Source organism: Anabrus simplex, chromosome X, assembly GCF_040414725.1.
Source record: "Anabrus simplex isolate iqAnaSimp1 chromosome X, ASM4041472v1, whole genome shotgun sequence".
Taxonomy (NCBI): Eukaryota; Metazoa; Arthropoda; class Insecta; order Orthoptera; family Tettigoniidae; genus Anabrus; species Anabrus simplex.
In genome coordinates, this window is record NC_090279.1 from 6,015,057 (window position 1) to 6,159,235 (window position 144,179).

The window sequence follows — 144,179 nt, forward strand, 5'->3', positions numbered from 1 at the left end:
GATTCTAATATAATTGCTGTTAACTGTTAAGATTTCATATATTTTACGTTTCTATATCTTAAGCCAAGTTCAAATGTGGGATGTTATTTTCTGTATGTGTATTATCTTCTCAAATAGTAACATGCTAAGATTTATTATTATTCATTTTATATTGGTTTTACGTACGAACTCTCATTTAACCAACATGTGCTCTGGGTGCGGTAAAGTGCTGCCATCTGCAATGTCGCTGTAAACGCAATTCCCGCGGCACAGAGGAGGCAGTATGTAGAGATTGAGACGGCGGTGGGTTAAACAACATTCATATATCAAGTTTTTTGTGTTATCCTTTATATGTCGGCCCGGTCCAGTTTGTGTATGTAGAAAAGGCGCCGAGAACGGCCACTCTGGTGTGAAGATTAGTACCAACGAGCTAGAATAACATAGAGGGGCTGTATACCTGACATCAGTGCTCCCTGCTTGAAACAAGTTGATAAGGGGCAGCCATGTTAACGGTTGTCAAAACAAAGCGAATTGGCGCGAGAGCATATGTTGAGGTGACAGGGAGATCGTGCATGCCAATTTAATTCCCTAAGTTTTAAGAAGTGAAAGGATAGATTCTCGCTTTCAAGAATGCCAGCCGTAAGCTCAGCGTATGGTTGTACTAATCGGAGTATTAAAACCAAGGATATATCCTACTTTAAATAAGTATTACTGCATTATAGCCGAGATTCCTTTTTGTAATTTCTGTTTGTAATTAAATCCATTTTATTGTTTACTTAGCGAACGTACGGATAGCCACGGTAATTATTTGTCGAATTTTGTTTCAGATTTCGTTTGAAGAACAAGGAATTAACTGAACAATGCGCTGTGAGGGCGAAAAGAGGTAAATGGTATCCCACTCAATTCAGTACATTTCTGTACATTTCCTGCCCTATATAATTTTCATTCACATTTACAAATAAAGGAAATGGAACACCCACCACCAAGAAAACGTAACCACAAAAAATAACTTATTTCGTTCAAACGTACACCAAGTATGATAAATACAGCATTTTACTGCTATTTTTGAAATGTATACAGCCTTTATTGTAGATGTCTGTTGCCTTGGTTTTTAAAACTACGCCACACTTCATAATGGACAACTTTCAAGCTAGTATGATATGGTAATGGGAAGAAACATGATATCCCCCTATATTATAATCAATAATTACACTAAACGATTATTGTGGTAAAGTATTCATGGGCCGCCTCTGTGGTGCACTGGTTAGCGTGAGCAGCTGCCACCGTTGGAAGCCCGGGTTCGATTCCCAGCTCCGCCACGAAATTTGAAAAGGGGCACGAGGGCTGTAACGGGATTCTATCAGCCTGGGGAGGTCAACTGAGTAGAAGTGGGTTCGACTCCCACCTCAGCCTTCCTCGAAGTGATTTTCCGTGGTTTCCCACTTCTCCTCCAGGCAAATGCCGGGACGGTACCTAACTTAAGGCCACGGCCGCTTCCTTCGCCCCCCCCACAAGGCCCCTGTTCAGCATAGCAGGTGCAGCCCTCCCTCAAAGTTGTATCCCCCGACCCAATGTCTCACGCTCCAGAACACTGTCCTTGAGGTGGTAGAGGTGGGATCCGTCGCTGAGTCCGTGGGAGAAACCAACCCGGGAGGGTAAACAGATTAAGAAAGGAACACAGTACTCATGAGGATGCAATAATTTTAAAAATATTAACAGAATGAGGTTGTAACCTATTATAGGTCCCTATGATTTTAAGGTTTCCTGTCATAAATATTTATGCCCATCGTTTTTATTCTAATTTACGCTTAACCACAACAGCCAAGCAGGGTAACGCTCTTGTTCCGATTTCGAGGCCTATTCGTATGTCAGTGTGCGATGATTTCGAACTACCCTACAATCAACTGATCGTGATGTTGGCCTCGTGCCGCAATATGATGAAGTGGCGGTATTCGCTTTCATGCTTCAAGCTTTTGGCAACGGACTTTAATTCTCCCCCAGCGATTCTAAAATGCGCATTTTCTACACTTTTCGTCATTTAATGGCCATGCCCCCTTGCTTGTGTGACAACAGGAAACATGGCGGACGTTCGTTCTATTAGGTTCACCCAGGCAGCGCTTCCGCCTCTCTATGTTATTCTAGCTCGTTGATTAGTACCCTGTGTCCTTGTATAATTTGTGTAACCCCCTTTAATTTTGTAGGTATACCAGCAATTCCAACCCTAATTGTAATGGTACAACCACAAATATGGTTTACCCTTCGAGTATGTTTTAGTATATACCCTGGATATTAATATTTTCTATCCTAATAATCTAGTCTCGTAGTTTGATCAGCAAAACAGCAAGTTTTACATTTCTATAAGACGGTTATACCGATGTCTGGGACATTTTGCTGCTGTAATCTGTGCATATAAATTGAGGAAGCAGCAGAAGAGGAGGTAGTGTTCGTGCTACCAGTATTAGTGATCTCATTGTGTGATACTACTCCCCTACTGATTAGCTATTTCGTGAGTCATAATAGAGCACATCGCGCAGTGTATACAGTTAATTAAGCTAACTTAATGGGCAAAAAAGCCCATACATCTTCATCAACAAGTAAATATGAAGTTTTGTTTCGAAGTGGCTAGTATGATATGTATGGAGCGTATTAGCCAATTCTACAGCTTATTCCGTTAAGTGAGTTACGGATTTTCTTCATTGAGGAATTGTGATTTCTATCATTTTACACTGTGTCCACAACCTCTGACATATTGACGCTAATGTTCAATTTCAATAATTTACTTTTGCTAAATGTATAGATCTCAATTGAGAATATTAGAAGGTAATACTTATCTTTCTCAGTTTCAGATTTGTACATATTTTTAATATTTAATGTTATTAATTTTCTTAAAATTTATTTTCAATTAAGCATTAAAAATGAATACGCATATAACTAGATTGCTTTTCAGAAAACGCCCAGCATTTGCGTTGCAAGTTCCGGCAAGTTTTGTGTAGTAGCAATATGTCGTACGGTACCGTATATCAAAATTTAGTGGAATGAGGATTTCTTACTGAAGAGCTACGGTAGTTTCAGAAAGATATCGCAACATATAGTGTGTAATTTTAATTATTGTTTTTCTGTGTTATTTACCTCTGTGTGCAATTTTATAGTGACGCTGTGAATTATGAGTTGTTCTTTACACAGTAGGCTGCGACATATGGTAGTAGGTTCGAAATCTTGAGAGGTTTCTATTAAGGATATCTGTATCTTGTGATTATCAGTGTTGTTATGGAGATTCTTTTGTATCACTTCATTACCCCATGGCAGCTATATCCGGTATTTATTCGTGATGATTTAGATAACAGTATGTAGGCTGCCCCTCTGATTTACTGGTGTGGAAAAGATCTTTGGGCGCGAGTGACGGTGAGTTTACACGGGGTCGAATCCTAGGATAGGCAGCCCTGAAAAGCGTTTCCATGGTTTCCCCATTTTATCATTAATTATACTTAATTATTGCCGCAGCATATCTAATATTGTCCCTTTCCCTTGGAGTTGTTAGTGCAACATTAAACTGCTGGCAGAAATGGAAGAACAATCTTCAGGAATGAATTCTGGCTGTGGAAACTGTAGAAGGTAGTTACTTGAAAGTGAAACCAATAATATATTAATAGAATAACCTGTGATGGCCAGAACATGTAAACACGGCACACTTCAGTATTGACCCCTACATTGAAATAAACAAAATACAATTGAGCATATTTTCCTGAAGAGATATGTGTATACATAGAAATCTGTTCCCTGGCAATGTGTAAGAATCGACTCAATTAGCCACAGGAACGAAGCTTGTAGAGGTGTGACAAACGGTTATTTTTGTGTAACTGCTACATCTGTCACTGCTACAATAAAGTAATTGTGAAAAGTATCAGTGAAAAATAACGTCCACCGTTACTCACCTTTTACCGGTCACACATTGGTGTTCTGTGCGGTCACAGCCTAGTCACGGCTTCAAGCTTGTCCCCGTTTAACGTCCAACGTTACTCACCTTTTACTGGTCACAGCCTGGTCACGGCTTCAAGCTTGTCCCCTTACAGCTGTGTTGCAAATTGCCATTCATTCACTCACACATGCGCGCACGCATCACTACACACACTGTTGAACAGCAAAACACGCATTCCAATTTGCTATAAAGTTATCAAGAGGCAGACAGGAGATGAAATGAGAAGACAACATAGCATCTTTTTCTGAAATCTAGAGGAGTGCGTTTGAAAATGCCCCAGTTAAGGATGGAAGACAAGAAAACATGATGATCTGTCTGCCAAACCTTGCACAAACCGGTACAAGAGGATCGTTTAAGTAAAATGAAGAACCGATAATGTGTTATTTTGTTATAATGGATTGTGTGAAATGAATTAATAAAAACTTAAGTGGGTAAAGAGACGTTATCACGTTCGTTTCATTCATGACAATCTGAAATGTTTATTGTACTTGTTATGAATATTCAAACAATTGTGCTCATTGTGTTCCACAGTGTAAGGGGACAACGCGCCCGCCTGTCACCTGGCGGTCCCGGGCTCGATTCCCGGCGGGGTCAGGTTTATTCAATTATAATGATGTCAAAGTGAAATAGTATTACAAAATGCATTTTATCTACGTTCATTCTATAATATCAGTTCAGTATGGAAAGTTAGCATAATAATTTATTTATGGTACAAGAAAAATTATACGGGTGAAACTTATAATATTATAATGTAGGTAGCCTTGCACGAACAGCTGAATGTGTGATAACAGTTTACACTTTAGTTACCACTACCAGATGACAGCAGGAACTTTAAAGCAATCTCCTACGAAACCGCTCTCACTTGGAAGACATGCGTACTATCTGAAGGTCACATTCTGTGTCTGTAAGCTGCTACTAGTGACTGGTCCCCACTTCCCAGTTACTGTTTTCACTAGTATGTTTTTCTGTTGTCGTTACTCGATAACCTGTTATTTCTCGTCCTCGTTACATTTGTAACAGTGACAGACATGTAACTGGGACAAAGTAACTGCTACGTTATTTTTCAGCCATCTCTAGAAGCTTGTATTACCTGTAGGGGAAATTGTAGTATTCCTTGTTAGTGCAGTATGTTTACATTTACAGTAAAATATCACAGGGCCCGATGACTTTCGATGTTATGCCCCTTAAAAAACAAGCATCATCATCATCATCATCATCAAAATATCACAAAGTTACTAATGAACACTGCTATTGGGTGAAATGATTTCTCTGAGGCACTACTTGCGGTATTCAACCTAGACAAGTTTCATGCCACCTGGGGAACAATGAAAACTGCTAAACATTTAAACCAATTGTTTGACACGGAACTCCCTACAAGGGGCGCTCCGATAAACACCACTCGGTTGTGTCATTAGACATTTCATGCACAGAAAAATAAAGAAAGGACACTTAAAGTAAAAGTTGGTGGTATTGTTCAATGAAAAGTGCTGATAGCTGTATTGTGTAAATTTTTGTCTTCATTTCAACAGAATTTTCTTTGTTTTCCATTTCCAGTCTTCTGGGTTGAAAAGTGAATCAAGAACCTCCTTACTTTTCCCTTTCTCCACCAGTCCCTTCCTTCCTCGAATATTTTTTCTACTTTTACTCCACTCTTCTCTGTACTCTCCTCACCGTATCCATTCAGCCCATTCTGGGCATTCCCCAATGTCTTTCTCCTATGACTTTCTCTATAAATACTTACTTCAAATCAAATCAAAATATCTTTATTTGCAAATGAGGTGTCTACTGCGGTGGCAAATGGTACACTAAAATTGTCAAGCACTAAATTTTAAATTAACAGGAGAAGATGAATATTTTCCTAGAATACAATATTATACAATTTATGGTAACAATTTTCTCTATTAAACACACAGTTCATCCTTAATAAATTTATTTTGTTTACAAAATTCTACTGTACTTACAAACAAAGTCAACTCATGTACAGTATGTGGAATTACTTCAAATGATACTATACAACTTGTATAAGATTAAAATTTACATTGCATTTATTTACTTATTTGTTTTTTTACCTATTTTGGAACCTTTGTAGCATTACGACCTGCTGCGTCTTAACCAGAGCCCCTTTTGCAACCACTTTTCAGTGTTCCTGAAGGGTCTTCACGGCTACCGTAGCGGCCCCAGGGCCCTTGAAGTCCCCACTGTACTTCACCCCTACAGGCAATTCGCTACTTCAGCTGTCCAAACTCCACAGACCCGGGGGTGGAATTAATATATTCACACACATTTTTTATTTAAAATAACCTGCACTGGTCAAATGCCCTCTAACATTTCATTTATTTTCTCTGTTGCTGTTTATTCTCTTCTTGAATATCTGTACAGATTTTGGAAAAGGATCAAACACTACCCCTGGTACACTGTTCCACTCCTTCACGCCCTTCCCATTGAATGAAAATTTACCCCAATTGCTTCTGCTAAAATTCCTTCTAATTTTATACTTGTGGTCAGTTCTGCCATTATAATTATTTTCCAACCAATGCCTCTCACAGGTTTCTCCCCATGCTTCTTCTCTTGTACGGGCTCTATATAATTCTCTAAGTCTAGTTTTCTCCCTTCTCTTACTTAATGTTTTCCTCCCAAGTTCCTGTAACATTTCTGATACACCACTTTTTCTCCTGAAATCCCCTGTTACAAGTCTTGCTGCTTTCCTCTGCACACTATCTATTTCTTTAATTAGGTATTCTTGGTGAGGATCCCAAACACTGTTTGCATATTCCAATAATGGACAAACCATACTTATATGACTTTTTCCTTGTAATTCTTTTTTGCATCTTTTAAGTAGCCTCATTATGACATGTAGCAATCTGTATGCTTTCCGAACAATGTCACCAACATGACCCTTCCAGTGCAAATTACTTTCAAATCTCACACCTAAGTATTTGCACTTGCCATCTTTTGGGATAACTACCTCATCCAAAGGATATTCAAATTCAGTTTTAACGCTCATGTTTGTAAATGTTGTAACAGTTGATTTGCCTCCATTAACCTTCATATTATTTTCTTCAATGCTTTGTTGGATACCCTCAAGGTCCGTTTGTCTTTCTGGATAATCCTCAATGTTATTTATTTCCCTATAATCAATTATGTCATCTGCATACAATCTTATTTTTGATGTTATGTTATTCCCTAAATCATTTGCGTATATTAAGAAAAGTAACAGACTGATTATACTACCCTGTGCAATTCCCTTCCAAACTTTCCCTTTCTGTGATATATTATTTCCTACTTTGACTTTCTGAACCCTTGAATTTAGAAATGTTTTTTCCAATGTATAACCCTTACATCCAATCCTATTCCCTCCAATTCCTTTAATAATATTCCATGTTCCACTCTATCAAAGGCTTTGGAAAGATCTATGCCTATGCAATGTAACTGGCCTCCTGAATCCAACTGATCTGACATGTCATGCTAAAATCCCACCAGTTGTGCCTTACAAGAAAATTTCTTTCTAAATCTGTGCTGGCTCCTCATGAACCAATTTTTATCATCATATATCCCTCTGATGTACTTTGCTATTAAACTCTCCAGTATTTTACAAACTATACTGGTCAGGCAGATTGGTCTGTAGTTCTCTGGTTTCCTTTTATCACCCTTTGCTTTATAAATTGGTATTATTATAGATTCCTTGCATACGTTTGGTATTACACTATTATTTATAACATAGTCAACGAGAAATTTTAAATAAGGCACTATGTACCACCCCATTGTCTTTAATACCTCCCCAGTAATTTGTTCAGTTCCTGCTGCTTTTCCTTGCTGAAGCAGTTGGATTTCTCTGAAAATATCTTCATTTGTGAATGAGAAGCTTCTTGTTTACCTATGTGTGTCGCCCTCTCTATCTTCTGTTACAGTTTCCAAGTCCTGACAAACTTCTATTGAATCTCTGAATTACTTTGGAACTCCCTCTTCTTCCATTCTCATCATGTGTCCATACCATTTCAGTTTACTGGTCTCTGTCTTGCCTTTCAGCTCAGGGAATCCCATTCTCTTCCTAATTTCTATGTTTCTGACTTTATCCCTTCATGCCCTCCCTATTATTTCACTGAGAAATTTCATCTTGGCCTCTTGCATTCTGCTTTCATCATGTTCTGTTGTTATCCATGTTCCTGATGCATATGTCAAAATTGGGGTGTAATACATTGGGTGCAAAATTTTCTTGCATTCCTTTGGGATGACCCAGCTACAGACTATACATCTCACACATTGATAAAACTCATTGTCTTCTTCAATACTCTTTCCTATTTCTTAATTTATTTTCCCATCTTCTGCAATTATTCACCATGAGTATTTGAAGCTTTTGGTCTTCCATTTACTCTTCAATATGTTCACTTCCTTCTCCTTTACCACTCGTCACCACTACTCTCGTACACTTTTCCATACTTATTTTCATTTTTATGTTCCTCTATCTCCTGATTCCATACAGTATCTTGTTCCTGTGCTTTCATTTCATCATCTCCACATATTATTGTGTCATCTGCGAGGAGTGACGCCTTTGCCTCCTTTTTTCCCATTTTGTGTTGAATACTTTTGTGGATTTTCCATGATTGTAATGAAGATTGGAGGGGATGAAACACATCCTTTTTGAAGTCCTGTTTCTACATTGAACCAGTTTGTTTGTCCTATCAGAGTATTCATACTACTTACTCACTTTTCGTTCATGGGTTTTATAACTGGTTCTGGTCCTCTCCCTGCCTTCTTTTTTACCAATGCATCTGAGAGCACTTGCCTTGGTACACTGACATATGCCTCCTCAATATCGATAAATATCATCACTGAAACCTACCTAAATTCCCATCTCTTCTCCATCACATTTTTTAGGTTCAACAGATTGAAAAATTTAAAAATTATGTTTACACAGAGTAAGGAGTACAACTCCATATGAAAGTGAAATATAGTTAATAACTTGGGCCAAGAAAGAAAAGAGTTAAAGCCTTTGAAAGGCCATGTTATCAGAGGTTATTGAAGATCATATTGATAGAACATGTCTCAAATACAGAGATAGTGTATCAGCTTATTGAGAGGAGAATGGTTTGAGAGAATTTGATCCTGGGAAGGAAAATTTCCGATAGAACAAACCTCAATAACTGTGAACACGTTCAGTTAGTTTTGAAGCTGATTGCAAAGGATATAAATTGGTAGGAAGATTCCAAGGTATGGGCCCGGGTGATCAGAGTGATATGCAAACAGAATAGTGACTGAATTTTCAAGAAGTTTTGTGCATTTTGATCACAAGCGATTTGCGTTGAATTTTTAACAAGAAAGGTCATCTTGTTGTGGTTTCAGTTCCATATAAAACTGTATGTTATATAGCTATTAATGCGATATGTGTCATGTAATACTAAGGGTTCCTTGGCTTTAATCTTCATATCGACAGATATGTTAACGTATATTCCTATGGAAGTGATCATTGTTTCAGAAGTCATGTAAAACTGGAGGTCCTTAGCTTTGACCAAAGTATCAGTCATAGAAAACCTTGAGGTCCTATAGGTATGATCACAATATCAACAATCATGTAAAATTTCAAGTTTTTCAGTGTGATCATAATATTCACGGTCATATAAAATTACAAGCTTGTTGCTTAGTCTGTTGACAAACCACATAAGTAGCAATGACAGCAATAAGGTAATATATTTTTCTGGCTTATGTTTCAGTGTAAAGTTCATTGGAAGTAATCAACAATCCCAGTACCTTATGACTACTTCAGTTGTAGTGCAAAATGGACCTTGAAGTAAAGATCAAAGAGGAACCAGCCTGGCTTGAAGGAACAACAACTGCATCACCTGTAAGCTCATTCTAGATAACTTTATAGAGGTCAGAAATTAACCCTTAATAGCTGAATAAGTTTGGCAGTGGAATAAATTCCTGTGTGCTTCCACCATTTGCTGCATGAGCATCTATGCGTGATATGACTCTGTTTTGTTTCTTTGTCTGGGAATACACCACAAAGCTTTACACAAAGCTGCCAATATTTAGGAACTTACGGTTGGCATTGGATTAGTCTGCACTTTTTACTGTCAGTGTCAAAATTACTTTGGTTTAAGGGTTGCACCTCTTCTGTTCTTCCCCCCTGATTATAATAGAGAAAGGTTGGCCCATTGTGTTTTTTAACTAATATCTTCCAACATTACTGTACCACCATTAGCACCACATGTTAAAAATAATTACTCCTATCGTAATTAATGTAGAAGAAGTCAAATCACAAATATTTCGTTAGTGTTTTTGAGACTGGATACACCAGTCTGCTACATAAACTGCCAACACAGGTGTGATTATTCTGGGTTAACCTCGCATCCTCAATGTGCTGGAATATATGTGTGTTAAGGAAAGAGCAGATTTGCCTATGGCATACGAGGGATAAAATAGCTCAAAATCTGAATGCATGTTCTTTCAAAATAAGTATTTTGCTCAGACGTTGAACTCATTTAGAAGACAAAATAGTGATTAGCTTATTTTATTCCTAATTAACCCCTCAGCGCCGACATCTATATGTGGTATAGACCCTCTTTTCTTCCGTAGCCGCCGACCTCTATACGTGGTATAGACCCATACATGGTTTCACATTTAAGGCTATAGCGCGAAGAGTTTTGGAGTTATTGATATGCACCTTGTTTTGTTTCCAAGAAGACATTTTCGGGTTTCTCAGCATTGTACATAAGAATTGAAAAATCGTTATAATGTAGTTGTTTTTGCAAGGATAATTATTTGTCAAATAAGTCTGAGCACTAATCTCTTGCTTTTTTAAAAGTCTGTTTGTTTCATTCTTTCCCACATAATAAAATAAAGAAAAGATGATCTGAGAAGTTTGTCTTTTCGTGTGATGTTCTTTGCTCTATTTGTACATTGGGAGTGCGGTTTATTTATTATATTTGTCTTTATTTCACAGCTTGTAATATTTTTGTAACTCTCCACGAGCGCTCCGTGTAGGCATCAGTTAGTGCTGCTTTCTGTCATACGATACGAGAACCAGTTGTTCATGGTATATATCTCGTTTGAAAGACGTTGTCTCGACCTTTTATCTGAAATATGTATCGAGTTGGTTTGTTTCGTCATAAATGTTATTCCCCTCATTCAGTTTCGTCCTGCTGCTTTCGGCCTCGCTGCAGCTTCGTCAGTCCGTGTGACGCGCTGCGCTCAGCCGTGGTTTGACTGACAGTAACGTGCTTGAAATATTGTATAATTCAGATGAAAGTTTAGTCGGAAGTAGTAGTGACAGTATAAGCAGCAGTGATAATGAAATAGATGATGTAGCAGTGGTAAAATATGAGAGTGACGATGAGGAGGAAACAGTACTTGGAAATTTCGTGTAAGAGACTATAGATAATTCATTATACAGGTCAAAGAGAAGTTTTCAACGGTGAATTCTGATTGCTAAATTCTCTAATAATACTCACACAGGTCACAGAGACAAATATTGAGCAATTACCTTATCGGCTTCAGCTGGTGAAAGGTTTGTTTACAAAATACGCTCGCTCGGGAGGGGAACGTAATATTTAAGGCCTGTGCGCATCAGATAATACAGTTCCAAGGTTGCAGGAAAGACATTTTATCAGGAAAATAGCACCCAAGAGTTGGAAATCCAAACCTCAGAGACATTGTATCCTGTGTTCAAAACACAGCGAAAAGAAGACGTCAGTGTGACTTGAGTCCCTGTCTCAAAGAGTGCTTCGAACTCTATCACACAAAACTAAATTACTAAGGAAATGTGAAACAATTATGTAATTATCTGCATATACATAGTTCTGTCATAAGGAATTCCAAATTTCGTGAAAATCAGGCTACTCTTATACTTGTAGTAACGCTTTAAGTGAATCGATGTATTTCAGTCGCGCGTTGTTGAAATCTCATCCGGCCGCGGGGTAGGAAGCTATTTAAATGGCTGCGACACTGAGGGGTTAAATGCAGGTCAGATTCTATGTTATATACAGTACCTTATCTAAGGGGTGTAGAATGCATGATTTCTGAGAAAAATGTGCTTAATATGCCCCTTTATAGTGGGCTCTGACACTTTAAGGACTCGTGCCACATTAAACAAAAAAATTTATTTCCTCTTTTTCATTACTTCCCTCTCCTTTTTGTGTATCCATTCCATCCATTCCATAGTTCCAGCTACTGTTCTCTTCTATATTGAATGGGTTAAGTCAGTATATTCTAGAACTTGATACTTAAATCCACTTTTATTAGTAAGTTAACTTATATTAGAACATAAGCTTTTGATCACAGTCCCTCCTCCCATTTAGTGCCGAAAAGGTTTTATGAATCCAAGTGAGAAATTTAAATATTTTGTAGTAGATCATAAAAGTTCTTCTGAAACAGTAGATGCTCACACCAACACTGCTCACCCTCCAGTGACAGTGTCCTCATCCCCACATACCTTCACAGAGCACTACATTACATGCTTGTAGTAGTGAAATATTTCATTTCTAGTTGCTTTGACTTCAGGCTTTGTCACATCTTTTGCTGGTATAAGGCTGTGATAAGCCTGCTTCTTTCATATTTTTTTATTTTCTTTTACAATTGGAAGCATTGAAATATGCTGTTTGAAACAGAAGTGTCTTAGTGCTTTATGTAGTGCCTGTGATCTCGGCAAAACCAGAGTAGAGAATGTGATTCCATTATTTCAAGTTATTTTAATCTGTCTGTAAAGAAACTCTATGCTGAGAACAAAAAATTATTTAGAAGAGTTGTAACATTTTTAATTTGTTCAAACAACTTTTAATATTTGATATGATTGTACATATGAAAACAGTCATACAATTTTGTGTTTATGGCTATAGCTGCTTCCTTCCAAATTCTGTGTGAGATGGCCTCAATTCCATCCGTGGTAGTATATCTTCTGATATGGCTAGAAAATGTTTCGTATTTTATATTTCGTTCTCAGTCTCATCCTTTCCCTGACATAAGGAGTGAGCAATAATTGTAACACAATTCTCAGTACATCCTTTGGTACCGAGCTCGATAGCCTGCAGTCGCTTAAGTGCGGCCAGTATCCAGTATGGAATAATATCAATAAGTTAATTTATTGAATTTACCACCTAATCAATACAAAATGTCATACTTTAGTTGGTTTACTTTGGCATATTAACTAAAATGGTACAAGTTTCGCCTTGGAATTGAGGCATCATCAGCCATTATCTTAACTTTAAAATAGAAACAGGCATCTGATTTATATATACATGAAATAAAATTAAAAAACCTTGGAGAGACTAAAATTACAATTAACATATAGTAAAAGAATTAAAGTTAAGTTTGTTATAAAGATATTACAATGAGTCAGTAATAATTACAATTAGTGAAAGTAATGGTGATATGACATTAGAAGGTTTCTATTATAATTAAAAAGAAAGAAGAAAGCAACAGTCTGTCATAAACGAGTGATAGGATTGCTAAAAATTATGTTGGCCGACCAGCGGTTACAACGAAAATGACAAATATGGTCGTATTTAATAAAAATGTAGCATAAGATAATAGTGAAATATGGTCATGTGACCGTCAAAACTTGTTGACTAGAGATAAATCGAAAGTCAATGGCATATGGTGATATGGTTCAGTTTAATAAAAATATGAAGTTGAATAACAAAGTTTAATTAGGGCCTTTATGGACCATCTCAATTTGTTGCAAATACTGCAATGTTCTTAAGAATGTGTGGATGATTGACATTTGAGTCGAAACAGAAGTGTTACAGTTGAATCTGTAAAAGGAAACAAAAAACTTGGTGTTAATTGAGTGAAAAATCGTAATTGAATGTTAAAGTGAAGATTGTGTACACTTACCATTAGACTAAGAGAGGGTAGTTTGTTACGTTATTACGTTATTAACTGAACATTATTGTCGACTGTCTGCTTCTTACTGCGAGTGTTGTAACAGTATGTTTGAGTTGGAGGTGGAACTGTTTGCGAAGGTGTGACTATGGGCTTGTTTGTAGTACTTGGAGAGGAGTTGCTATTGGCGGAAGAGAGAGGGGGAAGTGTGCTGCTGCGCGTGTTGTAACAGTGAGATGCCGTTGGAGGGAGCGAAAATACAGTGGGTGTGGCTAAGGGTCTATTGGTTGCATTTGAATTAGAGGTAATGGCGGTGAGGGGAAGGGGGGGATTGTGTTAGTTGTAGAGGAGGTAGGGTGGGCTTATTGATTTGAGGTTGAAAACTTTTAGGAATATATTGGTGAGGGGAATTGAATCTTGTAATAGACATAAAGTCTGTTCGTACAAGGGGCTTTTTTTTTATCAATGATATCGTTTAAGTTCTTATCTTTGTTGAAATGTTGGTCTAGGAAAATGAATAAATTTTCATACTCAGTCATAAGTTTACTTTTGTTGACTCTTTTAAGGATATGAAGGTCTTGTTCTATAGTGGTAAATTTGTGTCCTGTGTCCCTCATGTGGTTGGCCACTGCTGAAAATTTGTTATGTCTTTGTGCATTATAATGTTTGTCGTATCTAGTGGAGAAGCTGCGGCCAGTTTGGCCAACAGAGGAAAAATTACATGTGGAGCATTTTAGTCTCTATATTCCTGATCCAGAGTAACTATTGTCTGTGATGTTAATAGAGTTATGATTAAAGAATAGATTACAATTAGTGTTTTTTGTTGTATGGGCTATTTTTACATCGTGCTTCATTAGTGAATTGGATATCGGATAAATACCATAGTTATTGAATGTGAATTTAGCGTATTTTGGTTTAACGGGTTTCAATGGGGTTAAATTTGTAGCTAATTTTAATTTGGTTTTATTGATTATTTTATCAATTATATCTGTATGAAATCCGTTGAATTTAGCTATTCCTTTAATGAATTGTGATTCTTTCTTTAAATTAGTGGGGGACATAGGGATTTTTAATGCCCTATATATTAGACTGTGATAAGTGGCTTTTTTAGGTGAGTTGGGATGTAAAGAATCATTTTTTATGGTTGTTGGAGAAAAGGTGGGTTTTCTGTATATTTGGAAGTCGAACTTGTTTGATAATCGTGTGATTTTGATGTATAAGAAATTTAAAGAGCTATTGATTTCATCTTCTTTAGTGAACTTAATGTTATTGTCCAAATTGTTGAGGAAGGATAATATGTTGTCACTGTTATTGATTTGTTTATCTATGATTGCTATGGTATCATCGACATAACGATGCCCAAGACAGAGTCCGTTGATGTTATTGATAATCTTGCTGTGTTCGAGGTTATCCAAGTATATATCAGCTAATGTTCCAGATAACGGGTCTCCCATCGCCAAACCTTCTTGTTTGTAAATTTTCTTATTGAAGGTGAAGTAATTATTGTTTAGAACGAAACTAAGTAATTTTAACCACTCATCAATTTCGATTTTACTCAATTTGCTATGTTTCAATAAATTGTTCCTTATGATATTAATAGTATTATTGATAGGGTTATTTGTATACATGTTGGTGATATCGAAAGAGCATAAAACGTGGTTTTGTTGTAGATTGAATTTATTTAGGGAATTGCAAAGTTCGATTGAGTTTTTTATGAGTTTTGGAGTTGTTGAATTTGAAATGTTTTTTCAGAAATTTGTGTAGGAATTGAGAAGTTTTATAGGTAGGACTATTCATACTATTAATTATAGGTTGAATGGGGACTTCCTTTTTATGAATTTTGGGTAATGATCTTACTGTAGGTAACTTTGGGTTCATTATGGTTAATTTCTGATAATCTTGATCCTTTAAGATAAAAGTAGAATTTTTGAGAAGGTTCTTTAAGTCGCGTTGTATTTTGTTTGTTGGATCTTTATTAATTATAGTATAGGTTCTGTCTGATAGAAAGGTTTCTGTTTTATCTATGTAATCTTCTTTATTCATTATTACTATGGTGTTGCCTTTATCTGCTTTGGTTATTACTACATTACTATTATGGATTTTAGATTTCAGATTTAGGATTTGTTTTGAGATGTTGTAGTTGTTGTTAGATGTTATCTCATTAAACGATGTTGGGAGTCTCTTTTATACTTCATAACGTACGTCATTTTGCTTCTCAATCGGAATTTGTTTATCAATATTAGTTTCGGTTTCAGCGATGGTAGTAATTATGTCGTCTGCTTTTTTGTGATTAGGCAAATTATATTTAATACCCTTATCCAATAGATTCATCTCTTGTTTGGAGAAGGCAGTATTAGAAAGATTGACAGTAGTGGAAATGTTAGTCAAATGGGAAGGGGGCACTTTGTTAGTTGTGTTGTGGTCGGAGGTTTTGCGTTTGTTTTCTTATAAACAAGATAATTTATGGTTTAGGGTTTTCTGTTTCCTGTCTAATATGTAAGATAGTTTAAGGTCAGTGTGCCTTAAAAATGAATTCCATTCAAGTGGAGATAGTTTTTGAGAGATGGTCAAATGTGTCTTATATAATTGTAAATTCAATAGAGATTTCTTCCTGTATAAAAGCTTGATTTCATTTTTTAACCATATGCTGTTTACTTTCTTTTGAGTGACATTAGATTTTGAATGGGGATGACCTTTTCGTTGCAAAGATTTGAGAAACTTAGGAACCAACTCTAATTTCAAGCAATCTTTAAGAAACTTGATATCCATAGAAATCTTGCCTATTTTAATTCTTAGGTTCAAATACTTATTAGGTTTTATCATTGCCTGGTTGGCATTAATATTACATGTGATAAATATCATTCTTGATCTGTATTGATGATACTTGAATGGAATAATATCAATAAGTTAATTTATTGATTTTACCACCTAATCAATACAAAGTGTCATACTTTAGTTGGTTTACTTTGGCATATTAACTAAAATGGTACATGTTTCGCCTTGAATTCAGGCATCATCAGCCTTTATCTTAACTTTAAAATAGAAACAGGCATCTGATTTATATATACATGAAATGAAATCAAAAAACCTTGGAGAGACTAAAATTACAATTAACATATAGTAAAAGAATTAAAGTTAAGTTTGTTATAAAGATATTACAATGAGTCAGTAATAATTACATTTGGTGAAAGTAATGGTGATATGACATTAGAAGGTTTCTATTATAATTAAAAAGAAAGAAGAAAGCAACAGTCTGTCATAAACGAGTGATAGGATTGCTAAAAATTATGTTGGCCGACCAGCGGTTACAACGAAAATGACAAAGATGGTCGTATTTAATAAAAATGTAGCATAAGATAATAGTGAAATATGGTCATGTGACCATCAATACTTGTTGACTAGAGATCATCAATACAGATCAAGAATTATATTTATCACATGTAAGCAGTATCCAGTAATCGGGAGATAGTGGGTTCGAGTCCCCCTGTCAACAGCCCTGAAGATGGTTTTCCGTGGTTTCCCATTTTCACACCAGGCAAATGCTGGGGCTGTACCTTAAATAAGGCCACAGCCACTTCCTTCCCATTCCTATACCTTTCCTATCCCATCGTCGCCATAAGACCTATCTGTGTCGGTGCGATGTAAAACAAATAGCAAGAAAAACATTCTTTGGTTATATTATAACAATCCTCTGCTGGTAGAAATCTTCCTTAAACATTAGTGAAATTCTGAAAGTAACTATAATACTGGAAATTAATTAATTAACATGCACATTTGTTGGTGACTATATCTGTAGATGTGTGCTATGAGCATACCTAATATATCTTATTTTCCACAGGAAAATATTGAACATGTATCAGAAGTGATAGCTCTGAAGGAAGAAATTAAATCAGAGTTAACAGAGCCAGAGTCAATGCAGGAAAACTCTCTTGAGGTAATGTACATAACTTGATAAGCTATTGTCAGGTAATGGAAATGGTTAGAAAATGGCTCAACAGATATCAGTGTTTGATCCTTCATTTCAGTACACATGAATGATAGTCCTACAGAAAATATACTTTTTTATGAGATTGACTGACTGTTTACTTAGCTATTTTCACTTTTCCTTCAAGTTGTTCCACAATCTTGCATTGTGAATTGTGCAGCAGTTAGGATTATTCCAAAGACCTCTACTCTATATCATTTGGGAGCTGGTATCAATCCTACTAATACTTTTGAATTTGTAAATAGTTTTGAACACAAAGTAATTATAAGGTACATTGTTTTCTTACTGTTACAGGATATTTTACTAGTTGCTTCCAAATGAAACACCTTTTTCATCTTATTCCTTATATTAGTTATTGATTTCTGGATAATACGGTAATTTGTTGATACAAGTTGCAGGTGATATCCTTGTTTACTCTGAGTGTTCGCTTATATACTACACACATTTTAGCCATCTTTTGGCAAGTGAAAAATATTCTTATTCTTCCTAATGTGGTCTGTGGTGATATTTGCCCATTGTGACTGATAATATTAATTAACCCATATCTGCCCAAATTATTTTTTTGTGGAATATTGTGATGTATTTCATAAATATAGTTGTTTGTAACCTAAGCGAAAGGGTTATGATGATTTTTGGTTTCATTACCATATTTTTGCAGAGATTTGCTGTGTTGACATATGTCGACAGTGAGCATGGACAGGTAGGATAAAGGACATGCTCAATAAAGGAACATTTCTTCGCATTTTAAGTTCATGTAAATGTAATAATTAATCACTTAGTAAATATTAGTCACATAAGTATTGAATAAGCACAAAATATTACAAAATATATGTTTCAAAACATAAATGAGGAACAGTTTTGTCTCAATATAGAATGCACACTGTTTCAAAATGAAAGGACAATATTTGTGTGTTTGTAGTACTTGTTATACACTTAATACCAAATTTTGAGCAAGTATGATCACTCTGAAAATAGCAAAAGAGGAAAACTATGAGCAGTACTTTAAAACAGTTAAATTTGTGTTCTGAGGTTACACTCTGCTTTTCATCATCCAGTCTGGTTTAGTGTGAGTGAAATGCCTCGAAACAAAGGACGTGGCAGCCAATATTACATTTTTTGCACTGTTTCCTGGCAGTTTTACCACATTGAGCACACCGCACTTGATTCTCTCTTGTTTCATGTTAGTGGGATACAGCATCGAAACGCACTTCTGGCAACACGCATGAAGATACTTTCGTACTCGGTCTTTCTGCATTAGAGCGCGTAGCGGCACAAGATCGGATATATGCCGTAACAATGTACCGTGTGAAGGCGAGAAGGTCTAAATTTTCCTGTTTGCAATTTGGGGTCAAATGGTAAAGTTGCCATGCATTGTTCGTGCAGACGTTCAGAAGGAACGCAATTAGAGGCCAGTACCATTTCTTGTTTTTGATGCTGATGCGGTAACAGGATATATTTTGATCCAAACGATCGATTCCCTCTATGTGCATATTATACAAAATTATACATGCTAGATGAATTACTGTTATGTATTTCTTTTCAGCATTGCCATTGTACCATTTTCACTTATTTTTGTGCACACTAGTTCAGCACAAGCCCGGAGTTGATTACCAGAGAGTCTGCACATGACTCATCATCATCCCTATCTCCGTCACTATCTAAAGCATTTTGGGGTGGTTCTATGTTTGTATTAGCATCTAGGATGTCTTGTGAATCCTCCAGGATGCTTACGATCTGCTTGATGGTCAATCTGAGAAGGATAAATGAAAATTCTATATCAGTACTGAGGCAGTCCCATTCGTGCCCGCTGTTGACATATGTCGACGTGGAACTTTTGTGCTCTGCTAGACAAAAGCAACTACATATCAGCCATGAATGAATTCAAAATCTGTTAAAGGCATGTTCATTATTACGTTTAACACAACAGTCCGATCTTATTTTCAACTGTAACAATATTATAAGAAAATATTTCTCACCGTGACAGAAGCTTCATCCCCTTGTGTGTATATGATATTTTTTACGCAGCCACGCGATAAGGGACGAAACCAAGTGTTTCTTGTTTTCGTGCAGTGCAGTAAGTATCAAACAATGAACGGTAAATAATGCACCTCAAAAATATTCTTCCGGTTTACCGATATAAGTTCAACAGTATTCAGATATTAACGTCGGCAAATGTCGACAGTGGGCACATATGGGTTAAACATGCAATGGAATAAATAAGCCATTCAGGAGTTATCTTGCCTTTCCGTTTCATACTTCATAAGGGATAATGTTTGTGATAGGCCTTGTAAGTTCACCGTTACTCACCTGAAAATTCGTTGCGTGAATGAATTAGTCATTACCACTGTCATTGTCCACTTCATAGCTTGAGTATCATCTTCTTTCAGTATGACTATGTTGCTATGGGGTCTTTCATTGCCCGTTTATTGAGATACTCATTTCACCATCTCTTCCAGGAGTTCTTGGTTATCTGCTGAAAATATAGCCATGTGGGCAAGGTTGTGATGAGAGGGGAGGTATAATCATGATCGAGGAGTTTTGTAATTGGCTCTCCTATAAGGAAATGGGATGTAGTTAGGTAAGAAGTGTCAAAACAATCATCATTTAGCTTTGGTGAAATAATGTATATGTCGTAAGAACGGTCCAGTCTTTGTTGGTGAAGCGATAAGAATCCATCACTCATCTGAGGTGTTATAACAGACTCTTGACAGCTGCTTCCCAGATTCAACCAAGGTGTGTTTTTGCACAAGGGATGAAATGCCATGTCAGTCCCATGCCTGCAGTTGTGTGCAAAGTTGATTTTCTGTGGGTTGTTTTGCAGGAAGGCCTTAATTTCTGTACCTGATCCGAAGAAGTTTGTGCCTTAATTGCTGTAAATGTTGAGGGTTTGACCTCTATGATACCTAAGTTGATAAAGTGCAGAGAGAAAATTTGTCGTGGTGAGATCAGGTATCATTTCTATATAGACAGCCTTGGTAGCTAGGCAGTCTGGTCTTGTTCGATTTCACATGATTTTTTATTAGAATTTGGCTAGCAGTTTTAAGGAATGGATAATTGTGGGTTACAGGCAACATAGGTGTATTTCGCATTAATTGTTCAGAGGTGTCTGCATTCAACTTAGAACACTTGAGATGTGTATGAGTGTGGCTTCTATCGGTCCCCCTTGCTGATGAGATCCTAATCTTGTCTCTCAGAGAGTTGAGTGTCAGGATGAAGTGGACGAAGGTGTTCCGCCATCATAATTATATTTGTGACATGAAACAGTATTTCTGATGTTTCCACTCCATTAGTGTTGGAGTATTGTACAGTCTTCCGTTAACAAGAAGATGGCCTTCTTGATCTATGATTGGATGTATAGTCTTTATATGAGTTAATAGTTTCCTACACAACATTAATCTAACATTTGTATACAGGGTTCAACTCCAATACGAACAGTGGACTCTATTTCACTCTGTGGGTTGTTTACGACAATTCTAGATAATTATATGTTACAATTCTCATGACTGGTCCGTATTGAAATGTACATTAATTCAACAATGTACCAAAAGTTTATTGAAATCCACATATTGAATACACATTGGGTTCTTAAAATTAAGATTTATATCTCGTAATACTAATTTAAGGGGACATGTTTCGCCTATTGCGTGGGCATCATCAGCCGTGATCTCATGCCTGAGGGGTAAAAATCAGGATCCTGATTACTCTGGTCAACTTGTTACGTAGAGGAATGTATGTTATAAAAATGAGGAAACTCTGTAAATTCACAAACGACAATTTACACAATTAAGACACGTCTAAAAAATATTTGGTGAGAGGATGTGAGTATGTGTTATAAGGGTGGTCCATTCATTGTTGGGGAAGCGATAAGATTATTTCACTCTTCTGAGGTGATATATCAGAATCTTGACAGCTGCTTTCCAGATTCCACCAAAGTGTGGTGCTGCAGGAGGGATGAAATGTCATGTGAGTCCCATGACTGCAGTTGTGTGAAGAGTTGGTTTTCTGAGGGTTGTTTTGCAGAAAGGCCTTGATTTCTTTAGCCCTCTCGCAGGAGAAGAATGATAATAAGAAAGTATCATGGGTTAAATAATAGAAGGGACAACAACTCTAGCAGAAGATTTAGGGGTGGGTTAAAAAAGAAGAAGACCTTTGGAAAACAAAAAGGGACCGCAATAGGAGGGGTCAGAAACTGAAGTATTCGACTGAATGCAGAAATCATCCTGAAGTTGATGAGTTTGGAAAGAATGAAAAGATAATGGGAAATCAATTAAAGTACAAATTAAATTATCCAATGAGGCTGAATTAGAGGTGGTAAACGACTGGAAAACGGTGGGAGGAAGAGAAGCATCAGATGAAGAGATATATAAACGAGATAGAACATCCGCAACGCAATTATGGGTACTAGAAATGAATTTGGCGGAAAATTTAAACCGAGAAAGACGGAGCAACCAGCGGCCAGTTTTGCCAATCTTAGGAGCATTAGAAGGAAGCCAGGAGAGGGCTTGGTTATCGGTTTTAACAATAAATTTTTTGTGATCGAGGTACTCAGAAAAATGTTCAAGGGTGGTCACTAAGGCTAGGGCTTCTTGTTCATAGATGGAATAATTACGTTCATTGGGAGAAAGCAGTTTACTAGAATAAGCAATAGGCAAAGGGGTACCCTCAACAACTGGATTAAGAACTCCAGAAATAGCATAATCAGAGGCGTCAGTGTGTATATCGAAGGGTAAAGAAAAATCAGAGAACTGCAGAATGGGGGCATTGATAAGAAGAGTCTTAAGAGTAGAGAAAGCATACTGTTGAGTAGGGGTCCAAACAAATTTAACATTTTTATGCTTGAGATATTGCAATGGTTCAGCAATATGAGATAAATTTGGAATAAAGCAGTTATAAAAAGAAACCATTCTAAGAAAGGTATGCAGTTGTTTAATATTTTTGGTGGGGGAGAGTTGCATAATAGCGGCAATATGATCAGGATTAACAGAAAAACCTTGGGAAGAAATGATATGGCCAAAGAATTTAACAGAAGTTTGAGCATGAGAATGTTTGGAAGGGCTGGTAGTAAGACCTGCCGTACGAAGACGAGAAAGTACTTCGGTAAGTTGAATAATATGGGAGTCAGAATCAGGAGAAAAAGTCAATAAATCATCTACGTATGGAGTTTGGTAAATTGATAGAGACCATTAGGCATGATGAACTAGCAGAATCTAAGGGAATTTGGTGAAAAGCGGAATTACAGTCAAATATGGAAAAATATTTAGCATTAGTAAAAAAAATTATTGCGTTTTTCAGCTTGGGAAGAGGATGAGCATCATATTTAATTTTGCTATTGAGATGACGATAGTCTATGACAAAATGCATGGAATGATCAGGCTTATTGACAAGAAAGGCAGGTGAAGCATAATTCGATGTTGAAGGGATAATTAAACCATCAGCAAACATCTGAGATATGTGCTGCTCTTGAAGTTGCATACGAGGTGGTCTAAGATGATAAGGTGGAGATCTGACGGGAGAAACATCGAAGAGATCAGTACAAGCTTCATAATTGCGGACAGTACCAGTATCAATGTCAGAAAATTGGTTGAATAGCAAGCTTAAAACTTCCTGCTGAGACTCAGTAACATAAACATGTGAGTTAGAAAGATGTAATAAATTGGGGTAAACAGAAGGGTTAATCAAAGGAATGCTAGTCACAGAATCAAAACAAAAAGAAATAGAAGAGGTTTGAGTGTGGAGAATTAAGCCGTTATGTGAGAAAAAATCATATCCGAGTATCAGGGGTATAGGAAGATCTTGAGCGACGTAGAAGGGAAAAGACCATGAAAATTTAGAAATCTTTACAGTAAGAGTAAGTTGACGAAGAATATTTAAAGGGTGATGTGACACTGAAGAACACAGTAAGTCCGAAAAACGTAATTGAAAGTGTGGATGTAATTGAAGTAATTGCTGAAAGAAAGTGGGACTGAGAAGTGAAATAGAAGCTCCGGAGTCCAATAAGGCATGGGAGTGAATATTGTATAATACAGTAAGAATATAAGCAGATCAAGCCTGACACGTTGGTAAGAAAAACAGAGAGACGGATGGCAGATTTTGCCCCACAGACCGAATGCTGTCTACATATGGCGGGAGAAAGAGTTTATCGGTCATAATTGTAAAAGCAATAGCTGACGGATACTCTATTGAAGACTTTCATGCCCATCTTTTCCCTAAATTTATTCCAGGTAGAGCAATGTCATCCTTAATACAGAAGTACTACTTCTGAGTACAGAGGTTGGACGGGAATTTGGCCGATTTTATTCAGGATATAAAATTTTATACGCGGGTATTCGCTCTCCATTTTCCCGAAGATGAAATTGTGCAAACCATTGTCGAATAAATGTCACCAGCTTATATTTCGTACTTGTGTTTTGCTTCTCGACGTCAAACCTTCTCCGAATGGCATTGTCAGCCGAGGGAGTGAGGTATGCTGACACCTTACGAGTAGGCAGGGAGCCCCCTCCGTCATTCAACAGTTCTCGGCCACCCCCTTTTCGAACCTTTCCCACACGCAAGTATTATGCGTGCAGATTGACTGAACACCTCAGGAATAAGTGTCCCTTGCTAGAATCTAGTGGAACTAGGAAACAAGCAGGTCCGTCCCAAGGTTGTTTTAAGTGCAGGTCGTTTTCCCATCGAGCAAAAAAATTGCACTTCACTTAACAGCACAACTTCCTCTTCTTCTTCTGGTGCTGCCTCCAATAACTCAGGCGATAGGAAGCGACTAGGGTCGTCGGCTGAGTCACAAGGTTCATCTTCTCCAGGCTAAGCGCCCGTTAAATCAGGCAACGAATCCTTCAAGGAAGAAACCCCTTCTAATTTATCATTTGAAGGCCCTAGAGAATGCCTTACAATTGCTTTTGAGACCCCAGGGTACGTGCCATTTCTGAAAATTGAGGTAAATAACGAACCTGTCAGTGTACTATTACATTTCTGATGAGTGGTACTCTAAATTGGCAGCCTTTTTTAAATTTCCAGACTATTGTTTGTCTTCTATTATATGCGTTTCGGCAAATTCTTCACCATTAGAAATTTTAGATTTTATTTTTAATAAAGTTCCTGTCTCAAAATTGACATGGAAAATTATGTTGTTGGGGGCTAAACAGTTGTCTTGCCCTGTAATATTGGGTGCCGATTTCATGTCTCATTCTGGACATTTGCTCGACCTTCAGAGCAAGTCGTGCACATTCATATTTGATAGTAACGTTAATATCCCCCTTTTGAAATCTAATCCTTTGTCATTTTCATCTATTTCGCCTAGCCAGAGTGAGATGTCGTTAGATCTTAGGCATCTACCTGAGGTCCAGGCTGAAACTATTTGAACATTGGGTCAGACCTTTCCTGATGTATTTCCAGAAACCCTTGGTGTTACTGACCTGATCGAGTATAAGATTGAGGTAACGGATTCCATTCCTGAAAGGTTTCCTCCATATAGGCCATCTTCCGCATAAAATGAAGGCTCTTAACTCTTTATTTTTAAACAGAACACATACAGAAAGATGTAATCTTTTTGTATTGCTAAATAAACTGAAACTTTATCTTTTTAAAGTTAATGACATTCAACACCATTGCACCATTTTAAACTCAACTTTGGCAAACTAGCAATGACATTTGACCTTGAAACGCACATTACTCTGATACATTCGAAACATGGAACTAGGCACGTTGCTGGCTGTCCTGAGCAAGTCTTACAAAAAATGTTGTCTGTTTTCTCTTGCAGGGTCCCTTTCTTTTCTTTGAACATTTAGCTGGTAATTTGGAGCAAACAACACACTTAGGTTTTTGACTCTTGTCCTGCTGCTCCTCAAGGAAGTTCCCATCCATCAGGCGCGCTTGAGGTATGTAATCAGAAGGTCTTCCTCGTTTCGCCGCCGGACTGCGCTGATACTCTCGTAGAAGTCCCATTATGACAGAATTTCTGAAGTCAGGAGCACTCTTTTTGGAAGCTTATTGTACAATATTCTTCCATTTTTAATGCAGTTTCAATGAGAAAATACCACAAGACCTGATACCACTTGAGTTTCTTGTGTACAAATGCATAGTTAGTTTTCAGTTAATCAGTTTTTATCAACTCCGTTCATTTCATGGTTGTAATTTACAACTAACTTGAGTTTTTCAACAGTCACATGGCCACTTTCACCTTTTTTGACATCTTCTGAATCTTCACGATCTCAGATGTGAACGGTCGATAACATGTTTACCCGGCCAGTACCTTGCCACGCGCATGCTAGCATTTCTTTGGATGGAATATGCCAGAGTTTAGGTTTTTGCCCTTTCGTCATTTTCAGGATTTTCATCTCTTTAGCTAGTCCTTTGCGGTTACATCTCACTGTCCTGGAGGCACCTATGTTCTTCTCAGAAAGCTGGGTGAAAAGAGCTGGGCTTGATAAATAATTGTCCGCATTCACAATTCTGCCAGTATTCTCAAAACCCTCTCTCAGGCTTTTTACCACTTTCTCTCCCAAAGTTTCCCCGGAAACTGACTCATCGCTGTCCTCTCTTACCTAAGTCTGAAACTTGCAAATGTAACCACTTTTACTGTCGCATAGTGACCACTATTTTACACCCCATTTTGTCGATGGCTATGAAGAAAAGTGTTGCTTACACCACAGCCTTCCCGTAAACTTCAGCATACTGTAGACTCATCAACTGATACGCATTTTTCAGGTGTAGCATGCTCTAGGTACGTATTTTCTACAATAGGTATGACAGGTCTTACTTTGAATAATGGACCATAACCTGGCGACCCCTTAGCAATGTGGTTTTCATTGTTATTGATATGTATTGTACCGGAAATGCAGCTACGTGAAAGCAAGTTCGAAGAATGAGAGTTAAACTTCACGCGAGGGAAAGGGTAGGCAATCCGGCTGATCTCGCTGACGTAGACGTGGCCGCCTCGGGCTGACCTCACGCTGCAAGGCATGATGTTCTGACCCATCTGTAAAGTCTATTTGGAGTTACTGTAGGATACAATTATTTTTGCACTGCCAACGTTAAGGCCATAATAACAGATGCAAACTAGCAGGTTCTTGAGCAAATCTACCATGTACTTTAGGAGTTACAGGGGTGGATAATATCCACGTTTCGAGATACTTTGTCGGCTCCAGGTATAAAAGCATGGCGATCTAGGCTACTGGATCAATAATACTCCACCGTCTCTGCGATACGGGAGATAGGTGGAGCCCTGCAAGTGCGGCAAACCGAATCTATGTCCAGTCGGGACTCTGCATCTCTGGTGCTCGGTTCCAGTGGAAGCGGAACATACTGTAGTATTTTTATTCAAGTGCCATATTAGGACTCATGTTTTCTATACTAACAGTAGCTTTCTAAAGGAACATAGAATTTGTCTCGTGAGTGATGTAATTTTTCCAAGTGTCATGTTTGAACTTGTGTTTCGTAACAAATTGTGGGAACTTAGAATATTTCTGAGTGCCACATTTAAACTGGTGTTTTCGTAACAAACTGTGGGAACCTAGAATATTAATGCCATATTTGAACTTCTGTTTTCTTCTCGTGAAGTTCCGAGGGAACATAGAATTTTTTTGGTGCCACATTTAAACTTATAATTTCTACTTAGTAATAATTATCCATGGACAGTGTTAAACACTCTTCAAGTGCAGGTAAACTTTTATAATGATTTAAAGACAGTGCTGAACAGTCTTCAAGTGCATGTAAATTTAATAATTAATTACAGACAGTATAGAACATTCTCCGAGAGGCATTAAATTTAATTTATACATATATGTCCTGAACTTTCACGAACTGTAAATATTACGTTCAACATTGTGTTCCAATCATAAAATTGACAAAGGCAGTCAATTAGGAACAGTAATGATAAAAGTTAGTGAACTAATAGACTATTATTCAGACTGTCGTGCCATTATCAGCGGACTTACATCGCGAATTTGACATTGTAAATTTGTACATAGTTTTCCCAAGTGTCAATTTGTCTGGCATGCAACATGTGATCAGTTACTCAGTTTAATTGTTTTCTATTCAAGTATTAACTTCATGAATCTTTGTGATTCAGCGAGGTGTTTTAGTCATAGATTCAAGTGTCATTTTCATTAACATTTGACGTATCCACATGCAGTGAATTAATGCAGTATTCAAAGGTCAATGTTAATTTATTTGATTGTGCTACAAGTGAGTTGAATGCCATACAGGGGACTTGTGTGCTTGGCACGACTGACCTCTCAGTATTGCCGTGTGAGATCGGACCCTGCAACTTGAGCACTTAGAAATTCGAGAACTTCCAGATATTCCAGAAATTCGAGATATTCAAGACCGTCGAGAACTTCGCATCAAGGATGGGCGTGGTCCCCGTCCAGACCGTGCCTAGTAACCATCCCGAAGTCTGGAGATTCCCGCCTGCAACAACGCATCAACTCAGCTTGTGTAAAAGGTGATATGAATTTGTTTGCAATGAACAATAAAACCATATTTTCAAAAGAATATAAATTCAATGAACTAATATCCTTCTCTGTTCCAAGTTTAGTGCTTACGTACCACCACCTTAGAAACATTCCATGCTCTTCAAGCTAGCCAGACAGACTTTTTTCCTGCTACAGTATGGAGCTTCGAAGAAGGCAGTACTTGTCTCGCGACATCACTTGGCGTAGCAGTAAGCCAATATTGTTCGGAAAAGTAAGTCTGTTAATTTTTTTTTTTGCTAGTTGCTTTACGTCGCACCGACACAGATAGGTCTTATGGCGACAATGGGACAGGGAAGAGCTAGGAGTGGGAGGGAAGCGGCTGTGGCCTTAATTAAGGTACAGCCCCGGCATTTACCTGGTGTGAAAATGGGAAACCACGGAAAACCATCTTCAGGGCTGCCGACAGTGGGGTTTGAACCTACTATCTCCTGAATACTGGATACCGGCCACACTTAAGCGACTGCAGCTATCGAGCTCGGTAAGTAAGTCTGTAATGTTGATTTATGTTACAATACTATCCCAATATCAATAGCCACCATTGCCTGATTACCTTCTGTTGTGCATTCAGTCCATCGATTATACCTTGAATGTGGATGAAAATCATTTTTTAATCTAAACACTGCTCAGCATATCTATTTGTTTCCATTACTGTATGCTCAAACACTGAGCGCATCATAAATTGAAGTAATGCCTTGTATGGGTCATCAAATTAGAAACCATGCTTTTCACTGTTATATCAAAATTAGCCCCGTCACATAATTTCATTTTTGTCATTCTTATTTCATCACTGATATCCCGCCAGACCGATACAACTTGAAGATCTTCCTCGTTGGCACTTTCTTCCAAACAGTCACTATGCGCATCATCACCTGTTCCATTGTCCAAATTTACTGAACAGTCTGAATCAGAATCTGCCACTAAAAGATTGAAGATTTCTTCACTGTTGTTCCGCGCCCTCATAGCTGCTGAGTGAAGCCTGCTATCAGCCAGACAGCTGACAGGAATGTTGTCGGACAGGCTGGTGAAAAATAAATAAACATATGTCCAGTATTAGCAGCAATGTTTGTATTATTAAATGTGCCTTTTTTAAAGAAGCACACTGAACTATAGCAGGAAATTACCAAGTTGACAAAAGTCTATTACAGCAGCGAAAGTGTTTAATGTTAAAGGATGGTATTATTCGACTTTCAGAGTCAGCGTATTCATCACCTATTTTTCTTGTACCGAAACTCCAAGGTGGTTTCAGGCTTGTCATCGATTACAGAACTTTAAACTGTAAGGTTGTATTATAATCAGTGCCCCTTCCTGACTTTCATTCTTGTTTTTAATGATTTCGTAAGGCTAAGTTCTTTTCCATATTGGATCTTAACCAAGCATATAATCAGATTCCGATGGCAGAAAAATCCAAACATTTGACAGCTTTCACCACTGATTGGAAATTGTATGAATACAACCGTTTGCCTTTTGGGCTCCCTATGGGCGCGGCTGTCCTTACTAGACTGCTGGATAGGGTCTTCTCCGACATCAAATTTATCTTTGTCATTACCTCGACGATGCCGTGGTATTTTCTGAGACCTTTGAAGAACACCTACATCATCTTAAGGAGGTTCTAAATTGCCTTTGTAAGGATGGTTTGACAGTTAAGTTATCTAAGGTAGCTTTTCCTAAGCCTTGTGTCATTCTTAGTTCATATTGTGTCGCCCGATGGTGTTGTTATCGACCATTCCAGAACGCAGGCTAACCGCGACTTCAAGTGGCTTAAGGACGTCAGAGGAATTGCTGGGTTCATAGGCATGGTGAATTTCTTCAGGAAATTTACTTCCAACTTCGCTAATAGGGCGGCGCCCCTAAACCTACTTCGTAGGAAAGGTGTCATGATCGAATGGGGACCCTCGCAGCAAGATGCATTTGAAGATCTTGTATTAGCTCTTTGTAACGCCCCAGTATTAGCCATGCCTGATTTCTCTAAGAAATTCTTAGTTCAAACCGATGCCTCTTCATCTGCCGTTGCTGCTGTCCTCCATCAGGAAACCAAACTCGAAAGACGGCCTATTGCATATGCGTCTATGACCTTGTCGGTTTAAGAAGCCAAGTACTACATCTATGAATTAGAAGGTCTGGTAGTTCTGTTTGCCTTAGAGAATTTCCGCCTTTATCTAGAGCATGGTAAATACGAATGAGAAACTGACAATCAGGCTTTAAGTCGGGTTTTGGCTATGCCTCACCATACTGGGCGTATCACTTGTTGCGCTATCAGAAATTCAGCTTTTCAATTCATCGTGCAACACTTTACAGGATCAGAGAAAATGGTCACAGATGGACTAAGTCGCATGTTTTCTAGTGACATTGAGTCCAGTGAACACGACGATAATTAATCTCCTCCCATGCCCATACCTTCTTGTGTTAATGCTATTTTGATGGATGCCCCTATGTTGTTTTGTGATATCGGGATATATCAACGGGAAGATCCATTGCTGGCTCCTAGTATTGAAACCCTTTCTTCTGGGGAACATCTTGTCCCTAATGTGCTGAGGATTGGGGTTTTGTGCTGCCGTTCGAAGCCCGATCATATGATGAAAGTAGTTGTTCCAGCTGTTATTGTGCCCATGATATTCAAGTACTATCAAAAGACTCCATTAGGGGGGCTCTTAGGCATCTTTAAAACTAGAGAGAAAATTAGGGAACTGTTTATCTGGAAGAGTATGGACAGTGAAATCAGAGAAATAGTTAAATCATGTAAATCTTGCTTGCTTAGTGATCCCATATAATCTACCTAGCTAGGGCTATTTTCATCACATCAAGCGTCTCGCCCTATGGAGCATTTCTACATAGACTACGTTGGATCCTACGGGAATAAGTTCATCCATGTGTAGATGGCTTCACTAGATTTTCATGGTCATTTCCGACTAAGCTGGCTACTGCTCAGATGACCATTTCTTGCCTTAATACTATCTTTGATTAATTTGGTCCTTGTCAGTATATAGTTTACGATAATGGAAGGACTTTGACATCTATCTTATTCCGAAAATTCTGTTTTGATTTGTCCATGTCACATGTAACTACTTCTCCTTATTACCCTCAGCCACCTCTGGTTGAGCGGGTCAGTCGTAATCTTTGATCTGCTTTTATAGCCCTTCACCAAGAAGATTATTTTATGTAGGATACTTCCTTGCATTGGTTAGCCTTTTCACTAAATTCAGCTGTTCACGAGTCACATAATTTTACGCCTGCCTCTCTCGTGTTCAAGTTTGTACCTAACATGCCGTTGTCAAATGAGGTATTGCCAGAGAGCATAAATCCTGATAGCATCAGGGACCTGTGGAAGAAGGCTAACAGTAACCTTGAGGCTTAAAATGAGATGGTTAAAGGGAGACATGATCGTGGACGGAGACCCACCAATCTAAAGTTTGGAGATCAGGTAATGGTTAAGAATTTTGTGCCGGCAGGCAAGCTTGCCTCCAGATTTCTCGGGCCATGCATTCTTTTGGATTTCTTAACACCGGTCACTCTTTTGGTGAGCAACCCAGCCACTGAAAGATTATTAGAGTGCACCTCTCTCAGATAAAACCTGTAAAATCTCTTTGTTTGCAATATAGGCCACTAAGTTATGACAGTGAGGAAGTAGTTATATTCCTTTCCTTAACAGCTCAGAGACTTAAAAGTTTAAGTTGGAAAGTGGAGATCTTCTGCCCCACTAATATGCCGCTTGTGTATTACGTTTTCTTGTTCCACCTGTGTACAAACCTTCCTCTCTAAAATAATTCTTTTTCCTCCGTTGCTCGGCTGTGATTACCTTCCCCCCGCCTCCAAAACCTAGCTTGCATTCCACACACTCATCATCGAAGCCGCCCGCCTCATCTGAACCTGCAGCTTAAAAATAAACATACTCTCGCTGTCCATAAGAACAATCTCTGTCACCAAGTTAATTACTCTTTCAGTGCCCTCTCTGCAATCTGCGTCCGAGTTACATCTGGCGAGTGATGCTGGCATGGGGTAAGGGCCCAACCCGCTCTGGCCCAGTCTCCTTCATGAGGGCATACTTGAGTACCATCCTTGCCGGCAAAGGGCTGAGGTGCGGTAACACTACTGTCTACATTATTTCGGAGCAGTGTCTCAATATCTGGCCTTGGGTGCATCTAACCTTCTCACGGTAGCGGGAGAGATGTATCTGAGGGTACTTGGCGATTCGGGGGACCCTACCCAGGTATCGGCATTGGCAGCCACTCTTGTTGTCAATCGTGAACTGTGCATCTCAGACTTTTATGGCTTCAGGAAGACTTCAAGACTTGTATTCGACATAATTACTTACAAATGAACTTTCATCAACAAATTTTCCGACTACCAACTCCAATTTCAAATTTTTCCAAAAAGCAAAATTTTCTAAAATGTGTCACCTGAGGGAGGACGTTTGTGGGGAGGTCTGTACCGGAGGTACATCTGCCCGGTTTATTTAATTTAAGTGCCTTCGCTAAGGCCCTCGTTAAAGTAAAGTTTGAAACAACTATTACAAGTAGTTTGAACATTTCTCAACAGATGTCTCTACTATAAACTTTACGATGTGCCCTCTGATGTGAAGATGAACTATTAAAATTTTTGATACATTTTGTATGTGAAGGTTTCCTAAACTAGAATGTTCTCTTTTGTTTTTTCATGTTCACATTTTTTTAACACTTCTATTTCTTCCTGCCAACTTAGGATGTTGGCCAATGAAAAATTGTGTATATCTTTCTACCAATCAAAATTTCCTGGTGTTTATTGGATTATCCTATAAGAATTGGGGGTGTATCGAGTCTTAGCCCAGAGTTTTCTGGAGCTTTCCCTCTACTATAAAATCTGGAACTTTTATACCACTTCAAGAGGTCCACCAGCTTAAGGTAATGGAAGATCCTGCTTAAAATCAAGTGGTCTTCCAAAGCTAGCTCCAGGGGAAGGTTTCATATATTTAGTAATGTAACTTCATTTTCTAAAAATGGAAATTTCAACTTAACCGAAATCAGGGAACAGAACGTGGTGTACCCTCTTGTGTTCCCTCTCAACGTGATTGTAAGGTGACTATGATTTTGTGACCTTTCCTGTTTTGTAAATTCTGTAACTTGAACATTTTTCTCCTAGTCACCTCCGTAATATAGGCTTCGCCTCTGTAACGTCGGGCCGTAAGCTCAAATATGGTTTTATGCATGTAATGTAAAATTCTAGGAGATCCAGAGTTCGCCTCCTTACCTGTTTGGTTTATGGACCAGTAAATTAACCTTTTTTAACCATAGGCTTTTTAGAATGGGTACTTGTTACTCCTGTTTAACTCCATTTATTTCATATTAAAATTATCAGACAGTTGAGCAAGATATACATAGGTAAAATACAAGTATACATTTACAAAAGGGGTCCTCTACCTGTTCTAAGTATATACATTGCAACGGTAGAGTCTACAAAAACCTTAAGTTCATCACAAGTCAAGTTCCTTTCAAGGATATGGTCTACCACTGTGCTTGCGGCGTACAGGGCCGCCGCTGTTTCAGCTACATTAATCTGGGTTGGCTCTTGGAAAGGTTGGGCCCAAGCCAAGTTCAATTGAGGCGAAAAGTAAGCTATACTGTGCGGAGTGGCGTCCGCATAAACACTAATTACATGGTTATTCACACGCACAGAACAAACACTTGCAAGAGTTACTGGGTTGAATAATTGTCGTGGCCAGAACCATTCTCTTGATAGAATGTGTCGCACTGGAAATAGAGGCCATGACATGACATAGCATAGCCAAGCCAAATACCCGGCATTGCGTGCGAGGTCATCCGTTTGCACTTTTGGGAGCACTGTCAAGTAGGAAGTCACTCTTCTCTGCACATCCTGCGTCAGTTGAAGAGTCTGCCTATTGGTGTTGATAACCACGCCGAGGCAGGTGAGTTCATTCATTGGTTGGAGATGTGATTTCTGTTTGTTGAGCGTAATTCCTAATACCCATTCCAAATACATTATTATATCGTCCACAAGGATCTCGTTGCCGTAGATCAGCCAATCATCTAAATAGCAGATAGTGTCAACATTAAACTGTGCCTTCAATATCTCGAAGACCGCTATTGCCCACCTTTGCATAATAGATGGGGCTAGCGTGTGCCCCATCGGGAGGCGCGTCATGGCATATGACTGTCCTTGGTAATATACACCGTAGAACCTTCGGTGGTGGTAGTGAAGAGGCACTTGGTAAAATCTGGATTTTAAATCCACATTTATCATGAGTGAAAAGGGAGGTATACGTTGAAGTGCCCGTGCAGGGCTGTGAAGAGAGAACTTTGGAATATTATAATACTGTGTCTATCGCGACAAGTCGTGTATGACTCGTGCGGAGCGGTCAGGCTTAGTGACGAGAAATAAAGGGTGAGCGTTAGTGATCTCTTGTCGTTCCAAGAGTCCCGTTGCCTGCATATCGTTGATTACCTGGTCCATGAGAGGAGATGCCTTTCTGGGTATGAAGACCGGTGGAGCCGCTGTGGGTCGTGGAAGGCGGGCGCCTTCCCGGATGAGTTGTTATGCAAAACGTCCAAGGGGGGTGTCCATATAGGGCACTGGAAGCGCAGCAGGCACTGCTACTGAGTGATAATGTGTCAGACGGTGTGCTGCTTGTTGAAACTCTGGTATCGGTGGAAGCGGTTGGCTTTGTTAAATGTAGTGTGTGCCTTTGATAGTCCTTGAAAGTGTGAATTTTCGTAGAGGGATCCTTAGGTATAAATTCATGGAGCAAGGGTGCTCTTCCTAGTAAAGTTATTGATGTGAAGGTTGAATGGTGTCTAGTTAGGCTGTAATGGTGTAATGTGTGGATAGTAGTCTCCTAGCTAGATTTGTTGAGCAAATATGCTCTTACTGATGGTGTAAAAGCAATTGGGAGAGCTGTCACCTTGACTATTGATTGAAAGGGAGCAGCTGTGCTTCAAGCTCATGTTGTAAATAGTTGTTCTTTTTCCTAATTTTGTCACACAAGATTACGGGCTAGCCTCATTGCTAGTCTATTGTTATTTGCTCAGCAAAGTGTGAATATTTAAGATTTGGAAAAAGAGAGAGGTCAGGAAAAGAAATTAAATGGCCAAAATAATGTTGCCAACTTTAAGAGTTTAAATTAATCTATCGATTTTCGTATATCCGCCCATTCATGCCCGCACTTTATTTCAATTCTGTATACCACAGTATCCCCGTAACAATTATTATTATTTATTTATTTATTTTCCTTAAATTGTACATGTACACATACACGGCTTCCATCCCCATATGTATGTGTACATATACTCTGCTGAAATTCACAAATATGTAGGCAAATTTAAATTTACATATTTACAAATTTTCCTCCTTTTCTATGCTACCTTGTGTACTGCTATCCTACAGTGTGTTCCTTTTCATGTTCTTATCTCTCTTATCAGTTGTCCAAGAAGCAGTGGCAAAAGGGACTCAGGTTAAGACAAAGCAGGTTGTTATGCAAGTTACGTTCCAAAGAGGGTAAATAATTAATGTAATGTAAATTTTAATCCAATAACTGTTGTAAAGTATTATTTGAAGTAATTCCACATGTTATATATGAGTTGATTATGTTTGTAAATACAGACAATATTATAAGTAGAATTTTGTAAATAATATAAATTTATTAAGGATGAGCTTTGTGTTTAATAAAAAAAATGTGTAAATTGTATAATGCAGAATTGTGTGAAATTGTCTTCTTCTCTGTACATTTAAAGTTTAGTGCTTGACAATGTATTTTTGTGTACCATTTGCCACCAAGGTAGACACCTCTTTTGCATTTAAAGTGATTTTGATTTGATTGTTCCTTTCCATTCTTATATATTTTAAATGGGAAATAAATTAATTATACTCTTTTTTGCCACTATGAAATTTATTTTCTCAGCTGTTTATTGTTTAGGCTTATATATTTTTATTCCTTTACTTTTCTTATTTGTTACTTACAGACGTCCAATGATATTAAGGAGGAAATATTCATAGAAGAACATACTGATGATCAGCTGTTGCCATACATCAAAGCAGAAACAAAGTACGTACACTCCAGATCCTATACAATATGGAATATGTTGTACCTCTTCTCAGTTGTGTCCAGTAGCAGTTGGTTTATCTCCAAAAACTGCCCATTTTCATCAGTTTAATCCTTTCTTTACAAGATTACATTTACTCACTAGTATCTTAAAATTCTATTGGTTAAAAATTGTTTAAAACCTTCAGAAATTTTAAGATCGTATTTAATGTTCTGTCCTGTAGTTTTATTGAATATATATCTACAAAAATAATCTCTGCTAAACCTAGGTATTATTGAAATATATTTGTTTACAATACCGTTAAGCAATCATGAAAAATGTGTTCTGACTTTCACTTTTACCGCATCATTTGTTCATCACATTCTTATCATCTTGCCATCTTTAGCTATTAACCCCAGATATTCTCAGTATTTGTGTACTTTCATACCAACAGTGACACACAGAAACAATCATGTTTGTAGGTTATCAACTAAATCTACAAATTCAAAATGGTTAAGTTTGATGAACATTGTAAACAATATAATATTTTCAAACTAATGTAATAATTTTCATGTTATCTTAGTATATATAAAAATGGATGTATGTATGTAAATGACACATCTCCTCCTAAACCACTGGAGCAATTTGAATCAAATTTTGAACACTTATTATTTGCTATCTGGAGATGAGCACTGTGGGGGTAAGCCACCTCTGCCCCCTTAGGAGTGGGGGGTTAGGGGGTCAGGTAAAAAAATTAATCGAAAATAGTGTCAATTCCGTAGTTTATGGGGTCGCTGAGGTGAATAGTGACACTCCCGATTTTTTAAAAGTCAAATTTCTGCTCCCATTTGGGTGGGGGCCTAGGGGGCCTGATGATGGATGTATGTGTGTAAATGACACATCTCCTCCTAAACCACTGGAGCAATTTCAATCAAATTTTGAACACATATTATTTGCTATCTGAAGAGAGCACTGTGGGGGAAGCCACCACTAGCCCCCTTAGGGGAGGGGTTATGGGGTTCAGGTAAGAACATAATCGAAAATAGTGTGGAATCCATAGCTTTAGGTGTCGCTGAGGTGAATAGTGGCACTCCCGATTTTTAAAAGTCAAATTTCTGCTCCCATTTGGATGGGGGGAGGGGGGACTGATGATGGATGTATGTGTGTAAATGACACACCTCCTCCTAAGCCACTGGCGCAATTTCAGTCAAATTTTGAAACTTATTCTTTGCTATCTGGAGACGAGCACTGCGGGGGTAAGCCACCTCTAGCCCCCTTAGGGTTGGGGGGTTAGTGGGTCAGGTAAAAAATAATTGATAATAGTGACGAATACATAGTTTTTGGGTCGTCGACGTGAATTGAACACTCCGGATTTTTAGTATCAGGAGACGAACCACTGGGGGGTAAGACAGCCCAGGAAAACTTAGGGGCAGGGTAGGCAAGGGGGTCATATATACAAATAAATGAAAATAGTGTCGAATCCATACGTTTCGTGGTCGCTGAGATGAATAGTCACACTCCAGAATTTTTTTAAGTCCAACTTAGAGCCCCCTTTGTAGTAGGAGGCGATGGGAGAGTGTTATATGAAAATAATCGAAAAGAGTGTTAAATGCATAGTTGTCGGGGTCGCTGAGATGAATAGTGAGTCTCCGGATATTTTATAAGCTCTTCCCCTTTTGGGGAGGGGGCGAGGGGGGAGTGATATATAAAATAAATTGAAAATAGTGTCGAACATATATAGTTTTCGGGGTCGCCGAGGTTAATTGTATGCTTCGGATTTTTAGTATCAGGAGACAAACCACGTGGGGGTAATACACCCCAGGAAACATTAGGGGCGGGGGGCGAGGTGCTGAGATACACAAATCATCAAATGTAGTGTCTAATCCATATTTTTGGGGGTTGCTGAGGTGAATAGTGACACTCTGGAAATTTTTAAAGTCCAATTTGAGCCCCCTTCATAGTGGAGGAGATGGGAGAATGATATATAAAAAAATTGAAAGTGTCAAATCCATAGTTGTCAGGGTCGCTGAGATGAATAGTGAGACTCCGGTTATTTATAAGCCGAAGTTTGGGATCGGGAGCGAGGGGGGAGTGATATATAAAATTAATCAAAAATAGTGTCAAATACATAGTTTTCGATTTTGCCGAGGTGAATTGTACACTTCAAAATGTTAGTATCAGGAGACAAACCACTTGGAGGTAGGAAACCCCAGGAACCCTTACGGGCAGTGGGGGGCGCAAAGGGGCTGTGATATAAAATAATCGAAAGTAGTGTCGAATCCATACTTTTTGGGGTCGCTGAGATGAATAATGGCACTCCGGAATTTGTGACGTTAAACTTTGGGTGTGGTGTCGTATTTGGGTAAGTATGTACGCTCAAAATATATCTCGCAATACACCAGAGAGGAAATGGTAAGTCAATATACCAACAAAACAAACACGATCATAGAAGAATATAACTAAGTCATGAACTTGGACACTAGTCCGACTAACGCAGTAACATAAACAAACAGCAGTCTATGCAAGTATGGCATGCCACGAAAAAGATTTACAGCTCTCCAGAAAAATCCATACGTGTACAAGTACTCAGATTCCAGTTTCAAAGTGAAGGGTTTTAGCAGAGCGCATAGGGAAGCATTTTACTGTGTCAATTTTTTCAGAGGAACCCGAGGTAAGTACAGATAATTAAAGGACATGGAAATGCGCATGATAAAAATCAGGGAAAAAGAAGGAACAGTTTCTTCATAATAATAATATATTAACACAAACACCAAGAAGGATCTTTACAAGCCAAAGAAAGTGAAACAGATAATAAAGAAACCAACAATAATTTAAAGATTAGATACTTCTGACTTCCAAAAAACATATGGGACGACCATTTAACAACACTAATTTTGAATTTAAAGAGAACAGCTAGACTCGAAACAAGATGAATTTTACAACAGTTTACATTGGGAGTATCCTACAAAAACGGTAAACAGATATTACCCATTAATACGAAAATTTTAAAATTTGAAAGACATATAGGCCACTTGTACAATCGCAAAAGTAGAAGAAAAAATAAAACCCGGGATAGGAACGTGGGGAAAAGGGAGGGACATGAAAGAGAACAGTATCTAAGGCTGGCAACAGGGATTTGGAAAAATAGAACCTACCAGGATTGATGAAATTCAAAATTACAAAAAGAAGCTAGGTGTTAATTACAATTAGTCCTATTCTTGTGTTTGTTCAGCAAGTCTGTTGGAATCCAATGGTTTCATATCACAGTAATCACTTGACATAATAGAAAGTCAAACTTTAGAAAGAGATCGTAATGCAGTTGCAAGGAAAAACACCACTGTCAACAGCTCAGATTAGCAATGTTTTTTAGCGTGAACAGTCATACTAGCCAGTATGGCATGATGAAATGAGGAAGTGCAGCATTAAAAAGAAATTGAAGTATAGCAAGGGAATGTAAATTTAAAGTTCGCTCACCCGTCCAGCAGTCCTTGAGTTTCAATCGTGAACAAAAACACCATTTAAAAGAAACATTGCACACGGTCCAGCCGCTAGCATAAATAAAACAAAGCCCTCCGTCCACACAAGTCGTCGTCTTCATCCAACTCGCCGATCAAGTCCAGAGCAGGCCTTATTTATATTCCGATGGAAACGTCCAGAAAAGACGAGAGCAGATGGTACACATTGCACAGCGAGGCGGTAGGGGAAGAAAGGAGGGAGGGTAAGCAGCACGAGCAGTACAAACTGGACGGGCGAAGAGAGCACACACACACAGGTTAGTAGCAGCATATCAAGCGTAGCAGACGTAGAATCACGTAGAACAGTTGAAAAATTTGGAGCACGTTATAAATTTTTTAAAGTTCAGCCCCCTTCGTGGTGGGTGGCAATTGGAGGGTGATATATAAAAATAAACGAAAATAATGTTGACTCCATAGTTGTCTGTGTCCTTGAGATGAATGGTGAGACTCCGGATGTTTTACAAGTCCAAGTTCATCCCCTTTCTGGTGGGGGTGATGGGATTCAGATTTTAAAATAATTGAAAATAGTGTCGAAGCCATAGTTTTCGGGGTCGCTGAGATGAATAGCAACACTCCCGATTTTTAAAACTCAATGTTTAACCACCTTTTGGGGGAAGTGAGATATAATAATAATTGAATATACTGCCTAATCCATAGATTTCCAGGTCGCTGAGGTGAATAGTAACATTCCGGATTTTTAAAGTCCAATTTCAAAAATGCCCCCCTTTGGCATAGAGGCTGAGAAAGGGTGAAAAAATAAATGGCCAAGAATGCCCAAGGTAATAGATGTGTGTATGTTCCAGTATGACTTTCAAGTATGACTTTCTACCTGGAAAACATACTGTGGGAGTAAGACGCCCCTAGAACCACTTCGGAAGCAGGTGAAATATATAATCCATATTAATAAATAGAAGTCAGTTTGGTGCGATCTATATATACTGTACTATACATATATAAATTAAGGCAAAAAAATGAAAACAGACGTGAATTAATGAGACCATTCTAGGCATCTTAAAAACTTAAAACTTGGTAGCAGACAAACTGATGACTTCAGGATCCCTAGAAAAATCTAAAATTCTCAAAATTCTCTGAGAGGGACACGTTGGGATTTTCAAATCTGCATAGGAACACAGTCAGTGATATTTATCCTGAACGATAAACTATAGGTTTCATGAGCTTAAAAGTTTCCTGAAAGTCCTAATGTTTAACCCCCTCCCCCATATCAAGATGGCAGCACAACCTCCCAGACGAGTTAGAAAATAGAAATTTGGCAAAATTATAACTCTTTGCCTGTAACTGATGGAAATTTTACGAGATGTTTAAAAAATTTGTTTTTTAACCCCCCAAAAATATTGGAATACAGAGGCAATTTTATGACGGTGCAGACCTTCCTTTTGAAGTATTTGGTGGCTAAATGGTAAGTCGTATCACTAAACGGATGGCACAATCTTCGTTCAGTTTGGAGTGATCTACAACTTTGGTCCTATGACTTTTTGTTGTATCTCTATCCCTTATGTTAAATTTGTCTCTATTTCTGGATTTACCTAAATTTTGCACTTTGTACACGTATAATTGATGATTTGAGTCACTTATAGGACAGATGGGATCATCAGCCAAATTCTATGTTTGAACCTGTCGCATAAGTATCTGAAAAGTAATTCACTGTGTGAAAACCTTACACAAATTTCGCCCTATTGAACGATTCTAAAATAATCTTGCCTTTAATAGATGAGATACGAGGAAATATCATAGGGCCAGCCATTTGGATAGCTAAATGAGGTCAGAATCATCTTTTTATACAATCCGTTTTTCCAATATGAATACACCGTTTAGCAGCAGTCATTCCGTAACTGAAGGTGAACATGCATATACTTCTGTATGTCGATCTACATTTATTAATTTAATTCGATGTGTGGTGATCTAGAAAGGGGTGTGTCTTACATTGTAATTAATACTTTATAAATCAGTAGTGACTCTCAGCAGGAGGACGTCTGCTGTTGTAATCAGTACTCCGCATATCGACGAAATAGAGCTAGGAATGGCTGTGGAAGTAAGGAGAAATTGAAGGAACTTACTAGAAAATTGAATCTAGCAAAGAAGGCAGCTAAGGATAACATGATGGCAAACATAATTGGCAGTCATACAATTTTAGTGAAAAATGGAAGGGTTTGTATAGGTATTTTAAGGCAGAAACAGGTTCCAAGAAGGACATTCCAGGAATAATTAATGAACAAGGGGAGTGTGTATGTGAGGATCTTCAAAAGGCAGAAGTATTCAGTCAGCAGTATGTAAAGATGGTTGGTTACAAGGATAATGTCCAAATGAAGAAGGAGACTAAGGCTAAAGAAGTATTAAAATTTACATATGATAACAATGACATTTACAATAAGATACAAAAGTTGAACAAATAGAAAAGCAGCTGGAATTGATAAGATTTCTGGGGATACACTAAAGACAATGGGTTGAGATATAGTACCGTATCTGAAGTACTTATTTGATTATTGTTTGGTTGGAGGAGCTGTACCAGATGAGTGGAGAGTTGCTATAGTAGTGCCTGTGTATAAAGGAAAGGGTGATAGACATAAAGCTGAAAATTGCAGGCCAGTAAGTTTGACATGCATTGTATGTAAGCTTTGGGAAGGCATTCTTTCTGATTATATTTGTGAAATAAATAACTGGTTCGATAGAAGGCAGGTCGGTTTTAAGGAAGGTTATTCCACTGAAGCTCAACTTGTAGTATTCCAGATATCCTGGATTCAGGAGGTCAAATAGACTGTATCGCGATTGACCTGTCTAAAGCATTTGATCGGGTGGATCATGGTAGACTACTGGCAAAAATGAGTGCAATTGGACTAGACAAAAGAGTGACTGAATGGGTTGCTATATTTCTAGAAAACAGATATCATATAATTAAGAGTAGGTGAAGCTTTATGTGACCCTGTAATAATTAAGAGGGGATTTCCTCAAGTCATTATTATTGGACCTTTATATTTTCTTATATATATATATAAATGATATGATTAAAGGAGTGGAATCGGAGGTAAGGCTTTTTGCAGATGATGTTATTCTGTATAGAGTAATAAATAAGTTACAAGATTGTGAGCAACTGCAACGTGACCTCAAAAATGTTGTGAGATGGACAGCAGGCAATGGTATGTTAGTAAACGTGGTTAAAAGTCAGGTTGTGAGTTTCACAAATAGGGAAAGTTCTCTCTGTTTTAATTACTGCGTTGATGGGGTGAAAGTTCCATTTGGGGATCATTGTAAGTATCCAGGTGTTAATATGAGGAAAGATCTTTTTTTTTTTGCTAGGGGCTCTACGTCGCACCAACACAGATAGGTCTTATGGCGACGATAGGAAAGATCTTCATTGGGGTAATCACATACATGGGATTGTAAATAAATGTACAGATCTCTGTACATGGTTATGAGGGTGTTTAGGGGTTACAGTAAGGATGTAAAGGAGAGGGCATATATGTCTCTAGTACGACCCCAACTAGAGTACGGTTCCAGTGTATGGGACCCTCACCAGGATTACCTGATTCAAGAACTGGAAAAAATCCAAAGAAAAGCAGCTCGATTTTTTTCTGGGTGATTTCCGACAAAAGAGTAGTGTTATAAAAATGTTGCAAAGTTTGGGCTGGGAAGAATTGAAGGAAAGAGGAAGAGCTGCTTGACTAAGTGGTATGTTCCAAGCTGTGAGCGGAGAGATGGCATGGAATGACATTAGTAGACGAATAAGTTTGAGTGGTGTTTATAAAAGTAGGAAAGATCACAATATGAAGATAAAGTTGGAATTCAGGAGGACACACTGGGGCAAATATTCATTTATCGGAAGGGGAGTGAGGGATTGGAATAACTTACCAAGGGAGATGTTCAATTAATTTCCAATTTCTTTCAAATCGTTTAGGAAAAGGCTAGGAAAACAACAGATAGGGAATCTGACCTACGTGCAGATCAGTATCGATTGATTTAACTAGCAAAAGGACTGGGTTAGTTCTCCAATGCCTGTGTACCACTGTAATGCATAATTCCCTTCTTGATGTGACTAGCAGAAGGCAAGGGAGCATGCATTTTTTTAAAAACTCCTTTACCAGGTTCTCTTTATCATTATGTGTAGGTGCTCCCGATTATAAACAAATTTACCCATCAAAATGTGACTGACGTTACGCATAGTGAATTGCGGCAGTCAAGTTGACCTGTCGTTATCATCACAACTCTGCAACTCGCACTTCACATTGGAAACAACGTCTGCGGACCGCCCTATGCTTTTTGTTGGATAACGCCAAGGGACATGCAATTAAAATTTTTTATTCACTTCATGTACAGCAATTTACTTTGATATCCGTATACATTGTAGAATACCATAGCGAAGCACGGGTACATTTGCTAGTTAATCAATATAATGCTGGCTGAGTTCATTAGAGCGATAAATCAAAGATGTCATTTTAAATTATTTATTTGGTTAGATTCCTTTTCTGTTCTCTTGTGTGTTAAGTCAGATTCCTCCATTTGTGGATGCATAAGCAGATAATGTTTTGTAGTAATGAAATGTTCAGATCGATAGTGCTACATCTTAGATATCATAGTTATCAAGCAGTACTTCCACATTGTTGTAAGCATTAAAAATTTTGGTACCCGGTATTGAATTTATGTTTGCTCCAGTGTTGTGCTCACACTTGCTGATTGTCACCAATTCCCACTTTTCATTTTAGTCAAGTGCTTGTAGTGTGTTGATTGCAAACACATTTACGCAATTAGTATAAACTAATAAAATGGGCAGCTACAAGTGAAGTTTCAAATTTGTGCAGGTTCCCTAAAAAATTCAAAATTCTTCAAGTAAGTGAATTTATTATCTCGTAAAGTTAGATAAATATTTAGGTAATGATATTATTTCAAAATTGTTATCTTAATCACTGATGTTACCAAGTAGCACAAGTGCATATCCTGTTTTCAAACATTTAATGCAGTAGTGATTTTTGAACTGTAGGTTACCTTTGCTGGCTACTATGTGAAACGATCTTTGATAATCCCTGGAAAATAATTGTATAATCTTGGATTGGTGCTCTTAACCGAGCCCTTGTATCGGCAGGTCCCGCAATTGCTCGCCATAGCCTAAGGTTTGACTCACAAACATGATTTGTGATGGAAACTACGAATTCTGAAAGTTTTATGTGATTTTGTAGGTGGTTAGAGTCATGTCTTCTGTTATGTGATGCATTGACATGTTCCTACTCTACATTCACAACTAACGGCAAGAAATATTCATTTCAGTCCTCAGAACTACCCAGTACCTGCTTACACTCTCTCATTAGTCAGAGTAGAACCATGCTCACAACTGAGAATTGCTCAAATTCGTTAACTTTTTGAGGTTCAAATTTTGCTGTTTGTAATTCTTGACTAATAGGACACAATAGGCTACTTTACAGTACAATCTTGTATTATGATCACCATATAAATGTTGCTTATAAATACTTTTCACACACTAAACGCATGTTTCTATTTTCGGATGGAGTTTATATTAGCTTTCTTCTTCCTAAACATGTCTTGTGCAAAGACACTCTCAAACCAGCAAAGGCCTTTTGTGTGTATTCTTTTTTCCATGGCATAGGGCAGTCCATTGTCTACGTAGCTTAGTCCATTGTATATCATAGATTGTAGATGCTTCTGTAGGATTCAGTCGGCCAGATCTTATCTACTGCTTCCCACTTTGATCTTACCTCAGGCACTATGTTATACTGATTCTCATTTCAGCAGTCTACAAATATCACGCAGCAACTTAAATGACTTCTTTTAAAATGTCTAAGAGAATTGCAGTGTCAATTGGGTACTGAATTACATAAGAAGAGATTTTAAGATTCATAAAATTTCCTAATTGCTGACTTGTGCAAAGACATATATTTCTGATCTTACCAATTAGTCATGAGATTACCTGCCATTTGTGGAGAGACATATCACCCTGTGTTAAATAATTAGTGATGCGGTTTCCTTCCTCTTGTAGAGTGTCATATGGCCCTGAGCTGACCACTTTGTCCAACTCCTCCATGGTTTTCATATTTATAGACTTGATCGGGGTGAAAATAACAATTATTATGGTCGTCTGCCATCTGCGACTGATGTAAGCAGAAATATGAATTGCAAAATTCCATTCAGACTAGATTTCACTTACAAACTCCCCACATGTGGATACTAGTAAAATTTTACCGGATATTCAATCTGTCACTCCCGATTAACACAGATAATCCTGAAATTTTTATTTTGTTGAGTTATATATTTTTATTTATTATGCCTTTTTAGGAGTTACTTAAGCATGAAATCCAGAAGCGTTCTGTCCTTCAAATACTATTTTGCAAAAATAATGCTTTATTGGCATAGGACAAAGGCTTTAGGAGAGAGAATTGAGACACAGGAAGTTAAATGACAGGATATGTAAAATATCCATTGTATCCCATTTTCATAACAGAATATTCATCAGTCGGCTTCTTGTTATTCTGCTTCTTTAGTGGTAATCCTGCCTGGTCCATTGTTGTGATTCATTGTCTCCAGTTAGTTCAGTCTCGGGCCATGTCTGTATGTAGTCTCACAGCTTTCAGGTCGTTGTGCACTTTATCTGTCTTGTGCTCTCTTGTTCGTCCCTTGCGCCTCTTTTCACCGACTATCTGTGTATATTCTGATTGTCCCAATATATTGTCCTCTGCAATCAACACATGCCCAAACCAGTGCACAGGCCTTTCCTCAATTTTCTTCTGGGTCAGTGCAATACCAAAATATTTTCTTAAAACATCATTTGAAATGTGATCCAGCTCTACTTATGCCAGCCTTCCACCTAAGCATCATTGTATCCATGATGCTTAGTTGGCACTGTACCTCCTCTTTAGCTGGCCAGCATTCATTGCTGTAGAAAACCACACTATGAATAACAGTTCAGTAGATCTTAGATTTCAGATGGTCCTTCATCTGAGCATCGCAAGGGCGCACGTTGTCATTCTCAAATTCGGCCAGGCTTTGTATATCCGTAAGTTGACCTCTTCAGTAAAGTCGGCCTTCATCAGAGATTGTGGAACCAAGATACTCGTGCTATACATTCACTGTCAACATGCATTCCTCCAACTTCTCGACGATGTAATGTCAGGTATTCTGTCTTCTTTTTGTTGAAGCGTGGGACATATTGCTTAAGTCGATTGTTCCAGTCTTCTTTTCGGCGCCTGTTGTCTGCAGCCAGAATTATATCATTTGCATAGAGAAATGTCCAAGGTATTGGACTGTGCATGTCTGATGTAATGGTGTCAGTCACAAGAATGAACAGCAGTGGTGATAAGGCATGGCCTTGGTGGAATTCTGCAATTATGCGGAAGTCATCAGACGCTACTGCGGCAGCTTGAACATAACTCCTTGGTTCTTCGCTGAGCAATTATACCCTCTCAGCAAGATGCTCTGGAATGCCATGTTCTTATAGCGCTGACTGATAAGCTTATGAGGTACCCGATGGAAGTTCTTCTCAGGGTACAGAAAGTCGTGATGAAGCCTCTTATAATTTTCACACTGTTTCTCAAATAATAGCCATGCAGCGTGGGTTGCTCCTGTTGCGCCACAGTTTTACACAAATCCAGTTTGGCCTGTTGTATGTTGGGCTAAATCGCTAATCCTTTTGTGGAAGATTTGTTTGAAATCTGCCATTACGTGGTTCAAAAGCATGATTGGCGGTAATTTGAAATCGGCAGGGCATCCCTTATTTTTGAATGGATACTCCATCACCAATTTGTTGGTTTGGACCTTTTTTTGATTTAATGATTGGAAAGCTTGCTTTAGCCACACTGCTGTATCCCCCCATTGAGAGAAACAAAACTCTGCCGGAAGATAAGCAGGGCTGATGGCTTTCCCTGGTTTCATTTCCGTCAGCATAGCCTGGATTTCGGTGACGTCAAATTTCTACATTGGTCCTTCAACAGCGGAGGGGTTTGGGATTGGGAGATACGGAGATTCCTAGATAGATAATTTGACGAAGTAGATCCGCCAGTTAAATGTAACAAAGGCTTTTCAGTCTGTGAAACACACAGCAAATACAATGTAAATTATAACACTATGAACATACCTGTAAAATACACACTAACATACAAAGAATGACATGTTTCGTTGTACAAGATCATCCTCAGATTCTATCAAATCACTTAATTCGGCCAGTCAGGCAAATTACGAAGCCAACAACCTTAAATCACTTAAAATCAAAATCATGAACATTGACAAATCAATTATTCAATAATAAATGTCTAGAATTGAAGCTCGTTCCTAAGTACACGCCCATAAAGACAAAATTCACAACAACTTCGGCTAAAATATCAACATCTCAATCACAATTACTATGGATCAGAAACGAACTCAAATTCGCGTACATAAAGAAACAGGAAATCAATAAACAAATTCTACACATCCATTTAAACTTAAGCTACTTCCGGCACCACACACAATGGACGTCCTACTTCAACTTTTTACACGATTACATTAAAAAGGAAGCAATTCGGAAACAGAAGGTCATTGACAATAAAATACGTAACCTAATGATTAAACAGAAAAATCCAGAAAACGCTAAGCACAACAAACTCGCGAATTTTCACCCTAGATGAATTAACAGATCAGACACTACCTTTTCAAAGAATGAAATAAATCTGCTAGAGAAAGGTCTCAAATTCAACTGCCAGGAACGTCATAACGAAAACAACATAAAACAGCTCATCACTAACTTAGAAATTGCTTGCAACAAAATACCCTCTCCACAAAGAGAAATAATAAAAAACGTAGCCACCTACGAAGCCCTAAAAATAACTGCACCTGAAAATTTCACCAAACAACCGAATTACGCCACACAATACTTGGCATTGAAAACAGTTAAGAACAAAATTAAAAACGACAACCTTATCATCACGAAAGCGGATAAAGGTAACACATAATGAAGGAAGACGATTACATAGAAAAAACGATAGTATTTATCAACAATAACGGTATTCAGGAACTGCAACGCGACCCTACAAATAAATTTCAAAACCAAATAAAGCAAGCTATCAAGAAAGCGGTCTTCGTTTTCACAAACCAATAAAAAGAAAGCATCACCATCAAAAATCCTAAACTCCCCACACTAAGAGCCCTGCCCAAAATACACAAAGAGCCGTGTCCCATTAGACTAACAGTAAATTTTAAAGATGCGCCAAGTTACAATTTTAGCAAACAACTGAACCTAATTCTAAAAGAGAAAATTTCACTTAAAGGAGACAGATCAATTAAAAACAGCCTAGAACTACTTAAAGACCTAAATAAACTTAAAATAACAGAGAGCACACGTATGATATCCTTTGACATCACTAACGTACACCAACATACCAATAGATGAATCCATTAAAATTATCGAAAAACTTCTTAAAGAAAACACCTCTCTACAAGAAACCAAAGAAGTTATCAACCGTCTTAGAACAACACTACACCAAAATTGCTTTGCATTCAACAACAAAATATATTGCCAAAAAGAAGGGTTAGCCATGGGCTCACCGTTATCAGGTATAATAGCAAACATTTTTCTGAATAACATCGAAAACATCTTCTTAATGGGCCAGCTTTCGAAAGGAATCTTACATTGGAGCAGATACGTGGATGACGTCATATGCATATATAATAAAGTAGCTAACATTTTCAAGAAACAAGGTGTAAAGTAGCCTTTCGAACGAATAACACACTAAAGAGACACATCAGCAGGTGCAACCTAAACAAAAAGGACCCTTTCTCAAAGTCAGGAATATATGAACTCAAGTGCCAAGAACCTAACTGCAACGCCACATATATAGGTCAAACAAAATGTAATTTCCGTACAAGATACAAAGAACACAAATACGCGATCAGATATAATCGGCATTCAGCCTTCGGGGAGCACATATACGACTGTTCACACCATTTCACAGACATCACAACTGATCTAAAAATGTTACACTTCGAAAATAAAAGTAAATCTTTGAATATAAAAGAAGCAATAGATGTTTACGTCGCAAAAAATGCTAATGCAAATAACCTGAATGAGCATTTACATTTAAATAATCTCCCCTATTCGCTCTACTCACATAATATCTGGCATCACCTACTCATTAAATTGCGTTAATAATAATAAGAAGAAGACGAAGAATACCGTTCCTTACTTTATTCACCTAAGTTATTAATTTGCATTCATCCATAGTACATAAATGTACATTTAACATGAAGTAGGTCAATAACCTCCCTCCCCTCTCCAATGTTGATGGAAGGTTCCACAGCGCTCCAGCCGCTCCGCCCTACTTCTCTCTCCCTTCTCCGCTGTACAGTATACTCGATTTAATCATCCAATAGGAGAGATCCACATAGCTCTACAAGGCCCCTCCCATTCTTGCCCTCCCCTCTCCACGCGCAGCGTGCCTCACCAAAAATTTTCCATGACCGCAGTCCTGGAATAGTGTTGGGTGACAACGGACTTAACATCGGCAGTCTAGATAAGTACGTAAGTTTTCACTATATTAATACTTGTATATATATTTATTTTTGTCATTACTGTTTCATGTTATCACTAAACTCTCTATCAATGACAAGTTTACACTACATAAAAAATGCTGTATATATATATATATATATATATATATATATATATATATATTGTACCAGGAAAGCCTAGGTCCTGGTCCATATCAATCGAAAGAAACGTCATTCCAGCATAAAATATCCGTCCGACGTACGAACATCTAAGTAAAGGAATGTTCCAGCATGTGCCAGACTCCACGAGTGCACTAGGCGGAGTCAAGTGACGTCACCTGTCGTTCGAAGTTCTCCTCCCCTACAGATATTTCTCGAAAATAATTTTCTTTTCACAAGCTTTTCAACGCCTGAACCAATTTCAACGGGACAAACACTGAATTGTAGCGGACGTCATAAAAATTAATCCCTGTGAATTTCAAATTAATCCATCCCATGGTTGTTGAGTTATAATAATTTAAAGTCTAAGAAAATTACGCACTCACGGTCACACGGCCAAGAGATACCACCCCTCCCAGCGCCAGTATATATGTCAAGGCTAACAAGCAGAGCAGAGCAGTACAAGGACGAGTATACAGGTGTGTGTGAGTGAGACAGAGGAGCGACCGACACTCGTACAGTATGTCCGCGCAGTCACGGTGAAAGTACTTGCTGTCGCGTTTCCGGAATACGAAGTTATATTACCGACAAAATTATAAAAGACGTCGCACTGTATTTAGTATATCACGTCGCGACTACGGTCTAATTCTAGAGACATTTGAGAATATAATACGAGTGAATTTATTGAAGTGCAAATCCCAAATATTTAACTTTCACAGAATATATCATTACGTGTAGACTTAGTTTACCTCACATGATATTGATCTTCTACCATAAACAGTAACTAATGTGTAGAATTACCAGAACTCATTTCTTTTCGAGCATCGAACTGTGTTTCTTTATTCATATAGTGTTCATGCCATATTAGTATACAACTTACAGTAGTAAACTGGGTGAATACTAAGAACTTTTTCTGAGGTAATATGACGTTATAATAACAAGATAATCAGAAAATAATCCTTAGTGACTTAATGACCGTGTTCAAAGACTGTGATTATAGACTGTGCTTTTTCAAGTGTGAACTGTGTCATTATGGACGTTTTCAGTAACGACTTTAAATAGTATTTCATTCAGAAAGGACTGTGATTATTCATTTAACGTCTTAAAGTTCAAGTACACCATAAACTGTGTTCAACAGTAAATGACAGTGTCAGTGATAACTACTCGCACCAAGTGAATTTTCCGTGTGCGCAAAATCACCTTAACGAGCTGCAATTCTACACGATCCAGTTCCAGCTATCATCACCTCATCGGTGGACGTCAACATGGTGTGTTAAGGGAACATCGCTGATCCTGATTCTCCACGGAACATTCTAGATGTCCATCCTTCAATATTTGTAGCAACATTTCTTTCATTAAGTGAGTAGTAACAAACTGACTAAAATTTTCTCATTAATTTTGAACAGTGGAAACTTCAGTGCCGCGTGTGAACAAATATTTCAGAGTTCTCATAATTTCTCAGAAGTTCTTCTTTTGTGATTAATTTAATTTTCAAATTTAATTTTCGTATCTCATAGAAAGACTTTAGGCTTTTCTAGTGTGCTATACATCAACGTTTACAAACTGAAAAACTGAAAACTTTTAACAGAAATTTAATTTCTCATGTCAATTTGCAGTTACAAGTGTGTGCTCATATTTAGAAAGACTTTAGGTGGAAATCTAATTCTCACATATGAAAGACTTTGGAATCTGATATTTATTTAATTTTCATGAACAGAATTCGAGAAGATTACGTTTAAACTTTTAATTTCAATGCCAGATTTGAGTCCAATAATCATATTGCAGGGTGATGAATCAATAAGTTGTTTAAAAAAATGTATAACCATCTATTATTCGCTCTGCGAGTCTATCCTACTCTGTATCGGCTCCAAAACCAAGTTCCACTCCTTGAGATCCTACTCATGCCCTTTACCCAAGAACTTTTCCTGGTACAATATATATATATATATATTGTGACCGTTCGTGGGACGCCTAGTTCGAAGATGATAATAAATTTCATAATGCGCTCGACTAGAATTCAGGTGTTTACATGATCCTCCACTCAGGGCATGGCCCTTCTGAAAGAAAGCGGTCACATCCTATCAATAATTAACCTGGTAGTGATCTAACATCAGTCTCAAAATAATAAGTTCACTTAAATTAGGCATAAATGAAAATTGCAATGAAAAAATGGAAGTGTAATAAGTTTAATAAGGTGAAATTAACTGACTACAATTGAACAACTGAATATGCAACGTAAAAATAAATTATCCTTGTGCATCTCTTATCGCACTGTATTAAAAGAATCAAGTCCATCTTGAAAAATAATTGTCAGTCATTAAATTAAAATCTCATCATTAAACAACATTGATTCACTTAAATAAATATAAATTAATATAATGGAAGATCAGGAATTTCAGTTTCTATTCATTCATCTTGTTTGTTCATTCGCTGACGCATTTATTAGACGAACCTGTCCTCCCTGCTCTACTTTTCCTATTACTTCATTATAACCTCCTAACTAACTGAATAATAACTTGAATTTTCTAACGGCGCATGATAAACACCGAAAATCCTTCAAATACATAATAATAATAATAATATCATTGCTCCATAATTAAATAACTGCATGTCTCCATCCAACGAACGGCATCATATGGCTGGACCTGAAATAAAGTACTAACTACTGTCATAAATAAGTGAACGATCAAATGCCAGACGATCTGCGTTGCATCGGCTCCACTCCATCCTGCTGGAAAATACTTCTACAGCGCCAACTTACTACATCTAGCAATGCCACAAGTTGATCTACAGTACAGGTGACAATACTCTCACAATCTAATTATCGTTCGAGTAGCTTGTCGAAGATCCTACTCGTGTGTTCGTAAATTACATTCCGCTATCCATGTGATATCAAATTAAACTCAAGTCAGCTCGTATGCCTAACCAATCTCTTCGAAAAGCATCCAATCAACGCTACGAAACTCGCTCATCTAATAAACTCAAATATACGCGGCGGAAATACCTCTCAATAACACTATCCTAACCATTGGCCATCTCAAAGAATTAAATTACTACCGCAATTCACCACTCAATAAATCATTCTCTAATTATACCGTCAACTATACCTTTAGATGACCCTACATATTTTACGCCACACAATGTCCACCACATAATGAAAACAATCTTCATTCCCTACATAAATGAGCTAAAATATCTTTGAAGAGTTTCACTATTATTCATACAACCATCACTGAATCGATCCACTAAACACATCACAACACTCCGCGGAATTATTCATATTATAAGATCACCACATCAAATATCTCACACATCGGTACTTAAAAACTTACCTGTGGCATTCAAGATCACACTCGCTTCATAGCTGTTCCACTAACACGGAAAACAACGCAGGAAAGATCGCCTAACCCAAATATTTACCGACGGAAACGATATTCTAATATGCGCAGTAGCATTATATGACGTTAAACCAACACCGTTAGCACGTTAGAACATTCAAGCTATTTCACTTTACATCACCTGTGTGACATTTAAAAAGATCTACTAATACTATAAGCATCTACAAGTAAACAAGAAGGGCAATGTTCGACTACTCATCTGACTTCCTCGCTTCTCCATAGGTATTGGTAGTCAGGTTATTTTTCAGCCATCTCATCCATTTCGGCAGAGCGCGGATCCACCAGGATCCTACTGGTTTACTCGGACATCTCCTCTATATGGACTTTCTTATTCACAAATATAGGCAACATCTTGGGTTCAATCTGAAACTCGAACAAAATAATTTGAGCGAATTCATACATATGTACAAGTCCACTGTTATAGATTAATACTGGCCTGTATAAATTAGTGTCGCTCAATGCTATATTTAGTTTATCAAACGTTATTTAGGCCTCAACTTCTTAAATTTTAAAGACTTTAACTCGCATACAAGAGCTGTGCTCACTATTTGCTTCTCGATCTTTTTTCTGCTACTCAAGAATTAACATTGAAACAAATTCTGACTTCATTATTTACCATAATAATAATGAGGTTGCTTTCCATGAACCACATAACTACAATCCTGACTTCTTTACATATGATTTTGATATTTGAGGAAACGTTATCACCGAGATTCACAAAGGAACACATGCTACTATTGTTTATTCTTCTCCACTTGAAGTACGTCATACCACACGCCTGTTAGATGATTAACTGTGTATAATTCCGGCTCAATCCATGGCCTCCTTGACGTCTGTAATACTAGATGTAATGTCTGGCCTTTCTTCTCCTCAGCTGTTACTGCAAATATTTATTGATACCCGCTTGTGACTACACTGTTTTCATGCGGTCCGATGTATACCACGGGGTTCTGAGCTTGATCTACCGATTCTCTTCCATAAGATCTACCATCAGTTCGCGAGTTGTGTCGGCTCATATATTACGAATATATTTAAATTCGCCGTGCATCAACAATTTATCTTACATCCATACCGTCCATATGCATCTATCATACTTATGACCTTATGACCTTCAATGACTCCCTGACATGTAATTACACTTCATTGGAAGGTCATAATATATATAAGCTTTAAGTGATTTGATAGAATCTGAGGATGTTCTTGTAGAACGAAACAAGTCATTCTTTCCATGTTTGTGTGTATTTTACATGTATGTTCATAGTGTTATAATTTACATTGTATTTGCAGTGTGTTTGACAGACTGAAAAGCCTTTGTTACATTTAACTAAGTCAACACTGGAAAACATCTCTTCACTCTTAACAAACAGTTCCGCTAGTGTACTCGCGCTTCCCGTCAGTCCAGTAGCAAATCGTCTGCTTCCTCATTGATGGTGTAAAAACGTTGGACTTCTGCCGTTTCGCAATGCTTCGATTTGAGTAGCCGGTAAATATTTCGCGCGTGTCATGTTTCACATATAGACCTCTTTACCGGTTTGCCTGTGATAGTGCAACGACCTCCTTCAGTTAACTAGTTGCTGCTTTGTAGCATTCCGAGGAGCATGAAACTCGTGGTACAGCTGTTTCTTCAACCTTAACATGGTCATTTCGAAGCCACATGTCATAGGTAACCCTTCGTTGTCGTCGCCCTGACTAAGTTGTTTCAAGATTAGTGCGTGCGCCTTCCCACTCACTTCAGCTATGGTGATTTGTGGCACTGTAACATTTCCAACAAAGTTGGCCTCCTTCTTCAGGTGCCACGATTCGATCCCTTTTGACCTATTTCCTGTGAAGTATTGGGCTCCTGATGACTTTATCCGCAGCTTACAGATGACTGGTCGACGTTGCATCGCAGCGGTTTCGTAAGGAACAACTGTTGTCCCTAGAACATCTTTGAGATTCCTTCGTCTCACAAGGATGTAGTCAGTGTAAGTTGGATGGGAGCCACTGTAGTATGTGATTAGATGAATATCACGCTTTTTGAACCGTGTGTTCGCGATAATCGGTTTCTGCATAATCGGGAATTTGTTGCCATTGTCGCTTTTCTGTCCATATTCATGAACGCCATGGACTGTGTGTTCTTCCTCCGTTTGACACTTCCTTTTAGATCACGGGCAACGATGAGATTGTCTGCGGTCTTCTCGTCAGGCAGTGCCTGGTAGGCATGTTTGTTCTCCGTGCCCAGGCCAGTGTGTGGAGCATTCCACTGAAAAATTTGAATTTTCTTCTCTCTCCAATGTGGACGAGTTACATCAAGTGATTGTCATACTTTTGCACCTCGGAGACTGGACCGTTAAATGTTGCTGATAAAACAGTGCCAACACCATTAGTGGTTCTTCGGCTTCTGTTGAACATAAGTTAGTAACTGCTCCCCATTTCGCATGACTTTTCTCCACTCCATCTTTATTCCTGCAACTCACAGATGCCTATATGCCTTCTCTGATGTGCTGTGGGTAATTTGCCAGTTCATTCAGAGGTAGTTCAGTGAGGAGACACAGAATGGGGGTACTCGCTTGCTTAGCCGTCAAGCCCGTGCGACGGCAACCCTTGCATACTTTTCATGGTGACTGGGCCCTGCCAATGCGCGTCCCTTTCAGAGGACATCCTAGCATTGGTTCCGATTCCATGAGACATATTTCTGTAATCATGTGTGTGGTGTTATTTTATGGCTGGCTTGTCTTGAGGCATTTCAGAGCTCATGACAGCAGGGAGTTACGCCGCTCCGGACATGGGAACAGACGCCTTTTTTGCAGCTGCTCCTGTGGAGATGAAACGCTACGCTCCTTTCTGAATTAACTTCCCAAAAGATAGAGTACCTCTTCTGTCAACTGCTCCGTACGGAACGTCTCCATCTCTGCCAAAGTTGTCATTACGAACTTGTGCGTGTTTGGTCCGCGAGAGATATTCAATTTCGCTCAATTCTACCGGCAGGCCAGGGCGGAACCTGTATCCTTCACCTGGGACGCGTCACGTGTTACAGCAATGTAGCTGGTTCGTGCATCAAATTTGTCAATAAAAAATGAAATGCCATATTACTGAAAAACTAATTGTGAACCTGATAAATCACTTGTCACAAAAATCACATAATCTGGTAAAGAAGAATGGCCACAGACTTTTGCACCTTTTGCTTGGCATGATATGCCACAAAACGTATGACGTACAATCAAGTGTCGTATTTTCTGCCCCTGTTCTCTACATCAATATGTTGTGTGATGATCAAGATGTCTATCCTGTCGTGTCTGGAATAAATGTCCCCCTTTTATTTATCCACTCATTTTCTCCTAAGTGTGCAGTAAGAACATGTGGTCGAGCCTCCCATTACTTTGCTTGAGAAGAAGTCATGCATTCGACTCGGGCATGTGAATTCAGTGAATACAATATGAATTAGAAAGTACCAGTTCATGTTACGATGTATCCTGCTCTGCGTGACTGTTATTTCCCATGTGCCTGATCTCACCTTTAAGTAAGAAATTATTATTTCTTGCTCTTCTTTCGTAGAATATGTAGATCCACTTGCGGTGGGGAGACAGGCACAGACTTGGATGCCGTCTGACTGTGTTATCAATCCACTAGAAGTAATTAGGTTGTCAGTGAACTTTTGAAATAAAAGGCTTCTCATTCGTTCCTTTACTTAGGAACAATATCCACTAAGGTGCAACTCATCGTTCTGTCATCTCGAAATTTGGCTCAAGTCTTGTTTTTCGTGCTCCTTCTTACCGTAGTGTTAGGGGGAAACTTGTGTGAATGTTCAAGTACATGAGAGCTTGCATTTGGGTTCAATTCAGGATATGAGAACATTGTACAAAGGGCACTAGGAAAGTTTTGCAATACGCAAAAACGGTTGGCCGGTCACCCCTGTTATGGTGAGGGATGAAAAGAGGGGTGAAATCCGCTCTAGAGGAGAGCATGGTGCGACCGTCACACCAGTTATTACCAAGCAATGGAATTGAAAGCAAGTTAAGATGTCAGTGTGTTGTAAAGGTGAATATCACGCAATTATCCGCTACAGATTTGCTCATGGATTAACTGTTGACCAGTGCCTGGAGGATGTGACTCCTGTGCTGGGGAAAGACTTTCCTCATCGGACAACAAATTCATGCTGGTACAAACAGTTCCAGAGGGGAAATTCTGGGGTTGAAGACGATCGTCGTTCTGGGCGACCGTCTGAATCAGTGACCGAGGAAAACATTGAAGCTGGGAGGAAAATGTTGCATCAAGAGAGGCGGTTGCTATGGGCAGATAGAAGAGTCCCTCCACATCCCTGCACCTGCATTTTATTCAATGCTACACGACCATCTCCATGTTAGAGGGGTTTGTTCCCTTTGGGTGCCCCATTCACCTTCAGAGGAACAAAGGGCACATCGAGTGAAACGGTGCCGAAAAATGCTAAAAGATTGAAAATGGGACTTCGCGTAACGTCAGTAGCATCGTTACAGGTGACGAAACTTGGCTTTATTATTACGATGTCCCAACAAAATCTCGGAAAAAGGTGTGGCTGTGTGAAGATGAGGGCACTCGTGCGACTGTGCGAAAGTCAAGGTTAGTGAAGAAAAGGATGATTGCAGTATTCTTCACTAAATTGGGCATCTTGACTCGGGATGTGCTAGAAACACAAAGGAAAGTTACTGCGAAGTGGTACAGTGAGACTTGTCTGCCTCAGGTCCTCCAGGCTATCAAGCAGCTCTGTCCAAGGTGACGCATCAACACTTGGCTCTTGCATCACGACAATGCTCCAGCACATCATGTTAATGTAACTGGATTTTCTTGCCATATCCGCGTTGACTGTGCTTGATCACCCTCCATAGAGTCCTGATCTTGATCATGTGACTTCTCACTCTTCCCAGAAGTGAAGATGAAGCTGAGAGGGCGGCGTTTTGCATCCGACGTGGAGCTTCTGGCACCACTGGATGAAGAGTGTGAAAATGTAACTGAAAAACGTGACAGAGTTGGTTCAGTGACTAGTTTCGACAAGTGTATTGAGTATGGTGGAAATTATTATGAAGAAGTCTAAAGCGTTCACTCACATTGCAAAGCTTTCCTAGTGCCCTTTGTAATAAAACACTAATATAAAAGCCATATTGTTTGTTGCCTTCATAATGTCTATGACAGCAGTATCTGGGTGAGAAAAAAAAGTGTCAGTGTTAGGGTACGAGCGGTCATCTGCTTGTTTTATTTCAGCCTTTCCAGGATTTCATCAGGATTAGTGGTTTCCATGTTGCATACGGCCTCTGTTAAAACAGCAATTAAGAGGTAGGCTGATGTAATACAAGGTAGTAAGTATGAACTTCCTTGTATGAACCTACTGTCCTATATATAGGTAGGCTCTGTTTGATTGCACATCAAAGCTACCTAATTAGAAATAACCGCACTATGACATAATAGAATGCTATACACTGATATGATATCAATGTACAAATACAATATGTGTGTTTGCATGACAGTAAATAACATTCATAAAACATTAGCCATGACTCAGCAGATCTAGCTGACTGTCGGCAAACAATTTTCTCAACTTTACTAATATCTACATCACTGCGAATCTCAACCTTAACAGAGGTTTTACAAAAAATGTTACTTGCATGCCACAAAGCACAGTGTGGATGACGAAGATAAAAACTCCAAACCATGTGCCATCATTTATGTAGAACAGAATATACAGATTTCAATAGCTAAATGTGTGCCGGATTAAAGGGCTTGTATTTTTCCTTTGAGGCTGGACCACTTCTCATGCATTCTTTAAATGAGGTCTGTTAACTCGTTCATTCCAAAATGGTCAGAAGTTTCTTGCGCGTGATATCGTGATTCGAGAGAAAAGATGCAACAAAACCTCGTAACAAATGAGAGCTTTTGAAATTTAAGTCTACACTCTGAATTTAACCTATGATGATGTTTACCCTCAGGAATGTGATGTTCATGAGTAACAAGCTCTCTGCATGGGGTATCAGTGAGTGGAATGTTCATTAGGAATTCCTTTATGTGATAGGTGGCTATTGAACTATTGTTCACATGGTATTAATTTTTCACTGTAGATCGAGACCTGAGGTAAGCTATGCAGATCATCAACCTCCGGATGGTGGAGCACCTTGTTTTTGGGGTAATGTGTGCAGTGATGTCCTGGCCGGGAATTTAGGCCTCTTACAACATCTGAAGAGACACAATGAAGATCGTCCCTTCAAGTGCGGTCACTGCGGAAAGCTGTTCGATAGCGGAAGCATCTTGTCGGAACACTTGAGGATCCACCCGCTCCTAGAGTGCGAATTTTGCCATAAATGCTTTACAGAGAGGAACATGCTGACAGACCACATGCGGTTACATACAAGTGGGATAGCAAACGAGTGCTCAGTATGTCGTAAAAGATTCAGGAATTGGTGTAACTTGACGAACCACATGCGTTCTCACGTGCTACATTGTTGCAATATCTGTCGCAAATCCTTCAGCTGGAACAGCCACCTAGCAGATCACATGCGGTTGCACACAGGCGTTAAGCAATATTGGTGCAATATCTGTGGCAAATTCTGCAGTCATTTAACCAGTCTGAATGATCATAAACGGACTCACACAGGCGAGATGCGAAACCAATGCAATGTTTGTGGCAAATCCTTCATATCTAAAAGCAACCTAACTGGACATATCCGGATTCACACAGGCCAAAAGCCATACTCTTGTAGTATCTGTGGTAAAATCTTCACCCATAAAAGTACTTTGTCTAATCACCTGGTAACTCACACAGACGAGAAGCTACATTGTTGTAAGGTCTGTGGGAAGTCTTTCAACAGTAAACGTCATTTAGCAGTACACGTCCGGACTCACACAGAAGACAAGCTCCACTGTTGCAATGTCTGTGGTAAGTCTTTCAACAGTAAACCTCATCTAGCACTACACGTGCGAACCCACACCGGCGTCAAGCCGTTCTCCTGCAATGTCTGTGGCAAATCCTTCACGCAGAAAGGCAACCTAGCATATCATATGCGGACTCACACACACGAGAAGCCATACTGGTGCAGTATCTGTGGCAAGTCATTCAGCAGTAAATCCTACGTAGCATTACATGTGCGGACGCACACCGGCGTCAAGCCGTTCTCCTGCAACGTCTGTGGCAAATCCTACACGCAGAAAGGCAACCTAGCATATCATATGCGAACGCACACGGGCGTAAAGTCGACTGATGCAATGTCTGTGGCAAATCCATCCGGAAAGGAAACCTAGTTGGGAATTTGCAGACTGACACGATCTTGTAGCCACAGTGGTGCAGTATGTCTCCGGAAGAATTGTACTCTCGCAACACGTGGCCGCACACAGACGAGAAGCCATACCGTGAAATGTCCGTGGCATATTTTTCAGCCGAAAAATCTATCATACAGCTCGCACCCGAATGCACAGGGATGTTAAGGCACACGACTGTTCGGTATTACGTTGAAAATTTCAAAGGATCATGTACTCGTAACATTATTATTTAATCTCGTGCAGCTTCATTCCGGCGTGAAGTTATGCTGGTGCGCCGTCTCGGTGGTATACACCAACTGCGTGCGAACGATGTCACAAAACACGGAGCAGTGCAGCAACTCTCCTCGTTCAGTTTTAGCAACCGACCCTCAGCCAGGCGTGGAACGGAATTCATGGACAGCAATGTGCGTTCGAAATGTCAATATTAATGTATCCTTCAGTTCAAATATCGACGCGCAATTTTCTGCGTTCTTCATCGACTCACGAGCCGAGTGATCCACTGTTCAGGGTTGTTTTTTCCTGTTTTGATCGTTCTCTCCACGGTGAGTGAGAGGGGAAACAATCATTTTCATGGGTCTCTCGTCGCAGAGCTAAGAAGTGTTTCGAGCATGGGCGTTGCGTTCATTTAAAACCTGCCCGTCGGGCCGAAGCCGCACATGTGAACAGTTTTATTCGTATTTTATTTTACATCCCACTAACTACTGCAAGAGAGTTTGATGTTCCATACGACCTTCTCCAATTCTGTAGATACAGCCACGAACATGCGATCGCACACAGCGGAGAAAAAAAAAGTTCCTCGGCCAGAACGGCACTCTTGGGCACACTCTTGGTGTACGCCGGACAGCGGTTCGTCCGTTTGTGCCATTTTCTCTGAGATGGAATCTTGTGGTGACATAATGCCAGGTCCGTGTGCGGAAGGATCAAAGGACATTTCATGAGTTATCTCCTCATCAATCACAGATATATGACACCATGGACGACGCTTTTTCTGTTTTCGGACTTCAGTAGAAGTGTGCTCATTAACACTCATTGAAGAGCCGTATAGGTTCGAGAATAAGAAGTAATCCGTAAGAACACGGAAGGATCATATGGCAAAGACAGTTAGTAAAATAGTAGAAGCGCACGAAATAATATTCAAACGCTTGAATAAATATTTCAGGGGAATAAATAAGTGCCAAGTCAAGTCATAATAGGGTATGCAATTGAAGAAATTGTTGCTGAAAATCAAGCACTCCTTTTGCTCCCCTTCCTATGTGTCACTAGTGTGTTCTTTTAATTATAAGTAGACCTGTAGCTCAAAACTGTACCTGTTTCCGCAACTCTAAAACAACAATACTTTGTCAACCTGTTCTGAATGAAAATTGAAAGTTCAACTTTAGTGACCATAGCCGTTAATCAAGATCACGTACTTCTGGAGGAGGCGTGTGTAAGCAAAGGTTCGTATGTGAGAGTTGCAGTATACTCGTCCGTAAGTTTCTTCATTTTTAAAGAGTGGCGGAGAATTGGCCACTCGCTTTTCTCTACTGGAACCTCAAATAAGTCACTAAAAATCTCTTATATCTCAGAGTTGCATGTGTTGAAGGGACATAGTGAATACTGAACCCTTTCCATCATGTCGAACTGATATTAGCCTGTTAAAGGCCTTCAGCATGAATTGTCAACTCTTCTGTATGGGGGGTTGTTAATGGCTCTTCGTCACTTCCAGACATTACAGTCGGGTACCAAGGAAGGCCTGCTTATTTAAATTAAGTACTTACATTATCTGACTATGTTCAATCAAAAACAATGAAATATGATGGCGGGCATGTTTACAAATATGGCCTAAACAGTGGTATGTGGTCAGTGACATTAATATAACGCTGCAGCTGGACGATTTCAGGATGTAATTAATATCCACCACAAAGAAAGCTTGAAGGGCTATTTATAGGAAACCACTTTGTGATTGACTAGAAAATAACATCTTGGGATTTAATCTGCTTTGTTCCATAAACAACTGTGCACTATGCTTCCTGTTTCACAATCATCTAATTATCAGGAAGTTATTGCCACACCTTTTTAATTGGGGCTGTCCACTCTCTGACCATCAGCATAGGATGAGTTACCTGGACCCTAAAATTGAATCTGAGTAACCTCCAATTTACATCATTCAGCTATCATGGTCATCCAATAAAATTAATGTATTTTGTTGCTATTTTGCTTTACGTCGCACCAACACAGATAGGTGTTATGGCGATGATGGGGCAGGAAAGGCCCAGGAATGGGAAGGAAGCAGCCGTGGCCTTAATTAAGGTACAGCCCCAGAATTTGCATGGTGTGAAAAAAGGAAACCATGTAAATCCATCTTCAGGGCTACCGACAGTAGGGTTCGAACCCACTATCTCCCGGATGCGAGCTTACAACTGCGCGCTCCTAATCGCACGATCAACTCGCCCGGTAAAATTAATGTTTAAGGTTAAGGAAACGTGCCTGATGATGAAAGTGAAGTCTCATTGAATTTAAGTTAATTGAACATAGCTGATGACCAAAGTGGCCCTTCATTGAATGTAATTGAACGTGCCCTATGAACAAAGTGGTTAATAACATGGAAGATTGTTTCTGTTAAATAACTCCATGTGATCCAAGGAGAGGTGTTGGAATCGGAAAGCGTATCCTAGCAACCAGAAACATGAGAGAGAAAAGAGGATAGGGTTTGTATGTTTAGATGTTTAGCTATGACATTTTCTACTCTACATTAGTACTATTTTGAGTCAAAGCTGTAATGTAAACCACCATCTGGCAATCATGTTTATTATTGTTACAGACATTCTGCAAAGTCATTGCCGCTTTATCCAACTTGCAGTCATGCTGGGAAGCTACGTCAAGCATTTCAGTGTAAGCGCCTGACTATGCACTATATAAAACATTTCAACATAAAAATGCTATGGAAGCCTCCACCTTATCAATACAATGTTTATTTACTATTAATTACAGTAAATCCAGTACTGGTTTCGACCCCTATGGGGTCATCCTCAGCTGTCATATATCAAACTAGTTTGCAAAAACATCCCATTACAAACGATGTACATGCATAAAAACTGACCCGATTTGACAACTTATTAAAGACAAGTTAGTGTTAAAATGATGAGAATAAAATGGATCTTTCCTTTTAACTTTAAAAGTTACATGTTGTGAGAGGTATACCACTTCATTACTTCATTGATCTAGTGAAAATCAATTAAAATTTACATTACTTATGTACACTAATATTTGTGAGGTTGTTACTATTTACATTTGTGATGTTGAGATATACAATATTTAAAGTTTGTATCTAGATAAAAATGTACCCAATATAACTGGCCGTTTAAAAAATGAATGAAGTAGTAAAAACAGGATAAATTGGTCCACTTTCTACTCGTTATCTGTCGTTCAACAACCCTCGCAGTTTTCTCCACATGCTAATAATATGCATACAGGAAACTCGCCGAAACGAGAATCTTCACCATCCAAAAATCAAGGGCATGCATTTAGTGGTTGAACACCCTCAGTGCTATCCAACATCCAGATCCTCTCCCATGATCACATTGAAACTCTCACAGTACAGCTCAATTAATAAGCTACCAGGTACTGTACTTAGATTTGTGCAGCCTTCCAGCATCAATATGTGAAGTTTGTTGTTGGTGACTTCAACAGTCATAATACAACATGGGGCTACGCACGTACCGACAGAAGCGGAGATGCTGGGGTATAATGGGCAGATTCGTGTGATATAATTCTACTGCATAACAAACTTCCAGCATCATTCAACATTGCGAGATGTAGGCTTAGATATCATCCAAATATTAACTTACTGTATATGGGACATATCTCAGTTATCAGCGATATCAGTGGGTCAAGCAATCCTGCATAGTCCTCTTATATGCCAGATATATGCTGGAATCTGACCACAGACAGTTCCTTTACAGACATCTTCATTACAGACTGTTATGCCTTTCAGCAATCAGTCTGCGACCCACTGTGAATTTACAAAGCGCCACCACAATCCTCTATTTGCAGCTAATTCTGTGGCATCGTCTTCTATACATCGTACCTCTAAATCATTAAAATCTGAGTTCCTTTTCGAAGAAGATATCATTTTAAGAAGGCTGACTGGGAGAAATGTACCATTACACTGGACGATAAAATTCTGAATACAGAGTCTCTTCTTGAATCATATAATGATTTTGTAAATATCATCAAGCATTGTTCTCGTATCTCATTTCCCTGAGGCTGCACACTATATACCTATACGTAAACTAGGGAAATATTGAGAAACTAACGTGATCTCATAGACAACGGTCCTTTGAGCTCCGATTCCGTCCAAGCTGGGGAAGATATCTTAAAAGCGATATCTAATAACAGGAGCGATGGAGGAGACTGATCTGAGGAACAGTATCCAGAAATCCTGAAGGTCCCTTAAACGTCTGAGTTGTTACCCAACAGCTAGAGATGATCAGGCGTATGTAACAGCTAAACAGATTGCCCGCCAGCTCGTGGAAAATGGTCAACATTATTACATTCGGGGATGTTCTGCCACCATGTGGTGACCATATACTAGGCAGAAGCTACTGCTCAGTGAAATAGTACAGGTTTAATAATAATAATAATAATAATTATTATTATTATTATTATTATTATTATTATTATTATTATTATTATTATTATTATTATTATAACTAAAAACTTTGTTCGCAGTGGAATATAGCCAGAGGGATCCGGGACGTGAGGGATGGTAACAAGGTATACAACTGAATGAAAAGATAATTTCAATAATCATAACAACAACCTTTTACTAGAATAGATAGACGTGTGTGTACACAACCGACCATCTAATTCGATGTATACTGAGACAAATATTAACAGTGTATTGTACGTGTTTGGTTTAAATACATTATATAGTTAATGCAGATCCATAGATGTGGAAACTCTTACGCCAAATCGTTAACAAGTGATATAAATTTAACTGAATGTGCAACACAATTCAAAAGAAACAACAGTGAAAATGATCAAGCGATAGTTAAGTTCATTACAAGTCAGGCCTAAATTTCAAATACCTAATACCGTACAATCGTACGAGGTTTAAAGAAAATGAGGGGTCCAGGCAGGGCGCGAATGAGGGAACCGAGAGACACGATTGACGCGAAAAGAGTTCCAATATGAGTAATGGCAGACACATGGAGATAACATTTCCTCTAAGAGTGAAGTAGTTCAAAAATACGATAAAGCGTGTAAGTTAAGGCTCACTAGCCAAAAGCACAAATGAATTTTGGTGCCGTGCAATTGCGTGACTCTCCCAAGTCCGTCATTGTTTTGAAATATGAATGCACGATGTTGTACATGAATTGATCTCTACGTCTCACCTGAAGTCGAAGGGAATGATCGACAGTTTATTCTAAAATGTGTGAGACGTTAGAGCGACGTCAGGTGAGCAGGACAGTCAGCTGATTGTTCAAAATGGCGGTCACTCTGTGGAAAACATGTCCGGTGGATGGTAGTGTAATGTGCTTGGCTGCTACACAAGGTACAGCACGATATCCCCATGCTCGTAGAAAAATAGTTGAGGCCACAGAAACTCATTCTTTGTGCAAGCATCAGAAGCAGGGATCCAAATAATTGATTTATGCGATGATGCAACGTAGTAGGTAGGAGATGGTAAATGCTTGCAGAGGTAGGCGAAGAATGGTGTTCCTGAACGAGATATCGTGCATAATCAATGGTGGTGCCAACAAGGAGACAGCAGCATGTATGTCCGTAGAGAAAGAAAATTTTACACTGGGAGCAAAATTAATTTACGCTTAAGAGTCCAAGGATGTCAGGAGTGTTTTGGGGGGAAAAGGGCGACAGGGAATGTGGAGCGCTCCAAATGGTAGAAAAGTGAGAAGAAGGGGGATATAATAAACATGATGCAACATTTTAGCTACATTCGGCATAACAATTGAGCATGGACTTTGAAGATCATCTTACATATTTTACATTTTTTGGTATAAGGAGTAAATTAGAAGAAGAAACATTGTTGTTAGATGGAAATGCACTGTACATTTTTTTTGTGTTTTACTTGAAAATTAAACTTTTAAGAAGATGATATTTTGTTACATCAGAATTAAGTATAGAAGAGAGAAATGTTTTTGACATGAGAATGAAATACCTGAAGAAAAACGTGAGGAGTGATAATGTAAAGAAGGCCATGGATGAGTGGATGCACGAGCACACACATGAAGGAAACAGGTGGGAGATAGAGGATCTTTTTTTTACAAATATAAACTATGCTGAGAAAAAATTAGGGAAATGAACATTGCATACAAGAGGGTTGGATCCGGAAGAGTCGTACAAGTAGAGGGCATAAGAAACAAGTAAAACATGTCATCAAAACGACATATAATAGCAGAGACAATAACAAGCGCCGACGTTCTCCCGGGGGAAAGGTGGAAAGGGGAGATGAAATTGGGTGGATGGAAAGAGAAATCGAGTTGGAGAAAGCACAAGATGAAAAAATAACAAATTACTATCTGCCAACAAAGGGTTAAACAATTTTATAAAAATTTGACTCGAAGTTGAGGATGTTGGGACTTAAAACTGAACTTACGACTAAACGCTTGTAAAGCAAAGTATTATCAACATTATCAGTAGTATAATACAGGGATTCTGCGGCCACCACCTCCTCCGGCTCCCAGAGGCCCCAACCACCACCACCACCACAGGCTCCCAGATGCCTCCTCCACCACCACCACCACCACAGGCTCCCAGATGCCTCCTCCACCACCACCACCACCACAGGCTCCTAGAGGCCACCACCACCACAGCCAGAGGCCTCCCAGATGCCACCTCCACCACCACCACCACCACCACAGCCCGAGGCCTCCCAGATGCCTCCTCCACCGCAACCACAGCCAAAGGCCTCCCAGAGGTCTCCTCCACCACCCGCGGGAAATTTGAATTTGTAAACAAAGCCACGTGCTTTTTGACAGCTGTCATCGACAACAACGCATCGCTAACCTCAGTACTGCCCTCTTGACGGGCCTAAACCTCAGTAGTGCCAACTTAACCTAACTAGCGAGAGATAAACAAAGCCACGTGTTTTTTGACAGCCACGTGCTTTTTGACAGACAACAACGCATCGCTAACCTCAGTACTGCCATCTTGACGGGCCTAAACCTCAGTAGTACCAACTTAACCTAACCAGCGTGTGGTAAACAAAGCCACGTGCTTTTTTGACAGCTGTCATCCGCCATCTTTAAACCACAGAGCACTGTGCTGCCCTCTTTATCGTAGTAGATGTAAATTCGTCACCTGTCATCGGCAGTGCTGCTATCTTGGCGGGCCTAAACCTTAGTGCTACCAACTTAACCTCACTAGCGTGAGATAAACAAATCCACGTGCAGCTGTCATCCGCCATCTTTAATCCATAGAGCACAGTGCTGCCCTCTTCAGCTCCTTACCTTCGAAATGTAGTACGTCACAGCTGTCATCCGCCATCTTGCATCCGAAACCTCAGTGCTTCACTCTTTAGCTAGATACCTTTGAAATGTAGCGGTGGCGATTTGAAAAATTCCTTATGCTCTTGTTTGGAAACAAAGCCGCGTGCAGCTGTCATCCGCCATCTTTAATCCAGAGAGCACCGTGCTGCCCTCTTTAGCTACTTACCTTTGAAATGTGGTACGTCACAGCTGTCATCCGCCATCTTGCATCGCAAACCTCAGTGCTGCACTCTTTAGCTAGATACCTTTGAAATGTAGTGGTGGCAAATTCCACGTACTCTTGTTTGGAAACAAAGCCACGTGCAGCTGTCATCCGCCATCTTTAATCCAGAGAGCACCGTGCTGCCCTCTTTAGCTACTTACCTTTGAAATGTGGTACGTCACAGCTGTCATCCGCCATCTTGCATCGCAAACCTCAGTGCTGCACTCTTTAGCTAGATACCTTTGAAATGTAGTGGCGGCAATTTGAAAAATTCTTTATGCTCCTGTTTGGAAACAAACCTATGCGCTTTTTTGTCAGCTATCATCCGCCATCTTTAATCTAGAGAGCACCGTGCTGCCCTCTATGTCGTGGTGGTAAATTCTACACGCTCTTGTTTGGAAACAAACCCATGTGCTTTTCTGACAGCTGTCACCCGCCAGAGAGCACCGTGCTGCCCTCTTTATGCCGGTGGCAAATTCCACGTGCTTTACAAACTCACGTGCTTTTTGACAGCTGTCATCCGCCATCTCTAATCAAGAGAGCGTCGTGCTGCTATCTTTAGCTAGATACCTTTGAAATGTGGTGGCGGTAAATTCCACGTGCTCTTGTTTGGAAACAAAGCCACGTGCTTTTTTGACAGCTATCATCCGCCATCTTTAATCAATAGAGCACTGTGCTGCTATCATGCGGGTAATTTCGTTAGCCGTCATCCACCATCTTTAATCTACAGAGCGCCGTGCTTCTCTCTGTAGTAGCGGGCAATTTGAAAAGTTCTGTTACTTGTCATCCGTCATCTTTAATCAACAAATCATCATACTGCTATCTTTAGCTACATACATTTAACATGTGGTGGCGGATAATATGAAAAAAAACTTCCGTTAGCTATCATCCACTATCTTTATTCAACAGAGCTTCGTGCTTTTATCTATAGATACATACATTTAACATGTGGTGACGGCAATTTGAAATTCTATCTAGATGCCATCTTTAATCAACAGAGCACCGTGCTGCTATCCCTTTGAACTATGGTGACGGATAATTTGAAATTCCGTTAGCTATCATCATTAAACATTAGTGCATTCGCTAACCTAACCTCTCATCTACTATCATGAAGGAGACTATACGACACCTCCTCTACCTCCTCCTCCTCCTCCTCCTCCTCCCCTACCACCCCCGCCTCCTCCTCCTCCTCCTCTGTCAAGGCATAACTTTATCGAACCCGCATCGCGAAGGCAAGAGTGTGCAGCGATATGCATGTTTAGACTTGCGGATTACGAAAGAAACATAACAAGACTTGAATCGAACACTGCACTCGATGTCGTTAACTTCAACATGTGATTAAAACATTGTCTGGTGTGTTCAGAACACTACATAAGGGATCAAGACTAGAATCGAACGCTGTACTTAATACAACATGTTAGGGGATACCTTTGTTCTAAGAAGATCAGATTGAAACATAACAAGGCTAGAATTGAACACTGCACTCGATGTCGTTAACCTTAACATGTGATCAGAACATTGATTGATGTGTTCAGATCACTAAACAAGTAGAACCGAACACTGTACAACATGTTAGGGGATACCTTTGTTCTAAGAAAATTAGATTGCAAAATAACAAGACTAGAATCGAACACTACACTCGATGTCGTTAACCTTAACATGTGATCAGAACATTGATCGATGTGTTCAGATCACTAAACAAATAGAACCGAACACTGTACAACATGTCAGGGGATACCTTTGTTCTAAGAAAATTAGATTGAAACATAACAAGACTAGAACCGAACACTGTACTCGATACAACATGTTAGGGAATACCTTTGTTCTAAGAAGATCAGATTGAAACATAACAAGACTAGAACTGAACACTGCACTCGATGTCGTTAACCTTAACATGTGATCAGATCATTGATTGATGTGTTCAGATCACTAAACAAGTAGAACCGAACACTACATCATGTTAGGGGATACCTTTGTTCTAAGAAAATTAGATTGAAACAGAACAAGACTAGAATCGAACACTGCACTCGATGTCGTTAACCTTAACATGTGATCCGATACAACATGTTAGGGGATAACTTTGTTCTAAGAAAATTAGATTGAAACATAGCAAGACTAGAATCGAACACTGTAAGAACATTGTTTGATGTGTTCAGAGCAAAAGTACAACTTCAATGATTTACCTAGTGTAAAAATCAAAAACACACACTGTGCACATATCGCATAGCTATCTCGCCTATCACTTGCCTAGTATGAAAATCAAAAACACACTGTGCACATATCGCATAGCTAACTCGGCAACACTTCAAATGATTTGCCTAGTACGAAAATAAAAAAATCTATACCGCGTAGCTAACTCGTTCATCGCACTGCTAAGACGCTTAGTAATTGCAAATACACTGATATATGTCATACGAAAATCAAGAAAGCACACTGCATAGCCAAATCGCTCGGTCACTCGCTTAGTAATTGCAACACGACTAGAACACTGATACACGTTACTCTTTTTTTCTCGAAACACACACACACACACGGATAAGAATGTTGCGAGATACTACATACTTCCATGGTTTTTTTAAAAAAAATAGGGGGATGAAGGATCATAAATTATATGTACACATGTTGTCTCCTCCAAGTTGTAAGACGAAATAGACGCAGTACTGTGAGTTTCCGCTATAGCTGGCGAACGGAAGTAGCATGATATCTCAGCAAAAAATACGCGTGAGCTTGCATACACGCAAGTCAGACACAATGATGGATACCGCGATTCAAATCCTGGCTACTTATGCCGTCAGGAAGGGCATCCAGCTAGATCATGTTATGACGATCGCGCAGGTCCCTCGCCTAACGTTTGCTATTTTTTGCGGCTTCCAACAGTAGGAGTTCGAACCCGCTATCTCCCGAAGTAGCGAGAATGATTGCGAGTACTGGAGTGTTTGAGGGTGATTCATTTGTCGGATGGAGGCGTTAAGCTGTGTGCATTCTTCTTCGGTAGGAGTAGGCTATGTGCCGGCACTGGGATATCTAGTTATAAAACCCGCTACAACAAATTTATCGCGTATACTGCGATTTAGAATCCTAGTCAGGAAGGGTAACCGGTTGTAAAACTATGGTGTATGATCTAAGAGGCGGGGTGTGCAACCTTGTACAGGCTCTTTCAACAGGAATAGTCTACATGCCGGCGCCGTGCAGGCTCTTTCGATAGGGGTAGGCTATATGCTGGCACTGTGTTTTAACCTCTCCGTACAATCACCATATTTTATGTTAGGAACTTACACCAGCTAAATGCTTCACGGTTAAGAAGACGTTCCGTGAGTTACAAGTGGCTTATCAGCACACAGTGTCTTCGTTCAAGGTTAGTGCAGCCGGAAGATGCGTGTACAATTTCAGCCAACACATACATTCCGTACCTCGCTCTGAATGACTGCGCCGATACAAGTTCAAAGACTGTAGAACAAAAAAAATGTAACCCATAGCTTACAGTTTGGTTTAGTGTGCTTGCCTCTCACCCGGCAGTCTCGGGTTCGATTCTCTTGGGAATAAAAATATGTTTTACAGATTTTAAATCGCAAGAATTTGTTTTAAGACTAGTTGCCCTTCCTGACGCAAAACTGGCAGTATCTAGCTTCTTACATCATACACTATTGTTTTCGACAGGTTGCCCTTCCTGACGTCAAAGAACTAGGATTAAGAATCTGTTTTACAACTAGAAGCTCTTTTTAACGCGAGAATCGGGGTTCTACAGCTAGATGCACTTCTTAGATTTTAAATCGTTGTATCACGAACTATTGTTTTACAGCCGGATGCCCTTCCTGACGCAAAACTAAGATTTTAAATCGCAAGAATTTGCTTTAAGACTAGTTGCCCTTCCTGACGCAAAACTGGCAGTATCTAGCCTCTTACATCATACACTATTGTTTTCGACCGGCTGCCCTTCCTGACGTCAAAGAACTAGGATTAAGAATCTGTTTTACAACTAGTTACCCTTTCTGACACGAGAATCGGGGTTTTACTGCTAGATGCACTTCTTAGATTTTAAATCGCTGTATCACGAACTATTGTTTTACAGCCGGATGCCCTTCCTGACGCAAAACTAAGATTTTAAATCACAAGAATTTGTTTTAAGACTAGTTGCCCTTCCTGACGCAAAACTGGCAGTATCTAGCCTCCTACATCATACACTATTGTTTTCGACCGGTTAGCCTTCCTGACGTCAAAGAACTAGGATTAAGAATCAGTTTTACAACTAGTTACCCTTTCTAACACGAGAATCGGGGATTTACAGCTAGATGCTCTTCTTAGTGCAGGAACTAAGATTTTAAATCTCTGTATCACGAACTATTGTTTTACAGCCGGATGCCCTTCCTGACGCAAAACTAAGATTTTAAATCGCAAGAATTTGTTTTAAGACTAGTTGCCCTTCCTGACGCAAAACTAGCAGTATCCAACCTCTTACATCATACACTATTGTTTTCGACCGGTTGCCCTTCCTGACGTCAAACAACTAGGATTAAGAATTTGTTTTACAACTAGTTACCCTTTCTAACACGAGAATCGGGGATTTACTGCTAGATGCTCTTCTTAGATTTTAAATCGCTGTATCACGAACTATTGTTTTACAGCCGGATGCCCTTCCTGACGCAAAACTAAGATTTTAAATCGCAAGAATTTGTTTTAAGACTAGTTGCCCTTCCTGACGCAAAACTGGCAGTATCTAGCCTCTTACATCATACACTATTGTTTACGACCGGTTGCCCTTCCTGACGTCAAAGAACTCGGATTAAGAATCTGTTTTACAACTACTTGCCCTTTCTAACACGAGAATCGGGGATTTACAGCTAGATGCACTTCTTAGATTTTAAATCGCTGTATCACGAACTATTGTTTTACAGCCGGATGCCCTTCCTGACGCAAAACTAAGATTTTAAATCGCAAGAATTTGTTTTTTAGACTAGTTGCCCTTCCTGACGCAAAACTAGCAGTATCTAGCCTCTTACATCATACACTTGTTTTCGACCGGTTGCCCTTCCTGAGGTCAAAGAACTCGGATTAAGAATCCGTTTTACAACTACTTGCCCTTTCTAACACGAGAATCGGGGATTTACAGCTAGATGCTCTTCTTAGAGCAGGAACTAAGATCTTAAATCGCTGTTTCATGAACTATTGTTTTACAGCCGGATGCCCTTCCTGACGCAAAACTAAGATTTTAAATCAGAAGAATTTGTTTTAAGACTAGTTGCCCTTCCTGACGCAAAACTGGCAGTATCTAGCCTCTTACATCATACACTATTGTTTTCGACCGGTTGCCCTTCCTGACGTCAAAGAACTGGGATTAAGAATGTTTTACAACAAGTTGCCCTTTCTAACATGAGAATCGGGGATTTACAGCTAGATGCTCGCCGGATGCCCTTCCTGTCGGCATAAGTTGCCAGGATTTGAATTGCGGTATCCATCATTGTGTCTGACTTGCGTGTAAGCAAGCTCACGCGTATTTTTTTTTTTTTTTTTTTTTTTTTTTTTTTTTGCTGAGATATCATGCTACTTCCGTTCGCCAGCTATAGCGGAAACTCGCAGTACTGCGTCTATTTCGTCTTACAACTTGGAGGAGACAACATGTGTACATATAATTTATGACCTTTCATCCCCCTATTTTTTAAAAAAACATGTAAGTATGTAGTATCTCGCAACATTCTTATCCGCGTGTGTATGTGTGTGTGTGTGTTTCGAGAAAAAAAAGAGTAACGTGTATCAGTGTTCTAGTTGTGTTGCAATTACTAAGCGAGTGACCGAGCGAGTTGGCTACGCAGTGTGCTTGCTTGATTTTCGTATGACATATATCAGTGCATTTGCAATTACTAAGCGTCTTAGCAGTGCGATGAACGAGTTAGCTACGCGGTATAGATTTTTTATTTTTGTATTAAGCAAATCATTTGAAATGTTGCCGAGTTAGCTATGCGATATGTGCACAGTGTGTTTTTGATTTTCATACTAGGCAAGTGATAGGCGAGATAGCTATGCGATATGTGCACAGTGTGTGTTTTTGATTTTTACACTAGGTAAATCATTGAAGTTGTACTTTTGCTCTGAACACATCAAACAATGTTCTTACAGTGTTCGATTCTAGTCTTGCTATGTTTCAATCTAATTTTCTTAGAACAAAGTTATCCCCTAACATGTTGTATCGGATCACAGGTTAAGGTTAACGACATCGAGTGCAGTGTTCGATTCTAGTCTTGTTATGTTTCAATCTAATTTTCTTAGAACAAAGGTATCCCCTAACATGTTGTACAGTGTTCGGTTCTACTTGTTTAGTGATCTGAACACATCAATCAATGTTCTGATCACATGTTAAGGTTAACGACATCGAGTGCAGTGTTCAGTTCTAGTCTTGTTATGTTTCAATCTGATCTTCTTAGAACAAAGGTATCCCCTAACATGTTGTATCGAGTACAGTGTTCGGTTCTAGTCTTGTTATGTTTCAATCTAATTTTCTTAGAACAAAGGTATCCCCTGACATGTTGTACAGTGTTCGGTTCTACTTGTTTAGTGATCTGAACACATCGATCAATGTTCTGATCACATGTTAAGGTTAACGACATCGAGTGTAGTGTTCGATTCTAGTCTTGTTATTTTGCAATCTAATTTTCTTAGAACAAAGGTATCCCCTAACATGTTGTACAGTGTTCGGTTCTACTTGTTTAGTGATCTGAACACATCAATCAATGTTCTGATCACATGTTAAGGTTAAGGACATCGAGTGCAGTGTTCAATTCTAGTCTTGTTATGTTTCAATCTGATCTTCTTAGAACAAAGGTATCCCCTAACATGTTGTATTAAGTACAGCGTTCGATTCTACTCTTGATCACTTATGTAGTGTTCTGAACACACCAGACAATGTTTTAATCACATGTTGAAGTTAACGACATCGAGTGCAGTGTTCGATTCAAGGCTTGTTTTCTTTCTTAGTACGCAAGTCTAAACATGCATATCGCTGCACACTCTTGCCTTCGCGATGCGTGCTCGATAAAGTTATGCCTTGACAGAGGAGGATGAGGAGGCGGGGGTGGTAGGGGTGGAGGAGGAGGTAGAGGAGGTGTCGTATAGTCTCCTTCAAGATAGTAGATGAGAGGTTAGGTTAGCGAATGCACTAATGTTTAATGATGATAGCTAACGGAATTTCAAATTATCCGTCACCACAATTCAAAGGGATAGCAGCACGGTGCTCTGTTGATTAAAGATGGCATCTAGATAGAATTTCAAATTGCCGTCACCACATGTTAAATGTATGTAGCTAGAGATAAAAGCACGATGCTCTGTTGAATAAAGATAGTGGATGATAGCTAACGGAAGTTTTTTTTCATATTATCCGCCACCACATGTTAAATGTATGTAGCTAAAGATAGCAGTATGATGCTTTGTTGTTTAAAGATGACGGATGACTAGTAACAGAACTTTTCAAATTGCCCGCTACTACAGAGAGCAGCACGGCGCTCTGTAGATTAAAGATGGTGGATGACGGCTAACGAAATTACCCGCATGATAGCAGCACAGTGCTCTCTTGATTAAAGATGGCGGATGACAGCTGTCAAAAAGCACGTGAGTTTGTAAAGCACGTGGAATTTGCCACCGGCATAAAGAGGGCAGCACGGTGCTCTCTGGCGCTTGACAGCTGTCAGAAAAGACCATGAGTTTTTTTCCAAACAAGAGCGTGTAGAATTTACCACCGTGATATAGAGGGCAGCACGGTGCTCTCTAGATTAAAGATGGCGGATGATAGCTGACAAAAAAGCGCATAGGTTTGTTTCCAAACAGGAGCATAAAGAATTTTTCAAATTGCCGCCACTACATTTCAAAGGTATCTAGCTAAAGATTGCAGCACTGAGGTTTGCGATGCAAGATGGCGGATGACAGCTGTGACGTACCACATTTCAAAGGTAAGTAGCTAAAGAGGGCAGCACGGTGCTCTCTGGATTAAAGATGGCGGCTGACAGCTGCACGTGGCTTTGTTTCCAAACAAGAGCACGTGGAATTTGCCACCACTACATTTCAAAGGTATCTAGCTAAAGAGTGCAGCACTGAGGTTTGCGATGCAAGATGACGGATGACAGCTGTGACGTACCACATTTCAAAGGTAAGTAGCTAAAGAGGGTAGCACGGTGCTCTCTGGATTAAAGATGGCGGATGACAGCTGCACATGGGTTTGTTTCCAAACAAGAGCACGTGGAATTTGCCACCACTACATTTCAAAGGTATCTAGCTAAAGAGTGCAGCACTGAAGTTTGCGATGCAAGATGGCGGATGACAGCTGTGACGTACCACATTTCAAAGGTAAGTAGCTAAAAAGGGCAGCACGGTGCTCTCTGGATTAAAGATGGCGGATGACAGCTGCACGTGGCTTTGTTTCCAAACAAGAGCATAAAGAATTTTTCAAATCGCCACCACTACATTTCAAAGGTATCTAGCTAAAGAGTGCAACACTGAGGTTTCGGATGCAAGATGGCGGATGACAGCTGTGACGTACTACATTTCAAAGGTAAGTAGCTAAAGAGGGCAGCACTGTGCTCTATGGATTAAAGATGGCGGATGACAGCTGCACGTGGATTTGTTTATCTCACGCTAGTGAGGTTAAGTTGGTAGCACTAAGGTTTAGGCCCGCCAAGATGGCAGCACTGCCGATGACAGGTGACGAATTTACATCTACTACGATAAGGACTGCAGCACAGTGCTCTGTGGTTTAAAGATGGCGGATGACAGCTGTCAAAAAAGCACGTGGCTGTCAAAAAGCACGTGGCTTTGTTTACCACACGCTAGTTCTGTTAAGTTGGTACTACTGAGGTTTAGGCCAGTCAAGATGGCAGTACTGAGGTTAGCGATGCGTTGTCTGTCAAAAAGCACGTGGCTGTCAAAAACACGTGGCTTTGTTTATCTCGCGCTAGTTAGGTTAAGTTGGCACTACTGAGGTTTAGGCCCGTCAAGATGGCAGTACTGAGGTTAGCGATGCGTTGTTGTCGATGACAGCTGTCAAAAAGCACGTGGCTTTGTTTACAAATTCAAATTTCCCGCGGGTGGTGGAGGAGACCTCTGGGAGGCCTCTGGCTGTGGTGATGGTGGAGGAAGCATCTGGGAGGCCTCTGGCTGTGGTGGTGGTGGAGGTGGGATCTGGGAGGCCTCTGGCTGTGGTGGTGGTGGAGGTGGCCTCTAGGAGCCTGTGGTGGTGGTGGTGGTGGAGGAGGCATCTGGGAGCCTGTGGTGGTGGTGGTGGTGGTGGAGGAGGCATCTGGGAGCCTGTGGTGGTGGTGGTGGTGGTGGTGGTGGAGGTGGCTTCTGGGAGCCGGAGGATGTGGTGGCCGCAGAATCCCTGTATTATACTACTGTTATCACTCTTAATATACGAGAACCTAACCTAAACCGGCAATCACTGCCCAGTCAAAAAACACAGAACCTCTAGTCAAAGGTAACAAGCACAAAATAAGGAGGCGCAAATAGATAGAAAGTAAGTAACTGTGGAAAATGTATAAGGAAATGTGTTAGTTTATCAAGGTTGAGCTTACTCTTAACAGTCGAAAATATGAAAGAGGGAAAAAGACGCAGAATAGGAACGAATGACTGGCGATCAGAAAGAGCAAATTAGATTAGCGATCGTTGTCATAGGTGGAGGGAGTATTTAACTCATGAGGGAAATTATGTTCGATTAATATGAGGTTAGGTAACGATTGACCTTGAGGTAATTGCCGGGGTTGAGTGTTATTAATGTCAAAAAATTGACGAAGTCGTCGGAAAAGTGATTGATTTAAAATATTTCGTAAGGTAATGTGAGGTTAAGTACGATGGAAATTACAGCGAAGCAAAGAAATGAGTTTTGATTTAGTGAATCCCTGCTACCATGTTACATTTCGTAGTTGTTGTTCCTTTTCATGTTCTTATAAACTGTTAGTACGTTATCATTTGTTACTAGGTTATATTGGTATTCTGGCACCATGTGATGACCGTATGTTATACAGGAGCTATTGCTCAGTGACAGAGTACAGGTTTAACATTGCTGATAATATTAATAATAATTAAACACTTTTGTGCGCAGTGGAATACAGCCTAGAGGGAACCGGGGCATACAGGATGGTGATAAGGTATACAACTAAATGAAAAGATCATTTCAATAATCATATCAACAACCTTTCACTAGAATAGATATACGTGTGTGTACACAACCGACCAGCGGGTACAATGTACAAGAAATATAATTCGATGGATACTGGGACAAATATTGAGAATGTATGGTACGTGTTAGGTTTTAAAACGTTATATAGTTAATACAGATGCATAGACGTGGAAACTCGTATGCCAAATCGTTAACAAGTGATATAAATTTAACTGAATGAGTAACACAATTCAAAAGAATCAACAGTGAGATTTATCGAGCGATAGTTAAGTTCATTACAAGTCAGGTCTAAATTTTAAATGCCTAATACCGTACAATCGCACAAGGTTTCAAAGAAGATGGGGGGTCGAGGCAGGACGAGAATGAGGGAACCTGCTAGGGTGTCGTAGCAGGAGGAGAGCTGTGACTCCCACGAGCTCCGTCCCAGGTGGCGTGTAGGGTGTCCCACCTGGTTTTCCGGCCGACATGAGCGAAATAAAATAGCTCTCGTGGACCAAACACACAAACACCTGCGGGTGGGAGAAGACACCAAGGCATGCTGAATTTTGAACCGAATTACCTGTGTTTTGATCCATCATCCTTGTGATTAGTACCACAAAGAGACGAATACCATTGGTCTGTTGGGGGATGACTATTTGTTTAATGTGCCAGTGTATAGTTCGCACCATAATGACGGAGGCTATCCCTTTGCCCGCATTAGGTTGGCTAATCTCGCTCGTGTGTTTCAGCATCGTCTGTGAACATCATGGGTCTCCGTTCCGAGGAACACCACGGGATAATACGGGTCCCTGAAATTTCTACAACTACGTGAGGAACACCATGGGTCCGCCTTCCGAGGAACACAACGGGATAGTACACGTCGCTGAGATTTGTAACACTATGTGAGGAACACCACGGGATTGTACGGCTCCCTGTGATAGGTACCACTATGTGAGGAACACTACAGTATAGTATGGGTGCCTGAGACGTGTACAACGATATGAGGAACACCACGGGATAGTACGGGTCACTGCGAGTTGTAGATCGATGTGAGAAACACCACAGGATAGTACGGGTCCCTGTGATTAGTACCACTATATGAGCAACACCACGGTACAGAACGGGTCACTGAGACATGTACAACTATATGAGGAACACCAGGGTACGGGTCCCCGTGATTAGTACTACTATGTGAGGAACACCACGGGTTTGCGTTCCGAGGAAATTTACTGGTCTACGTTTTACCTGTCATTAGTACCCATATGTGAGGAACACCACGGGATAGTATGAGTCCTTGAGATTTGTACAGCTATGTGACGAACACCATGGATTGTCGTTTCGAGGAACACCACTGGATATTACGGGTCCCTATGATTAGTACCACTATGTGAGGAAAACCACGGTATAGCAGGGGTCCCTGAGACGTGTATAACTATGTGACGGACACCATGGGTTTGCGTTCCGAGCAACACCATGGGTCGGGGTTTACCTGTCAGTACCACGATGTGATGAACACCACGGGATAGTACACGCCCCTTTGATTAGTACCCTTCTGTGATGAGCACCACGGTATAGCATGTGCCCCTGTGATTAATACCACTATGTGAGGAACAACTTGGTTTTTCGTTCCGAGGAACATAAGAATTCTGGGGATTATCAGTCGTTAGTACACACTATGTCAGAAACTCCACGGTAGAGTACGGATCCCTGAGATTTGTGCAACTATGTGAGGTACACCATGGTTTTTTGTTCCATGGAACACCACGGGATAGTACGGGTCCCTGTGATTAGTACCCACTATGTTAGGTGCAACACGGGATAGTACGCCCCCCTTTGATTAGTACCCTTCTCTGAGGAACACCACTGGATAGTACGGCTCCATGTGATTATTACCAGTATGTGAGGAGCAACATGGGACCGAGTTCCAAGGAACTCCACGGTTCTGGGTTTTACCTGCGATTAGTCCCCACTATGAGGAACACCAGGTCCCTGTGATTAGTACCACCATGTGAGGAACACCATGAGTTTTCGTTCTGAGGAACTTCGCGAGTCTGGGGTTTGCCTGCCATTAGTTCCCACTATGTGAGGAACACCACGCGACAGTACTGGTCTCTTTGATTAGTACCCACCATGTGAGCAACACTACGGGATAGGACGGATCCCTTGATTAATATTTGTGAGGAATACCACGCGATAATACGGGTCTCTGTGATTAGTACCACTATGTGAGGAACACCACGGGATAGTACGGGTCACTCGATTAGTACCCATTATGTGAGGAACACCACTGGATAGTACGGGTGACTGCGACTAGTACCCATTATTGAGGAACACCACTGGATAGTACAGGTCCCTGTGATTAGTACCACCATGTGAGGAATACCATGAGTTTGCGTTCCCGGGAACTTCACGGGTCTGGGGTTTGCCTGTCATTAGTTCCCACTATGTGAGGAACACCACGCGACAGTACGGGTCTCTTTGATTAGTACCCACTAATGTGAGCAACACTACGGGATAGGACGGATCCCTTGATTAATACCCATTTTGTGAGGAACACCACGCGATAATACGGGTCTCTGTCATTAGTTCCCACTATGTGAGCAACACCGCGGGATAGTACTGGTCCCTTGATTAGTACCCATTATGTGAGGAACACCACTGGGTAGTACGAGTGACTGTGATTAATACCCACAATGAGAGGAACACCACTGCATAGTACGGGTGAATGTGGTTTTTACCAGCTCGTACCGGCACTCACTGGTACAAGTAAACAAGGCCATGAAATAGCACAACCAGGAAAAATATTTAAACAGGAATCGTCAATACTCACCAAAATGCAGCAACGGGACCGCAAAACAGAGGCAAGACGGATCGTAACCTAGCGGTTTTCGCTGTGGTAAATAATAGAAGAATGAAGGAAAAACACTGCTTAATTTCTTTTAAAAATAGATTATTTAATTGCTGTGATTTAAAAATATTAACACATGATAATAGAACAAACCTACATTGACTAACTCTAAAATACTATCGAATTAATTGCCTAAGGGTCAATAGATTAATAAAATAAACTTTGAACTGAATTAATGTAACAATAAATTGTTTTAACAAAATAGATTAGATTTGAAAAATCAATAGGTACTTGCAGTAGAGGGACGTCTTTAGATTTCAAAATGAATTAAAGGTAAACTTGAAAGAAAATCAAGTACGAGGTAGTTAAAAGTCAAGAATGTCCATGGTCACATCTATTACTGATCGTCAGAAGTGCTCAAGAAGGTACCTTGCACTTACAAGGATTTACTTGAAAATTAATAAATAAAAAAACTCTTTCCCCAGGAATTATTTGTACATCAGGTGAAGGTAAGGTGAGACCGCGAGATACTTCTATTAAACGGGTTCACAACGGATACAAGTGGAAAACAGAATTAACACGCCCGGAAGGCATACCTAAATCGGAAGGCACACTTCAAACCAAATAGCCACGAAACAGGGCACCAAATGACCTCTAAAAATCTACCACGCTTCAAAATAGGAGAAGATATCACCCAGGTGGATAACGCGCCCACCAAATCAGAATTCAAACGTTAGTTCACAGGGCGAGCAGCTCAAATCATAACAGAGTGAGCACACATTAAATCAAATGGGCATCAATCAATACTGATCTGCATTTAGGGCAGTCGCCCAGGTGGCAGATTCCCTATCTGTTGCTTTCCTAGCCTTTTCCTAAATGATTTCAAAGAATTTGGAAATTTATTGAACATCTCCCTTGCTAAGTTATTCCAATCCCTATCTCCCCTTCCTATAAATGAATATTTGCCCCAGTTTGTCCTTTTGAATTCCAACTTTATCTTCATATTGTGATCTTTCCTACTTTTATAAACGCCATTCAAACTTATTCGTCTACTAATGTCATTCCACGCCATCTCTCCGCTGACAGCTCGGAACATACCACTTAGTCGAGCAGCTCTTCTTCTTTCTCTCAATTCTTCCCAACCCAAACATTGCAACATTTTTGTAACGCTACTCTTTTGTCGGAAATCACCCAGAACAAATCGAGCTGCTTTTCTTTGGATTTTTTCCAGTTCTTGAATCAGGTAATCCTGGTGAGGGTCCCATATACTGGAACCATACTCTAGTTGGGGTCTTACCAGAGACTTGAACTCTACTTTACATCCTTACTACAACCCCTAAACACCCTCATAACCATGTGCAGAGATCTGTACCCTTTATTTACAATCCCATTTATGTGATTACCCCAATGAAGATCTTTCCTTATATTAACACCTAGATACTTACAATGATCCCCAAAGGAACTTTCACCCCATCAACGCAGTAATTAAAACTGAGAGGACTTTTCATATTTGTGAAACTCACAACCTGACTTTTAACCCCGTTTATCAACATACCATTGCCTGCTGTCCATCTCACATTTTCGAGGTCACGTTGCAGTTGCTCACAATCTTGTAACTTATTTATCACTCTATACAGAATAACATCATCCGCAAAAAGCCTTACCTCCGATTCTACTCCTTTACTCATATCATTTATATATATATATATATATAAGAAAACATAAAGGTCCGATAATACTGCCTTGAGGAATTCCCCTCTTAATTATTACAGGGTCAGATAAAGCTTCACCTACTCTAATTCTCTGAGATCTATTTTCTAGAAATATATCAACCCATTCAGTCACTCTTTTGTCTAGTCCAATTGTACTCATTTTTGCCAGTAGTCTCCCATGATCCACCCTATCAAATACTTTAGACAGGTCAATCGCGATACAGTCCTTTTGATCTCCAGAATCCAAGATATCTGCTATATCTTGCTGGAATCCTACAAGTTGAATTTCAGTGGAATAACCTTTCCTAAAACCGAATTGCCTTCCATCGAACCAGTTATTTATTTCACAAACATGTCTAATATAATCAGAAAGAATGCCTTCCCAAAGCTTACATACAATGCATGTCAAACTTAGTGGCCTGTAATTTTCTGCTTTATGTCTATCACCCTTTCCTTTATACACAGGGGCTACTATAGCAACTCTCCATTCATCTGGTATAGCTCCTCCGACCAAACAATAATCAAATAAGTACTTCAGATATGGTACTATATCCGAACCCATTGTCTTTAGTATATCCCCAGAAATCTGATCAATTCCAGCCGCTTTTCTAGTTTTCAACTTTTGTATCTTATTGTAAATGTCATTGTTATCATATGTAAATGTTATTACTTCTTTGGCCTTAGTCTCCTCCTCTATCTCGACATTATCCTTGTAACCAACAATCTTTACATACTGCTGCCTGAATACTTCTGCCTTTTGATGATCCTCACATACACACTCCCCTTGTTCATTAATTATTCCTGGAATGTCCTTCTTGGAACCTGTTTCTGCCTTAAAATACCTATACATACCCTTCCATTTTTCACTAAAATTCGTATGACTGCCAATTATGCTTGCCATTATGTTATCCTTAGCTGCCTTCTTTGCTAGATTTAATTTTCTAGTAAGTTCCTTCAATTTCTCCTTAATTCCACAACCATTTCTAACTCTATTTCTTTCCAGTCTGCACCTCCCTCTTAGTCTCTTTATTTCTCTATTATAATAAGGTGGGTCTTTACCATTCCTTACCACCCTTAATGGTACAAACCTGTTTTCGCATTCCTCAACAATTTCTTTAAACCCATCCCAGAGTCTGTTTACATTTTTATTTACCGTTTTCCACCGATCATAGTTACTTTTTAGAAACTGCCTCATGCCTGCTTTCTCAGCCATATGGTACTGCCTAACAGTCCTATTTTTAAGACCTTCCTTTCTATCACATTTATTTTTAACTACCACAAAAACAGCTTCATGATCACTAATACCATCTATTACTTTAGTTTCCCTATAGAGCTCGTCTGGTTTTATCAGCACGACATCCAGGATATTTTTCCCTCTGGTTGGTTCCATCACTTTCTGAATCAGCTGTCCTTCCCATATTAACTTATTTGTCATTTGTTGGTCATGCTTCCTGTCGTTCGCATTTCCTTCCCAATTGACATCTGGCAAATTCAGATCTCCCGCTACAATCACATTTCTTTCCATGTCGTTTCCCACATAGCTGACTATCCTATCAAATAATTCCGAATCCGCGTCAGTGCTACCTTTTTCCGATCTCTACACTCCAAATATATCAATTTGCCTATTATCTTTAGAAATGAGCCTTACACCTAGAATTTCATGTGTCTCATCTTTAACTTTTTCGTAGCTTACAAATTATTCTTTCACCAGAATGAACACTCCCCCTCCCACCCTTCCTATCATATCACTACGATACACACTCCAGTGCCGTGAGATAATTTCTGCATCCATTATATCATTTCTTAGCCATGATTCAACTCCTATTACAATATCTGGTAAATATATATCTATTAAATTACTTAATTCTATTCCTTTCCTTACAATACTTCTACAGTTCAACACTAACAATTTTATGTCATCCCTACTTGATTTCCAGTTCCCTGTTCCCTTATCACCGCTCCCTAGGCCATCCCGTTTCCCTGAATGTACCTCCATATTACCCTTCCAAACAAATTTCCTAACTTATATGTACCACTGCGGTTTAAATGAAGGCCATCTGAGCGCAGATCCCTATCTCCTACCCACCCATTAGGATCTAGAAATTTCACTCCCAGTTTCCCACATACCCACTCCATAGTCTCATTTAAATCCCCAATCACCCTCCAGTCAGTATCCCTTCTACACAGTATTCCACTGGCATTAAACGCCAGGCAGCTCAATCCACCATGAAAAGCTCCCGTAATTAAATCACAGATCACTTAGGAAGAAGAATAAATAGCCCAGAGCTCTCAACATACACTGACTGACAGTGACAATGCAACACCAAGAAGGAGTGGTTCGAAAGGGATGAAAGTTGGGGAAAAAACAGAGACGGCACGGATGAATAATTGATGTTTATTTCAAACCGATATGCAGGTTACACAATGCGCACGGCATCGACTCAGTAGGATGTAGGACCACCGCGAGCGGCGATGCCCGCAGAAACACGTCGAGGTACAGAGTCAATAAGAGTGCGGATGGTATCCTGAGGGATGGTTCTCCATTCTCTGTCAACCATTTGCCACAGTTGGTCGTCCGTACGAGGCTGGGGCAGAGTTTGCAAACGGCGTCCAATGAGATCCCACACGTGTTCGATTCGTAAGAGATCCGGAGAGTACGCTGGCCACGGAAGCATCTGTACACCTCGTAGAGCCTGTTGGGAGATGCGAGCAGTGTGTTGGCGGGCATTATCCTGCTGAAACAGAGTATTGGGCAGCCCCTGAAGGTACGGGAGTGCCACCGGCCGCAGCACATGCTGCACGTAGCGGTAGGCATGTAACGTGCCTTGAATACGCACTAGAGGTGACGTAGAATCGTACGCAATAGCGCCCCAAACCATGATGCCGCGTTGTCTAGCGGTAGGGCGCTCCACAGTTACTGCCGGATTTGACCTTTCTCCACGCCGACGCCACACTCGTCTGCGGTGACTATCACTGACAGAACAGAAGCGTGACTCATCGGAGAACACGACGTTCCGCCATTCCCTCATCCAAGTCGCTCTAGCCCGGCACCATGCCAGGCGTGCACGTCTATGCTGTGGAGTCAATGGTAGTCTTCTGAGCGGACGCCGGGAGTGCAGGCCTCCTTCAACCAATCGACGGGAAATTGTTCTGGTCGATATTGGAACAGCCAGGGTGTCTTGCACATGCTGAAGAATGGCGGTTGACGTGGTGTGCGGGGCTGCCACCGCTTGGCGGCGGATGCGCCGATCCTCGCGTGCTGACGTCACTCGGGCTGCGCCTGGACCCCTCGCACGTGCCACATGTCCCTGCGCCAACCATCTTCGCCACAGGCGCTGCACCGTGGACACATCCCTATGGGTATCGGCTGCGATTTGACGAAGCGACCAACCTGCCCTTCTCAGCCCGATCACCATACCCCTCGTAAAGTCGTCTGTCTGCTGGAAATACCTCCGTTGACGGCGGCCTGGCATTCTTAGCTATACACGTGTCCTGTGGCACACGACAACACGTTCTACAATGACTTTCGGCTGAGAAATCACGGTACGAAGTGGCCCATTCGCCAACGCCGTGTCCCATTTATCGTTCGCTACGTGCTCAGCACAGCGGCGCATTTCACATCATGAGCATACCTCAGTGACGTCAGTCTACCCTGCAATTGGCATAAAGTTCTGACCACTCGTTCTTGGTGTTGCATTTGCTCTGTCAGTCAGTGTAAATACGCGCACATCACCAATTAATATTCAAGGGCCATAATAATCAAACATTTTTCAATAATCTCGAGCAATAGTTCCTATGGGCGACAATAGCCGTAGGAACGTAAACAAGATAGAGCGTTAACCCAGCAATAAGGAAAATTAACACCAAGAGAAAATAAGGTCAAAAAAATTTAAGCAAAAACAGATTCCGATCCACAGAGATAATCTTGCAATCTCATACTATATAAATGATAGCATTACATACTTTTTTTAAATAAAATTTTCATTACTCCAGACTTATTTAACACCGTTGAAACAGAAAAGTCTTTTAGTCCGATAAACACTTAGCCGAAAGTTGTAACTCCCACACAGATGCGGTTTCAACCGAGCAGTCAGTAAGCCGAAAGTTTCTTTATGCCAAGAGGCTCGAAATGAAGGATTACCAGAATAGGGGATCGTATAACCTAGTAATGTCCACGAATTAAGTTTGGGTTTCGAGACGGTTCAGTCCAGCTCCAGTAGAAAATTAAGTAAAATATATTTGAATAACATAACTTACATTTGGTCTTTGAAGCCCGGCTAATGCATGACGTCAGATAGAAAAGCAGCTTACTTACCTTCTTGAAGAGCTCAAAACAAGTTAAATAATGCACGTCCACTCCTTTGAAGAAGATAATAGTAAATTAAAAGAATAAGGCACTTTATTACATGTTACCCAGGCAATTGCTCTTGTCAAGAGCGACGGCAAACAGCATGGCTCCCGACAAGGCGAGGTACACCAACAGAGCAGACTCGCTCTCTACCCGGCCTGAGATCAGACAAGTAAACAAAAGACGTAAAATCAGGGAAGAAAAAAGGAAACACATCGCATATAAACGATGGCAGTTACAATTAGCGACCTAAGTTGCACCAAAAAAAATTACAAGAGAGTACGAATAAGATCCCAAAGTGATACACATTTCAATGGCGAATTGCCCAGGTCTAAAATGTTGAAGGGAAAAGCTTAAAACGTGTCCCCTCTGGGACAGATTATTACCCACAATGCGAGGGACACCACGGGATAGTACGGGTTACTGTGGATAGTACTGACAATGTGAGGAACACCGCGGAATAGTATGGGTTACTGTGATTAGTACCCGCTATGTGATGAACATCTACTCGATAGTACAGGTTACTGTGATTAGTACTCACTATGTGAGAAACACCACGGGATTCTACCGGTCCCTGAGATTTGTACCCTTATGCGAGGAACACCGCGGGATGATACTGGTACCTGTGATGAGTACCCATAATGTGAGGAACACCACGCGTTAGTACGCGTCCCTGAGATTCGTACCCGTATCTGGGGAAGCCATTGGTTTGCGTTGCCTTTGGGTTGCGCCCTTATGTTTATAAAACACCGTGAGTCTTCGTTACTTGTAATTAGTACCGCTACGTGAGAATTAACATGGTTCTGCTTTACTATCGATGCGTACATTTATGAGGGGCCGTTGACCTGGATTTTACCTCTTTAGACAAAAAGAATCATTGATTCAGGGCTGTGCCTTGGAGGCAGCCCCTTGGTTAGTGCATACCATTGTTATAAGTTGGCATCAGGGAAGGTGGGCCATTGCGTATCGGTTCCGCTGATTGTTTTATGTTCATAATCGTTGTTCATCGTCGTGCTTGTTAATTCTAGTCTGAGGATTCATTTTGGATTTTTTTAAATTTTGAATATTGTGATTTCGATCCGCTGATTATCTTACATTCGTTTCATCCATTCGTTATTCACAATCAAGATTTGAATTCTGGTCAGAGGATGAATTTTTGGACTTTTAAATCTTTTTACATCGAATTGTTGGAGTAAATTGGCTGATTGTTACACACGTTGTTGTTCAGTCATGGGAAAAGTAATCACTATACAGCTCAGGAGATTTCTGGGTGTGGCTGTTATACGTTGAGTGCAGTTGGAAATATCTACACATGGCCGGGTTCTGAACAGTCCTTCCTCTGTTATATATAACGGACGGGCGAGGTTGGCTGAGCCACAGCTTGTAGGAACACGTCCATTCCACTCGACGGCCACAAGCGTTGCCAGATTCGCACTTTCACGGCAGTTTCATTCTGCTACATCGTCAGAGCTACACCAACAAAGTGTTTTAAGTTTCCTTTCAGAGAAATTTCTTGCACTTCGGCTTGCTCTTCCATTTACTGGATGCCACACCTTCAGTACGCTACAGACCTTCATACAGAGTGGATTCCTGAGATGCCTCGCTCAGTTTCGGGCGAAACATTGGCAGCTACTAACGCAATTCGACCATGGCATACAGCGAAGATACCGGCCGTGAAAGACTAAACGACAATCTCAAAGAGCTCAGGAAGCTCTCGAGCCTAAGGAGCGGGCTGTGCTGAAGTGACCACCCGCGTCACAAGGACATCTTAAAATGTCTTCCTTACAACACGTTTACCAAAACTCTAAATTCTCTTGGTCTCTTGCCTATAGCTCCACATCTCCCTCTCTAGTGTTCTGTCAGTGGACCATCCAAATGGTGCCTTAGATGATGACATCCAAGTTCGACACAAAGTACAGGCCAGTTCCGACCAGGACCGATGTTTCTATCATAAGGGTATTGCTGACCTAATCTGACGATAAAGATCAGGGGACATGATAGTCTACAATCATTGTCGCTGAGCTGGCTGCGGTTGGAGTTGCGGCCACGGAATATGTGAGTTATGAGATGAAGAAAACAGCCTTTGGTTCGGATTCCACATTAAACTAGAAACCAATGGTCATGATCAAGTTATCATTGTTCATGAAGGGCAGGTTGTTTCCTTGCAGAAGAGACTAATTCATCTTGGTGTTGTTTTATTCCCGGTTGTCTAGAGACTTTTTGGTTTAGATGGTAAACTGAATATACTATATGGTATTGGTCTTGATGTAAAAGACAAACGAACCGTTGCCAACCTATATTAGAATCTGTCCGCATCTGTTAACGTTGATAACACCAACATCTGTGCTTTTGAAATAAAGTGAGAGATGAGGCAAGGCTGTGCTATAACTCCACTCCTCTTCAATAATTGCTGTGAAAGGGTGTTTTTTCTAAAGCACTGCAAGGGAAACAGGATATCTGTGGGGCTACATATTCATGTACAATATCATAACGTAGAGTACTTTGGTCATGTCATTCGAAATTATGAGCTAGTGACGTGGTTTATACGTTTAGAGAATAATATCAAACCAAATCCATCAAACACCCAGGAACATGCTTTTCATGTGAGGAATAAAGAAGCATCTTTAAAGTCGCAGGTGAAGTGATTGGGAAATTTACTGGAATCGTAATAAATAATCTGGCATATGCATATTATACTTTTCTGTTTGCAATAAGTGCTGAAGGTCCACAGATATTAGCGAACTGTGTGGTCAAACACAGTTCTGCGTTTAAACACGAAAAATACTATTTAATGGTCGTAATAAAACATGTAATTCAACCTAGGAACTTGACGTAGCTGGCACATCACTGAAGCAAGTCCAGTGCTTTAGGTCTCTCACCTGCGTACTTGATCACAGCTTGAGCAGTCCTGTCGAATCTAGGTTCCAAGAACTGCTTTCAAGAGAATGATTTAAATCCTCTGTCACAATGACTTCATGTTCTCCACCCCTGTTTTCTTCGGTGTTTTGTATGTCCTGTATGAGGTCTGAACACCATCCTTCGAGATGTGGGGCTACAGTATTCATGTACAATATCATAAAGTAGAGTACTTTGGTCATGTAATTCGAAATTATAAGCTACTGAAGTGGTTTATACCTTTAGAGAATAATAATTTCAAACCAAATCCATCAAACACCCAGGCACATGCTTTTCACGTGAGGAATAAAGGAGCATCTTTAAAGTTGCAGGTGAAGTGATTGGGAAATTTACTGGAACACATTGATACACTTGAGTATCTAATGACACTCTTTGCAAGTATCAATGCATCAACGCCAAGGCAAAAATCCTGTCCAACGTAGCATGTGATAAACCTGAATTATTCCGCCTCGTGTGGCTTAAATACTGTTTTAATAATAGACAAAGCCTAACTGTCACTGCTGAATGTTTCGAAACATCCACACGGTGCAGTGCATTTTTGGAAGCAGTGTGTCGACACACGGCGCACTTCCGTCTCGGAATGCAAGAGAAACAGTACTTCGCGATGGCGTGACGGAACTTGAACCACGCTTCCAATTCACTGACTAAAATGTTCGAAGTCCTGATACAGATAAAATATGAGGTTCGTGAAATATTTAATGAGCAAATGTACAACGTACAGTATGATAAATGTATGATGCACAATATAATAGTACCAGTATATAGTACCGGTAATAAACAGCGTTTCCTTCTTCCCTAAGCGCTTACATTGGTATTAAAAGGAATTAAATTTGCCGTCAAATGCACACTAAAACAGTAACTAATTTAAATAATTATAAAATGATTAACGAAATTTAAGAACATTTCAAAATATGTATTTTATGTATAACTTACCTAATCCAGTTGCAAAATCATGCGGTATCTATTAGTCTAAGTGAGTGGATTAACCTCAATAATTAATTATAAAATGATTAATTAAATCTCCGAAGAGCCCAAGATCGGTATTATGTATACAGTAACAGACTTGACCTATTCCAGTTTAAAAATTTACTTCAAATTGAAGTTTTAAAACGTAATTTTAGAACTTTTGCACTTGACAAACGGAAGCGACTTTCTGTTATTATGTGACCCTGGTTTGAGAACAATAAATCCTTTTTCCATATGAAAGGCCCTACATTGTAGAGTACATTGTTCTTTTAATAATTTGACTCACGATTCGGAATATGAAGAGTCTATTAACGAACATCGGCTCATCTTCAGGGCAGTCTCACGCTGTGTGAGGCGAGGGGATAAGCAAAGCTGCGTCATTGTTTCAAAGCTTTGCTGTTCCGAAGCATCGATGTACCTGACGAGTGTGGGTTCCTGTTTACGCGACACGACTGACTGCATCGGCTCTGTGTTTCGAAGCATACTGTTCGTTATAAATGTGAGGTGATCCACAGACGCCTCGTGTGATATATATAAATGAGTTGTTTCTGCTTATGAACATTCAGAGTGGATACATCCCTGTAGTTTGTACCATCACGCAGGAGTACAAATTATTCTCAAGTGTTGGCAGATATCCACTTTGTTCATAGGAGCATTACTGTCATTCAAAGTGTTTACTCGTAGGTAAGTACAGAAATATTAGAGCCATCACCTCACAACATGTGTCAAGTGCCCTACACGATGGGCCCAGAGGAGGGATGACATCTGCTCCGACTGGAGGTGTAACAGAACTTTCCGACGAACATCCTATGGCGGGACTCTGCAGCCTGTTGAGCACCTGTTGAGATAGACTATGCGCCACCTATGGTTGTACCTTGTTCACAAACGAGGTCTCCATAAGGCGGATGTGTAAGAGAAGAACAGTTCCCAAACTGTGAGGTGAATGCTGAGAACATTACTGGTGTGTCCTTCCCGCACCTGGATAACAACTATCTGCAGAGGAGGAATGGGCGTTCATGGCCCCTTGCGTGGTCGGCAGGAAACCGTATCCGAACCCCTTAGATGTCATCTGGGAACATATGGAACCTGACGTGTGTCTCAGAGGAGTGAAGTACGACAATATCTGTTTTTAGTGGCTGAGGAGGTAACAAGCCGGTTCCAAGCTGTTTGAGTTGTCGCTCTGTCTGCAGGTGTACCCTGTAATAGGATAAGTTATCTCTCATTCCATTTTTGTGTTATGTCTCAGTGTACATTTAAGTGCCTAAGGTGTTGAATATAACGCAAGGGAATTTAAGCAATTTAATTTCACGTACTCAAATTCCCGACCACGTTCCATACGTGCAGTCACATCACTTCGTCGTTATCCTGCTAAGGAGCATGCGCGACGCGTGGCCAACAGTAATTGTGTATTCTCTCAGTTGTAACCATGACATGGATCTGTTATATTCTACCGCTTTTCCCACACCAGTGGGTGCGAGATATCTCTCACAGGTGGATTTGACTCTGTTTTATGATCTGATGCTCTTCCCGACGCCAAGCCTACGTGATGGGATGTAATCACTATTGCGTGTTGGTAGTGTTGCGTAAATATCAAGAGAAGAGTGCTGGGACAAACACAAACACCCAGTCCCCGAGCGTGAATCAAGACCAAGTACAATATTATAAGACCTGAATGCATACAGTTGCGGCTCGTGATCAATTCCGCCAGTGGGGCCTGATATAAAGTGTTTGGCCATGAATGTGGGACTGAGGCAGGCATGTTTGAAAATTGGTTTTCTATACTGTACTGCACCCATATGACGAATTAGCATTAAATAATGAATTATTTTATGCAACATTTGTGCACATGAGGCAACCACTGCGGTAGATATTTCGGCAGGCGGCAAGGCAAGTCTAATAAAAGTTGGTGACACAAATTCGAGTCCTGTCACCAAGCTTAAGGCACGTTCCTGGGTGCAGCGAAGATAATTGCACTCAAAACTACCGTCAAGTAAAACTTTGAAGCCGACAGCTAAGTGCTTGGGTCAGCGCTTTCTCACGGATACCATGACTGCACCCAGTAACTGAACAAAGGTGACAGAAATAGAGGGGAAAAGGCATGTTTTGTGCGAGAGATTTCGAGTGATGACAGACCTCCCTCAGACAGAGATGGTTCGTTCCGAACAGACGAAAAGCGCATATCATCAAAACACTTCTGAATTCAATAACATGTAAGTTAGATATAATGTTCATTTGCAATTGCAAATTTTGAATTGGATGTTATGGGAAACAATAACTTTGATTTCGCGGTGTTAACGCATAGACAGTTTTGGAGACAGTAACTTCCAAACATTCAGAGTAACATAGATTATTAGAACGCAGTGCTCAGTGAGAGTCAGAGCTAGGAATTCCAGTGGGATAATGAACATTATATCTGACTTACATGTTATTGAATTCAGGCCTTATCATATAAAGTGTGACGCGGCAGCATTTCACATTGCCAGTTTTCTTAAATAACTACAAAACAGATACATTACGAAGTGGGCGGGAAAGCAGAGATTTACTGAAGGACAGACTTTGCTTACTTGTTTGGTTAAGCCTAGGTAGTGGCCAGGAAGGGAATGTGTAATTACCAATCAGTTCATGGAATGTCAAGGTGGTCGACCTCAAATGTCCACAAACATTCAGAAATCTCGTGCTAAGGGATGGTACAGTCGAGATACCGTTACTTCCTGGAAAGGGTCTTGCAGTTTGCGGTAGAGTTCATTATTGGAGTATTAATGAAGTCGTGTGCCAAGCCCAATATTGCCAGTTATAGTGCTAATTTCAGATGTAATTAGTATATAAGAAGAACCAAGTGTCGTGTGTAAAACTGGTGCTCATCAATCATGACCGGATACACCACGTCCTACATCACTGGAGCCATGGCTTAAATTCCACTGGCCAGGGGACGACAGAGGAACAGCCGGCAAAACTCCAACATGTAAGTGATCATACCAATCTCACATGTTGTTTCTCTTAATTATGTAATATATTTGTTTTCGACGCGAATTGTCAGAAATTATAGCTGTGTAAGTTTAATTTTCTTGTAAGTTTAGGCGTATAACGTGTACATCACAGTCGCCACCAGTGTAAATAGAGTTGTTTACCATTCGCGCACAATGATTGTGTTTATTTCTTTGAGGTGTTGGTGATATTTATTTTTCTATGCGAGCATTTAGATCAGATTTTAATGTGCAGAGTAACGTACATTCACGTTGGTGAAGTTATTATTTGACAACATATTCATGTACCGCAGTCAGTAGGAGTTTTTATTCTCATGGGGTCACCGAGTAGTTGTTGATAATAAAAATTGTTGTGCGCAGGGAGATGTTTTTGTTGTTGTAATATTCCTTGGTGATATGCTACTCAGCCTGTTGAGATTTCATTTTTTATTCATATCCGCATGGTTACCATTGAGATTGTTTTATTGCATTTTATTAGAATAATGAGTAATGAAGCCATTGTTGCTACACTGAAGCTGATAAACTGGTTGCGAATGGGTTTAACGTCGACTTGACCGTCATAAGGAAAATTACGGGCATTTATTGGAAAATTTATCCTGAGCAAAAGAATAGAGGTATTGTTATATCAGCGGGTTTAGCTGAGACGTATATGATGAATAATGAGAATGTAGAAGGAAATAATCAAAAAGTGCGCGAAGCTCTGAGTATGACGGAATAGCGCGGTAATATGGTATACTCGAGGTCATGAGAATAATTTGAGGTATATAACGATATAAATGAGGATAAATAAAATATGCAGAGGGTTAACGAGTAAAGAGATTGCTCACTACAACTAGCATTTTCAACACTATGCCCGTAAGGGATACGGGCGCGCTGCTTTCCTGCATCTGGACGTGATTTTCTCGTGTGTTTATATCCAGCTGAACGTATCACGTACGGTTCCCGTCCCTTGTTTGGAGATAATAGTTCATCTAGTGACCACTAGAATGCAGCAGTTACAGTGTACTTTCACCTTGCCGTGACCTCTACCGAAGCACTCGGTGTGCCGTGTCACGCTGTCAGCTGTCTTCACGCCGCGCCGGCTCAATGTTAGTGGTATTTTGGATGTTTTATCGGGAGAAGAGGGTTCAGAGACGGATGAAAGTGATGACGACCCTGCTTTCGAACCGTATAACGTATCAAGCGATGGTTCAGGTAAGATTATTATTTATTACGTCAGTTTGGATCGTAAGTGTTTAGCTGTATTATTTTACTCCGTATACAAACGATAGAAATACTCCGCCTACAGAAATTTGTGTTCATTTTTTTTTTCGTTTAGACGAAGAGACGCAGGCTGATGACTCACCTGTGCCGGGAACATCTGCTAGATCATCTGAACCTGATGATGAATGGTCAGAACAGATGACCAACCACAGCTACCTGTCTTCCAATCGGCATCTGGTTCTACTCAGTTTTGCGCGGCGAGTAACGAAATGGATTGTTTCAGTAACATTTAGTGACGATGTGATCGAAAATATAAAAACCAGAAACTAACAGATATGCAGGTAGGACAATTGCGGCAATGAAACGTCAGGGCAAACTGAAGGGAAATTCCACGTGGCACCGATGGTCTGCAGTAAAACGTCACGAAATTGGTTGTTTTTTTTTGCAACAATTTTACAAATGTGTGTGGTAAAGCTACCCAAACTTAGTGATTATTGGTCTACTGATCCCTTTTATCATACACGATTTGTCAGTCGACTGTTGAGTCCTGATAGATTTTCCGGAATTTTATTTATGTTGCACCTAAATGACAATGCCACCTTCATCAAGAAGGGGGAACCTGATCATGACCCACTACATAAACTCAGGCCTTTCTTTGATTTTTTGTGCACAAATGCATTGCCAGTTTTCAGCCTTATGAGAACCTAACAATAGATGAGGCAATATGTCCCTTCCGTGTTGGAGTAGGGTTTAGGGTTTAAATGAAGAATAAGCCCAATAAGTACGGTATGATAAATGTATGTACTTTGCGATGCGACAACAGGCTACGTACTGAATTGTGAAATATATACGGGATCCGCAGGGAACGTTGACAACAGCATTCAGGCTCTTGTAGATAGATTATGCTCACAGTTTTTCGGTAAGGGCCACTGTATTTAAATGGACAGGTGCTATACTAGCCCCTCCCTACTGAATATGCTGTGGCAAAAGAAAACCCTGGCTGTTGGAACTGTCATGATAAACAGGAATGGTTTACCACCAACGTTCAAGACTAAGAAATTGAAGAAGGACGAGATGATATTTTTGAGAAAAGGGCACCTTCTTGCTGTGAAGTGGAAGAGCAAGCGGGATGTTTTATGCCTTTCAACATAACATAAGGCTTCCACTACACTTGTTTCTGGTAGATCGAAGGGTGGTGTAGTACAGAAACTAAAGCCTGACGTAGTCATCGATTACAATATAAATAAAACTGGTGTTTATAGAGCAGATCAACTGAACAGTTATAACCCATTTGCACGGAAGACAATGAAATGGTGGAAAAATCTCTTCTTCCATTTGTTCCTTATGTCTGTTGTGAATGGTTTTATTCTATATAAAGAAATCTCAAACTCAAAGATACCTCTGGTGGATTACATGAGAGTGATCAGTTCGCGGTTAGCAGCTAAAGGAGAACGAGACATCTCAAGGCTGGAACCTACTCCCTCCCCCAGTGTTGACAGGAATTTTGCTCGCCATTTTCCAGAAAAGGTTCCTCCAACGAACAATAAAGTGAATGCTACTCGTTATTGCAAGGTATGCTCAGACAGGGGCAAGAAGGAAAGTGGTAAGAGAGTAGATGGTGGTGCAAGGAGTGTGTATAGTCCAATGTTTTCTGGACTACCATACGAGAACAAACTATTCCTAAATAGGAAAATATTTTATTCCACTGCATTTGTGTTTATTTGTGGCCTAAGTAGTCGCATCAAATGATTATTTTTTATTGTTTGAGCAAACTTATTGGTATAACCTCAATGTAAATTTTTCCGTACTATTTTTTCATGTTTTTCATACGACTAGTATAATTAAATTACTTCAGATATTCACTTGTTGATTAACACATTCATTTTGGATGGTTGACACCTTCATACGGTACAAAATTTAGGCATGTAATATGTTTCGCTGATCCATAATAACGTGTTAAAAATTAGCAAAAAGACCCAGTTCACAGCCAGGATCCATGTTAAAATAAGGTAGTGTTGAAAGTGCTAGATAAAGACATAATTTGAATAATACAAACCACACAAGAAGTTATCGGATGTTTACTTATGTGAGGCGTAAGTGAAGCACACTGGCCGTGCAGCATGGCTAAGTTCAGTTAATTTTAAATAATATCAAATGGTTCCCAATGCGATCTTTGTTGGGTATATGATGTCGCCGTGATCCACTATAATTTGATGTGAAGTAGCGTCATCCTGCGTGAAGTATGATTGATTAATAGGCTTTGTTTTACCATGAGAGGTTACTCGAGTTATGTGAAGCAGGAGACAGCCATTAATAACTTGATCTTGGACATGGTCGCGGCTGATTTCAATGAAGATACCCATGGACATTGAAATCAACGTGCAGTGTTCAGTTATATCAATTGATTATAGATATTTTGTGGCTTACAACGATGTGCGTGAATCGGATGTAAATACATTAGTAAAGGGTTTTAGCATATTTATTGTATTTGTGTTTCAGATATATTTTCTGTCTATTTTGATTTTGTCTTAGGGTACGCAGTGGCCGACTGTGATGCGCATTGTAAATAGGTTTTCTTTAAGATGGAAGCCTTAAATTTAAATGTTAGGGTAACGAGAGCTCGCGTTAACTAAACCAAGCAACATGTAAGATTCACTTCATGGATAAATCATAGCAAACAGCTAACATAATAAATGTTAACATCACTGAACAGCGCACCTTATTAATTGGAAACTGTATTTGTGTTAGATTAAGATGTGTTGATCCTGTAATTGTGAAAGTAAGAGACGTGTTTTGTCATGTTTAGGTACGCTAATTTACGGGTTCCTGGGGGACCCAGTATGATCTACAACTTCTTATCAATAAAGATGTCAGATGTAATAGCTGTTCAGATGATTAGGTGAATTAATTTAGCTTGAGGTAATTGAAATCCTCCCATTTGATTTTGACAGTAATGTTAGTGGTAAATTTGTAAAGGTATTATGATAATATGTTGGCTAGTAATGTCCTGAGTAAAAATTCTAAATGTCCGATAGAGATATCCAGCCATATGTAAACTGAGTTTGGTAAGATTACTATAGGGGAGCGTCGAATCCCGGCAATTATGCAATGTTCTGAGTTATAGGATCTTATGTGCAACACTATTAACATTTTAAAGGTGAAGGAGAATAACAAAGCGTTCTGATCAATTTACATACACGATTCATATGAGTGAGTAGCCATTGAGTTGGTGAGTGTCATTCATTTCTAATGACGTGATTGTATTGAAAATATTTGTATTTGATTAAATTACTTTTGAGTGTATTTAATCAGTGAGAAAAGTCATTTTAGCCGTGATTATTCCACTTTGAATTTATCTGGTACCGATTCACTCGTCTTTGTTTATATTTGTGGTTGATTTCACCGCTATTTACACTGGTCTCTCTCTCACACAGAGACACACGCGCGCGCGCGTAAGAATGATAATCACCAGTTTTATAATAAATGATATACATATTTAACCTCAGTCGTTTATTTATTTCAGTAGTATAGCTTAGCGTATCCCCTTTGTAGCGAAGCACCTAGACAGTCAAGAGAACGTCACCGCCCCTGAAGAAGAGAGTCATCTGCGGTGAGTATATTCTATTTTAAGAAGCAGCTGTGGCAGATCCCAGGAAGTTCGAGTCGTCGCAGACAACACATTGCGAAGGGTGCAGTACTATACTGTACCACAAAACTCCAAAAGAGAGTACGTATATCAAAATAAATCAGCCTAAATATATACACTAAATCTACATACATAAAATAAGAGTTGTGTCTGTACATTGCTCAGAATTTAAAAAGAATTGCATTTCTGTATCGGTCGTGTCCATAGTAGCAAGGAAATGCACTATTTAATTTTCCGTAATTTCTCTCTGTCTGTCTGTCTGTCTGTCTGTCTACCTGCCTCCCTGTCTGTCTGTCTGTCTGTCTGTCTGTCTACCTGCCTCCCTGTCTGTCTGTCTGTCTGTCTGTCTGTCTGTCTGTCTGTCTGTCTGTCTGTCTGTCTGTCTGTCTGTCTGTCTGTCTGTCTGTCTGTCTGTCTGTCTGTCTGCCTTTATGTATGTACACGCCTCACGAGAAAACGCCTGAAGAGAATTTGATCAAAATGGCTATGTAGTGTCCGGGAACAAGTCGCTACAATCTAGGCCATAAACAATCCTATTCACGCTGAAAAATGTAGTTTAGGGGAAGGCCAAAAATTTAATTCTCAAATATGTATGTTATTAGTGGTCTCATCTTAATGAAAATCGGTATGCAAAGTCGAGAAAGAAGTTGCTACAATCTCGGCCATAAATAATCTTATTCATGCAGAAAGAAATAGTAGTTTAGGGGAAGGCCTAAATTTTAATTCTCAAATTTTTATGTTATTAGTGTCCTATCTTAATGAAAATCGGCATGCACAGTCAGGAAATGAGTCGCTACAGTCTAGGCCGTAAATAATTTTATTCACGCTGAGTGGAATGGTAGTTTAGGGGAAGGCCTAAATTGAATTCTCAAATATTTGTGTTATTAATGATCCTATCGACAAATACTACATTACTGAAGTTATATAGTAATAAATTTCCGATCATTTACATCATACAATTTTACCGTACCGGTTATGATAACAGAGATATTCATGAATTTGGATTTTTTTGCAAAGTCCATATCAGTGCCAAGTCACGAGAAAATGGGTAAATATAATTTAATGAAAATCGTTATGTAAATTCGGGGAATAAGGAACTACAGTCTACGCTATAAATAATTTCGTAAGGCGCCCTAATATCACAGAGTCGAAAGAAAACTAAATGTGAAGGCCTACAATACCGAAAGCTCATAACATTGAACAACAATAACATTACATTGACCATTGTTTGTTTTGATGAGCTTTGTGTGTTCTGTTGCGAGTCATGTCCGATAAATGGGATTACTGCTGTATACCTAGTATTTTTTTTAAAATTTGCTTTATGTAGCACCGACACACACAGGTATTATGGCGACGATGGGATAGGAAATGGCTAGGAGTGGAAAGGAAGCGGCCCTGGCGTTAATTACGAAAATCCATCTTCAGGGCTGACGAGAGTGGTTTTCGAACCCACTACCTCCCGGACGCAAACTCACAGCTGCGCGCCCCTAACCGCACGGCCATCTCGCCCGGTCGTACCGAGTATAACAGCCAGCCTGAACATTGGCGGGAAGTAGCTGGGGTGTTAGATAACTTTCTTCTTAAGCATGCAATTCCTCTGGTTCATACATTTTCTGATACTACTGGTACGTAACTAACTGTTTCATCATAGCATTCGAGCTGTTCAATCCCTGCCCTGAGGCACTGATTGGAATGAGCAGAGTGTATATTTAACGGAACAAGGGCAGAGGAGTATTCACGGCAGTCTGCAGTCTGGTCATTCCAGTACTGGAACTTTGGACTGTTAGATCGGCATGGTAGTACTGTTTGATAAAAGTGAGAAAATGTGCGCATTTTCATTTGAACGAATATTTTATATGATAACATTGTTTTTAATCCCTACATTCCTACTTACGTTTTTTTAATGGTCTAAGTTCACTGTAGTAAGGAAAACCACAGAGACAGTCTTTCGGAGAATCCCGTATCGAAGCACGGCTACAGTAGCTAGTAGTTAATAATGAAGACATAGAAGTGAACTCACCAAATGGCACATTACTTATCCAACAGTTGAGCACGCCTGTTCTTCTGACTGGCAAACATTTCAATGACTCTGTTGTTGAAGTTGGGCATTTCACCAGATTCGTCCTTACGAACTGAATAAACAGTGAATGAATTCAGTCCGTTTTGACCCATATTATTAAAAGATAACTATTGACTCTTCTTAATGTGCTGAAATGAGGAATGCACTCTGCGTTTCGTTCACCTGTAGCCAAATTTCTCTCACTGTTCATGGAGGACATTTATACCCATATCTCAACGAACAGGAAACTTTTAAAAGCACTTGGATTGTCATTCAAAGAGAACTTACGTACTGTATCGACTAAAATTAATATACCGTACAGTTGATTCAACGTATTACCCAAATGCAGTGACTCAACACTGGCGAAGTGTAATTGGTATTGTTCATTCCTTAACGCGATGATGTATACATTTCCATGGAACTTCCGTAAGTTGTTCGTTTCTAGTAACGGCTAGACTTGATAACGTTACTGAGAGTTCCTCGTTCTACTGCTAGTGGTTATCAGAACGAACTGAGTTCTCATCTCTGGTGTCAGCTTCTGTGGTGGACAGCAAAGTCTCCTGACGTAAGTCAAGCTGAGCAATTGGCACAAACTGAGTCGGTCGTCTGGAAAAGGGGACACGGCCACAAAATTACATTTAACAGGGGAGACACAAAATGGAATGAAGCTTGAAATTATCGAAATTGCATATAAATAGTAAAAGGCCATTTATTCCTATAATACGGATTTCAGATTCCATCCCTGAAGGTAAGGAAACACATTTTTTTCTGGATGCGTACAGTTTTCCGAGTGAACTGAGTTTTCTTAGAAAATGAAAAAGGAAATTTTCATACCTGACCCTTAATTTTGTTTTTAATTCGATTTTATCATTACAATGTCTCTTTTCAATCTACATTTAGAAATTAGAGGATTATGAAGTGATTACAAACAAAGCACATATTGTAGTTCTGACAAACAAAATCTCCAAGCATGTTCATTCCGTCTTATAGGATATTATATTGTTCAATACGGTTAATGTTCTCTTATCAAGAACTGACCTTGTAAACATTGTAATGAATGGATTATAGTCCCTGACCGTAGGTTAAGAATAGAAAATAAGAACTGCAAGTAGCTTCTCTGTAAGAGGATCAGAATTCTTCTTCATGCAGAGCTCCCTGCTCAGTAATTGGACAGTTGTTGACAGTGTCATGGTAGAAACTGACATCTTATCACCAATATACCGTATAAGTTTCCTTATGTCTTTGACCTTCTTAATATTAACCACCTGGTAGAAAAATGTTTGGAAGCTTTTATTCTTGGTGGCAAAGTATCATTTGATGAGAACCACGTGGTATGGTAATGGTGGCCAGGGTGGAAAGTTCACGTACCAAGCAAACGACCGTGTTTCGGAACTGAATCTTAAAAATGATGCGATATCGGGATGAACATGTTCTGCTTGTGTGTGTGTATCATAATGAACAGCTGTAAAAGACATAACACTGTGAAGACTTTAAATACTTTAAGTATTACCTGTAGTGTAATATAGTCCGTGTATGTCACTTATGAATTGTAGGTAGGCCTATATAAATTGGAGCCCTCAAAAGCGCTAGCCAACATAGAAAATGCCGTGACTATTATAATTTATTCCATTCAAGTACATATAAACCTTGTAAATCTACAATTTACAAGTACATAAAATTTATTTCCATGCGTAGATTGTTAGTAAACTGCCTAAAATATTTAGGTATAAGTTACTGTTTAAAAAAACAGAGCTCAACTATTATGGAGAAACAAGCTCTGTATCACAGTGTGAAAGCTCTTAGAACTTCTTGCGTAAAGGATTGAAAAATTAAAATAGGATTTTTCAACTATTAAATACACTATATTCAAATAGATATTTGTCTTAGGGCACTTCTATAGTTCGTTTTAGTCTAAGATTGTTTCTACGCAAGTAAATACATATTTTATTCAATGGGGTAAATCCCCTGGGAGTGAGCGGGATTTAAGTAATTATATAGGGAGAACCATGTGAAGCATATTTAATTCCTTATCATTTTAAGTTTCAATCTTGGGTGCGCTTCACTTTATTCATAAGTCTTGGAAAGTTGTGAAGCAGACTACAATTTCAACTCTTGCCTGCCAGTGAAAGAAGGAGGCCTGCTTCCTGATGTATAGAGTATGCTGCAGTCAAACTGCACTGTTGAGGACTTCTTTTGTGGGGAGGATTCTGTGATAACTGCAGAGGAAAGAAGTGTGGAGGAGTTTGTAGCATAACAAGGAGAAGAAGAGAACAGTGAAGTGATACTTACCAGTACTGAGGCAGATGCTGCAGTGGACACTTAACGTACACATCTGTCATCTATAGAGGGGCCTGAGAATTATTTTCATAACCAACCGTTATGTAGTTGAAAAACCAATAGAGGATGTTAGAGATAAGAAGTATAAACATAAATCTATTCCGGTCTCTCTCGGTAGGAAGCAGTGTTTGTGTAGCTTTCTGTCAGGAATAAGTATGTGTTAATGTTGTAATTAAAAGTTTTCAGCATCTCATATTTTACCCTGAATCAGTACATTATCTCCTGGGCTTTATATTATGAAAAAGTCTGCGAATGTCTTCTGAACACTCCCAGACACAAACGAATATTCAAGGCAGTCAGCAACGATTGCACGTGAATTTAACACAGGTTCTGGCACATCACTTCGTTCCAGAAGAAAATCCTGAAGACTACGTGCCATGTTTGCTGCCTGCACAAGAGTCAAACTCTGTTGAACACTTTGAGGCACATCTTTCTCTTGCTACTCATCATCACACGGATTCCTATCACTTATTATATCTATTGTTTGAAAAATTGATATGTTAGCACATACGTCTTTTATGTTACTTATAAGTTACTTTGTGTTACTTTCCTCTAATTCAGAATCCTTGGTTCTGTTGCAAAATGCAATTTTGTTGTTGAGTACAGCTGTCAAAGTGAACATAACATTTATCTTAAAAAAACTGGATAAAATTTGCCATCAAATAGGTTGGACTATTTGTAAAATTTACTATTGAACTTACAGATGTGTTTATTTTATGAATTATGAATAGTGTAGTTTAAATATTCTTTTATGATATATATGACAGAAAAAACTTCGTTAAGACGTCCCTACAGGGGACAACAAGAAAGAACGTGTTGCGCAGGGAAACTTACTACTGAATATACAAATAAAAATTATCCAACAAGGATATAGAAACAATAAATACGACTTTTCCTACATGAGGGCATTTTACGTTGTGTATCCGCGGGTACAGTGTAAACTATATCTGCCATGTCTAAAGATGAGAGGAAAGTATTATTAAAAGGTATGAAAAACGCGAGAAAATAAATATGAAAACATTTTCCGCTGGGGCTCATAAAATAACAAATGCCCTGAGTAGGGAAAAATAGGCGGAGCTGGCCCAGGGGCTACTGCGCAAGATGGTGGCTATACATGTGCTCTTATGGGACTAACTCCTGGGAGCTGGCCCAGGGGCTACGGCGCAAGATGTCCGCGACGCGCAATCCATCTCTAGCCAGGCGTTACGTCCTCTGACAACTTCAGACAATAGGAGGCCGTTATTTTATGGAATACTGCCGAAGGAGGCTATTATAAGGGGTCACCTGACTTGAGAGAACATGGGTTAGCGAACTACGGGGCTTTAGCTGAGTCTAGGCATGATGTATTCTAAGTTGTTGTCTATCTAACCTCTCTTGGCCAACTCTTGTAGGACACTTTATTCTGGTGTGGTGGAGATCGAGCAGAATAAAGCTCCCCCAGGGGCACCCTTGCCTTACGTGCGAGCCGAGCAACATTTGCTGTTGTTGTGTCTGCATTGGCGAAATTGCGGGGATCTTTAGCTGAGTCTATCTAACCTCCTTGGCTAACTCTTGTAAGGGGCGCTTCAGCCCTAGGTGAGCAGAGTAAATGCCACTCCTAAGGATACGAACGTGGAGTTGACATAAACTCAAAAACTAAAGAGCATATGTTCAATTCAAATATCCTCACCCTGACTGAAATATGTGTACGATGAAGGTGAACTTTCTCAGTAAATGTGGAGACGTGTACATATCAGCAGAAAGAATGACTTTGCGAGCTAAGCTGTATTTTTCCGATCTGGTGTTGTAAAGGAATGAGACAGTGTGTTAGGGCGCAAGACACCTGACTTGAGAGAACTCGGAGTCTTCAGCTACAGGTCAAAGCTTGTTCGCTGTGACGTCACTGCAACTCTTGCTACTATGATGACGTCATTCCACTCAGATCCTCATTTTTTATGAGGTGAGGTGGAGGAGTAGAATTGCATCAGTGGTGTACTGTCAGTCGTGAGGGTGACTAAAAGTGAGGGCTAACTCAGGGGAGAGCTGTGCTACGACACAGAGGTACATAGGCATACACAGAGCCTTATGGAAGCATTCCCTAATTCCTTCTTCTCCTTTTTCTTTATGTTTACCCTTCAGGATCGGCTTTTCCATCGTCCTTAGCGAGGAAACCTACCTCTACCGCCTCAATCGCAGTGTCCTGGAGCTACAGACTCTGGAGGTCGGGGGATACAACTGAGGAGGGTGACCAGGAACCTCACCCCGCCTCGTCCACGCGTTGACCTCTCAAGACCTAACTGCTGACGTGATTATGGTCAAAAGTGCTAGGTTAACCCATACATTTGACACCAGGCTTAACTTTACAAGGGTGTTACAGTCTCAAGTTTGAGATTCGATCCTACGATCAATAGACGAGATGAGACATGATCCAGGAACTTTGATGCTCAGATTGGTGGAAGCTGATGGCTACACCTAGGACTAGGGATATAGTGTAATACAAATGCTTTATTCATAGGGTGTGTAATATTGGGAAGCATCTTCGAAGTTCTAGAAACGGAGAGCCTAGCATGCACATATCAGCAAAAAATAACTGCACGTGCAAGTTGACTAGCTTTGGATGTATTTGCTGACACATGGAATGCAAAGTTCATTTTCTCTACAAGTTCGTAACTTAGGTACAACCTATCCTCATACTGAATACCCGATATAATGCGTAAGAAATAATATAGTGCCGGAATTTAGCTCTGCAGGATTTCGCGTATTGTCAGAAATCCCGAATACAGAATAAAATCCCTACCTACACTTCACGTTCGATGCCCCTGAAGGCCTAACGTTGCGTTGACCACGCGTTAACCTCCCAGGACTTGACATGGTACCAGGGAGATGGTGTAAGACTTAATACATATGCTCTATATATTGAGGCGTAACGCTGAAAAGCGACCTTATGTCTTGGAGAGTTGACCATCTGCGCAAGGTATCAGCCAAAGGAAGGCAAACGCTACGAAAGGCGTGAAAATTAAAGACTCCTTATCCCTCGTAAACCTAATAGCGTGGGGGCTCGGAAAAGAACAAGAGTTAACCGAGGAAGGTCGAATAGGATAGATAAAAGTGAGTGGCCTAACACAAGTAAGTAGAAGCACACGTATACAAGGGCTCTTATGGCACTAACCCGGCGGAGGCTGTGCTAGGGCTTCTTTCACGTATTACTCTAATTCGAGGTTGAATTCTCCTAACCGGATGCCCTTCCTAACTTGCGTCTCTCGGTCGAGTGATGTAACATACGTAGGAGGGAGATGGAATACTGCTGTTTGAAACGACTAAAAAGGGGTGTTATGAGCTCTTAGCTTCCGAGTGTTGTATTAGCGGCTACAGAACCTCAAGCTGAGTCTGGCATTAATTATAGTTGTCTAACTTACTTTGAATAGGGAATCGAGGGTTGCTATTAATTTGAAAGGATGAACTATTCCCTAGACAAACTGAGCAGTCAAAAAACCTAAGACAGCATATTCAATTTTTAAATAAAAATTTAATAACTTAAAACTAAAATTAAAGAGTGATGAATATCAATTACTATCACAGTAAACAAATTCCCAAAAATTCAGATCATAGATAATCGACAGGTCGTAACAACCCTGGAAGTAAACATTCAACCGTCAAAATTGAAAAATACAGGTAGTTTAATACAATACGAGTGGCATTCAAAATGACAGGTGAAGGGGCTACATTACATTACAAAATACATTCAATGTTTAAATCATCCTTTTATCGTGCAATTTGTTCTTTCTTTCTTTGTTGGCAACCTGGCTACAGTGCCACTCACCTGACGAAGTATGTTTCTAGAACATTATAACAGGGTTGCCATGTCTGCAGCACTTCGTAACTTAATCAATTTCCCTTCAGGTAATTCTCATGGTGGCCAGTTTTATTAAGATTGATCTCATGTAAACCGGCTCTAAGGAGGACTCTCTGTTAATTTGTGGTGTTATTGTGTGTTCCAGACTCGGTGCGACTGTGTGCGGCACTCTATGGGTTACTGGCGGAACATGTGGGGATGAGGGAATTGCAGCTGAGAGAAGACACCAGAGTGGTGGAAGAATTGGAGAGAACCCTTAAGGAGACAGACAACAGCCCGAGTTTATGGGAAGAAATGCTGAAAAAGAGTGAGATGGGGATAGAACAGAGGGAGAAGGCATTTGAGAAGAAAGCAAAGGATGCGGAGAAATCGCGTAAGGACAGAGAAGAGGAGGTGGAGAGAGCACGTAAAAAGAGAGAGGAGGAAATGGAAAGAGCATTTAAGGACGGAGAGAAGGTTGTTGAGAAGAGAGAGCTTGCGTGCGGGATGAGAGAGAAACTTCCTCCCCAGAGAGAGAGAGGGGCTGGCGGAACAGAGAGGAAGGTCCACGGTGGAAGGAACTGCTCGTCAAGTACGAACCAGATCACGAATTCCTTCAGCAAATTCCTTATTAAGCGAATTGATGAATTTCCTTCATGCAAGAAATCCCTGTGTGGACTTGAAGCGCACCGATTTGAACCGTTCTGCAGAAGGGGGCAGCTGCGTGTTGTGGAGGCTCTGGTTGGAAAGGAGAAAATCGAGGTCGAGAGGACTGTCTCTCCTTTAGAAGGAGTGACATTGATGTGAACATTGGTACCCACAGACAAGGAGTGCCTGCACTGACCTTGTCAGCCATAGAGGGCTACGTGGAGGTGGTGATGTACCTGGTGGAGGAGGCAGGTATTACTGGGGAATTGCTGGGTACTACTCTTGTACAAGCTGCTCAGTGCGGTCACCTCGATATAGTGAGGTACCTCAGCACACTAGACTCCACTAGTCTCAGCGTTAAGACTAGTGGTGGTTACACGGCACTGCACCTGGCTGCATGTGAAGGTCACTTTGAAGTAGTGGAGTACCTCACCACACAAGACCTCACTAGTTTCACTGCAAAGATTATTCATGGTTGCACTCCATTACACCTGGCTTCTCAGGGATTTAACCTTGAAGAAACGAAGTACCTCACCGCACTAGACCCCACTAGTCTCAATGTTAAGTCTAGTAGTTGTTACACTACACTACATGTGATTGCATGTGAAGGTCACCTTGAAGTAATGATGTACCTCACCACACTAGACCACACTAGTCTCAATGTTAAGACTAGTAATGTTTACACACCATTACACTGGGCTGCACTTGGAGGTCACTTTGAAGTAGCGAAGTACCTCACCACACTGGACCCTACTAGTCTCAATGCTAACACTAATTGTTGCGCACGCCTGACCCTTGCCAAGCGGAGGGGGGAAGGCACCATGAGGTGGTACGCTTCCGAGAGCAGTGCTCACTGAACAGGTAAGTTATTTGGACACACAACAGTAATCTAGTGTGTCTCCCTCTATCCGTAGTACGATCCTTACCTTCGCCTTGGAGGTGAGGAGAAGCCCTTCATTCTCTCAGGAGGTTCGGTGCTACAACAGTGAGGGATCCTGCCGGGAACAAAGAACTCTGTGTTGTGTCGTTGCCTGGAAGCGAATGGTATTATGTGCTAAGGTTTGTACCAATGCAAATAAATTATTTCAAGGTAATAAAACTGTTAAATGTGAGTTAGTGTTGGCCCCAGCCCCATCTTCCTTGTGATTAAATTAGCATCTCCCTCCTCCTTTGTTCGCGAGGGGTGCAGACCATATGACTCTCCCTAATTGGGAGTTGACTAGAGTAATATACTTGCACAGTATCGTCCAATTAAGTGGTTGAAGCCGCTCTACAGACTGAAGACAGTGTGGATAGTCAGCACCATAGATCATCCAGGTAGGTGGTCTCGAGAAACGTTTCCGTTGAAGACACTGGCAACGAAATATGTAGCATGATCTCACAAAGATAGGTGGCCTTCAGATGAGGCAGAGATGGGAAACTTGAAGTAGTGTACGTAATTTTCCCATCACACAGATGACAAGCACTTCAGTCATCTTATAATTTTCATGTTTTCCCTCCTCACCACTACATTTATGCTTTCAGCATTGATCCCTGCAGAAGTATTTGAATTATTTTTTAAACAGTGGTGAAAGTGAAGGTTGAAGCAAGTGGCTGTGTCAGCGAAGAGTGAGACAGACTAATGTTCCACTTATCCCAGTGCTTGAAATGCGACTTTACCAGAGTATAAAATCAGGCTTGAAATTAGAAACCATATTCTGAGATTAATTACATAGTATTTATCAAAATAATAATTAATGATGTCAATTAACTTATGACGATAAAATACCTTTTGCAGTGAATATTTGGTTTGAAAGCCGTTGGCTCAGTAAACTCGCGTCCTCACCCTGAAATAGTGCAGCTAATTTCAGGCACACCCCCAATGGAGCCCATATAGGTACCTTTTTAACCGCATACCTGGAATGGGACCCGAGCTAAATATTATTCTGCCGTGGTTTCATTGAAATGGCAGAATTGGTTTGAACACAACACAGGTTGAACGGACTGAGCTGACGGCTGTCATACTGAGCTATGCTCAGGGGGATAACGGCCAATAACATAAGAGGCCTGTCGCTACAAAGAAACTATTGATCCTATACGAAACTTGAGTGGGTCACTAGTTGCACTATGCGATATTATGCAGTTCAATCCAAACATTTTAACTCTTACTTGCAACAAATCATTTGCGAATCTTCCAACAAGAAATGCCTCATTTGACTCCTTGATGGATTTAGGGATAACCGTGGTATTGGAACAGGAGGTGCAACCTTCAGTCAGTTACCAATGATCTGCATTTAGGGCAGTCACCAGGTGGCAGGTTCACTATTAGATGTTCACCCAGTATTTTTTCAAGCCGACATGGACAGTTCCTACGGTGACAATGAGACAGGGAAGGAAGTCACTCTGGCCTTTAGGTTGCCTGGTGTGGAATTTGGAAACCACAGAAATCAATATTCAGGTTTGCTGAGGTGGAGTTTGATCCCATTTTCTCCCGACATGTATGTGGTCACTCGCTCTGTGGAAACATTTTAGTTGTGCTGTAACTAAGCTGTGATGGGAAAAGTGCAAAATAAAAGTGATTGGGTTCAATTAGTTACCCCAGAAAAAAATACTTTCTGAATGTAATCAGTAAAGCTACAATAATCGTAGAACGTGAGTCTTCAGAGAACCACTGAGTTTTTCACATGGGTATGCCAGAGGAAAATGCATTAGTCTGTTTTGTACCTTTTAGTATAAGGACATTAAGTGGCTATCATCGCTGCGTGAGACTAAACAGACATTCAAAACGAGAGCTCCCGAGCGAAATTAGAATGTCACCTTCGAGTTTTCAGGGTAACTTATTCAAATAGGGGAGTGGAAGTGCCTTAACTCGTTCACTGTCACGTGTTTATTCCGGCTCTATTCTCCACGGCGTGGGGGCGGTATTCCCTGCCTGTAGAATGAGGCGACCTTAAGGGGGACCAAGAACTGTCAACTTGGGAGTGTCGTTTGGTGACAACGGTTCCGCTAGCTGAGTCTGGTATTAGGCTCCTCCACGGTTTGAGGTGCACGAGTCTTAGGGAGTTCTCCCTCTCTTTTGCCGATACCTTCACTTCTCCTCCATTTTCCCTCTGATTAGTGTTAATAGAGGATGGTTGCCCAGTTGTACTTCCTCTTAGAACAATAATCACCACCACCGTCTCACGATTACCTAAATATCAACAAGCTGTGAGTAAATGAACGGGTGCTGGGGCTCCAAAGTTACCAACCTCTCGATGCGATGAATATCGATTACTACAATGTATGGATTACAATTTTATTTTCAGAAGTAAATTACTAGTAAAAGTTACTAAGAATGTAGTCGTTACAAGTAATTCAATTACTTGCCAACTCTATAAGTAAGATATTCGTGCTCATGACACAAGCTCGTATTACTACGTGTTAACGGTACTGATGTCGGACCAGTGTACAGTTTACTGTATTGTTACATCCTGATTGTCACAGAGCACTTCATAGGCTAGTCATACCTGTTCTACGGATTCCATCACCATCGTCCTAGCGCTTGTCCCGCAATGGAGCAGAGGCTGCTGTCTTTTGTAAGCCAATCTTCATTTGGTTATATGAGAGCATCATTTGAAACAAGATGAACATCCCTCATGTCTTCTTGAAGGCGATCAAGCCAGTGTTTCTAGGACCGACCACGCAGCCTGTTTTCAGATGGTGTGATGTGAAGTGCCGTCTGTACAATAGACGAAGCTTCTCTACGCATTAAATGGCCATATCAGTTAGGATATGAAGCTGATAGCAGAAGCACTCTCGAAGGTGCATAGCTTTTCGACGAGGCAGCGCCACTACCACTATCTAGCGGCTCGCTGTCGACTGCTCCATGTGGCTGCTATGACATAATAACTCAACCAGAGATCTAGAAATTTCACCTGTACACAAAAATGTATTGTGTTAAGTTTTAAACGAATTATGGAATAGCTTTTCAAGTACAATATGTTTCATCTGTGGTTATAGCATTTTATTAGTCACGAAATAAGGCATGCAAAGTAATATCGATTTTAGATAGATAGATGTCTTTATTTTTTCCTCCGATCTACAGCATTGAAGCCTTATTGATCTATTAAGGAGAAAAATAATAATGCAAAAGCTAGGCAGCTTAGTTTAGTCATGACAGATTTCCGTAATAATTTGCATACAATGACAGGCCAGGCAACCATATGTACTGACGACCATGCACATACCATATATATATGTATTATATTATGTACATCCCAATGTACGTGAACATGAAATTCTATGTGCGTTACTTTCTGTAATTTGGCATTTTCTTTTTCTACTCGCATGTGAAGAAAACATTTGTTTTATTTACAAAATTTTATTGAGATCTGCAAAGTATGTATGGGCCAACAAGGAATAATAATTGTCATACATAGCTTCTACACTAACATATTCATTCATTAAGATCTTCACTAATGTGTCTTTGACATCCTGAGTACTTTCACATATGAATTAATTTAGATTATTCTGGAAAACACCGTACATTTTATAACACAACATGAGAGAGCATTCATTGGGGACATTCATGTTCCTTGCATCATATTTCTTCACTAATATGAGGAAGTTTTCAGGGTCATGGGAATTAAGTTCAAGGGACATCAAAACATTTTTACACTCGTTGTGTGGCAGTCTTGGGATTGCCCAACCAATAACATACTTGTCTGCATTTGCCTGTGTGGTTTGCACATTACTGTCGATGATCTCATTTTTTAATTACAATTAGGTCTCTTATCACTAATATTTAATCTTTCATTCACAGTGTAACTCATTTTCAAATAATTTCATTTGGTTAGAAATACTGCAGCATCAGCCTCACAATTGCTGTCTTGTGATGGGGCAGTAAGTTATTTATCTAACAGTTCTTAATGCACTGTGAAATTTAGATGCATCTGGAGCGACATTATTGCCCTCTTTACCCCCGACATTGACAAATGCATTTTCCAGACAATTTTGTGTCGGTCTTCTAGTGAAGAGAAATTGAAAATCAAACCCCTCCATCAATTCTGACCACAAAATATTAATAGCAGTAATATTATCTACCCAACCTTGAATACATATTGGGCTGAGTTTACTATTAGCACCTCTGTTCAACACAATGATCTGCCTTAGGCATTTTCCAATTTCTACCAATTTTTCTAAATGATTAGAATTACTGCAAAGATATTTTCTATTCTGCTTTGGGCTAGGGATACTACATTTTGAGGAATTGAAGATCTCAAAAGGTTTGTCACATATTTCAATTACATCAGTTCTAATAGCTGCAGAGGGTTGTAGTGAATTAAACTGAACATGCACCTTTATGCCACAAGCAATAGAATGACTCACAGTCCGAAGAGCTAAACACACTCTCATTGATGAAATGGGGGCAAGTGAAATACAGTGTTTTGTTAATGTTGTGGCTAGTTTGGTAACAATGGTTGAATCTTTGTTATAAAATTCTTCAGTATGAGACTTGCTACAAATGTCTCCTCCTTACATTGAAATCATACTTCTCTAGATTGTTCTTGAGTGATTTAATCAAGTGAGGGGCATCATAGAAAAACTATACTTTTTCATCATTCATTTCAATATACGGTACTGTTTTTCTGAACTGGCCCCCAAATTTTCTACTTTTTAACATTGCTTGCCCCTTGATCACAAACTACAGTCTTGGGTATTAGTCCAGTGTCCTGAATTTTCACTAATGCGTTAATTAACATACCGGTATATTTACAGCTCTGCTATGACATAGCATCTCTTGTCAAATTATATCTTATAATTTGCTTGAAATTGAGGTACAGACATTTAAGCATTATGACCATAGCCTGATTACATAACTTTTTTTCAGTGACATTTAATTCAGACAAGATTTCTGAACCTGTGTCTATAAACCCTTTGAACAAGTCATTTTGAGTTTTATAGGTTAACAGACACTTAAGAGACATTTCGTCGATTACCACAGATACAACTTTTTCTTTGGGTTTCATATTTTCATACATAATTTGTAACAAATCAAGAACCATGCCATTCATACCAGGCTTTACCTTTGAATTTTGTAGCCAACTTCTCAATGACCTAGTAGTAGGTAAGTTCCAAGAACCTGTATGATTTTGGAGGACAGAAATGCAGGACCAAAGCAAAACTCTTATCTTTATCTGAGTATCTCCTCCCCTGAGCCTTTCTGCCCTTAAGTATAGTGTGCAGTTTTATAAAGTTATCAGCTAAATCACTGCAAAAATTACCTTCTCAATTACTAATAATATTCTTTTCTGTAGTTTTACTTCTCAATTTAGAATGATTTAAACTACTTAGCCTAGCTTTAAACACACAATTCTATTTCTTATATCTGGACACCGTTCTTTGCAATGCTCTGCACTTTTTTGCAATTTGTGAACACTTTGTGCACTCTTTCTAAACCTGAAGGTGTCATTACTCAACACATCACTTTCACCATCCACTGTTGTTTCTGACTCCAGTTCCTCCTCTCTCTTCCTATTCTTTGGGCTTCTTCTGGGATTGATTTCCTTCACAGATGGCAGAAATGAGGGGTCAGATCCAAGCCAAAGTCTGAGAAGATCAATTAAGAATTAAAAAGTAATAAAGCTATCTTATAAAAAGTCTACATAATCTCAAATCCTAATGTGTTCGAAATACTCACCCCAGACTTAATAAATTCTTGTTTCTTATTTTTCAAATGTTCTGGTCCATCACTTTTGAATATATAATCTAGGTCTGCTCGTCTGCTCCGAATAACCCATCGCTTGCATCCAATACAATCAGTAATATCAATTAAATCAACTATTCATTCTATATAAACTGAAGTTGTCTAAACATAAATGTAACCAAACATCTAAACTCGTTCTTACATTTCTTTCAACGAGCTACAAAGAGGACTGTAGAGTGGCTATTCGACCGCCGCATTTGAATCTTCTTGAACGCCGCGTCCGCCATACTATTAGCGATCAAAACAAGTGGGCGTCGCCATCGGGCTACAACTCGTTCGTGATTGAGAACACAAAGTGCACGAAAAATAATCGTCACATTTTCTTCATTGCGAAAGTACTCAAAGGAGCATAATGTATTCTACAAGTGCATACATAATTACTTATTAAACATAGAAGAGACATCAACGAATTTCCAGTACGGTTCCATAATTACAAGCGGAATAAGATTAGGCCTACTCTGTCATTAAGCATTACAACACATGGAGAATGAAAATAATAGAACAGGAATCACTGAAGGTACGAAATACATACACTCTAAATGTACATTAGCTGCAATAAAACTTTTTTTGCTAGTGGCTTTACGTCGCACCGACACAGATAGGTCTTATGGCGACGATGGGATAGGAAAGGCCTAGGAGTTGGAAAGATGCGGCCGCGGCCTTAATTAAGGTACAGCCCCAGCATTTGCCTGGTGTGAACATGGAAAACCATCTTCAAGGCTGCCGACAGTGGGATTCGAACCCACTATCTCCCGGATACGAGCTCAGAGCCGCGCGCCCCGCAACAAACGAATTACCGGTGTTAAATGTACATTAGGCCAGTCCAACGATTTGGAAAGAGGAAACTCTTTATACCTCGTTGTGCCTGTCAATAGCTGACACGTAAATGTATTTTTATTTTTTATTTTACAAAATATGGAATGTACTTGCTTCTTCGCAAGTAAAACTGCCGTTTCATGTTCATTTTGAAGTTCTCCAGAAAAATGGTTTTATATTTAAATCTCTTAAACGGACATAGGTCTATCTTTTAAAATATTATAAATTGCCTGGCCATGGTTTAGGTGGTTTATTATAAAGGCAACCTTCTGTCGCTCATACATTCAAAGCTGTGAAATGCGCGGCACGTTAGGACTCGGGCAAAAGGGAAATGTTCAATAAATTTCCAAGTTCTTTGAAAACATTGGACAAATGGTTAGGTATACTATTGATAGGGAAGCTGCCACCTGGGCGATCTAACACCTTCACTCACGTGCAGCTCTGAAGATCCTCATGGAATAAGGTGTCAGTAGCATGGGCATTTGACATGCCGAAAGCAACAAATACCGATTCTTTCAGCGAGTTGTTTCACTTTGTCGACCAGCAACAGTTTATTTCTCCCTGAAACTTTTTTAAAATTTTGGAGGAATCACTCTCACTCACTCCAACACTAGCGACACACACTTTCACATCCGTGTCACAATTTGAATATGGTCAGTAGCAGAAATGGGTACTCTTGCCGTGCTTACCCAAGTCCTACACATGCTGTCTATATACCACCAACCTTACAAGCAATGATGTTGAACTGATGGACAAGACAAATATCAAACCTGATCTGGGGTTAGATTCGCAGTGTATCTCAGATATTGGCCTATAGTACATACTGTAAATACGTCCGAGGTACCATGACATACACCATGTTAAATCAATGTAAAACCATTTTGAGCCATGAACAAAAATTCCTTCACCTATATTTCCTTTCAGTACGTTTATTTCAATGCAGTGCAGATCATGATGAACCAATCCAACTACTGGTGTGATAGCTGTGGAGACTTCATCATTAATTTGCATTTAGAGCAGTTTGTATGTGGAGTGAGGGCATATGATTCTGCTGATGGTGACTCATCTGTTGGATGGGGATGTCAGGCTTGCACAGACCCCTTGATAGGAGTAAGATAAGTGCCAACACCGGGTTTCATCCTCTCCCTACCTCCGTCATACGCAGATGCACAATCGCCCATGAGCATAAGCTACAATGTCCTGCCTGCTTCTGACCTCTCCAGAGACCACATAACATCATGTAATGGATTAGAATGATTCCCAATGTCATCCCCAGTGAAAGCATGGTGCCCTTATAATAATCTGCTAATACATTATGACTGTTTCCTTCCTCCTACTTACCCTAGTTAATTGCAAATACCAAACCACTTGAGCAGAAGTCATCAGACTGATGGCCATAATTGTAACATAATATTCATTATTTCATATTTTACAGCTGTTTATTGCAGGGACATGCTGCTCATTTTGAGCAGTGCCTATTGGCTCAGTTTTGACATAAGTTTTTCACTCACCTTCGCTCCTGCCATTCAAATCTTGAGCCAGTAACATGCAAGATTTTCAATGAAACTGTAGCTTGATGATCTTAAAATCATGAGATTTAGAGTCTTGTGAAATTTTTACATTTTCTGTGTTGATCAATATGCTTTTCTAATGTAATGTATTAAGGAGAAAGTAAGTAAGTCAGTCAGCTTGTGTTCTTACAACTGACACATCTGTCTGCATTTATGTATAAATATTATTAATAAAGAGATGCAGTTTTATTTGGTAAACCTATCTAGTACTTCAACAAGATACTGCTAGTTTTACATAGAGAATGTCACAGAGGCAGTCAATGTCCAAGCAAAAAGTACTTTTCAGAAAGAGGAAGATAATTGCTTGCTTCATATACAGATATTCATATTGCAAAATATTCCAAGACAGGTGTTAGTTGGACCGTGAACTTATTTCAAAGTAAAATGTGAATTACAACAGCGGTAAAATGACTGGAATCTACTGAACGAAGGTTATCAACTTTAATCCTGATTCTGACACTGTGAAACAGTTGACAACCTACCCACACGCACAGGCGCATCAGTATTTTAAGGGCCTAAAACAAATGGGCGTGGTGATGAATCAAGGACACAAGGTGCAGGAAAAATGAACAGTACTCAATTTTCTTCATTAGGAAATCACTAAAGTCTCTAATATATTTTAGAAAGGCAGTAAGAATACAAAATAGCTTATTAAATAAAGAAAAATCATAATATACTCACCAAAAAATGTTAAGGATATTTGCAGTTTACGTACCAATGTAACATTTATGCTGTATTTATGGTTAGACTCTGAAATGCATTGTGAAGAAGATTCAGTAAAAATTGTGACTGGCAATGGATTTAAATATTTATATAAAGTACATTATCCAGCTCCACGACAAAATAGTTTGCAAGGTCCAAACGGTCCGGGTTTGATTCCCAGATGGGCCGGGATGTTAACCTTCAACAGTTAATTCCCATTATTCGGGGGATGGGCTTGTGTGTGCCGTCTCCAGCATTAGTATTCATCATAGGTAAGGCGGCCCCATTCTTGCAGACACGCGAATCGCCTAACAGGCATCAAGTTAAAAGACCTGCATCAGGCCTCTTCGGAGGCCACACAACATTATTATTACGTGCATTGTTTAAATCAACAGAGGTGCCAACTTTGAAGTGGATTACCAGTAATTGCCCTCCGTCCCCGAGTAAAATTTCGAGTCAAGTCCAAAACATATGCCTTCCTTCTTGATAATGACACACCCACTTTTGCCCTTCCCTCTAGCAATCTATCGAAAAGTTATCATATTACACAATAACATTTGCACGCAACCTGTTGGTTCTGTGATAAAACATTCCTTGTAGCTTGTTTCTCACGCAGCAGCTGCTTTTCAGTGTAGTTTTTCTTGAAGCATCCTTCCAACTGTGATGACATTTTCGTTTTCTGAACCATAAGCGATACCAGTGCAGATGTGCTTAATGTAGACCTCACTTCTTTCTCAATATTTCTGTCAACTGTCAGATACACTTAACACAGCAAATACAACATTACTGAAGGATTTGTAGTGGAGAAGAGCACCGCCTGAGCTCCTTCATTCACAATTAATTTTACAACGCTTATGGGTAGCAAAAGGAAGTCACGATCGAATACGTATCGTTGCCAACTCACAAGCGTTTAAATAAAGTCCATTTAGGAGAAAGCCTCGAAAGGACTCAACATTTTTCCTTTTCTTTTGTTTCCGTCTGTTACGGTGTAACGCAATTTATCCTACCCTGTGAACTTATTTTGAACTGGCAATATCGCCGTAGAAAATCTTAATCTTTCTATATGTCTAAGCGGACGGATTCCCTCGTACTACTACGTGCTTTGGTGATACTCATCGAACTTATTTATAATTCTTATTGTGGACTTATGGCAACGTCCTTGGATTATCGCATTTCTGAATTGTACGGACTGTTTCATTTCTCTTACAATAAGTGCTGCAATCTTCTGCCAGACACCCACAATGAGTTTCCCCTCCCCTAGCGCCCTTCTACCTATCAGAGCGCGGCTACTTCCTCATGGAGCAAACCTCGCCATTTTGAACCCTGACAGTACGCTTTGAGAAGTCATGGCGTGCGGTTGTGTTTATTGGATCCTTAAGATGTTGGCGTCGTGTTGGTGTGAAGACCCCGGCTGAGAGTCTTGAGATGTGGGTTTTAAACCCAAATTACTTTGTTTCCTGCATCGTCCTATTATGATACTTTTCAACTAATTCTGACCAGGGAAAAGCAAACTCATCAGGAAGCATCTGTAAGTATGTGAGGAACTAGCTCATCATGGCTGAGCGTCAGCTTCACCCAAGTAAGTGGGTTCATCATTTGGCAAGTTATATCCTGTGAATATGAAACGGCAAGGAAATTCGTGTGATTCGTGTATTGAAAATTAACTCCTTCAAGGTGGAATTTCGTGAAAATAATTTTCTTTGGAAATTACTAAAAGGACGCACGTGTGCTTTATTCTAATAATATTTCAAAATTATTGGTATGTAGTGACTACGTAAATAAGGAAATCCTTTTTAAATTAACTATCATTTTCTCCCGTTAATGATTTTCATTGATCACGTAAATTCAATATGTGTCGGGCACTTAATGCCATTTATACTGCGTGAGGTTCCGCAGAAGCATATAATTCTGGTTTCCTTGGTTTTAAAAAAAGGTAAACCCTTGCTTCTATTTTTCTGGTATTTTAAACTTTTGTGTTTCCTGATTTTATTTTGTTTCCTGCCTTTGTTGTGCTTGTACCATGTTTGGTTTGGCGGGCGTATGTTTTCGTTGCTATGGTAACGGTTTGTTTTCGAGAGATGATGGTGATTGTTGTCTGTTTATTTGCGTGTTTTTTTGTGGAGCCGGAGTTTGCTTAAGAATTTCCGTTTTCGGCGGAAAATTTATTTGCTCCTCACTTGATCTCTTACGGTTTTCTCCCTTTTCCCCTTGTTTACTGTGTGTGTTTTCCGTGCGCTAATCTTATTTGACCCCTCGTAGTTTATTAATTTGGCTAGAGTTCTATGCTCCTGCGAAGCCTCCTCTTATTAAGAAGGTGAAATGAAACTCGTTGATTGAGTGGCTTTCCCTAGGTTTAATACGTTAGTTTTAATTTCATTTTAGTTACGGTAGTCTAACAAACGGGCCCCGTTTAAACCTTCTGTGAACAATTTAAGTTTTAATTCGAATCATTTTCTGTTATTATAGTAAGGTTATCAAGGTGTACTGTTTCTGGTAATGATTTAGTGTCTTTAATTAGTACAACCTTCTGTTTTTAAACTAATGATTTGCATCAGTATCATTTTCTGAAAAGGACTACGTTTTTCAGTTTCATCCGTGTATTTTCTATTATTCACTAATTGTTTTGAACTACTTAAAATACTTTTATTCCCTCAGATAGGACGATGTTCTTTTGGTTTCATGTTAAGTTTTCATTCTTTAATTAAAAGTTTATTTCATTGAAACCAGTGTCTCCTTTATTATTTGTGTGGTTCAACGCCGAAACAAGGAATTTTTATCCATTTCCTCTGGGAGTTTTATTTGGGCCTTCCTGGGTAAGTAACTGTTGGATGTAATTTTCCTATCCTTGTGACTGATTTCCTTGATTTGTTTAATAAACTTTGTTTATTTAACACCGGTTTATAGGAAGTACCGACCGGTGCATGTTTGCTAACCGCTAGTGTAGTGCCTTACTGCGCTGGTGGCTTAGTAAAGTGGTAGCAGAAAGCTCTGGTTGTCTTTTTTTCTTGAGGGCGCTGCTAACCATTGCCATTCTTTCCCCTTTTTTTTCCCCTGGGTTATTGTACTTGTGATGGCGTTGAAGCACTGGATTATGAAGGTTGACTATGTATGATAATTATATGCATAATTGTGAAAAGAAATGCATTCATCTTGTTTAAACGTATTACCTTTTGTTTCATGTGATTATCTTCATGGAGTTCTGTGTCTTTCGCCTTCGTGGTGTTTTGGTGTGTTTCGGGTCAAGTGTATGCGGTTGGTAGCCCTGTTACCAGTTGTTTACTCTCGCTGTATGCTGCTTCCTCGTTTCCTGCTTCTCAGGTGACCTGTAACTTTTCCTCTCTTGTTTCTTCATAAATTGGTGAGTACGGCATTATTGATTTAATTTGGAATTTGGTGTATTATTGTAAACCTTGAAACTGTTGCTAGTATTTATATTTGGATACAAATCGATTGAGCTTGGGCTTTGAGCATGCTTCGGTTTGCAGTGTGCTCTCCGTGATTCGTGTGACATATCTGTTTTGATATTTTAAAAACTACGTGTGTGTTCTCTATACTACTTCGGGGTGCATTAACTGTAATTTCTACTTGCTAAGCTCGTGTGATTTTATTCCCCGTGTGAAGCGCAGTTGGTTTTGGTTTAAAGTATAATGTAATAGTTCGTGATCGGGGAACACTTTATTGAATTATTGGTCCTGGTCTTGTTTTGATTCCCAGATTTAATATGGTGATTATTATTATTATTATTACTGTTTCCTGGCCTGTGTATTTGTCAAGGTGTGTACCTGCATTTTATATGAGAAACTACTGTTTCTTAATGTGTTCTGCTGTACTAGTACTGTCGTGTGAACGGAAATTTTACTTAACCTAAATTTAGGCCTAAGCATCGTGTGTCATTCATTTGTGCCACTGGTATTGTACCATCATATATTGGAAATTATCTTCTCCTAGCATCGTTATTACCTGGTGCCACGTATTTTAATTGTTTCTGGTGTAGTGTGATTTCCCTGGTGGTCGTGTTTTCGGTGCCCTTGTGCATATTTATGTATAATATCGACCTTTGACTTGCTCGTACGGTTTCCATGCTAGGTCTGATTTTTCTAAATTAAGTGAAACCTAACCGGTGGTGAATTATTTATGCTGGTTTTGAATTTAATACGCTCTATTGAGTATCAGTAACCTTGGCCTGGCAACATTATTTAACCATTATTATTACATGCAGTGTCTTGTGGCCAGTTACGTCATTTACTGGCGTGATAGCTTGGCAAACCTGTAATGCCCTTATTAACCTGCGTAGCATCTATTTTGATTATTTATGGCCTGTTGATGTAATGGCTCTGCTTTTGTTGCGTGTTTGCTGATCTGTGCTAGCTGTGGGGTCGGTGTTTGCAATATCGCATGAATGAAGTATTTCATTTTTACCCTGTCTCACGGTTGGTTTGGATTGGTGAACTGCTGGGCAGAGGTTTGAGTCATTCACCCACCTAGTCCTTAATATTATGTGTTATGGGGAAGGCATTGGTTACGGTCGTATACGGTTAACTTGTGAACCTTTTACCTGCGATGTATGTGATAATGTACTGTTGCAAACTACCTTTAGCCTAATTGATATCGTTCTTATGCTCGCCTTGCTTTCTTTGAAAATTTATTGTGATCTACGGTTGAAAATTGTTTAACTAACCTTCTATTTGGTATGAGCTGCTATGTATTAGTGACTTTTGACTTATAATTATTTCTGAAAAGTTTAAAATTGGTAACCTTTCTGGGCTACTTGGGGACCGGTCATGCTTTCTAGTAGTGTCATCTTAACTTGATTTTGAAATTATATCTCCTGTATGATTTATTTTGGTAATCTGAGGCTGTCGTTAGTGATGTGTTCGTGTACCTGCTGGGCGATTCCTGGTCTGGGCTGATTGTGGGACTGGTGTTCGCCTATGGCGTGAATATGTATTATTCTTACCCTGTCTCGCTGTTGGTGTGGGCTGGTGAGTTGGTCAGGGGTCACTCGATTCATTTCACCAAGGATTCTGTTTGTATGGGGTTATAGTGTAGGCGTTCGTTGTTGTTGAATTCTGTCAGGTCGTAACTGTGTGGATGCCTTGTGGACCATGTGTCTGGACCTATTCGGGTCTTTACTAGTTCATCCGTGCTGGTTATTGGTGGCTGGTAGTCTTCTATTTCTAACGGGTACCGTGCTCTCCTATTAATTTAACCTGTTCCCTTGTTGTAGTGTGGTCGGTTAGTGTGTGGCTTTCCTCAAGTTTCTGGCTCATACATTTTGGTCTTGCTTTAGTTAACTTATGATTTCTGAAAAAGGTTGTCCTGTTAACCTCCTTGCGGTTAGGTCTGGTTCATGTGTGGATATTCTTAGGTGGCTAGTGGTTTCTTGTATGGTTTGTGGTACTCTGTCATGGTCATTGTGTTAATAGAATTCCTATGTCGTGAAAATTTATAACCTATTTGTATTTAATTGCATTCCATTTTGAGTTGTGGATTCCATCGGCCTCCCTACCATTTCTACTGTGTTGGATTGCTGTTGAGCTATTGTGGTCTGTAGCCTGAGGATGGAAAAGCCTCTTAACCTAATAGGATTGGGTGCAGATCAGTGTTGGGTGATGATATTGGTACCAAGTATTTGTTGTTTGGGGTTTATATTTCGGGGTGGGCATGATAGTTTCGCAGCATGTCGTTGAGGGTTCTAAGTGTCCCTTTTTCCCTATCGGGGTCTGGCGCATGCTTGTTGGAGCTAGTCATGGTTGTTTTACGGTTTCTGTATGGTGTTGTTGGCTCATTATGACATGTCAGGTATGGACTGGTTATTGGTCTTATTATTGTACCTTGTGTCTTCGTAGATTTGGAAATACCCTTCGGTGTGGGTCTATGGCTCTGATGGAATGATTTTAACTTGTGTCATGTAACATATTGGTTTTGTGTGTCCTGGTTTCTTCACTTTTGATCTCACTGCGTTACCTGTTGACCCGACGTTATTTTGTGTTCTATTGCTACTTCTTGTTAAAGCTCAGTTAATGTTCACCTGTCACTCTTTGACATATTTTCTCTTCAGTGGATCTAATTTGTCTTTTGACAAGGTTGTTTGGTCATCTTACCGTTCTATGGGATTATTAATCTGGTATGGGACGGATTGTTAGTTCCTGGGCGGTACCGAAGTCGCCCAACTGTTAGATTATGGGGTCTATGTGTTGAGTTCCTTTATTCTTCATTATCATTGAGCATTTGCTAACGTCCTGCCATCTTTTCTGCCATGTATATTTTATTTTACCTTGTTTCCTGGTTGTATGGAAGGGTACCTGCTTAGCGGTGATGCGGCAGTATGAATCTGCGGATGTCATATATTATTAGGCCGGCTAGTTCCGAGGTCTTGCAAAAGACAACCGGTAGTTTAGGTTGCGTAGGTCATGGCTCTAATTTCCTGGTGGTCACTTGGTTTGAGGTGGATTTCATCACCTTTTCTTACTTAATCAGGTGTCCTGTGTGAAAATATGTTGTGGTGAATTCAATGAAGTTTGAGGATATGTGACTTCGGATTGGTTTTCCCTCCTGAATTTCTTTCATCCATTTTCTATTCCGTTATTCCTTGGTGTTATCGAAGGAACCATTATGTGTTTGTTATTTTCATCCTAATATTATTTTGGGCTTGGTATTGTTGTTGCTTGTTCGGTTGTTGATGACAAACATTTAGCGCACCTCACCATCTTATAGTATCAGAAGTCTCCTTCCGTACTGCCAACGTTATCTTGTCTCGAAGATTTTTCCTCTAACCCTAAGATATTTTAATTTTCTTAAACTTGCAACAGGTGTTTGGTATTGTTGAAATGAAGTTATGTTTCCTCTCTGTTCTCTTATTCAATCAAGGTAATGTGTTGTGATTGGGAATGTTGAACCAGTAATGGGTGCAAATTTTACTTGATGTCTGTGATAATGTCTTGAGAAATTTTAAAATGCATTAATTGCTCACCGAGCGGTAGTATTGAGGTGGTTTTCTTCTAATAATCTGAAATTAAGTGTACCTTCGGAATGTCCGGTCCTGTAAAGTGTTATGGTTAGGAATTTGTACCTCTGAAAACGGGGGTTATTTTATGTTCACTGTGATGTGGTTGGTCGTGACCTGGTTTGGTAAGTACACGCGATGTATGCCTTAACTGTGTGTGTTACCTAGTGTAGTGTTCTGTGGTGGTACTGTTATTTAACTTGGCGTTGTGGATTTTTGATATTGTGATGATGTTAACTGGTAACGGATTTCCGCCGTGTGGTGAATCGGAAATTGATTATTGCTCTGCTTATTGAAATTGGTGTCGAAATTACTATCTTCTAAAACTCGGACGTGTGCACTTAAAGTGTTGTTCATTCTGTATGGGTGGTATTTGTCGAATTGCTCATGTTTGTGCGGTTTACTCTTGTACTACTCCGTAGGCAAACCTATGCTCTTATGTGGTATGCTCTGGCCCTGACTCAGTCGATTGTAGTTGAGATTTTAAATTTAATTGACTGTTGGATCTTAGTATCCGTCGGGACGTAGTCACCAATTTAACCCATCCTTTCTCTGTTTTCCTTCTTTGCCCTTGTGCGGTTATGGTAAATTTTAATTTTGTTTATGAAACGAGAGGCTGCATTTCTTGATAATCTAGAGAATATTTATTTCCTAACCTGTAATGAAGTACTTAATCTTAATATTCTTTAAACGGGTGAATTGTAATATGTAACAGGCTTTACTGGAAGCGCACGGCCTAAAGAGTGTAAATTCAGCTAAAGCTAGCTGTTTTAGACGTTAGATAAATGGAACCCTGTTTGAGGGAAGCGTGATCTCTTTACTAAACTCTTGCCACCACCAACTTGAACTGAAGTGAGGATTGTGATATTAAAATGACTCAAGGTCGGTGTGTTATTGTTATACATACATGAAGTCAGTTGTGGTCTCTATCTAATGTGGACACAATTGGAAATTTAGCTTACTTCTTGACCACTAAACTGAGCTGGAAGCTATATCAGTGAATACACTAAGCTTCGGGGGGAGAGGGCTGTTACGGTGTAACGCAATTTATCCTACCCTGTGAACTTATTTTGAACTGGCAATATCGCCGTAGAAAATCTTAATCTTTCTATATGTCTAAGCGGACGGATTCCCTCGTACTACTACGTGCTTTGGTGATACTCATCGAACTTATTTATAATTCTTATTGTGGACTTATGGCAACGTCCTTGGATTATCGCATTTCTGAATTGTACGGACTGTTTCATTTCTCTTACAATAAGTGCTGCAATCTTCTGCCAGACACCCACAATGAGTTTCCCCTCCCCTAGCGCCCTTCTACCTATCAGAGCGCGGCTACTTCCTCATGGAGCAAACCTCGCCATTTTGAACCCTGACAGTACGCTTTGAGAAGTCATGGCGTGCGGTTGTGTTTATTGGATCCTTAAGATGTTGGCGTCGTGTTGGTGTGAAGACCCCGGCTGAGAGTCTTGAGATGTGGGTTTTAAACCCAAATTACTTTGTTTCCTGCATCGTCCTATTATGATACTTTTCAACTAATTCTGACCAGGGAAAAGCAAACTCATCAGGAAGCATCTGTAAGTATGTGAGGAACTAGCTCATCATGGCTGAGCGTCAGCTTCACCCAAGTAAGTGGGTTCATCATTTGGCAAGTTATATCCTGTGAATATGAAACGGCAAGGAAATTCGTGTGATTCGTGTATTGAAAATTAACTCCTTCAAGGTGGAATTTCGTGAAAATAATTTTCTTTGGAAATTACTAAAAGGACGCACGTGTGCTTTATTCTAATAATATTTCAAAATTATTGGTATGTAGTGACTACGTAAATAAGGAAATCCTTTTTAAATTAACTATCATTTTCTCCCGTTAATGATTTTCATTGATCACGTAAATTCAATATGTGTCGGGCACTTAATGCCATTTATACTGCGTGAGGTTCCGCAGAAGCATATAATTCTGGTTTCCTTGGTTTTAAAAAAAGGTAAACCCTTGCTTCTATTTTTCTGGTATTTTAAACTTTTGTGTTTCCTGATTTTATTTTGTTTCCTGCCTTTGTTGTGCTTGTACCATGTTTGGTTTGGCGGGCGTATGTTTTCGTTGCTATGGTAACGGTTTGTTTTCGAGAGATGATGGTGATTGTTGTCTGTTTATTTGCGTGTTTTTTTGTGGAGCCGGAGTTTGCTTAAGAATTTCCGTTTTCGGCGGAAAATTTATTTGCTCCTCACTTGATCTCTTACGGTTTTCTCCCTTTTCCCCTTGTTTACTGTGTGTGTTTTCCGTGCGCTAATCTTATTTGACCCCTCGTAGTTTATTAATTTGGCTAGAGTTCTATGCTCCTGCGAAGCCTCCTCTTATTAAGAAGGTGAAATGAAACTCGTTGATTGAGTGGCTTTCCCTAGGTTTAATACGTTAGTTTTAATTTCATTTTAGTTACGGTAGTCTAACAAACGGGCCCCGTTTAAACCTTCTGTGAACAATTTAAGTTTTAATTCGAATCATTTTCTGTTATTATAGTAAGGTTATCAAGGTGTACTGTTTCTGGTAATGATTTAGTGTCTTTAATTAGTACAACCTTCTGTTTTTAAACTAATGATTTGCATCAGTATCATTTTCTGAAAAGGACTACGTTTTTCAGTTTCATCCGTGTATTTTCTATTATTCACTAATTGTTTTGAACTACTTAAAATACTTTTATTCCCTCAGATAGGACGATGTTCTTTTGGTTTCATGTTAAGTTTTCATTCTTTAATTAAAAGTTTATTTCATTGAAACCAGTGTCTCCTTTATTATTTGTGTGGTTCAACGCCGAAACAAGGAATTTTTATCCATTTCCTCTGGGAGTTTTATTTGGGCCTTCCTGGGTAAGTAACTGTTGGATGTAATTTTCCTATCCTTGTGACTGATTTCCTTGATTTGTTTAATAAACTTTGTTTATTTAACACCGGTTTATAGGAAGTACCGACCGGTGCATGTTTGCTAACCGCTAGTGTAGTGCCTTACTGCGCTGGTGGCTTACGTCGGAAATTATATTTTCGTGATAATGTCAGCTTTTCCGTAATAATTTTCCCTTTGACCATAACTCCGTAATCGTGAGGTGAAATCCGCAATAATTACGGACAATCCGTAATAGTTGGCACCTCTGAATCATGGCAGCCCTGCCTTCTTCACAGCTAGGGGCATTTGACTCAGAATTGGTAAACAAATCTAGTACACTAGAAATGAAGTGGCGTACAAGCAAACTTGTCAGTGTGACTCGCTTCTATGAACTGAAATACCTCATCCTACACTGTCTACGGCAGATCGTATCACACTAGATAAGCTGACGATAACATTGTTGACATGAATCAAAGAGTTGGTTCCAAGTTGTGGGAAAAGTTCCAAGACCCCCATTCAGTAACAGGTGTGCATTGCGCAGGCCATTCACGCAAAACACCACCACCTCAAGAGCAATATATATGAATTTAAGCATGGAAACACCATATACACATAGCTGTTACTCTGTGGCACGAGCTTTGAGACAACAGAAGAGTTATTGTAAGTACCCAAACTATGCACAAGAGACACCATGAAGGGGAACTAATCAAGATAACCCCCTCAGGACTCCTCCACTTGGTGGATTGCATTCAATGGGCTAGAGCAAATTAGACTTGGGCAAGAGATCAATGATCCAGAACATGGTTCACTGATGAAGTGAGAATTGGTACCTCCCCGCGTGTGTGGACGGCAAGAGAGGAACGTTAGAATGAATTGTTCTCGGTAGAATGTCACCAACATCTTGGAGCTTCGGCGCTATCCTGGACAGGCATTGTTTCACCACTGGTTCACATTCAACGTGACGGCTGATGTGTACAACGCAACACTCTCCGACCCATAGCAAGTCATTTTTCAGAGACTGTAGGAGATGTATTTGCTCTATAAGACGATAATGCTTGCCCACATCGTGCAGGAGCTGTGAACATAGCTGGAAGGATATGTGATCAGCAGAATGGACTGGCCAGCATCTTCCCTGGACATGAACTGCATAAAGCGTGCGGGTACCCTTCTTAAGAGTAGGAATTTCAAACCTTCAACATCCACCACTACCGATTCAGGACCCTTCTTAGAGTAACAATTTCAAACCATCACCATCCACCACTAACGATTCAGGACTCTTCTTAGAGTAACAATTTCAAACCATGAACATCCACCACTAACGATTCAGGACTCTTCTTAGAGTAACAATTTCAAACCATCACCATCCACCACTAACGATTCAGGACTCTTCTTAGAGTAACAATTTCAAACCATGAACATCCACCACTAACGATTCAGGTCCTAAAACATGCTGCCATCAAGAGGTGGGATTGTTTGCCTCAAGAAATGTTAAATAATTTGGTACTGAACATGTCCCGCTGTATTCAAGAGTGCCACAAGTTTCGTAGAGGACAAAAACGCTATTGACTTGTGGGTGCATTAAAAACTGTCTTTAATTTGTGGGGTTTAGTTGCATACCAAGTGTTTTAATTTTAACACTGGATCCTAAGTTATTGAGTATATTTTCATTGTACTAATTATTCTAAGTTTCACATGAAGCAATATGATATCGGTTCTATTTGAAAGCAACAGAAACTGGTATACACTGAACATTTTTGACGGGTGTATTACAGGGACATTAATAATATATATATTATACATGCATACATTATAATTAATTACAAAAGCAATCAGAATACTCTAGCATTAAGTACATTCAGCAATACAATATTTACAGAGAATGAAAATATTACAGCAAACATGAAAGTTCAAATATACATACATTAAATTTACAAACAAAAATTATATCACACCTGCCAATAACCAACTGTTAAATGCACACGAGGAGCGAACATTCAAATAATATTTTCTCCCCAAAATAATATTTGAAAAAAAAGAAACAGTAATGTACAGCATTATTTTCAGCTTATTAAGGACTTTCAACTTGTGAGCTTACTTTGATTTTACACATGATTCTTCACTAGAAAATACAGTAAAGGCAATATTTCAATCAATCGGGCATGTTTTCGGTTACACCTAGCTTTGAGTTAACAGTCTTTTGGACTGTAATTGAATCACCACATTCTGGCAATTGAGGTGCCTGGTGTCCAGGCTGCTTGACATTTCTGCTCTTGATTTAATAAGTGAAGCTAATACAGGAAGCAGGGAAATGAAAGAGGGAGTGAGCAAGTTGGCCGCGTGGTTAGGGGCACGCAGCTGTGAGCTTGCATTCGGGAGGTAGTGGGTTCAAACCTTACTGCCGGCAGCCCACAAGATGGTTTTTCTCTGGTTTTCCATTTTAACACCAGGCAAATGCTGGGGCTATACCTAAATTAAGGCCACGGCCGGTTCCTTCCCACTACTAGCCCTTTTCTATCCCATCGTCGCCATAAGACCTATCTGTGTCGGTGTGACATAAAGGCAATCGAAATAAGAGGAAAGGGTCAGGTGGTGACAGGCGTACAATAGCCAGTTATTCAGCTCCTCACAGGTGCAATGTTTTTCATTCCCTGCAAGCATTCTGGTAAGACTTTATACTGCTGCCAGGTAATGCCTACATGAGATATACCACAGGGTGGTCGAAAACAACAGGAACCGGGAACATGAGCATTTGAGTGTTGGTCAACCTGATAAATATTTTGAAAAACGTAATTCAGTATCTCACGTCGTACTTTTATCAGCTGTTAAAGGTCAAATGGACAATGCGAGGCAGTGTTGCTAAATCTGCACGTGACTTGATGCTGCTTGAAAGCACCAATCGAATAAAAAAATCGCCAGGGGAGGAATTAGACCCTAAAACTCTGAGCAGACAGTATTGCACCATAGCAAGTATGCTAAAGTGACACCAGCTGAATCCATGGTGTGTTTGTCTTTGATGCTGATTGATCATCATCGGTACCTGAGGGGCAATAGGAAATGTTCATTGAGCAGTAGTGGACATGGACTCGCACTGTAACGCAAACCTAGTCAGTGTCGACCGCCGTCCAGTCGGCATCGATTCATCAACTGGTGCTGTCAAACTGGTCTTAACCATGTGCAGATTTAGTAACACCTTATCCTAAAGCCCATTTGAATTTGCCCATGTCGTGATTGATTTGCTAACTTCGGCAGCTGCTAAACTGACAACAGTGAGGAATATGGTTTTATTTATCAGTACGGCCAATACTATAATGCTCATGCACCTGGTTCACTTTGTTACCAACCACCCTATATATTCAAAAGCCAATTAAATCCTACAAAGAAAGTTGGGGGAGGCTACTTATCCTCAGCATAATACTCTGTATAACTCTCAAAGGCAACAATAATTTAAGTGTGAAAATCAACTTGTTGGAATAACAAAAACATGCCAACGTAGTCGCAGAACATTGCCAATAAAAGTGCATGAAAGTGCTAAGAGAGTTGCAAAGAAAACACACAATCGGTTTCTCAATCAGCTGAGTCTCAACGTTTGACTGTTAGAAATCTAGAGCAGTTTCTAATTTCACACACATTACAGTCAAGGAAATAAACAGGTACTGTGTTAATGTGTATGTGGATCTGCGCTCAGATGGCCTTCACTTAAACCGCAGTGGTACGTATAAGTTAGGAAATTTGTTTGGAAGGGTAATAGGGAGGTACATTCAGGGAAACAGGGTGGCCTAGGGAGCGGTGATAAGGGAACAGGAAACTGGAAATCAAGAAGGGATGACAAAATTGTTAGTGTTGAACTGTAGAAGTATTGTAACGAAAGGAATAGAATTAAGTAATTTAATAGATATATATTTACCAGATATTGTAATAGGAGTTGAATCATGGCTGGGTGTTAATATAAGGAAAAATTTTCATTGGGGTAATCACATAAATGGGATTTTAAATAAAGGGTACAGATCTCTGCACATGGTTATGATGGTGTTTAGGGGTTGTAGTAAGGGTGTAAAGGAGAGGGCATATAAGTCTCTGGTAAGACCCCAACTAGAGTATGGTTCCAGTGTATGGGACACTCACCAGGATTACCTGACTCAAGAACTGGAAAAAATCCAAAGAAAAGCAGCTCGATTTTTTCTGGGCGATTTCCGACAAAAGAGTAGCGTTACAAAAATGTTGCAAGTTTGGGTTGGGAAGAATTGAGAGAAAGAAGAAGAGCTGCTCGACTAAGTGGTATGTTCCGAGCTGTCAGCGGAGAGATGGCGTGGAATGACATTAGTAGACGAATAAGTTTGAGTGGCATTTATAAAAGTAGGCAAGATCACAATATGAAGATAAAGTTGGAATTCAAGAGGACAAACTGGGACAAATATTCATTTATAGGAAGGGGAGTTAGGGATTGGAATAACTTACCAAGGGAGACGTTCAATAAATTTCCAATTTCTTTGAAATCATTTAGGAAAAGGCTAGGAAAACAACAGATAGGGAATCTGCCACCTGGGATACTGCCCTAAATGCAGATCAGTATTGATTGATTGATTGATTGATTGATTGATTGATTGATTGATTGATTGATTGATTGATTGATTGATTGATTGATTGATTGATTTAAGAAACTACAGATTCAAAGATGAAAGTGAGCAAAAACATGACAGTCTCTGTTGAAAAGGGGCATGAAAAGTGAATACATTCGCTCTACTGAATTGATGGAGCCATTATTGATTCAAAGTATTTCAAAAGATAAATAATCATAATCTTAAACATCAACATGTTTTTAGGAAAGGTCTCGTCCATGAATTTATTCTTATAAAATAATAAAAGTCTGTTTCCAGCCACAAGTTTTCTTAAATGATTTACTCCCCTGTGTATTTCAATGACTTTGAGCAAATCTTTTCAGAGTGAGGGGTCCAAAAAAATGTAGACACTCTTTGATAGTCAATATTAATGAACAAAATGACACACCTTACAATCCTTGCATGGAGGGAAGTTCATTTTCCGTGTTCAAATTGACCCCATTACCAGCCACACCACGTCGATACCGCTGAACTGCTGACCGAACTACAGCTGCCAGGGTTGCAAGTGTGATAGCCACACAGGATGGCTTCTCGTAGCTCGTTCAGTGTAGCTGGCTTCTGTCGATAAACTCCAATTGTCAACATCCCCCATACGTAGAAGAGGTGCAAGGTCTGAAGGCCGTGGTGAGTAGGCTTTGACATCTCTGTGGTAGAAAGATGGAGCGCCACCTTGTTGTAGGTAATATCTTTCATTTCCAAACACCTCTTGGAAGGCAGGCAAAATTGATGTTCGTAGCACATGAAGATACATCTCACCAGTTACGGTATTTTCAAAGAAGAACAGGCCAATCAAACCACACGATGACAGACCATACCACACATTAACATGTTGTCCACGTGAACGTGACGAGCGCAGTACACGCAGTTGTGGAGGTTTACAGTACCGTTCAGTTTGAATTGCGCCTCGTCTGACCAGACAATCATCCCTGCAAACCGTTCATCTTCATGAAGCATGCCTTCAAACCACTCGCAGTACTCCATACTTCGATCCGGGTCGCCCTCGTTCATAGCATGCAACGATCTTGGAACGTACACTTTCCACTTTACAGCCTTCAGAATTCATCGTACGGTTAATCGGCTTACCCCGCTTCCACGTGCACCCTGCTTCATAGACCTGGTAAAATGTTGCAACACAGCAGCGCTGGAAGCTGGATTTGTCAGCCAGACCTTTTCTTATGCACATCCTGAACAGTACCGTCGGCTTCAAATTTATCCCGAGTGCGATAAATTGCTGTACGTGTTGGCGGCCGAGTACGCCATTGCCGCTGTACCTCCAGTACCACTTCAATATGGCCTCGCATTGTTCAAACGACAATCTTACTTCATTCATTGCTGCACTGTCATCTGCTGGAAAACGCGCGCCAAGATTGTTGCGCCATTCACGTGATCATCATCTGTTGAGAATACAATGGACTAGCTACTGTGCAAGAATCGCAATATGTCATTTGTTCCAAAGGTATTAACTATCAAAACGTTTCTACATTTTTTGGATCCTCCGTAGAACTTGTGACTGGTAACAGTTTATTTCATAAAGAATTAATAAACTTCGCCTGTATTTTAACAAAGACTGTAAAAGCATAGAAGATATTACACAAAAAGGAAATCTATCTCATTTCACATGGTACAGGCCAAGCTACTGCCCTTTAAATAATATTAATTTTGTAAACATCTGTCTCACTTGCTTTCCTCCTTCTTTCTCAGATCTGCTTCTACAAACATGATGCAGTCTACAGGTAAAATACTGATGCAAAATTAATTTAATGAGCGAGGCATAATGAGATTCCTCACCTGGTTCCACGGCAGTGAACAAATGATCAAATTCGAAAAATAAACAATTCGGCAATAAACTTAACACCTCAGTCTGCAGTTTTAACATTACTTTTCTTTCCTGCTTTCCCAGTAGTTCATAATTATTTCTAAAACTGTTTCAGCAATTTTACATACTTTTACTACATCTTGAGATGGCAAGAGAACCATTCACATTCCTTTCTACTGCTAATCTACTTCCGTATGTACTACTATTAGCCAATAGAACCTCCAAACATTGTAAGCATTTCAACTTCTTAGATGCCTGACAAACTACACTCCCTGCAATGTACCGTACTCAACTACATTATCAACATATATACTAATTGAATCATAGTTACGACTAAAATAGTCATGATCCAGTTCCAGTGCATTTAACATAAATCTGTTGTCGATTGCATTCTGAAGAGAACTGAAACCACTTGCAGGGATAACGACATCACAATCAGGAAGACTTTGATGGGCTAATAACACCTTTCTCCAACAGTTCATTAATACACTGCCTCATAGCGGCAAGCTTAGGAGGGGAGCAACTGAAAGGAGGGTGTCTGACGGGAGTATGATCTTTCAGTTCAATGCAGTACGAAAACTCTTTCGCGCATCCTAGTTTGGCAGTAAGTACCTCAGGGAAATCTTATGGAAGATCATTGAGTACGGAGACTTGATTGCCGGAAAGATCGGATGGATCGATAAGGGGACCGCCGTTTGATACAAAGCATAACGGATTATTATCTGTGAGATTCTCAAAAGGGAAAATTTCGTTTGATCTAAAACGAAAAGCAAATGAACAGCTGATGAAATAAATAGATAACCCGGTGGCTAACATGAAATCAGATTCAAGGATGAGGGGAACAGTCAGATCGGGAACAACGTTAAAATTCCAGTCCCAAGAAAAATTACGAATTTTGAAATGGATACGAACACGTCTCATGGGACACATGCGATGACCATCGGCAGACACGTGGGTTGTGGAACATTCACTATCTCGAAGATATTTCAATATGGATGTAATGCATAACCTCTTCTTTAGAGCTGGTGAAGAAAGGAACTAACTGCTGCATTTAGTTCTGTTCAATTCCAAACGTTGCGCCAGCTGATGTGATAGTGGCTCCATGGTGCAGTGCTGAAGGTTGCGTGACAAAGGAAATATGATATCTATCTGCGCAGTTCGTATGTAGCAGAGTTTATTGTGTGTAAAATAGTATTTTTGAGGGTTTTCTGGAATTATTTAGCAAAACTATGGAGTTTGAAGAAGCACAGATGAGCTAGATATTCTAGATAGAGGTAAGAAGCGGAAGAGAAGACCTGAGAAGTGAAAGTGTAATATTGGGGGAAGAAAAGATAGTGAAAGGGCAAGCCTACACCACTTGTTCAGGTAAACTAACTGATGACAAAAAAAATCATTATTCCAATATGTGAGTGCAAACTCCGGCAGTGTTATCTGAAGTTCACAGAAAATGGTCAAATTGTCATTCTCTCGAAATTTCATGATTTCAACAACAAAAGTGAACAAGACCTTCATCTACAACGGCTCATGGAAACTTTTGACATTAAACGCCGATCCGATCAAGCAGAACACTCAAACAAAACGAAACAAACTCGAGCAAGCTTTAAGTTCTATGTACTGCATAACTCAAACCGCATAGAAATTTGCAGGAAAGCTTTTATAAACCTTCATTGTATATCGCAGAAAAGGTTTTTCAGGTTAACTTCTCTTTTAATATCAGGCTCCAGACCAGAAGATGGCAGGGGTTACAACAAGAAGACCCGTGCAATTCCAGGAGATATCTGCAAAGATATTTATGATCACATAAGTTCATTCTCTGTTACGACTTCACACCACGGAGGAAAATAAGTAAAATATCTGCACTTTGAATTAAATGTGAAAACCATGTACAACCTCTTCAAAATATCTCATTTTGGAACGACAGTTAAATATAGTTTTATTTATCATACTTCAATGCCAATTTTAATTTAAAGTTTGGGAGAGCACAAATTGATGTGTGCAGCACGTGTGAAGAGCTACAAACTAAATTGAAATCACCTCATCTCTCTGAATTAGTTAAACGTATGGCACAGGGTAAACTGGACATTCAGCTGGAAGTTTTACAAGGAGCTACAGAAGTGTAGAGAACTAGCTGCCAGGGATGACTCGGTGTGTGGACTAGTTCTCGACTATACGCAGAACTTGTCTGTCCCATGCATCCCAGTGCAAGAAGTGTTTTACTTGAGACAGTTATCTGTCTGTGTTCGTTTTTTGTATAACAAATCTGAAGGACAACAGTTCTGTTATTTACTTGTACACCGAAGGAGATGCGAAGAAATGTGCTAATGAAGTGTGTACGTTCTTGTGTTGATCTTGAAACTGACTCAATTCATTCCACCCGACGATGACATACAGACATTTTATGAAAGACTTCTGCAATGGCCTACCACAAATACCTGTAACATTGATGATAATGATGATGATGATGTCTAATGTGTGTACAGTTGTGTTTCAGAAGCTGCAATTTATAAGTTGAAGAAATAACAATAACATAATATAACACGCCAATTGTTGTCATATAATCTCAATCAGAATTAAAAGGCACTAAGTACAATGCATTCATGTCTAGTTTATAACTATTAAAATACATAATGGCAAAAGTTACTTCTATTTTTTATACTCAGTGGTCCTTTCTGTACAACTTGGAAAAATGAAGTACATGAAATTTATAAAACTGTAATAATCAAACAGTTTTTATCGGTTTACCAGAAAGTACTCAATGCGTAATTAGTTCCTTTCACGACTCACCGATTCAAATATATATAATGAGAGGAGACGCATTTCTCTCAACTGTAGCAGCACCACCTATGGAGAAGGCGTCGCAATAAGATTCGTGACGTCACAGCGCTAAGGCCGAGAACGGGCCATGGGCGTATGTCATGCTATTCGCAACTTAAACACTTAGACCGAATTATTTCAGTTCGAATCTACAGTTCAATCTTTATTCTTACCGAGCAGTTACCGTACCAAAACATGCAAGATGTATTACTGATTATTTCTAACGTAAGGATTTTCGGAAAATACAACCAATGTTTAAATAATGAAATTTTACGCAAATAGGTACCCGGCTATTCCTATACTTCGTTTGGTAGTTTGAATAATATTCATATTCTGTTCAAGAGAAAAGTGAAATAATCAGTAACCCACAGATTTTACAGTAGGTACTGATGAATTCATAGGCTAAGATATTTCATAAAACAATTTCTAAACAAGAACAGCATCATCTTAAAACACACCAACTATAAGAATGGTATGCATACTCAATGACTCCACATATTTGCCTTAATAACAAAATACAGTACATGACACACAAGCTTACCTCTAAAACATGAACAATTTCAAACACACCAACTAAAAACTGGTACGAACACTCAATCGTACTATAATTACCTTATCAATGAATGAAGTTCAGTAGGGGCCTACATGGCATAGACATCAATGTAGAAGTTTAAAATACCAATTACTGACAGTTGCGTAGAACATTTGCAGAAATATCAGATAAGTTAATTTAATTTACAAACTAGTTGTCTGCTTTTAAGTTTAGTCATAGTTCTTACACTAAAAGCGGTCTGTACTCTATTTACAAAATCATTGATCAATATATTGCTAGCTGTATGAATGAGATCTGTCATATGACTGGGCACTTGTGGCCCATAAAAGTGTCAGAGGGCAAACATTTCATAGCTACTTGTAACTAGTGATGAGCGATACCGTGATTTGTGAGTCACAGCGTGATTTGATATCGTGATTTTCTGATATCAGTGATTTTTAGTCGTGACGTGATCACAATCACCGCATTGTCATCGCTGCTTGTTATTTGTAGCTTGTGATCAACAGAATGCCTTGTTATTGTGACTAGGCTATCTCTGTGTAAACATTTATAAGAAAATCAGCCACCTAGGGTTTTTTATTTAATAAACAGCCTACATTTTGGTTGCATTACAGACACGACCGTTGCCAATTTACTTCTAGGCGTACAAATATAATCATTTTATTATTTACAATAGTTTTTGTAGGCATGCCGAAGTTCAACCAATATGTCAAGGAAAAAATAGGATCAGTATTGGCAACAGTCCTGTCCTATACTGTAACCGATTATTTGGTATGTGCTAGGAAATGAAATTCTACACATTTATCTGGCACAAGTGAAAAATATAATGTTGAATGACTATTCTCAGCCACCTAATGTAAGGTTCACGATACCAGTGCACCTTTCTCAAGATACCAGTACCGGCAGTAATTTAGAAAGATGTAAGGTATGGAAAGGCGTTGACCCAGCTGCGTGAGAGCAATCGGGAAGCTACAATGAGCAGCGGTCTCAGAGGCAAGGCAATACAGTTGAGGGATGTGACGTGCTGACCACACGGCTAATATCTGCAAGCCTAGAGCTGGGCAGCAGCTGTTATTGAAAGCCAAGATCTTTCGAGGCCTGGAGTGTTCTTGTTCTTAATTAACTTTAGAGTAATACTGGTTTAAATGAAATAATTCACAATTACAAATTTTATTCATTAGCTATTCCTTATCTTAGTCTGTAATTTCCATCACATTATTGCGTTTTAGATTTCACAAGAGAAAAAATGCCACCTTCAGCAGCATGCTGATAGTGCCAGTCACAAAGCAAAATCAACCATGAAAAGTAACATTGGACAGACTCTGCTCACACGAAGTATACCTCCCACAATCCACAGTAGTTTCTATGCTCATATGTTTAGAGCCTTAGTTGCTGAAAATATCCCCTGGAATTCTGTGCATAGTACTGTTTTCAGAGATTTGTTTACAGAAATACACCAACAACACATACCTTCAACATCTACATTAAATAAAAACTACTTAGATATAGGAGGTAATTTTGTCAGTCACGGAGGATATTTGGGAGTCCTTACATATGGTTGTATGTGGACAAAACCAGCAACTCTGTGGGCAGGTATATTGCTAATCTTATAGAAGGAAAACTAGAACCCAATTGGCGTTTACTGCTCTCCTTCTTTGCTCTAAGCAGCTTCAAAAAATAGAGCAAAGCATTGTATACATCATCAACAAGGGGTTCCAATTGTTGTATCCTTGGAGTGTTGGTGGTTATAAAGTCCTTCTCCTTGTCTCCAATGCTGTTTCCTACATGATTGCTACTCTACCTCTCGTTAAAACTTTCTACCCTTCTTTAATGTTCATGTTACCTGCATGGCCCATGCTTTGCATAGACTCACAGAAACAGTTAGGGCCAAGTTGCTTGCAGTAAATAATCTGATTTCAACAACGAAGAGTGTGTTCTGTAAGCTTCCATCAAGAATAGCCATCTTCTGAGAGAAATTCCCCTCTATTCCTTTTGCACCACAGCCAATCATCAGCCATTGGGGTTCCTCAATGGAAGTTGCCCTGTACTCTATATGGAACATCTGTGATAGACAATATACCTTTAACAGACAACTCTGCATGTGTGTCATATGGGCAAAGATCTGCTAAAGGATTATTCCAGTGTCCAGAGAGACATTGCATATATTCAGGCAAATTTTTTATTTCTTCCAGTCAATCATTACCAAAATTAGAAAAAAAGTAGAGTCACAAACATATATTTTTTGATGATGATGATGCTTGTTGTTTTAAGGGGCCTAACATCGAAGGTCATCGGCCCCAGATATATTTTGTAATTGAGGAAGCTGAGAATATTATCCAAAGTACTAGGGGTAAAGTAGGGGATAAAATAAAAGACAGTTGGGCTGGTGTACTGCAGAAGAATATAGGTAATTCAGTGCAGTGCAGAATAGGGTACATCAAGTAATGGATGGGGGAAAAGTAGATCTACGTTGTAAAATTGAACTGAAAAATGTAGGTAAATTTTGCTATGCCCCTCCAACATCTGCGAGTATAGAGGATATATTTTTCTGCTTTTAAAATTATTTTAAAGACAAAAGACGCAGCCTGACTGTGGAACATTTGGAGAAGATTATTTTTATGTACTGTAAAGCAAACTACGACTGAAAAGTGCAGTAGGAATGCTCCTCACAAATAAATACACATACCGGTACTCCGCATTTACACCGTTATGGGATGCCTACAGTGTTGTAATTGTGTTCAATAATTTCAGTACAGTACTGATAAAAAATGTTTCCTAATCCATAGCCGTTTGTAATAAACGCCCGTTTAATTATGCCTTCATTTTGCAACTATTCCTGTTTATAAAGGGTAGCCTATACCACATTACTGTACTTAAAGTAAAAAAAATATCACGTTACGTTGTAGGTTTATATTGTCATATTTTAAAGTCTATTTTCTGCCTATTTTTAAATCATATTTGAAGTGATTATATTCTCTTTTATAAACCTATTTACTTGTTTAAAAGGCGATTTTATGTGCCTAAAACAATTTTTTTAGAGCCTAAAATCCCAGGTCTGTATCATCAGATACATACCGATTGTTGATTACTGCTTTCTGGCAAAGCAAGTGAGAGGTGCTTGCATTCCAAATGTTTATTCATATTTGAAGTACTTCCTTTTAAGACAATTTCTGTTTTCACATATTAATAAGAAGAAATAGCGCACAAATGTGCATTACATTTTAGAGTAATCCAATAAGGAAGCTGTTCTTTTGCTGCATACACTAAAATGGTATCGTTCACATCGTTTGTTACATAACACGCACACGCACTGCACAGATGGGTCATGAAAACCCGGTCGTACGCACAGTTTGTGATGGAAACCATGTATGGCCAGTCTATTCAGAGCACTCCTCAGTTCGTTGTTCGGCCCAGTCCAGCTTCGATTAATCATTGCGTCCGTCCCGTAGAATTCCAAGTCAATTTCCGCTCGTTTTCTTAGTCTAATATGAAGTAGTTCCTGTTCTTGTCGTGTGGAGGGTAATTGTAGTCTCATTCTTATGTCTTCCATAAGGAAGGTTTCTCTGGCTAGCTCATAAGCAAGTCTTGACTGTGACATTTTGGAAATACCGAAAATTCTTTTCAAGAATCTAGCCTTGACATTCTCAATAACTCTAAGGTCAGATAGAGTTAGATGTTCCCAAATTAGCTCCAAACCGTATGTCAGGGCAGGTAGAACCTTTGCATAGAACAGCGCCATGGCTGTATTTAGAGACAGTTTAGTGGGTTCCTTCAAATCATACATATTTCTTATGGCTGCCAATGACCTTTCTCTTATATGAATTCTGAAAGAAGTAGAAGAGGGCTGGAGCGTAATTCCCAAGTATTTGAATGAATTCACAACTTCCAGGGCTGTTTCACTGCTTGTTATCTTGTCATTTGCTGCTATTCTCCCTCCTTTCCGGAAAACCATTTGCACTGTTTTATTTCTGTTGATTATGAGACTATTCATGTCGGCATACTTATCGAGTTTATCCATTACAGCTTGTAGGTCATCTCTGTTGTTCGATCCTATTGCTATGTCATCTGCATACTGGTACATCACAACCGATGTTTTGTGGATGATATTTGAGATATCTGCTAAGGCTATGTTAAATAGTATCGGACTAAGGGGGTCCCCTTGAAGTACCCCGTTGCTTTGTATAATGGCTGCTGAGGACGCTTTGCCATCTTGTATCGTGACCCTGTTGTAAGCAAGGATGTTGTTTATGGCTATGGTTAGTGGGTTGTCTGCTCCAATCATATTCGCTAGTTTTCTAAGGAGTATTTCTCTGTTTAAGAGGTCAAAAGCCTTTTTAAAGTCTACAAAGATTACATAAAATTTCCCCTTTGACCACCTCATTGATTCACGTATATTGTCCAAGAGATTCTTGACTGCATGTAATGTCCCTCTTCCTTTCATGAAACCAAATTGGAGTTCGGGGATCATAGTTGCTGTTTCTGCAATTAGTCTGTTCTCTAGGATCTTGACATAGGTCTTATAAATGTTGTTTTCGAGGGCAATGCCTCTATACGAATCAGGGTCATCCCTGTCTCCTTTGCCTTTGAAGAGCATTTTGATATGCGACTGTCTCCAACCTTCGGGTATTTTCCCTGTCGTCAAACACGCGTTGAACAGAGTGGTCCATGTATGAAGCAGAATGTCACAGGTATCTTTCAGATTTTCATTGAAAACTCCATCTGGGCCAACTGCCTTCTTATTTTTCATGGACTGGATAGCAGTTTTGACTTCCTCCTGATCAATAGGTCTTGTTGTACAATGTAGATTTTCTCGAAGTGGGAGGGCTATGTCGAGATTTTGCTGATTGAGGATCTCCGAGAAATGTTTCTCCCATGTAGCTATTGGAAATTCTGGAGAAGGGCACGTAGCTCGTTGTTTGAAAGCAATGTAAGGGTCTTTCATAGCATCTTGAGCTTGCAATTTAGCCTTTTCTTCTAGGTAGTGCGCCTTCTTTTGTTTGAGTAGTTCCTTATATGTTTTCCTTTTCACTGCATACTCAGCATATGTGGATTCCCCACCTGTTTTCCGTGCCTTGTGTAAAAGGTTCAGAGTATCTTGTCTGGCCGTGTAGCACTCCTTGTCGAACCATGGTTTGGCGATCCTCGGAGTCTTCCTGATTTGTGCTTTCTTTATGAGGTTCAGAACACTATCCAGTGCAGCGTCAATCATTCCTTCATTTATCATCTGTGGTACTCTTTTCAAGTCTTCTTTTCCACCCTCTATGACAGGCATACACACTTTCCTTGTAATGCATAGATTAGGACTCTTCTTGGTTACTGGATTTTGATTTCCTAGCTCAACTTTAATGGCGACAGGTATATGCTTCCTAAGAACTGCTGTCGGATGTGAGGCCATGACCTCTCGATCAAGAATTGTTAGGCAACGTCCTTTGACAAAAAAAAAAGATCAACAGTACTTTTACCATTTGGAGCCATATAGGTTACTTCTTCTGCTTTATTTATCAGTTTATAGCCTTCATCTTGTAAGTAATCAAGAATAATGTTAGTTTTATGATCAGGTTTGTCTAAACGACAGTTAATGTCGCCCCCCCCCAGAATCACATTTCTGTTATCTTTTACCGCTGTTATTGCCTTAACTATATGTTCCATTGCATCGTCTGCTGTTCTAGCTGGGCTAATGTAGATACCGATTATGGTTATTTTGTCCGTCTCAATTATTAGCATATTTTCGTCTTTATGAACTTCCCTTGGTGAGCCGATGCCTTCTCCATACAGTATACTAACTCCTCCTTCGGGCCTTCCTCGCTCCTTTGGTGTGGCAAGAGCGTGTCTGCTGTAAAGCTGTGGAAAACTTATGTCTTCCAGTAGAAAAGTCTCAGTAAGTATGGCTATATCAAACTGTTGCCAGAAATTATCAGGAAGGGAAGAACAAAGAGATTTTAAACCTTCCACATTCCAAAGAACAATGTCCAAATTTAGTGCCTTAGTCTTGTCGTGTGATCTTATTTTACGCGTGCAACTGTACACCGGTTCTTCCTCTTGAGAAACGAAAAGGCCGCACTAAGATTCCCTGAGGCCAGAAGTTTTTGTCCTGTAATGAATCAAGGTATCTCAAATCCACTCCTATTTTGAATGCCTTGTTTGATCCTTTTGTTTGTAATGACTCGCATTCGATATCTCCAAGGATACCATTTGTTCGGAGGAAGTTTATTATAGATTCCGACCCTGTTTCTTTGTGGAGCCTCCCCATATACATCCACGCTTTCTTGGTAGCTGCCTGTAGCTGCTCAATATCTGGTTTTGTTCCGATTATTGTGTCCCCTTTTGCATGCCCAT

General features: G+C 39.7%; 1 protein-coding gene and 1 pseudogene across 1 annotated transcript; one reads left to right on the forward strand and one right to left on the reverse strand.

The window, feature by feature from the left end:
- Positions 1–36,182: 36,182 nt before the first annotated feature.
- Positions 36,183–108,509, forward strand: LOC136885950 (myosin-M heavy chain-like). Its single transcript, XM_067158651.2, has 2 exons — positions 36,183–36,257; positions 107,869–108,509. Exons 1-2 carry the CDS (start codon positions 36,221–36,223, stop codon positions 108,507–108,509), a joined length of 678 nt encoding a protein of 225 aa, XP_067014752.2. The 5' UTR covers positions 36,183–36,220.
- Positions 61,408–61,556, reverse strand: LOC136886898 (5.8S ribosomal RNA; annotated as a pseudogene).
- Positions 108,510–144,179: the final 35,670 nt, after the last annotated feature.

Excerpts from the sequence above, each read along its gene's own strand:
- LOC136885950 (XM_067158651.2), top strand. The coding sequence starts at position 36,221 with ATGATCAGCTGTTGCCATACATCAAAGCAGAAACAAA. Across the intron at positions 36,258-107,868 it reads TACATCAAAGCAGAAACAAA|ACTCGGTGCGACTGTGTGCG; the intron begins GTACGTACACTC and ends TGTGTGTTCCAG.